We start from the raw sequence: 108,337 nt of genomic DNA, 5'->3' as shown, positions 1-108,337 counted from the left end.
GAATCATGTCTTGCACACCAAGGCGGCGCTCAACGTGCGGTGTTAAATCAGGAGGATTTGTGTCTGGAGCTTGTCATGACTTCATAGTCCTGGATATAAACGGCAATTTCCTGCATTCTTCACCTTTTCTCGCATGCTTTTATATAAATGCCTACACTTTATAAATTGGGAGCATTATACTCTCCGTCATATATATGCTGCTATTCGTTTTCAGCATTTTTCTCATTGCTGCAATGTACTTTGATATTTTCCAATTGCAGACAATATCGCTTGGTCTTATCGACACATAGGCTACTGGAATGGATTATTTGATGGCGACGTTTTGGGTAGCAAAAACAGAATGCCCTTGCCAGCCTGCATTGTGACTGCTATAAAGCAAAAGTACCCGAGTGATGATGGACTGTATGTCGGTTTCAAATGGCCGATAGAAAACGAACTGTGATTGATAACACTGCGGCTCTCAAGTCGAAATCTGTTCAGTTACTGTTACAGTGTTACTGTATTAGACAGTGAACTGGAGCTGTTTGCATTCTATATTCCACCAATGGCTGCTGTGCCTGATACATCACTACTTTGCTTACTCGGTATTTCAGCACAATTTTTAATAAATAATAAAAGAAACATCTGAGGACTATATAGGCACTTAGGCAGGGTATTACAACGATTACCAGTGAACCCAGCCCTCGGTGAACCCAGCCTCACAAACCCAGCCCTCGGTGAACCCAGCCCTCGGTGAACTCGGCCCTCGGGAACTTTTGTAATTAAGTGTATTAACAAGTATTATTATGAATTATTAAACTGATAATGTTATTATCAACTGATTTGTCGATCTTGTAAGGAGGTCAGGGCATGCGTAGATCACGCAGTCATGGCGTGATCAGATCACGGATTGCGCAAGCACCAAGCGCGGCCTTACAAACTCGGCCCTCGGTGAACCCGGCCGTCTGTGAATTCCGCCCTCGGGAAATTTTGTATTCACCGGCAACCCTAATATCCCCCCTCCCCCTCCCCTAATATCCCACCCCCGGCAACCCTAATATCCCCCTCCCCCAACCCTAATATCCCACCTCCCGCAACCCTAATATCCCACCTCCACCAAGCCTAATATCCCACCTCCGGCAACCCTAATATCCCCCCTCCCCCAACCCTAATATCCCCCCTCCGGCAACCCTAATATCTCACCTCCGGCAACCCTAATATCCCACCTCCGGCATCCCTAATATCCCACCTCCGGCAACCCTAATATCCCACCTCCACCAACCCTAATATACCCCCTCCCCCAACCCTAATATCCCACCTCCGGCAACCCTAATATCCCACCTCCACCAACCCTAATATACCCCCTCCCCCAACCCTAATATCCCACCTCCACCAACCCTAATATCCCACCTCCAGCAACCCTAATATCCTACCTCCGCCAACCCTAATATCCCAGCTCCCAGCTTTAATTCAAAATTGTTCGGGGGCGGAATTCACCGAGGTCCATAGTATTCGAGAACAAGTAGAGTATGTGAGCGTCGCGTTATCTCCCCCGCACGCTTGTGAATACAAAAGTTCCCGAGGGCCGAGTTCACCGAGGGCTGGGTTCACCGAAGGCTGGGTTTGTGAGGCTGGGTTCACCGAGGGCTGGGTTCACCGGCAACCATTACAACGGGGCAGTCAGGCAGTGGAAGAATGAAATTGAGCTAGTAAGCTACGCAGCACTGCACATGCCATACAACTCGAAGATGTACGATAGAAATGTATTCTATCTCAGTCACGTTCAAGAACGACGTTTTGAAAGTAATTCCTCGCAAGGGGAGGCTGGTTCAATGCTGACTGGATGCACACTTCTTCTGGGGAAGTTGATGCCAGTGCGATTCTCAGCAGTTCGCCTCAAAAGCTCTCTTGCATAGTGGTTCGTCCTCTTTTCATACACGCTTTTCAAGATCCACTCTTTTGCTGACCGAGAGTAACTTTTTTTGTATCGTAGAACACCTGCTTAGAGTAAGTAACTAAGTACCTTGACTTGCAAACATTTCATCTGCACAGCAAACCTGCTTGTGTCACCGCCTGAAATCTACCAACATTCTCATTGTGGTCCAGGACATCCAGTTTGGTTCGTGCAAGCATCGTGTCACAAGTAAAATGAAGACGTTTAGGTGCAAATTTCAATATGACGTTGTGATAAACTTCCAATGATCCTAAAAAAGGAAGGTGTGAAATTTAGTGATCTGACCATGCTCCGATAACTGGTGTGCAGATGTGATGAGTCTGTGACCAGTATGTTTGAACAGAGTCATCTGCTCCAAATCCCGGATCAAACTTTTGTTTTCTATCAAAGATTTCAATGCTTTGAAACTAGGAGATCCACATTGCAACCATCTAGTTCTTAGGCTCTTATCCCCAGTCAAAGTGCCATAGCTGCAGGAATATGTCTCCCCGTCAACTGTCCACTCATGTTCGCCGGTGATGTGATGCAGAAGAGATATCCATCTTCTTTTTAGCACCTGCAATTGCATATTGTTATATAAAAAGTTCCTAATATGTGATGTCAGACATAGTTGATATGTAGACTTACACTGCTGACAGCACCACCACAAGTGATTAGTGATGCTTCTTGTCCATAGTAGCAAGTCTTCCATACCTTTCTTCTTACCCAGAGACACCAACTTTTTTTTCAGTCCTGAGAAATGGTTAGTAAGGCAAAAAAAGATTCAAATAATAACATCCAAGGCACGCTCCATACCAACTTTTTCCATTGCAACACTGCTGGAGCACTCTGTTTTTTGGACCAATTGGACGTGGACAATCTTTTCAGTCTTCTCCATAAATGAATAAACCATATATTTTGCAGAAAACCAGGTGAGTCCGATGAAACGGCACAACTTCTCGATGTCATTGCAGCTTGCAATAATGGCAATGTATATTCTATATACTATTACGAAGACTCTAAGTAGAGCAAGACAATAGCGTAGACTAGTGCTTTTCAACCTTTTTGAGCTCCATTTGCACTTTTTTTGAAAAACAATTTAATTCGCACCAGCCAGCTGGAATTTATTACACAAAATGAAAACGAAAAGCTTATCACTTTTGTATTTCTAGAGCTTCCTGTAGTTACAGAGCATCATTATTTAACATTCAGCGTATCATATTGTTGATTAATCAAATACTAAAATCACTGCAGTAGAAAAATCACAGATATCGCACTTCTGCTGTTCTCAAGGTCTTCGTTGCTTTTTCTGGGGGTATCGTGCAGTGATTTCTTTCGAAGCTTAAAGGGCGAACCCATGAACAATATTCACTCGCAACAATATCACTTTTCCACTAAATCGACTTGTTATGTCAACGCTATATGAATGTGTGTGCCGAAATTCCAATACTTTGCATTCAAATCAACACTGGCATCGCCCACTATCACTTACAAGGTAGGGTTATCATATTTTTGATTCGGGAAAGGGGGACACTTATTCAAAGTTTTCAGAAATAGAATAGTGGATAAGTAGAATCCTGAAAAAAATGGTAAATTTTTCAGACTCCGTGGTCGGTCGACTAAAAAAAGGCCAACTTTCCAGTTCAACTCCGGAAATACAGTTTTTCTTTCACACTTAACATTGGTTGACTATTTGGTTGAAATTCTGGCGCTTCTTCGTTTTACGATCATGACAAGCCAGTGTTCCCCCATGACACCAACAAATGTTTCCCATGAACACGAACAAAAATTTATAAACGTCTAAATAATTTTTTTTTTGCCTTTGGATATATTGATATTAGGGTTAGGGGAGGTGGGATATTAGGGTAAGGGGAGGTGGGATATTAGGGTTAGGGGACGCGGGATATAGGGTTGGAGAGAGGGGGTTGTTAGGGTTGGGGAGAGGGGTGATATTAGGGTTGGAGAAGAGGGTTAGGGACATGATATCCAACCCTAACATCTCCCTCAACCCCAATATCCAACCTCCCCTAACCCTAATATCACCCCTTTCCCCAACCCTAATATCCCGCCTCCCCTAACATCACCCTCTCCCTCAACCCTAATATCCCACCTCCCCTAACCCTAATAACCCACGGGTAACCCTAAAAGGAGGGACCGCGGAAACTGCGGAAAACGCGGAACTCGCGGAAACGGCCCCTAAAACGCGGAAACTGCGGAAAATGCGGGAAACCTCGATTCCTAAAGCGCTGAAACAAGAGGAAAACGCGGAACGCGGAACAGTCGGTCATTGACCTCTATAGATCACAAAGTAGCCACTAAAACGAGGAAACAGAGGAAAAGGCGGAACGCGGGACAGTCGGTCATTGACATTTGTGGATCTCATAGAGGAACTCTAAAGTCAAAAACGACGAAACTGCGGGACACCAATGTTAGAGTGAGGCGAAGTAGAACTCATAAATGGCAGAGAACTGTTGATGGCGCTTCTTCGTTTTACAATACAAAAATTTATAAACGTCAAAATAAATTGTTTTTTCTTTGGGAGAGACGGATTAGGGTTGGCGGAGGGGGTATATTAGGGTTACGTGAGAGGGATATTAGGGTTGAGGAGAGGGGAGATATTAGGGTTGGGGGAGAGGGGGATGTTAGGGTTAGGAGGGTTAGGGTTGGGTTAGGATTAGGGTTAGGTTAGGGCTATGATTAGGGTTAGGGGAGGTGGGATATTAGGGTTAGGGGAGGTGGAATATTAGGGTTAGGGGTTAGGATTAGGGGAGGTGGGATATTAGGGTTAGGGGAGGTGAGATATTAGGGTTAGGTTAGGGTTACGGGAGGTGGGATATCATGTCCCTAACCCTCTTCTCCAACCCTAATATCACCTCTCTCCCCAACCCTAAAATCCCCCTCTCTCCAACCCTAATATTCACGTCCCCTAACCCTAATATCCCACCTCCCCTAACCCTAATATCCCACCTCCCCCAACCCTAATATCCCACCTCCCCTAACCCTAATATCCCACCTCCCCTAACCCTAATATCCCACCCCCCTAACCCTAACCTAACCCTAATCATAACCCTAATCATAACCCTAACCTAACCCCTAACCCTAATATCCCACCTCCCCTAACCCTAATATCCCATCTTCCCCCAACCCTAATATCCCACCTCCCCTAACCCTAATATCCCACCTCCCCTAACCCTAATATCCCACCTCCCCTAACCCTAATCATAACCCTAATCATAACCCTAACCTAACCCCTAACCCTAATATCCCACCTCCCCTAACCCTAACCTAACCCTAATCATAACCCTAACCTAACCCTAACCCCTAACCCTAATATCCCACCTCCCCTAACCCTAATATCCCACCTCCCCTAACCCTAATATCCCACCTCCCCAAACCCTAATATCCCACCTCCCCTAACCCTAATATCCCACCTCCCCCAGCCCTAATATCCCACCTCCCCAACCCTAATATCCCACCTCGATGACCGACTGTCCCGCGTTCCGCCGTTTCCTCGTTTTAGTGCCTACTGTGTGATATATAAAGGTCAATGACCGACTGTTCCGCGTTCCGCGTTTTCCTCTTATTTCAGCGCTTTAGGAATTGAGGTTTCCCGCTTTTTCCGCAGTTTCCGCGTTTTAGGGGCCGTTTCCGCGAGTTCCGCAGTTTCCGCGTTCCCTCCTTTTAGGGTTACCCATAACCCACCTCCCCTAATCCTAACCCAACCCTAACATCCCCTCTTCCCCAACCCTAATATCCCACCTCCCCTAATCCTAACCTAACCCTAATCATAACCCTAACCTAATCCTAACCCTAAGCTAACCCTAACATCCCCTCTCCCTTAACCCTAATATATCCCCTCTCCTCAACCCTAATATCCCGCCTCCCCTAACATCACCCTCTCCCTCAACCCTAATATCCCACCTCCCCTAACCCTAATAACCCACCTCCCCTAATCCTAACCCAACCCTAACATCCCCTCTTCCCCAACCCTAATATCCCACCTCCCCTAATCCTAACCTAACCCTAACATCCCCTCTCCCTTAACCCTAATATACCCCCTCCGACAACCCTAATCCGTCTCGCCCAAGGAAAAAAAAAAACAATTTATTTTGACGTTTATAAATTTTTGTTCGTGTTCATGGGAAGCATTTGTTGGTGTCATGGGGGAGCACTGGCTTGTCATGATCGTAAAACGAAGAAGCGCCGAAATTCTTTTCATTCGCACAAGTACGAACCCTCACACAGGTTGAAAAGCACTTTATGCTGTAGTCGTTTTTCGGGATAACAGTAATTTCTTATCCACAACACGAATACCACCAGTCAGGGTTCCCCATGAACATGACAAAATTCATGACATTCAAAACTGGTGTAGGGTTCGGGTACTGTAGGAAAATTCATCATGCCTAACCGAAATCCAACGGTACGCAAACCTAACCTTAACCCACAATTCCGCGGCTGACCCTAAAAAACATGTATTCATTATATTGTAATCATACTAATCCCCAAGCCATAATTTTACGATACCCTCATCTTATGATTCTCCAACCTGAATGCGAAACCAATTATGACCGATCTGAATTTTGAAATGTTCAGAGGGCACACTGATTGGTGATGGTAATGTTTTATACATACGACAACATAAGAATAGGACATGATCTATTCCTGCTCTCAAGAAATAGAATACACTAGGCCCAATTAAGAGAAAAATCTCCTGACTGAACATCGTCAGTGGAACGCCGTATCTACACCATCTTGGCGTGTAAGACATATTTCCTTCATAACATCGGCTGACAAGTGACAACTATCTAAAGTTCGTCCTCTGCGTGACTGCCTAGTGCCTAATCGCGTCGAGCAAGTGCGACGATGAAGTCATCGTGCCATGTAACGGGTTAAGAAATTACCCGGAGCCGCGACAGCTGCAGCCGGGTGCGTTTCTGGAAATTTCAATAAATTGCAGCTCCATTACGGTGGCGTTCTGAAGAAAACGGCTGCGGCCAAAATTTTTTTTTCGTTTTGCCCTTCAATTTAAGACCACATCATTTTTTGGGCGCAGTGCCCCTTTAAACGCGTTTTTCTCAAAACTTACTTTTTCTGCCAACAAATTCTATCTTCTCTGCACCTGCTTATCCGATTCATCTGAAATTTTGCACGAATGATGGTTTGGGCATATAGAATAATCCGATGGAGCGCTTTCTCAAATTTTTTTCCGTGGAGATTTTTATAGAGGAATAAATGTTGCAAAAAAGCCTAAATTTAGGGTTCGCTGCCAAAAATTTCATAAATTTTGTTACGAAACGTTTTTTTGAAAATCCCTCCATGGGATTGTAGATATATGTCTGTACTATCCCTCCACCAATTTTGAATAGAATATATCTAGAGCATTTCGACTTTTTAGGATTTTGGTGAACGGGGGGGGGGGGGGGGGGGGGGTGAAAATTTACATATCTTTTTGAGTTCTTGTCCCCTTGGGGGGTATGCCTATGGTTGAATGTAAAGGCCATATTCGGAAAGGAAATTTCCTGCCCTTTCAAACAATATATGGATCATGGAGCTTGCATCTACCTTGTAGGAGATATGACCATATACGTGAACACCTGTAAAATTCATTTCTAACTAGGAGTGCCCCCTTAAATCGATATTGCAGAAACTGGATTATGACTCTCACCAATGTTTAATCTGTGTAGACTTGAAAATGGTAAATGTGTTGCTTGGCCAGCGCAGTGAATGTACAAAATAGCCATGCTATATCTGCTTGTGGGATAGCCGACCATGCACTAATCTCTGGGTGAAGAAAGAGTGGCCACCTAGAGATTCCATGAGAGTAGGTGAAGCTAACATCATAAATGAACCTTTAGTTGCCGGAGACAAGATCATCATTCCATCGCTGCACATAAAACTTGGTTTGATGAAACAATTTGTGAAAGTGAACTTTGCGCGTTTACTAAAAATGGCGTTTGTGCTTTGACGTCACCGGTTTTTACATTGCAAAAATCTATTGTCTACTGCTAATATCGGCTAATTTTTAAAATTTTTACTTGATTTTCATATGAAACAAGATACGCTTACATAAGAGGTATACACTTGAAAAGACGGATGTAGACTGATCGAAGTTGTAGTAGCCTGTTATATGTCATTTATATCGGCCATAGCATGTCTACCTGGTTTAGTAGAGATTATATTGAGACGAAATCTCACAAAACCAAAAACTACGAGAAAACCGTTCACAATACCTATCCCGGCGGACAGTATAAGCAGAAAATAACTGACGGACAATTCTGGCTGGAACATAGGACTGCTGGATTCGACTGGTAGCGATGGAGCTGGCTATACTGTGCGTTTAGTTCAAGTTGTTTCCTCTGACAGCAAATATACGAAGGTAAGTGTATCAATACTGAGATCTTTGCATCGACAAACTATCCTGTTGTATTTGCGAACACAAAAACTAACCCAATCAATCGGGAAACCCTTGTTTCGGATAGCATAGAGCGACGATGATGATTATTCAAGCAGTGGCAATCCCCTGTATTCCTCTCCACACTGTATACAACAAAATTCGCGTATTTCGCTGATGTTCACGGTATAGCATTGGGCGAAAGTCATATTATCGTCGGCACTTTCTGGAGCAATGTGTTTCTTTCACACCAATCTTATTACGTGAAAACGAACCAGAAGCAGCAATATTTATGGCAATATATCCCAGGAGTGAACCCTTTTCTGTTTACGTATATATAGCCTACCACCTGTTGTAGCACGCTGTATTCTGTCTGTTCACATATTCCCATAACAATTCCAGTATGCAACAGAAGAATACATCTGTCCAGCAGCATATTTTCACGATGTTTAGTATAAAATATGATAAATTCTGAATCGATTTGGCAGATTTTTCTTCTCAACACGAAACGAAAACAGAAATTATTCAATTTCGAGTTCACAAGTTTCCGTATGTTAATTATCGCGATGCGCGAACGGACTACATATGTTCTTGAAGTCATTGAATATTTGACATCATCCCCGCGATCCTTCCAGCATATACCAACGGTACATATAATTCTATATACGAACAATATACTGAATGAGAAGTCATGCGGCAGTATAAAATTTCCGATGGTAAAACTACATATGGAGCGTGGAGTTATACATGTATCATTCGATGCTTAACCACGCTGGTAATTCCACGTGTAGCGCAGGAGCGTCTATCGTCCAAAGTATGAATTAGACTTCGGACGCTTGGATAAGATATATTCTATATAACATTTAACAGGTGAGAGTATACTCCGTGGTACTCCAATCAAAGTCACAACATCTTTGATATTCAGCCGTTGATGCATTTCCGTTGCTGAAAGATTAATAACGTCATTAGTTATCTGAGTGTAATTGGTGCAACTCGTCAATTTAGCTGGGTACTGTGAATATTGGCGCGACCATATACGTGTAGGATATGAGCTGACCGGCCGATCGAATAATGAAGCTACAGAGAATCACCAAACTCCCTCGTGGTAGCTGGTTAAGGACTAGTGGCTATTTAAGAGTTCGGTAGCACATATTATACGAGATCGAAGGGAAACCAAGCTTGTATCTGTGAATGGCACCGATTTCTAAAATACCACTTGATGCTGCAGCAGAATTTACCTGGTTGTGTTTTCACAGCAGATATAAAGACTGCTATCTTCAACCGTTCCCTCCCATTCTGGAAATGTGTAAATTTTTTCGCAATCCGGAGCCGGCAGATAGAAAAAGCCTGCGATTTAGGATGCGGTTTATAATAACTGGTATTGTAGAGTAGGCCTATAGGCTTATAAATGATCCATCGTCATTGGTATTAAAGCCGGTATCGAAAACTGGAATCATGCCATATGATTCAGATTTGGGTGTTTTGAACGGATTTCAAACTTGACACATATGAGTTTCTATCAAAAGCAAGTCTGCAGGGTAGTTTACGGTCGAAATGAATCCTTACCATATGGAAGACGGCGAAAGTCGCGCAACACGACTTTTATGTCACTTTATTATAACCTTACATACTTATTGTCCTATAAATACATGCATTTTGTGATCATGTTTCATACCGTGTGTGAGTGAGATGAGTGAGATTACAAGAGCTACTTATACATCATATAGTATGTACTAACCTGAAATACTTGCATTGAGTATGCTCACAAAAATCCCAGCAAATAACGCTCTGATAACAATCTTCGCCATTTCCTTTTGCCTTTCCGGACACATTGCGCCTGTGCACATTAGAAAAGGATTGCTACCAAGTCACATCAACTCATCAGATTCAAAAGACACAGACATATTGTTTCCGGGATGAAATCTCCAAACCTAGAAACTAACCACTACGCGCACCCCCGGTGATAACCGCCATCCGCCTGGTAAAATGACCATAGTAGTCGACAAACACCATGAATACGACAAAACAAGCAAAGAAACCACTACGCGCAAGCATTAATGATGAGATAGATGAACCAATCCCCATCTGTGTGGAGTGATATATCTATGATTCGGTAAAACACATCTGAAGTGTTGCTCACCCAATCCGCCGAGCATAATCCCAAGCGATCCGACATTCGCAAAACCACAGAGAGCATAAGTGATGATGGCTTCCGACTTTTCGTTGAGCCAATTAACATTACCGTCGCCATCCTCCTTTTGATAGGTTCCGTTGTTCTTATTTACTATCAAACGGGCCAGCTCCTCATATGCAATGAATTCGTTTAGAAAGATCTTGGTCCCCAGAAGCTCAGCGCACTTAGAAACAAAACAACCACACATGATATAGCAACTAGTAAATATAACATCTAATTTATATATATATATATATATGCTCTGGTACTGGTGATGGACTATTGTAGAGAAACACATTAGGGTCGCATTTAAAACAAAGGCCTTTTTAAAATAACAAAATTGTGTTTATTTTGAGTTGTATAATCATGCCATAATTGTGTAAATACTTTCCAAAACATGTTGTATGAGCCTACGGACAATTACCAACCGATATAACCGACGAATACGATATAGGATGATTGGAACCCTCGAAATAGTCGGTTCAACAGCTATAGTACGTATGTATAGATCTTTGGTACGGCATGAAATGTTCTGATGATGATGACCGCCGACCGTAAAAATGCTGCAAGAGGATGTAGTCCCACTCCTGTTTAAATATTATTTTTTGTCCGTATATGACAGGGGTTGGAAGCCGATTTCGTCAAAGGAGCTATATTTACCCTATATTTTCAATTGTGAATATCGATCCACTTTGACGTCACAATTGAATATCCGTGACGTCATGGCTTAAAAATTAAAAAAAAACAGAGTAAGACATGTTTCAAGCAAGGGCCTTGTTTTAAACACAACCCTACACCTGACACTTTTTCCAGGTTTTGTAATCATGTATGTAATTCAAGTTTTTCTCTGGGCATGTTATATGATGTATATGCTCACTTTCTGTCAGACTACAATCACCTAATCCGGTTCGTATAAGATAAAAGTATCACATTTAAAAGCGGCCGGTATGCGGAAAACGGTACGCAATAAGCAGGAATTTATTTCTGCAGATCGTGTGATAGGCCTAATCAAAATCACTTACCTTGAAGCAATCAACCCATTCTATTCCCATCAGAAAAGTTATAGGCATGAACACGTACGAGCAGATTAACTGAAAATTGGAACATGGATGAGGAATAGAATTTAAAAACGATAATTTCATTCGCTAAACCGCTAGCATTCCACGTATTGCACACTCGCACATCATCTGCTGTATACTGCAGATATTGCATAGCTGCCATTGATAGAAGCGCATCATAAATTAAAACCCAATCGTATCACCGATACTGATTGGTTCTTGAAGTATTGTACAAATTTACGTTAGGTTCGGAATTAGCATTGTCAAGCTTCGAGACATGTTCGTAGAGAACCTTTCATAAGCGTTCGTTCGATGTTCACGAGAACTGGAACCTTTTTGGGGTGTAGCATACCACCCCTAGCAGTTTGTCCTGGCGGCAATTTTAATTCGCGACCCTATACACCTGGGGTGGCCAACCTGCAGCCGTAAAGGGAAATTTGTGCGGCCGTGGACACGTAATTCAATTAGTATGTGTTGGCGGCCGTTGACATGCAATTTGAATTTAATGAATTGACTCCCGATTTTTTGAAATATTTTAATTAATCTTGATATTTCTTCAATGACTTCAATTTTCGTAGTGGCTCCCGTTGCAATCATAGCCCCACAATGCAGATGCGAACAGCAGAGGAAAATGATGCGCCTCATATGGCAATTCCAACTCGGAATCGTGTGCTCCTCATTATACCGAAAATCCTGATTGGAGGTCAAGAAATAGCAACATGTAACAAAGTAACTAATAACAAGAAGATGCATCATATTTTATAACTTGCCCTAAATTTCGAAAACACCCGCTGCATCAACTCTATACCGGCGAATCTGATCGCTGTGAAAGGGTAAATAGCAATATGTAAAACCACTAATATTAATGACGAAATTCATAAGGGAATCTAAAAATTTATAAACAGTCCCTTAACATTACCAGTGACCACTAGAGATTTCGGTGCGTATAGTAACCCTGTATATCATTAAATAGGTTAGTCCGGAGTTCACCGGAAATGGACATGAGACCTTAACATGGGTATTTGGCGTCCATCTCGTTCATTACGACTATGCCCTGGAATGCGGCCGTAGGCTACATGAGTAGTCGAAATGCGGCCGTGAATTGCAAAAAGGTTGGCCACCCCTGCTGTACACAAAATTGTACTTGCGGATAAGAAAATGGTCTACTCTTTTAATATGTGAAACTTGTGATAAATAAAATATCGAGAGCTTGTAAAACGTACCTCGAAGCTTAACTCTCCATAGTCAACCAATCCTCCGTACCAGCCCAGGAATCCATTCAAAGCAGCCAGTAGAGATATGAAAGCGATCAGATTGGCAGCGATATTTAGAACCAAAGGAATCGCTGCGGACGCCCCAACGAATGCTGCTTCGACGATGTTTCTCTGATCCCTTCAAGTTGTTTTAAGCAATTAGAGAATCACCTCATCAGATCAGAGTTGTCGGTTACATATTTCCATCACATTTTTTTAGATTACTATTACTATCGCGATCAAAAGTGATTCGCCGACAGCCATGATCTGCGAGATTCAGATCCGCGATCGACATCATGGAATGTCATATTGACAATAAATGGCAACTTTATTACTTGCGGGCAACTTTTAATGTACCTAGACGATAACTTACGGCGGGTCAAGGGCCAGTCCGTCCAATGTTCTGAATTTGGAAACCTTTGTCTCTGGATACATTAATTTCGCCAATGCTAGGGCGCAAGGTGCTGCCATGACGCAAGCAGTAATGACGTAAACAGCTCTGATCTGAAACAGGTTGTGATTAAGTTTAGTTACATATCTTAGCTTATGCAAAGAAATACAGTCCACGATAGTATTGGCGATACACAATTTCGAAAGTTAGTAAAGGTTTATTACACAATAATAACTAGTTACAAAGCTAGACGATTATATTGTCATATTTGTTATTTGCATATTTGTCCGCAATCATGATACCTGTGAAACAACATTCATGAAAAAATTATTCTCATAATATTTACAATCCAGGCATGGAAAGTCAGTGGAATATTTGATATCACGGCTCTTCCTGTATAGGCCTACCCCAAATGACTCAATCGAGCGGTAGTTACCGTGAAGGTGAAGTGAACTAACTGTAACCAAGTTGTCTACAACAGTCCTATATCATGCTAAAACAGTCTCGAACACCCGAATATATATGAGGGTAGACTTGCCAAATTTAGTTGGGAAGAAAGCGTATAACGTTGGTCAACCGTCGTAATGTTTCTTCGGATGATCAGATTTTACGTAAATTTCAGTATGATGGAATATAATGATCGAATGAAAAATAATTCAACAAGTGGCATGTTAGTCTACTAAAAGGAAACGTTTTATCAAACTTACACCAAAACCAAGGTAAGCACCCAAGACACTGCCGGCGATTGTTCCGAATCCAGCAGTCATAATAGCAAACAGTTCCGATGTAGTGACGTCTTTAATGTATGGACGAATCAGCAATGGCGATTCGGTCTGTCCGACGAATATGTTGCCTTGGAAACGGCATAGTGAGGATTAATAATTGAAAGGCAGTATTTGTCGTGTGTGATCACTTGTTGATCGTTGCTTTGTCGAGCATCTTCAACACGAATAACACAGCAGTAATGCGGTTTGAATATTAGTCCATTTTATATGAAAGCTTTAAACCTTCTTTTTCATTATCGTAATCGTAACATATATCGGACGTATGATACTCCAGTTATAGATATATTACCTATGTTACAGCGATCAAGATGAGCCCCGCATGTTTACAACCGATTCACAAAAATCGGAAGATCGCTTCAGTAAATTGAAATGGTCAGCATGTTTTGAGATAGGGCTACCGGATCCATATTTGATAGAAAGGGTGAAACGCTGCAGATTAGATCAGTGGTTCTCAACCTTTTTCGCCTCGCGGACCGGTAAAATTTCAAAAAATGTCTGGCGGACCGGTGAACTGTCAAAATTGAAATGAAGCCAAAATGTAAAGTATACAACCGTTTTTGGCAATTATATGATGCTAGAGAGTGGCATTTGAAGGGTTCTGATCGTATATATAATAATATCCATGATGGCATCCATGTGATTTTGTGGTAGTGAGTCTGCCAAATCGAGGTAAAATTGCCTTATCCAGATACACGTGCCACCGCTGAGAGTCGTTTACAGTCTTTCACGCCAAAAGCCGTGGGTTTAAATGGCCACGCCAACTCAATACCGACCGACAGTATCAAGAGAAGAAGCGTACCGGAGTCGAACCAAACACCTTGTCGTGCTACCTTGCTCATTGCCCACTGCCACCAGACGCAGGCTACCCCGGCAACAGCGAATACAGTGCGTGCCGCAAGAAAACACATTACAGCAGCTATACCGGCCATCCGCAAATCCGGGCCGAAAAAGCACTTCGTCCGCCCACCCCCAAAAGGTTGATCTTGGGGCCCCCACAGGGCGATAAGCCAAACTTCCGGGGGCTTCTCCCCAAGACCCTACACTTGGGTGGATGTTTTCACCTGTGCTTGTGATCATATCCATTCTACTCACCGTAAGCAGATAGTTTACGTATAGCTTATCGCGACAATGGCGACAATTTTCGATCATTCACGACTGAAGCGCTTTTCTCGCGGTCGAATTTTAGGCCCAAATTTCGGAGTGCCATATGTTAACCTAAACTTCATTATGTGTGGATACGTCCTGGTGCGGCAATGGATGACGCCGAAATGCCTATAAATCATGCGTATTTCTCGGAGAAGGGCACCTAATAAGCAAGACATTTAGGGACACTAAATCGTGAAAAGCCCGAAAACAAATTGAAAAATGTTGGAAAAAGTTTCAAATAAAACGCTATGATTTATACTCGTTTGCGAAATAATTTTATGCCCTTTTCAAGCTCGGCCCCTCTCCAATTGGGCGGTTTGGTGTGCCCCAGTTACGGTCCTGCACAAAATAAATGAATCGAAAACCAATGATCAAACTGCGCTGCTTAGCGATGAGTGAGCTCGTGTCTGTTCTGTATTTATCGCTCGCATGTCGTCAAATGAAACGTCTTGTACTTTAAGTCAAATAGGACATGTTTCTAGCCCTAATGTTACCTCACGAAGTTTTAAATCAGTTTAAAATTAGATGTTTTATTTATTTCATCAAAGGACAAGCCTTCAACATTGCATCTTGAAATTAAAGTATAAAATTGTAATACTCCTCGCAGACCGGCAGGAATGTCGTCGCGGACCGGCACCGGTCCGCGGACCGGCGGTTGAGAACCACTGGATTAGATATTGAAATGCGAATGAAAATACGAATGAAATGATGCCGTAATTGATATTGGAAATGACTTTGGGTTAAGAATATCGTTTCACCCACTAGTATCGCCCTTGTATCGGTGTCGATTAGGGGTCTTCAAAAATGACTTTTTTTTCTCTCAAATCGTACTGGCTACTTGATAAAATTGTTAGGTTACCGAATTCAAGCCTATACACCAAATTTGGTTCAATTCCAACCAGTAGCCGCATTGCTACTGGAGAAGAAAGTTTTTATTTATTATATAAAAATAAATAACAAAAAATTTGAAAATTTTCTGTTCGCCCCATGAAAGTGTTAGGTTGTCTATAGAAACGATGTTCACCAAATTTGGTTCAATTCCAACCAGTGGAAGCGGAGTTATTGCCGTCGAAAAATTTTGATTATGAATAAAATAGTATTTACGGTGACCAATTCTTTAATTATTTATTATTGTGGTGTCCACCGTAAATACTATTTTATTCAAATCCAAATTTTTCGACGGCAATGACTCCGATTCCACTGGATGGAATTCAACCAGATTTGGTGAACATCGTTTCTGTAGACAACCTAACACGTTTATGGGGTGAACAGAAATTTTTCAAATTTTTTATTAATTTATTTTTATACAATAAATAGAAACTTTCTTCTCCTGTAGAAATGCGGCTACTGATTGGAATTGAACCAAATTTGATGTGTAGGCTTAAATTAGGTAACCTAACAATTTTATCAAGTAGCCAGTACTATTTGAGAAAAAAAGTCATTTTTGAAGACCCCTAGGTCGATGCGATAGAATGATATCGGTGAATGAAAGTCATACCGGCAGCACACATCGATTCGGTTCCTGATGTTCCGAGTGAGAATTGCATGAGCCAAGCGATTTTAAATATTAGCCACTGCATCGCTCCAAGATAGTACATAACCGAGATAAATGCGCTGAAGTAGATGATGATAGGAAGAACCTACAGAGACATGTGAAATTGATGACACATAACATCAATTGTGGCAATTTCAGTGGATTGATGCGATACTCCATATATTTATCCAAGCGGAAATGGAGGCACAAGTACATTTCAAACATCTTCTTACCTTGAATGCAAAAAAATGCTGGTAGTACAGGTCCCCGAACAGAAAAATGCTGCCGTCAGTAACATAATCGAGAAACGTCTGGGCGAACTCTCCTAGCCAGTTGAAGAAATTAAAAACTGCTTCCACGCGAAGAATGAGCGCTGCTAGAACGATTTGAATACCAAACCCCCAAAATACCGGCCGCCATCGCACCTATACAAGGAACCGAGTCACAAGTCAGTTGTCATTCGTGATAGGTAAGGATTGTACGATATGGAAGCTTCCGAGTACGTGTGAACGGGAGATTTGGTTGAAAGGTTGAGTTTGACCAATCTACCTGGGTAGGTATACTTACCTTTATAGCAACCTTCAAATGATAACAAGGCTCTCCCTGCTGAATAAAAACTCACGAGTATGTATAGGTCAGCATCGTTCCGTCACTGCGACTGAATTCTTACTGGCGATAATTTTTCTATTTGTGTGTCGCCCTGGATATCGAATGATATACCCTATCTTGTTGATCATCGATTGTTAAAGTTAGGTTTCTCTTATGAATGGCGTGAATAGCCTGCATAGCCAATATTTTTTACACCGCGCCTCCCTTTGAAAATTAAAAAAAATCAATGGCTCCCGGTTGTTTCATCCATTTGAAAAACTAAGACAAACTAGTCGGTACAGTTGTATACGGGAGTAGATTTGAAAACGGTTCACGTCCTCCTAGGGGTCATGGTCTAGGTTGGGAACCCCTGATATAGCCTATGTAGCGGGTCGGTCCGTGGACATATGAGCAATGAGCATAAGCCATGATGACATGCGGATTAAGGTTGGGATTAGGTTTGGGGTTTTAAAGTCACATGTCCACGTGTCGTATGCCCAAGTGTCGTTTTTCATTGTGTCCGCAACAATCCGTGTAATTGGAGTAGGAAAAAATAAAAGCATATCATATATAGTAGATGTATTCCGAAAAGTGTTTCAATCATACATCGATACATAGCTTCCACAATTACCAAGACGACAGATTGCCGAGAATTTCGGACAATTGTTCAATAAATTACGAGCAGCCTAGTTTTCTATTTGATTTTATATTTCAGCACCGCATATTTTCATCTTTTTCCTAAGATTATGTTACCTTTTCAGGATACTTTGATCCTACGATCCAGAGGAAAAATACGAATACGATATATCCGAGGAGAGATATCAACTGCTGTGGCCGTTTGGAGACATCCAAGGCGATGAACACAGCCAATAACGCGAGGAGGATCACAATGGCTATCCTAAAAAATATGTTTGATTTCGAATTGCGGGTGACTCTTAGTAAATGCAATGGTATAATTGAAAAATCTTGTCAAAAATCCTCCGACGCGTATGCCACACTATTTCGATTTATCCTGACAAGCCATCTATTTGGTAAATGGTAAGTATGTATGCAAACGAAAAACGGCAATAGTGTGAAGTGAGGTTGTTCTCGGCATGGATGATAGGATATAATATAAAATCAATTAATTCAAATTTCTTGAGTCACAGATATATTTAAGTGTAATCAAATTTAGATCTATTTATCCCTCGTGGTTAGGAAATTATATCCATATATATTACTTTGAACGCAAGTTGGGCTGAAGAAATTTTATCAATGCAAAACGAGATCTGCTATATACCATGAGCATTAGGGTTGTCCATAATTTGGAAAATCTTACGAATCTTCCGTTGTAATGTCTTATTCTATAGATTATTGATGAAAAACGACACTAAGCCTGAAAGAAGCTCACAGGAAGGCCGTTAAGATTTCGTGCAAAGCGTTTGAAAGTAGCTGCCGAAGAATGGGCGTGCCACCGACCATAGAACGGCGAGAACACTAGCAATCACGAAACCACGGCTCTTGATTGGCTAATCCGCTATGCTTTAATGACCACGACAGCAGCAGCTTGCTGTGTAGGTGATCAAGGAGTCTGCTACCGGCGGCGATTCTGAAAGCGCATTTTATGTAGGTTGACAGATAATGATTTAGGATTGATTCAAGGTATGTTGAGGTACGAAATACATGATGAACAAACAACAGCTGCTTCACAAAAACGTCTAAAGCATGATCGCTTTTTTGTGAAGGAAACCGCCGTAGCCTATATGCCTTGTTTTCAACGAGGGAAAGCATAGGCGCTTATGCAAATACCGACGGATTGCTAGTTTCAGAAAGGCTATATCATTATTGAATGCAAAGATAAAGCTTAACAATGACACTATAATTTGTGTGATCTTATTGGGCTCAGAACATAATTGAAGTTTTGAATGCTCTAGGGATCGGCTGAATCAAACGGTTAGGCTTGGCACTCATTAGATGTTTACAGCAAATTGAATTCACTTGTAAGTGTTTTCAAAGTCCCTAATGATGCCGCAGAAACGAGGTTTAAATGCAAGCACAGACTATGCTTGATATGATGTACAAACTATGCTGCATGCTATACACTATGCAGCATTGCCTGTGCCTACCTTTACACCCCTTTTCTGCGCGATTATTAAGGACTTTGACATATCCTGTTCAGCATAGTATGTGCTTACTTTTACACCTCTTTTCTGCATCACCATCAAGGACTTTGACAACACTCGCAAGTGAATACATTTTGATGCAAGCATCTGACAAATGTCAAGCATAACCCGCTGATTTAGCCGATCCTTAGAGCTTTCAAAACTTCAACTATGTACTACAACCTTAGCCCAATAAGATAACACAAATTATAGTGGCATTGTTAAGCTTCATATTTGTATTCAATAATGATATATTCTTTCTGAAACTAGGAATCCGTCGCTACTTGCATAAGCAGTGAGCATCTATGAAATTAGAGCTGGACAAATTCATGTACCCGACTAATTCGATGCCGCAGCCGAGCGGAGTCTTCGAGTACCGCAAATTATGACCACATAGCCGTCCGAATGAATTCGAAAATTCAAATATGCACCTATTTTGGCCACAAGGAAGATAATGCCAGTTACACACCCTTAAAAATAATTGTGTTCTTCCTGATTATGATGATTTCATCGCGATTTATGAGCACACTGCGAGCTGATCGCAGAAATGTCGCTTCCATTTATATTCGTAGCATTGTGCTATATATTCTGGTCGCTATGATACGACCTATCGAGGGTTTCAAGGGTTCCATGTTGGGAAGAAAGTATCAAAACTAGATCGCCCAAGACTGTATGAATACCTTATTTGAAAGAAAATATACTCTTACTATACTTGACTCTAATCATTGCAATTGATATTCGACTCGGATTAAAGTATAATCTAATCGTTGTGCCCAGCCCTAGTAGCATTCTGTCATCAATATCGCCGATATACAGCAAAGAGCACTCCTAAAATAGCACGGCACTGCAAGTCAGTTACCATTTCAGCCAATACATGTTTCTTGCGATTGCTTCATACGCAGGCTCGCACACCTCCCAGACATCGTCTCCCCAGTGATCGCGCACGAACGCATATAGTTGAAAAACTAGCACCAAGCAAAATATGACAAGAAGAGCCACCGCTCTTTCAAAATCGATGATCAAGGCAGCGATCATGAATCCGATGTAGACTGAAATGAAATTGAAAAGATAATGCTGTAATCGATGGAATAATCGTACACATACAGTATTAAGATATAATAATGAGCATTAATTTCATACAGAGAGATATAGACCAAGGCGTAGGCCTTGACAAGCACAGTAAACTCACAAAGTATCAGTAATACAAGCACTATCTTCTCAATGATCCCGGAGTTCTGTTTGCAGAATATCCCGGTCTTGTCAACAGGCTTTACAATCGCCCTGTAACAGTAAATATCAGTCGTCAGTAGTATGGTCCACAGCTGCAACAACAATGGGTTACGGGTTCGTGTCCGACTGAGGTCGACTCCAGAAGTGTTGGATGTTTACCTGGCTCTGATCAGCCCAAGCGGCGTTTTAAAGAAGCCTATAGAAGTGGGCTGTGTTAAAAGTTTGAATATACGGAATCAAATAAAGAATACAGGCCAGGTGTAAATGACTATTTTAGTCGAGAAGCATAATGAATACCACAAGTAACAGGTGATCAGTGACGACGTACTACTGGTTTAGATATGAGTGCTCAAGTAGGTTTTGCTCCACTATCTCAAGTCGTTCGGTTTTTAGATTTCTGCCACTTCTACTTGATCAGTTTGTACGAAACATTACTATCGTTTTTTGAAAGTATAAGTACTTTTGTGATGCGTTTTCATCATCTTATGAGTGAACCTGAACACGTCATAAAAACTATGTGAAATAGCCCTCGTATCACGATGAATAAATATCCACAAATAATGCACCTATTTATAGTGTCATTAGTCGTCTTGCGTTAGTCACGAACTTGCCGACTATTTGCAAATCCCTCGTCGTGGCAGAGCATACTTTGATATTGATGTTGTGGCAAAAGACCTATAGCATGGTTTCATTTTACAAAGGCAATAATCTCGAGATACTTGCTTTGACTTTCATAGAACTGTGTATGTCCGTGGTAAGTAGGGTTGCATTTAAAACAAATGTTTTAAACAGTGTTTTAAACAAATGCCTTTCAAAAAAACAAAATTGTGTTTTTTTTAGTTGCATAATTATGTGCATGGATATGGATATGCATAATTGTGTAAATACTTTCGAAATAACATGTATTATGAGCCTGAGAACGATTTGTACCCGATATAGTCGACGTATACGATACGGAATGGTTGTAACCAGCGAAATTGTCGTCGGAATGGATGTTCTGAGGATGATGATGACGGCCGACAGCAAAATGCTGCATGACGATGTAGTTCTGATCAAATATAGTTTTTGGTCCGTTTAAGACAAGTCATGTTGACCTTGCATTTTCAATTGTCAATGAAATTTCGCTGTGACGTCACAACTAAATATTCATGACGTAATGGATAAAATATTAAAATAAAAAAACATTACAAACATGTTTTAGACAAGGGCCAAGTTTTAAACAAGTTTGTTTTAAATTGTTTTTTGTTTTAAATGCAACCCCAGTAGTAAGAATTTAGAACGCAAATGTGGTTTAGCGTTTCGCGATTCCTGATGGGCTGCAGATGGCCGAATATTCGAATTACAAGACACGAGTCGGTCACAAAAAGGTTCTGCCGGAATTGGAATTATAGCTTATACGATACGGATGTAACTTTACTCAAAGCATTTATTAGGCGATTGATATAGGGTCACGATCGACGAGAGGGCTAAAACACGTGTTGGAATATTGAGCAAATGTCCCGTTCTTAATAAAAATGACCATGGAATAATCCTAGTATCGGGTTATCTGCTACCGGTGCTGCCTGAAGAGGCAAAGAGACATCTCATTTTCACGCCTATTCGTTATTAAACTCGATGATTCACTAACACTAGAAATGATTTCTGCGTGGAACACCGTTAATACCACATTCTTGCAGTTAGAACCGCAAAAGACTCACACGTGGGATGGTCATTAATGATTGGCGTAGAACAAAGGTTAAACCCTACCTTACTACTTTGTTTTCATGAATCTCAAGATCATCGCCAATTTGCAGAGCTCTCGGTTCGCCGGGAGCATCCGTTTTCTCAGATTGGCGCATTTCGCTTTCCTTATCTGTCCATGCTTGTTTCTGGTCGTCTCTGCCGTCGCCATTTTCCATCTAGAATTGTAGCAAACTATAGTAACAGTAGCATTCAGAAAATACTATGCAATAATCTCATTGCACTGGCACTATAATTCACATCGGACTCGCTATTTTTTTCTGAAGATCGAGGTTCATTAAAACTGAATGCCATAACCTAGTCGCGTTTGAGTTCAAACATACAGGTTAAATTGAGAGCCATTGCAGAGAGACTAAAGGTGTACGGAGCGGATTTTACGACATACCGGAAGATATCGTTGTCAATAGAACGCCATTGGAATACGATATTGCTCCTATAAATGCTACATCGAAGGCTTAGTGCCAATACAACTATCTTTCAACTCGGATAAGTATTAGTTAGTTTTAAATTGAAGCAAGCAGAAAGAGCGTGGTCTCAAACAAAAGCACGGCACACCAGTTTAACCCAGATTTTCCGTATTCGCGTAGAAGCACCCACATTTGGTAGTAGATTCTTTCTTCATAGCCCCTATTTTCGAGTTAATCTGCGGTTGTTGCAGTGTGTATGTATTGGTAGCGAACGTTCTGCAGAGCAGCTTCGGATTTCGAATGCAACCGTCACATGGTTTTCGAGTAATCTTAATCCGGAACTAGAAGGTGGACGCGAATTTGCGTGGTCTATATAGTTCTTCCATTATAAAACAGTGACTCGTTGAGCTTGACAATAAACCGGATACTGAGAAAGTTATACAGATAGTCGACATAGTTCACATCACCCATGTGTTCAACTACACGCCAATCGTTTCATTGTATGAGTTTATGCGATTGGGTAGGTCTATAGAGTTTCGACGTTAGTAAGTGTGCGATATCTGTTTCTCATTTTGCTATTCGCTAAAACGATAGATATATATGTATTCTATTTCCAAATCATTGTTACTAAGCTACGTAGATTCGACACATTTCGTAAAAGATATGAGGCTACAACAAACCAGCTTCATTTCCGACATTCTGTCCATTCTTCCCGGCTCGCCGATGTGACATTTACCTTATAAGTTATACGTATATACTCGTATGGCTATGACCTTCGAAAGTAGAAAGAAGTTCGCCTGTCTGTGAGAATCACGGTTTATGCGAAACCGCCAAAGCCTACGCTAAACCGAAAGCGGGAAGCAAACAAACCCATTGCCATATTGCGATCTATTAACTTTGATTCTAGATCTACCTCACATTTCCACTCTTATTGCTTCCTTTTATTCCGATGTTTACTTTTATTGCCAGCGGCAGCATTGCGTAGCATGCTCACCAACAATGAAATGATGGTCTATACTGGCGCTGTTAAAGTTTAGTATTATTAGTGTTATTTTTATTATACTTCTTTCATCCTGTAACATTAAGTTGAATTCTGCAAACCCAACATTGCGGATTGAAAGCACACCTCAACATAATTGGATTGTCAGATTCTCAAAATAGCGAAGCGTGTTAAAATATGCTTCATACTGGAGGAGAGTACGCTGGCAATGTAAAGCGCTATTTTACTAATACCGGAATTCGAACCCACGAAAACGAACCCACGCCTCTTCACGGATGTCATCGAGACAACTTTGTCAACGAATGCAGCCAGGCCAGGCTTAAATAATTATAGTGAATATGCCATGGCGAACAAAACCATTGAGTTGAAATAGCCAAACAAATCATTTCCAACACCAAAAATCAAATGATACTGCCAGTGCCAAGTAGTTGACAGCTTCCTTCCACTACATTGAACACAGAGTGTTTCCTATTCAGGGAAATCCCAGAATAGATACTGATCTCGCACGCTTGCGGCGGACGCATCTGTGCGGCGCCGACTGTCGAAATGTGGCATAACCCGTGAATATCTGCTGGCTAAACTATTGAAGCGCATAGCGTATACAAGGGTCTTTCAAACGAGACAATGCATACCGGTATCCGCATTGTGTATGTATAATAGTCCGTGTAATGACAGCTCGTAACGTTACTCATACAAGATCATATACCAAAAGATACCCTTCATCGCAATTTTTCATGTTCAATATATATTGTACATGTCCGTATGTAATAGCATTCGTAAGAATATTGCCACGAGTGGAACTCTAAAATCACCACACCAAGCAAGAAACTCCTATTCCATCGGTAAGTTCACCCTCAAATATACAATGCGGAAATACTAGCCGGGCCCCTTGTGATTCACAAGCTGTGAAGTCATTCATTCATCGAAAAAAACTGTTTTTCATTGACGTATTTTTTACCTTTGCACGTTGCATTTAGATCATTGGTTCCCAGACCTTTTCGACTAATCGACCTCTTATCAAGCTCGACATATCTTTATCGCCTCCTACAACCCAGAGGCAATCAGTAACGAAGTACTTCTACTTTGTGTAGTCCTATCCTACGTCCTATCCTATCCTTGCTGTAACACTGAAGTAGTATTCATCTAATTGTTTCATTTACTCAAGTAGCTTTCTCGAAGCTGGTTCGAAACGAAGCACTTCCACTTTTTTTCGGACAACCAAGTAAGTCTTACCTATTTGCACTACTTTTAAGCGATTTCAGCTTACTTTCATTTCCACTTGAACAGGTTTCAGGCGAAACTACTTGGTTTTACAATTCGGATTTTGAAAAGTAGAAAGTTGTTTTGTGATAAGTTTGCGTAACTTTTATGAATGAAATCGTTATAAGAAGAGCGTGAAATACCCATCACGGTAACTGTTGAATGTATTTTCGAGGACTGCACCTATTTCTTGTTGTTTTCTCAAGTCATTTTGCGCTACTGGTGAGGATTCATCTTGGTCTTTCGAAGGAAGCCACCTCTGAACCCGGGATCAAATCCACGTTTTGTAACTACTAACTGGTTAGTTTCCAGGCTATCCATTTCTACATATACTTTTAACATGTCTTGTAAATTGCTACTCCTTCTTGAAATTGAATAGAAATTCAAGATTATATCTTTCCATTTTCTACTTGAGTAGCAACGCTGACTACTTTGACCACTTTTGATACTACTTCTCTACGTCATATTTTCGAGTGAGATATAGTTTTGTGGTGCACTTCAAAAACGAGTTGACATGTTGTGAAAATTCATCAAACAAGTTCAATTGGTTTAATGTGAAGTAAATTTTCTAGACTTGATCTCTTTTTCATTTCACGGGCGGGGATGAATCGGGACACTTTATCAACTTCCATCGACTATAAATTCATCTTTGCAAGAAACCAAACTGTTAATTAAACAAAATTGAGTGAACGTTATAAATTGTCGCCCCATATCGTCCCCTTACTACATTTTTGTGTCCCTAACACCCCATTCCTCTTAAAATCTCATTCCAGATGGCGATATCGCCCACCTTGGGAAATACTGGTTTAAATCTTTCACTCCTCAATGGCGTTATCTAAATAATTCAGCTATTATCCCAATATGCCGGTAATGTATTGTATCTTTTATTCGCCTTAGGCCAGGGATGGGCAAAATACGGCCCGCGAAAGCCTCAAAAACGTAAAAATATTGATAAAATGCGTACTAAAATCATGTTACTGTGGATACTTGATTAAACGTTTCCTTAATATATTTAAACATAATAATGATATATTATATTCTAAACATAACATTTTATATTTTATTGGTGGCGCGATATCCCGATCTCGCGGCTCATGCATTTTGAAAGGTTGCAATTGTTAAACATCACAGAAAGTGAAACGTAAATGACTTAATTCGGACCAAGAGTGTGATTTTAGATTGGCAGCACGAGCAAGTTTATTACTTTTTGTACTGTACTTGGAAATCGATTTTGCGAGTGTGTTAGATAGATTCGTTCTTTGCATGTGAAGACGTATTTCTTTTAATAACATTTTATATATTGTAGAAGTGTAGTTAAAGGTAACATGGTTATTATGCTGTCAGCATTGTGTGTCCTGAAGTTGAACCAAAATTACAATCAGCAATTCTGTGAATAAATCGCTCCTCACAGACTCAAATTCACATCCAGTTCTAAGAATCGGGACAACCGACTTATAAATTCTCGCCAATGTTTCTGACACGTGTTCGTTACCACCAAATCAATGTTTGGTTTGTTTTAAATATACAAATACATATATATTATTTTCTTGTTTCCGGTCACTATTCTATAGTCAAATAACAATATTGAATTTTAGCTTGATATCCCAATTTTATATAGTGTGGTCGGCGATTGAATTCAAATGTTGAATGCGACCCGCGTGCTACAAAGTTAGCCCACCCCTGCCTTAGGCAGTGCTTTTCAACACTTTTGAGCACCATCCTCACTTTTTTGCAAAAATAAATTCATCCGCACAAACCAACCGAAAATTGTTATACAAAAAGAAAATGGAGATACGTAACAATATTTTGTTCAGATGTGCAACAAGTAGTTCAAGTGTCTCATTAAAAAGACAACTCTTTTCCCTCGTTTTGATTTCAACTATAGTGCACTAAAACCCTTTCCGGCCAAACAAGTGTTGGGTTCTGTACAAGAACTGCCAGTGCTCGGATGGCAAGATCTTTACAAGAACCATCTAGCGCCTATCCAAAATACAGTGTATTTTCACCAAGTGAAAAATGCTTGCTAAACAGCAATCGTTTTCAAGAGTACGACACAAAAGTGTTGGAGGCTCCAGTTCGTCGGAGGGGTGCAAAACCCACTAGTTTGTTGTAATGCTTCTGACTGATCGCTCGATTGACGACCATTTCGACGACCGAGCATATCAATCGAAAGTTTTTGCCAGCTAGCGACGGTCATTTTTGGTTTTGTCGCCGCCGATTTTTGTGGGACCGCACTTGTCTAGCGGTATGTAGGCCAAAACTTCACGTTTTCATGTGTCTCGAGTCTCGACGCAGAGGTGGGCCTCATAATGGATGTGTCTCATTGCCCGCACCCGCTCGTTGCTCACCCCTAAACTAAAGCATCTAAACTGTCTTTGACGGTGTTTTCCAGAGAGGCCCCTCGGACAAATCTTATCATGAATTCAAACCAATTTGTGTAATACAATACGGTCGGCAAATTTTCATAATCAAGCTATATTTTCTGTGTGTCTGGCATATTGGCTACTATGTACCCACGACAGTGACCTTGGATATGCAAAAACTATTCACAGGATATCGCGCAAAGCGCGAAGAAATATTTTTGCAAGAAATTCAACAAATATTGCATAAATATCGCTCTAATGCTGTGGCGACCCAAAATTAAACCCTTTGCGACACATGCTCTAAGAACCCTTAAGGGGAAAATTTGAGTTAGAGCAAATGCGGGCCTGTAATGATAGTGTTCACTATATACTATCTTTGTGCCCCTTGCTCATTGAGCCGTTAGTACGGAAATATGATGATTATTTTCCGAGAAAGAAAACAGGAAGTCAATTGTACGTCATTTTTTTCCCGCGCGTCGCTGGCTCAGACGGAGTGATGAGCTCTATGCCTGCCACTACACCCGCTTTTGAATCAGAATTTTCATTACGTAATAAGTAAGGTGCGCAAATATTAATTCATTACGGCTGGTGCGATACAAAGTTATTGAAAAACCTACGATAAGTGGCGCGTCGTAAGTCACACAAGTTATTACCATTGCATCGCAGCGACAAAAGTTAGGGAGACACTGCATTTGAATTTTCCGTTAGGTTCATTTGAATTATTCCTCGTCAAAAAAGTAACAATTATTTACGATTTTCATCCGCACTCATCCGGATTTTTATCCACACTCATTCGCACTTGTCATCCGCACTAGAATTTTTTTCATCCGCACTAGAATTTGTTTCATCCGCACAAGTACGCACCATCCCATTCGTTGAAAAGCACTGGCCTTAACTTAGAGTATAGGTTCGCATGGTAGGTCAACCTCCATTATAGCTACTCGACGTTCATTCAATGGAATGCTTTATTTATGAAGCCTAATATACAACATATAATATTACAGATCACAGAGGTTCTATTCTAGCTGCAACTTTATGCTCAAACAATGAAATTGGCATGTGTGTTTGACGCCCCTGATAGAGCTTGTCGGAAGAGCGGACCGCTGGCCTGAAAAGAAGTACCTCAAGTTATTTGAAAGTTTTTGACAGTATCCTACCTAGTCCGTAGAAACAATATGTCAAATATTGTGATATTGAAAAAGCGTTAATGGTGAAGATTGCGAAACACACGGTACCATGATGTACTTATACTCGCTCGCAGGCTTTCTCCGGGTCGCTTGCTCAGACCGTTACGTGACTAGCATACTAAAACTGCAATTATGCAACTTCTTATGCAATTATGCAACAACTTCACAATAAAACAAAGCGATTGATAGATGATGCACAATCGTCTAAAATGTTTTTCTGTATGATAGTTTGCGAATGTAGAATTTTCTTAAACCATCTGCCTCAGAGTTCAACTATCACCTATATTTTTCACACGAAAAAGTCGTACTTAGCATAGCGATTTGATTCTGTCCGCAGCTAAACTATTACTATTGATTGGTCTTCTTGGGAGCTGGTACTGTACCTAAAAGAATTCATATTTCTGCAGGTGTGCGTAATATCTATACGGAAATGAACGTCGTTGTATCGAACATGTCCTGTTGTCGGGCAACATCCGTCGTTATGCCACGAAAATCTAGGATGCTATCAACGGCAAATAGTTCTCCTGCGTGAAGGCATAAAGCCGACTGACTTTGATAGGCCAATTTCTCCAAATTGCTGATCTATACGCACACAAGTACATTTGTGGCACGAGATGTATGCAACTGTACCACGCTTTTAACCGATTCTATTTATACTGGTCGCTAACTCACAATTCATGGTCATGATCACCTTGGTTATTCAGACAGGGATTTGGAGAGACGCACAGTTACCTGGCAACGGAAACGCTAGAGTGCAAAAGTTGACGCGGACACAGCGAATGAATTGATTGAATATACGCAAAAAACGAATTAACGACATTGCCATCTTGCTTCAGTAATTCTGAGGTCTGACTTTTGCCACGCCGTTATCAAATTCAAAATTCGCAGTCGCGCTTTCAATAACGCCGGTCTCGTATTATCAACGGCTTTCATTGTATTTTGAGTCCTTGGTTTTGTGGACGGGCAGAAGTGTTGCAACTTTTCTAGTAATTGATAATTCTGAGTACTGACCAGCAGTATAGCGTCAGTGTTTCTACGAGCTATAGAATAAAATAGTTTGACAGTAATGTGTATACTGCACTGATCATTGAAATCAATCATACAATGCAATCTAAATCTTATGTCAGTTTCAATTGGAAGAAAGATGCCACAGATTTCACTAGCAAAAAGATATGATAGACCCAAAACCGATCGTCGCTACCCCCATAAAATCTGTGTGCGACTTTCTTGTAGAGACCTACTAATGCATAGGAATGTTTATCATAATTTCGAAACGATGTGTTGTGGTCAACAGTAGGGATGGTGTGAACCTCTCTCATTGTATCGCATTTTGTGGTGTATTGAACTGATAAAATTGCTAATAAAACCAATGATCAATGATCATATATGAAAAAGGTTCACAGAGCAGAACCTACCAAGGTTCGTTTGTGAACGTGATCCTCTAAATTTCCAAGGTTCACATACAGAACGCGAACGTGAACCTCACGTTCACACCATCCCTAGTCAACAGCAAAGACACTCTGGTTACCGGCACGTGAAGTAAACTATCATTATGCAGCGATAATTATCGATCGATTATAATCTGCCACCGTCTATCTTATGAACCAATAGCGTATCTCTAACCTCTAATGCTGGGTTTTCGCAACCATTGATCTCCTCGACATTTTGCGCCCGTACTGGATCCTCGACGGAGAAGGACGTTGTAGCAGCCATCTTGAGTAAGTGGACTTTAAGCACGCCGCATCCACTTGGTAGTAATTCTAAGCAGCAGCAGGTTAAGCATTAACTAGACGACAGAAACAGAATGAAGGAACGATATATGTCAGATAGAACGCACTCTGATGACAAATAATTTCTTACGCTGACGTGCTGTTTTCGGGCGCATTAACACTTATACGGAAGGTGTTTTTTGGCGAACGCTGCGGTAGGACGATATTAGAAAATGTGATTCACGATTATTTCCGAGTGGACGGGTTCACGCGCACGAAACACATCACCCATACACTCGTGTCGATAACATTTTCTGGAATCATCGAACCGATACTGTCAGTTGCAGACAAGATGCTCTTTCGCGCGCGCGAAATGCGATATCCGCTCGAAAATAAAGCCAGATTGCTACTCATGAGATCGCAGTAAATCTTTGGCCACAATGATGAAGACCCCCTCCATATAGTCTATCGTTTAGCAATTAACGTATAGCATACCGCATTTCGTCAAGCATTGATCGGATCGTTTATGGGATTTAGACAGTTGCAGCACGATTGTATGTTGGTTTACACGTGTCAAATATCTACACCATCTAAGTTGATTTCTCAAGTCTATACGCCCGTGTATTCTCGTTACTAGAAAATGTTGTTTATCGATTTTGTCATCTTCCACTAGGAAACACATGGCTGATAATTAGGGCAAGTTTTTGTTGCACTGAAATCGGGAGAAAGTTGCATTTAATTTTGACAAAAGTTGCAGTAAAAAGTTGCATTCATAAATTTTGTTGAATTAGTAGGATGTGAGATACTCGAAAGGTTCTGTGGTATAACCTAGTTCCTGCAGAGATGTCAAATTTGTTGTCTTTGCCATTTCACGGACATTCTGGCGAGACCGCCAAAAATGATATTTTTTCCTGGTACACAGCAAGAAAATTACGCAATGCAGGAATAATTTCACCCCAAAAAGCCAAACAACATAGCGATAACCCCCTCCCCTAAAACAAGTCAAGTAGCTCACCCCAAACCCCCTAGGTCTGCAAACTTGACCCAAGATGTTGCGGAAAAATCATTCTTGGTGACTTTAACCAAATCAATAGCCTGAATTAGGTGACTCCGTGAAAATGTAATTTTCGGCGGTCTCGCCTGGGCGTCCGTGAAATGGGAAACTATCTCAAATTTAAACGACAGAATTACTAAAGCGATCTATTTACATATTGATCGGACACTGTCGTGCTTTGGCAGGGGTAGTTGGACTTCTTACTAGCAAGCCATTGTGTCATAGATAACACCGTGAGATGCAGCTAGCCCATCATATAGCTCTTTCTTATGCAAATCAAAGAGAATAGAACCATACTAGAACTAGTTCATAGCATTTTTTAAATCACTCCTTTACATTTTGACGCAATATTCGATAAAAGTTGCAGTAAAAATTGGTTTGAAAAATAGAGAAAAGTTGCAAAAAGTTGCACTTTTAAATCCCTCCAAACAGCTTAAAACATAATTCTACATAGATTCTGAGTATCTAGAAAGCTGTGGGAAGCTGTAAAAAAAAGTTGCAAAAGTTGCAAAAACTTGCCCTACTGATAATACAATGCAATCGACGGTCACCATTTTCATCCGACAAGACGCTCAGTGTTCAATGCGATACACAGCACACACTGACGTTTAGTGAACAGATATATATCTTCCTATAGCAAGATGTCAAAACGACCATGTGTACTGTATACCTATCAAAACGTCCACCAGGCCTAACATGGTTACTGTCTTCTTAAGAACAGCGACGCAGGGGCGGAAGATCTCTGATAAACTTCCGACACTTCAAACATGCTGCAGCCGACACTAGAACCGCGTACTCTCGTGCTGTTGAAGATGGATTGACCAACTGTGCTCGAAAACGATATCACCAATGCGGGCAAACCTATAGTATGCACTTACAGTCTTTTATATATGCTGACCTATGTGGACATTTATTGTGGTAAATATATATCTGGCGAGTTTGCGGTCAAGCAACAACTTCGCATACCGACAATCAGATGTTATTTGATGTGTGTGAAGGCAAAACAACGCTTAGCGAACAAAGAGGAGGATCCCGTCACTTGCACATTGCACAGTGCACACTCAAGTGAAAACCAAATACGTGACTGAGTGAGGCTAGGCCTACGGGATACAGAAACGTGAATCATCAATTTGCAAGACGATGTCGCGCAATGAAGATTTTCATTTTTCACTGTTGTCACAGTCCATAATCATTCGAAAACCAGACATGGGCACTGCACACCAGTTTTTAGAAGTTTATCTTCAAATATATGCGGGCTTGAAGAGTTGAAACTATAAAATGATCTGAGTCATCCTACGTCAAAATCGTGAAAGCACTCGCAATGACGCACAGCCTATACCTGAAAATAGAACTGCTAAAATTTCAAAATCATGCGTCACAACGCCACTAACAGGTTGTAGTGTACTTTTTATAACGTCAACGCGATAAAGGTGCAGTGTATAGCTTATTCATACTAATCACTCTTCAGTCAATTTCACTGTTCTTTGCTGATGTCTGCTTACGACGCATATTGATAATATTTCACGTTTTGGTAGGACTACAATGCATCTATATGCTTGTCCAAATCACACTTTCACTTCATGCCATCGATATACCACTCTAAAAACACAACTTCTAAATAATATTGCGAAAGTTTGATATGAGCGAATGACCCTACTGACTGCAACATCTCCCTGGATACCGCGATGTTAATTCGGAAAAAGCCTGGTCCCGTTTTCCAATCATTTTCTGCGATCGGTAATCCCTATCGCTATTTCCAACCATCAAACCACCGCGGTAGCAGCATGAAATTACTGTTGCTAATTCAGTCTCACCTACTCCTTTGTACAGTTACAACGCAGGCTGAGGGTTTATTGGATCACCAATTCATACTCAATGTTTGCATGGCATGTGTATACTCACCAGCTTTAGACAGCACACAATGTATTTACTTAACTCTTTGACAGGATCTTACCCAAACTGTCGTGTACAGCAAGCATCTACAGTTCCGACTCCGCAGTAAATAACCCTCACGCTAAGCAATTTGAACTCACATCGATTGTATAGTTGTTTCTCATCTTTACTCCGGGTGAATTGGAGTGTCCTTGGAATTTTTAGGTGTTCTACGAATCCAAGAATATTGTGACTTTTTACATTGCATACACGCTAAACCTGTGCATATCACCTAAATCTTACATATAATGAGAACGAGAAGGAGTGTGACGGTTAAAATTATGGATCCCAATGGGTTATGTTGAAAACTATCGTTGGAGTTCTAAGAGCACATATACTGAGAGGGAGAGAAACAAAAATTAAAATATCGATTCAGAAAATACTTATATAATAATATACAGTTCTATTCACATTGTTCACGGACTTCATGGTCATTTAATGGTGTTCATCGTACTTTGCTTTACCATGAAGATCACTCATGCAAAAAGTATTACACGTGCAACTAGAAGAATCGATACCGCACAGGATAATTTTACCAAGATTGCCACGATGACCGAAATATAAAGGTAAATCATCATCATACAAATGACTTCCCGGCCACACACGTTCACATTTCGGGAGAAAGACGTAAATTAACTCCCCAGATACATTGTGATGTAACTCATGCAATTCTCCTAATAATCTTCAATTTTAGTACCAACAGGACAGCCCCTATTCCACGCTATCCATCATGAAAAAGTGCAATGCCCATGCTATATTAGGTATTCGGAGCGGTTGTTGTGGTAGTATTTAGGTCTACATTGGAACCAAAACGTGTATTAAAACACACTCATTTTAAACTACGGTTACTTACGTTTTACTACGTTTAAAAATCTCTTACATAACTACCGTTTTTAAAAGTCAACATCACTATAAATACATGATGGATAATAGGCGAATTAACAAGATTTCCGCTGCAGAGTTAGGGTGCAAATTAGGCCATCGGCACTTTCTGGTACAAAATATCGCGTCCATGCTCATTAATAGCGCAAGTTTTTGCAACTTTTGCAACTTTGTTTTACAGCTTCCGGCAGCTTCGTAGATACTCAGAATCTATGCACTATGATGTTTTAAGCTGTTTGAAGGGATTCTATAGTGCAACTTTTTGTAACTTTTCTCAATTTTTCATACCCAATTTTTACTGCAACTTTTATCAAATATTGGGTAAAAAGGTATAAAGGAATGATTTAAAAACAGGCTATAAAGTTAACTATTTATAGTATGGTTCTATTCTCTTTGATTTTCATAACAAAGAGCTATATGATGGGTTAGCTGCATCTCCCTATCTATGACACAATGGTTTGCAAGCAAGAAGTTCAACTACCCATGCCAAGCACGACCGTGCCCGAACAATATGTCAATAGATCGCGTTATTAATTCTGTCGTTTAAATTTGAGATAGTTTCCCATTTCACGAACGCCCAGGAGAGACCACCGAAAATGACATTTTCACTGGGTCACCCTTCTAAGACTATTGATTTTGTTAAAGTTGCCAAGTGTGAGTTTTTCTGGAACGCCTTCGGTCAAGTTTGCAGACCTAGCGGGTTTGGGTGCGTTACTTGACTTGCTTTAGTAGGAGGGGGCTATCGCTATGCTGTTTGGCTTTTGGGAGGAATTTATTCCCGCATTGTGTAATTTTTTTGCTGTGTACCGGGAAAAAATGTAATTTTTAGGCGGTCCCGCCAGAATGTCCGTGAAATGGAAAAGTTACAAATTTAACATCTCCGCAGACACTAGTTTAAACAACGGAACCTTTCGGGTATCCCATATAGGCCTACCTACTAATTGAATAAAAATCATGAATGCAACTCTTTACTGCAACTTTTTTCAAAATTAAATGCAACTTTCTCGCATTTTTAGTGCAACAAAAACTTGCCCTACTCATTACAGTAAGGTGAAAACGACCAAACTACACAAAGCCAACGGCACCCCTGACCACCACGCCAGTGGGAATATTGAAAACGAGCAGTTGCAACTGAGTAGGCTACACTAAATACCGCTCTGTAATATTGAATAGATTACGGGAAAGGCTGTTGCTGTATGCAGCTCAGTCTGCTGTGGCCGCCATGTGAAATTTCTTGCGTACAAGCACAAAAGTAATTCTTTCTTTAACACAGGGTATATATACCGTTAATGTGCATTTCAAGTATATGTAATGAAGGTTTATGTTATATCGGGTGTTAAAGCCACATTGCATAGCCTACACTGTACGTGTACAGGTACACAGGACAAATCCTGCCAGCAGATACAAGCTGCGAACTTCAATTGGCAAGTGGCATGTTTCCTGGCAACCGCACGTGAGACCGTAAGTGCAGATCCAATTGCGCTGATGACGTAAACAGAGGTTTACGTAAAATAAACTGTTCGTTAGCTAACTAAAGAACGTTTATTTAATCAGTGCACTAGATTTCAAGTAGCAAAGATCACGACAAAAACTCGTCATGAAACTGGCGGCCTCAGGCTGCTGGTCTGTTGTTTTAATATTTATAGTGTTTTTACATCAATAAGATATGCATTATAATGATTCGATCCTAATTCGATCCTAATCTGCTGACTTTCAGCACAACCCGTATTCGTTCTAGGCTTTTCTAAGACACAATTAGGATGGTAATGTCGCTATTCGACTTAATCTATTGCTTGCAATGGTTTACAATTGGCACTTGAAAGCCATGGTATGATTGTCAGTGAGATGCTAGTGAATTAGTGGACTCGAGTCATGATACGATGGCATCTAGCATCCAACCTATTGTAGTACAGCTGTGGGACGTGCCACAACTCTATATTGCCACGAGCCGATGCTGGTCTCTAATGCTGGCGCATTAGTATCTTTGCATGTGGTTATATGCACAGGGATAGTTGTAGATATCCTTGTTGTATGCAATCCACTTGAGGGCTCCACAATCTACCGATTGGTAAATGACTTAGCACGTAGTAGTGGTATGATTTATAGTTCATTATCGCTAGCTGTCGATACATATCATCCTAGTTTTGAACAGTCATTTGCTAGGGGTAATATGCAGTAGGGTCGGTGCACGTACACAACGAAATTTGGAAGATAGCCAAACATTTAATTCCACAACAACGATGAAACTAGCGTAGTGAAGTAGAAATGTAAATTTATGAAGGGGAAAGGCTGCATTCGCTCCCCTCGCTGACTATATGTTAACTGGTGACATTCAAATCACAAGTAAACACACACCAGTGGGTTGTGGGATCGAGTCTGACCGAGGTCGACTCCAGAATTCCTATCTAAGTGTTGGATGTTTATCTATGGCTCCTCCTCCCTACGTCATCCACGTAAGCTATGTCTTACAAAAGCCTAGAATTCGGCCGTGCTACGAGTCGGTAAATACGGAATCAAATATATAGAATATCGCCCTGGTGGAAAATGACCAATATAGTCGAAACACCATGAATATCAAACAAACAAGAAAACGCGGTGTCCCGACCACGCCCTACACATATATACAATGCATTTCTCAGAAAGAATTTCTTTAACGCTTACACCTCTCTGAACACCAGCAGTGACCCGCATAACATACCAAGAAGTATATGTAATTGACCTAACGTGGAGGTGGGGGTACACTAGTAGCAGGATTGATCTATATTGCAAATAATGGATCTATGAATGACCTATATTGCAACAAATGGACTTCTGATTAGTACCACAATATTCACAGCCTGTACAATGTAGGCCTGCATTGTACAAGCACGGCGACAAGCGAGTATAGCAAGCGCAGGGGGAGAAAAGGCGCGGAATAAGCGATGTGAATTCGAATCTAGTTATCTAGTACGGTCTATGCATTATGAAATGCCATAGGAACAGGAGTAGTAACAGCAGTAGCAATAGCAGGATACTGAAGCTGCGATTCATCATGTTATACGAATGTGTGTACGTCATATAGTCTATTAATTCAGAGAATCAGATATGTGATGACCAGAGCAAGTTTTTGCAACGTTTGCAACTTTTTTACAGCTTCCGGAAGCTTCCTTGATACTCAGAATTTTTGTACTATGATGTTTTAAGCTGTTTGTAGGAATTTCATAGTGCAACTTTCTGCAACTTTTTGTATTTATCATGCAAATTATTCATGCAAATGTTATCAATAATGCGCAACATGTAAAAGAGCGATTTTAAAAATTGCAGGAAACACTTGTGTATGGCTCCATTCTCTTTGATTTGCATAACAAAGAGCTATATGATGGATCAGCTGTATCTCAATGTTATCTATGACGTAATGGCTTGTACTGGGTTAGCTTTTTCAGGCAGTTGATTTTGTTAAAATCGCCAACATCGAGTTATTCTGCAATGGTTTGGGTTAAGTATGCAGACCTGGGAGTGTGGGGTGTGGTATTTGACTTTTTTAGGTGGATGAGGAGGGTGAATTAGCCTATATCGCTATGCTGTTTGACTCTTCGGGAAAAATTATTTCCGCATCGCGTTATTTTCTTGCTGTATGCCGGAAATAAATGTAATTTCCGACAGTCCCACCAGACCGTCCGTGAAATGTGAAAGTAACAAACTCGACATGTCTGCTGTCAGGTAGGATTCAAACCTAAAGAACATTAAAGGGTAAAAGGCAAGGTTGGGCACAATGGCCCAAAAATACATTTTTAGCCATAAATCTATTTCGAATCCAGAAATACCAATTATCTACAGCAAAACGATGGACGAACATGAAACGTGTATTTCCAAATAAAAATGATTTGAAAATGCGAAAGAATACCGAAAGGAAAGTCATTTTGAAAACGTACCCGCTCCCATTGGCGGGTCACAATGGGACAAGCGGTAGGAGAGATGGGACATATACTAAAAAAAATAAGCACCGTATCAGTTAGTTAGCAGGAAAATGAAAACCGCTGAAGAAAAGGATATACGAAAATACATATATATGTCTCAGATTTCCTCTCCGCGGATCCACAAGATGACATTAAAGAGTAAAAATCGATCCATATGCGCGTAGGTAGGCGTTGTTTCCTGGTTCACAGCAACCCGCGAACCGGCACCCTACCTACCGTGCGCAATTGCGCAGTGCTGACACGGTCTCTGCGCACAAAAAATCTAAGCTGCGCACAAAAGAGAAGACATCGCCCTGCATCCCTTATAATACCTGACACAACGCCGTATGGTTTCTCTTGGCATAGTCTATCCAGCCCCTGCACACATACAAAACCTATTTATGCCTTGCGTTCCACACCTTGGGTGTCAAATAACCGAAGAGAGAAGAAGTTTTTGTATTTATTTTAGCTGACGTATACGATCTTTATCGGAAAAGATTAAATATATAGTCAATGCACTATATGCTGCCTCACAATATTGCAAATCGGGGAGCTGGAAAACTTATAATTATGTTTTAAACTTGAACTTTTATTACTTTAATCAATGAACAAGCTTTCAACACCTTACCCTTTGCAATTTAGATATATAATTGTAATATATCTGGCGGAGCGATGGGAAAGTTGATGCGGATCGACATGGGCGGTTATGAACCACCGCTATAGCTATAAACTCTATTATATCACCGCAAGACGTAGCCCATTATTGTACCCTTCGTTTCAATATTGTATACGTTCGGCAGCTAACCAGTATCTTCGGAAGGGGTACCGGTACGCTTACTATCTGACAAACATACTCTTAAAAATTGTTGCTCTCTGATGCCCATCACATGCAAAATACCTCGCACCTATAGGATAATTCCGATTTGCACGTAAGTTCACCAGACCTCAGCCTTCAGAGACAGCCAATTCGCATATCGACGCCTGGCTTGCACTTGCGGACTGACAAGGAAATTATAAAGCCTATTTTCCGACGGTATGGCTTGAGATTGGTTGATAGCGATTGGTTGATAGCGATTGCTTATATTAGCATTTACATCACCGCCTGGGAAACAATTGGTAACAAGGTGAAGTCCCGTTATATGTAGGGTTGCATTTAAAACAAAGGGTGTTTTAAAACACTTTGTTCAAAACATGTTTTAAACAGTGTTTTATATAAAGGCCTTTTTAAAAAAAAATGTGTTTTTTAAGTTGTAAAATCATGCCATAATTGGGGTAAACACTTTCCAAAAAACATTTTGTATGAGCCTACGGACAGTTACCACCCAATATAGTCGACCTATGTCGATATGGAATGGTTGGAGCCCTCAAAATAGTCGGTTCAACATTAATAGTACAGATATTTCATCAAAGGAGCTATATTTACCCTATCTTTTCAATAGTCATTGTCAATCCACTATGACGTAATAATTGAATATTGATGACGTCATGGATTGAAAAAAACACAATAAAAAACATGTTTTAAATTAGGGCCTTGTTTCAAACATGTTTGTTTTAAATTGATTTTTGTTTTAAATGCAACCCTGGTTATCTGAAAGGCTGTAATACGGGTACTCAATACGCATATCAACTGCCTCATGGAGCCCGATCAACATGACCAAATTCGGTGTCAGAATGAACACTGAATATTTTTAAGGCTGAACTGATGCTAGTTCTGTTTACTATGAACGAATATGTGATTATGCGCAATTCGTATTCGAGGATCTGTTATTGCTGAGAAAGGTCCTTTCATGTATAATATCCATACTTGTACAAACTACTGGGTTGTCGAAAGGCACAGCTAGATCTAGAACTAGAACTCAAGGCTGTGGAGTCGGTAAATTTTAGCACCGACTCCAACTCCGACTCCATACATTTTCAATGGGTCGACTCCGACTCCGACTCCTGAGTCTTTAAACGGACCGACTCCGACTCCGACTCCGACTCCTGAGTATTTAAAAATACCGACTCCGACTCCAACCCCGACTCCAACAGTATTACCAATTTACTTCGAAAATTATATGCCATACAGTGACGGTTAAATGACTATATCATATAACCATTACACATATGCAAACATATGATTCACATTGGCCTGCAAAATTATTTCATTGTGGCACAGCTCGAATTATTCACTATGCATGAAAGATTGCCTTTCTAAATTTCCATCATTTTTTCATATTTTATCCGTTTTCATAACATGGACTCTCTAATAACCTAATATGTATAAATCATTCGAACACGACATATATCCCATCCGGTATATTTTAAATTTAGATAAAACAATCGAAGTGTTGCTCTTGTGTATGAGTCAGCAACTAATACAGAGATGCATCTTACTAATTTTCTCATTATACACTGTACTGATTACAAGCACACACACTCTCACACACTACTAATAGACATTGGTCATAAACTAAATTTAGGAAGTAGTCCAATAGCATATGTCTAGTCTACATGCACTTAGTCAAGTATTCAAGGACTAGGACTTGCAGTCTTTCTTATCATTTGTTCGACCCAAGCAGCTAAGCTACACACAAATAATTTTAATTTTGTCAACTGGGAAGGAGCGTTTGGTTATATTTACATCAATTTTACAACCAGACGATATATTTGCTCTGTCACAATATCATGGTATAATTCCAAAAAATTGCATCAATTTGTCACTGCATCGCGAAGATGCATATTGCTTCTTTCTTCCTCTATGCAACTGAATTGTATTTTGCAAATAATGTTCAATTCTATCTATGTCAGGGGTGGCCAACCTTTTCGGCCAAAGGATCGCATGAGATTTACGAACCATTGCGCGGACAACTTGAATGTTGATAACCTTTTTTAGTCGCCCGATAGAAACGAACCGAATTCGGTAACATTGAAAACAAGACTTATATTATGACGTTTGAGAATTGATAACAATTATGTCATGAAAACTCAGTGTGCAACTGTACAGTGTGCACTGTGCAGTCATGCCCTGGTCGCGCGAAGCACGATTTTTTTCAAAGGTAATGAATGAATTCGATCAATAAATATATTACTTGCACATATTGGGGGTCGCCTCTGTATAGCAATGGGCTCATTTGGCTAGGACAGGATTATTTGGCGTTTTGCGCAAATGTTTCATCGCCAACGATCTCGCTTCGAGTGCACAAGCGAAGTCCCGTGTTGGACGACACGTTATCTCCTAATGAGTATAGTTGGACTCAATTCTGTAAGTTACGCGTATTTATAATTTCTAGGAGGGTTTTCAATACTAAATGCAAGAAATGTGACAATAAATCATGCGAAGTTAAATAAATCTGCCACGGAATTTTCTACTTTATGGTCATATACGAAGATCTGCGCTGAATGTGGCTGGCCCGGGTTACACCAATGCGTCGATGTTTTAGTCATCATCAAATTTCGCGGTCAGGCTAATCAAACTTTTGTTGGCCGTGCAATTTTACCTGATGTTATATCTAATTTCGATAATTACCTCTTAAGTCACACAAAACCTTCTCGCGGGCCACATTTGGCCTGCGGGGCACGGTCTGGCCGCCCCTGATCTGTATCGTTACTAATAACAGTGATTGATAGCAAATAAAAATCCTATATAGTTATTATTAGTAATTCAAAAGATATCTTTGTAAAGAAATTGTTTACATGATAAGGAAGTCGGAGTCTGAGTCGAAGTCGGGGTCATTTTCACTAGCTCCGACTCCGACTACAGTCAGTATTTTTTCCACGACTCCGACTCCGACTCTCGTCACCACAGTTTTCACGACTCGTACTCCATCAAGCGAAAAGCACCGGTAAGCACCGGTAATGTATTAAATGTAAGCACCGGTAATGTATTAAATGTATAGTTCGATGTCTAATGTGGTAGATTTTTGTTTTTGTGACTCATTGAATATTCGAATTCTCCGGAAGGTTGCAGATTAGCGTACCTGGGCATTTTGCGGCCCGTAGGTCAAATCCGAACCGCGAAAAGTTGCTTGGAATTTTGAACTATATATTTAAATGTGTACTAATCAAACTATGGGCTGTTTAGTGTTTAGTGTTTATTCATGCACCGTGGTCACGTAGCCTACGTTCGTCGTATGCGTACTCTAGATTCGAAATAAAGTCGATATAACATGGGTTGATTTAAGTCGGGATTATGGAATAAGCACGCAGTCACCCGGCTAAGGCTGCGAGAAGGTGAATTTCGAAAAACCTGCCAGCGAATCTACCAAAACAACAAGGTCATCTCACCAAGCAACACACCGCTTGGGATGCAGTGACCAAGCTGTAATATCCCATACAGTTTTGTTTCTCAATAGAAGGACGTGTCTGGGGTTTGGCGTATGGTCAAAGAGTTAACAATGTTTCTTGTTTACAATTGTTCTGAATAATTACGTGGGATAGTATTATTTTTGTACATTAACTCTAACTTCCTAACTGTCTAACACATCCAATCAGAAGCTTGTGTTAACAACGTAATTCAGTGCTATAAATTTAGAAATGATGAGACATTAATACGCCGCAGAATATAGTGCAACCTTTTGACCAGGACCGAAACAGTACTTCGTCAGCGCCCCTAAAACGTTAGTCTTGGGCCCCCTTAGGGTATTAAACCAAACGTGTCGGGGGCTTCCCCCATTGGCCTATACCTTTTACCGCTACTTATCAGCAAGATTTCTTGTACTGTTTAGTAATTTGCCTAAATCGCGAAGCGCCAGAATTTTCTGTAACTCATGATTGAATCGGTCGATACTCAATATGATCGAGAATTCCATCAAAATTGCTATCAATTTTTTATCCTCTCGTAGCTCACGTAATCGGATTTGCTGATAGAGCTGTGTGAGGTTTTTCGGAAAATGTAGGGCCCGTAAATAATAATTAAACACATTCGGGCTATGTCAAATTGATTGAAATTGCCCAAACGTAGTAAACTAAAAGGCGCACACGATTTAAAATTGGTATTTCGGTACTGGGAAATAATTTTTGTCTGCGGGATGGCATTTGTCTTGTAGATTTCAGATTGCCAGGACAGGAATATTCAGTGCCAGCCATTTAGGCGTCTTGGACAATTGAACGATCGAACATACATCGTAGTTTTTGGTCAGCATAAGGGCAGTCCTTTTCTCGCTGCCAATCGTTCTGACACACTTCTCGGGGTCGCATGTTACATGGCCTAAAACTGCATATGTTTTGGTGCGTCGTGGCGCGGTAATGGCCAATGCCGACATCCCTATTTCTGTACATCATGCGTATTTTTCTTTGGGGATGGGAATCAAGATATCAAGATATATCAAGATATTTGAAACTAGTAAATCGCGCCTAGCGCGAATTAGTTGTGATGTTAGTAGTGATGGCTCTGAGCTAGCAATGGCTGCACACAGTGCACAGTAGGGTTGTCCAAAATTTGGAAAATCTCGGAAATGCTCCGTTGTAAGTCTCATTCTATAGATTATTGATTAAAAACAACAATAATTCTAAAAGAAACTCACAGGAAAGTCGTTAAGATTTTGGGCAAAGCGTTTGAAAGTAGCTACCAAAGAGTGGGCGTGCAACCGACCATAGAACGGCGAGAAGACTAGTAATCACGAAACCACGGCTCTTGACTGATTAAGTGATTATTCGGTTATGCCTCAATGATCACGACAGCAGCAGCTTGCTGATCAGAAATGAGCATTAGGGAGGGGTGTTCAAAAATGACTTTTATTCTCAAATTGTGCAGGCCACTTGATAAAATTGCTATAGGTTACCTAATGTAAGCCTGCTCACCAAATTAGGTTCAATTTCAACCAGTAGTCGCATTGCTATAGGAGAAGAAAGTTATAAAAAATAAATGATTAAATTTCAAAATTTTCTGTTCACCCCATGAAATAGTTAGGTTGTCTATAGAAACGATGTTCACAAAATTTGGCTCAATTCCAACCATTGAAAGTGGAGTTATCGCCGTCGAAAAATTTGGATTTGAATATAATAGTATTTACGGTGGGCACACTTATAATAAATAATCTTTAATAATCTTAAATTTCTTTAACCAGGACTACATCGTTATGCAGCATTTTTACGGTCGGCGGTCATCATCATCAGAACACCCAGTCCGTTCCAATTATTTATATCTACTTGCTATAACTGTCGAACCAACGACGAGTTCGTGGTTTCCAGCCAATCCACATCGTTTACGTCGACTGTATTGGGTGCAAATTGCCCGTAGACTCATATTACTTGTTTTTCGAAAGTATTTACACAATTATACAATGTCAAAAAAAATCAAATTTTGTTTTCTTCAAGAAGGCATTTGTTTGAAACACTGTTTGAAACAAAGTATTTTAAAACACTGTTTGTTTTAAATGCAACCCTAGATGTTTCGATAGCGAAAAACTGCCAAGGATATTCCAAAGAAATCCATTTCTTAGTTTCACTCGTAAAGTGGCACAAATCCGCAAATAATGAACATGTTCTGATTCTGATTTCATGGACACAAGATAGAAGTATTCGTGAACACTCTTGATTACTTCAGTCGTGTGATCGTAGTCATCTCAGACTGCCGTGAGTATCGAAGCAATCGTGATCGTACACGATTACAGGAAATAATCACCCCCAAGTCCGGAATTAGTAATATTAGCTACGGGCTTGCACACGGAAGAATATACGCTGTGGTAGTCCAGTCAAAGTCGCAACACCTGCGGTACTCGGCGTGCGTGGAATTGAGAATGCTGTAAAACAGATTTCCTCGTGAATTATAGTGCATCGAAAGGATGATAGCCATGGATCCGGACCCGGATGCTATACGCAGCATAAGAGGAAAAAGCTTGCTCGATCAAATATTGCAGGTAAAAATTCATAGAACACTATCACAGCAGCTGTAATATATATTACAATGAGTTAGCACTTGATGGGCAGCGTACGGCCACTAGGGTTGCAATTAAAACAAATAGTGGTTTAAAACATTTTGTTTAATACATGTTTTAAAAAGTGTTTTAAACAAAGGCCTCTATAAAAAATGGTGTTTTTAGTTGTATAATTATGCCATAATCGTGTAAATACTTTCCAAAAACATGTTGTATGAGCCTACAGGCGATTGCCACCCGATATAGCCGACGTGTACGATATGGGATGGTATGAACCCTCAAAGTAATCGGTTTAACAGCTATGGTACGTCTCGTCAAAAGAGCTATATTCACCCTATATCTTCAAGGGTCTATGTCAATCTTCTATGACGTCACAATTGAATATTCGTGACGTCATGGCTTGAAAAAAAAAAACGTTTTAAACAATGGCCTCGTTTTAAACATGTTTGTTTTAAATTGATTTTTGTTTTATATGCAACCCTAACGGCCACTAAAATAGATCACGAGAAAGCGGACCACGTAAAGAAAATATTGTTGCCTGGGTGCTGGTGGTCATGGTAAAAAGGAGGATGGGAGTTGTAAAAATAAATAACCACGCACTACTCCAAGTCTCACCTGGTTGTATATTGACAGCAGCTGTAAAGACTGATACTTTCAACAGTACTGTTCCAGGAAGCGAATCCGTAAATCTGTTCGCAGTTTGGCTCCGGAAGATAGAAGAAGCCTGAAAACATTCTATTCGGCATGTTTATGCTGTTTGAAGTGTGACGAACGAATCGACTATCAAATCACGTCACATGTCGAAAAACACGGCCATAGTAGTCTTAACTTCAACGGGGCTGGCTGATAATGTTAACTACTACTATAATGATAACTATTTATAAGCATAGATATTTTGCATAGTAGAAGGCTCAAGTTCTTTAGGGTCACAATGAGAACATGGCAGTAGTGTTTATTTGAACGCTCAATGAATGTATATCTTGATATTTAATGGGGCAGTGAGCAAATATGCAGTTTAAGTCAAAATAATTAGATAGCAGGGTGACCAACCTTATTGGCCAAAAGCCTTATGAGATTTACGAACAATTGCTCGAGCCACTTGAATGTCGATGACCTTCTTTTTGTGGTCCGATAGAAGGAGCCGGATTAAGTAATAGTGAAAACAAGACTTATCTTATCACGCATCAAAATCGATAACATTTATGTCATGAATACTCACCGCGCAATTATGTCCTAGCCGCACGAATCGCGGAAATTTTTCAAAGTAAATAAATGAATTCGGCCAATAATAATATACTATTCGCAGATATTGTGGGACGTGGGTCCCCTCTGTATACCACTGGGCCCAGTTGGTAAGGAAAGGAATATTAGGCGCTTAGACATATCAATATCCACGATTTCGAACAGTATGCGTTTTTTTGCCAAGGTTTCATCGCCGACGGTCTTTCTGGAAGCACACACGCGAAGTCGCATTTCGGACTGTACCTTCTTATAATTGTGAATATAGTTAGACTCAATTCTCTAAATTGGGCGGATTTTTAATTTTCAATTTTCAGGAAGGGCTACCAATATTATAAGCAAGAATTCGATTCGCAATGACCCTAAACGGACGGGTATTGCGTCATACAGGCACGGCTCAAATGACACTTTCCACTTCTGAAAGAGTACCAAGGACTGGTTTTATCGTACTGCAACGGATAGTAATAAATATGCTGATTACAACAATTCGTCCGAGTCGATTATGCAGGAAAGATTGTATTCTTAAAAGTTAATGGAAATAATAATCGGCAGGGCGTGTGAAAGAGCAGGTCAAGAAAAGAATCGCTCGTCGCAATAAATCGTCTAGCGCCCTACACTTTGGGAACCTCTTTTTTAACATCTCCTAAAGTGATAAATTCCCGTAGGCCCGAGTGTAGTGGGTCTTTCAGCTCTTCTGTCCCCGACTCCTGACTTTCTAACGTCTTCAAATACGGAGTTCTTTAAATATGTTAACTAACCTGCAATACTTGCGTTCAATATGCTTACGAATATTCCAGCAAACAACGCTCTGACTACTATTTTTGCCATCTCTTTTTGCCTTTCCGGACACATTGCACCTGTGTGTTTCAAAACAAAGATAGTTGATTCAAAATCCATCATTCTCAGATACAGTTTTTTTCAGAGCAACATATCTAAAATACCGAGGACACAATAACACGTATCGGTGAAACGCATGTGTTGCCGGAGCCACGATAACGCAGAAGCGTCTATACTACAGAAACAGTTCAAACGTTTGAACGTTTCTGGTTTGTGTGAAAGCGAACTTTTATAGAAAGTTCGAGGAGAACTCGAATCTTTGAAGTCACAGCGCCAATTCCAAACACTAGATTCCAGGCGTAAGGTATCAATGTATAAGATTTGAGAGGCAACCAAACGCTAACCCAACGTCAGCACCATCCCTAATCTACAAGTTCATTCGATTCGGACGGAGTGAAAGTCCTATTGTGATATGATCACATCTGAAATTTTGCTTACCTAATCCGCCAAGCATAATACCAAGAGCTCCGACATTTGCAAAGCTACATAGAGCATATGTAATGATGGCTTCTGACTTGTCGTTCAGCCAGTTCACAGTACCGCTGTCGTCTTGCTTCGCATAGGTTCCGTTTCGCTTATTCGCTATCAAACGCGAGAGCTCTTCGTAAGCGATGAATTCGTTCAAAAAGATCTTGGTCCCCAACAGCTCGGCGCACTGAAAACGACCGGTATCAGGGTTATTTTTATCTCCAAATAGTAATTGTAGGTTTTTGTGACACGGCAGAACAGCGAAGGTATACAATTGTATTAATACACGGGCATACCTATAGTTAAAGGTTCATCTGTTACAAGTTCTTAGTGTGTAGAATGGGTTTCATGGGCGCAGTGCCACTAACGGATGATATGCAAAGAACCTGAATGGTTATCTATATACAGTTCGCTTTGAAGATGCTTTTCAATATCATTTTTACATTATATTATCAATTCAATTGCATAGTTCCAGATAAGAGACTTATTTTCGGATTCCATAGGTGTTCAGGTAATCCCTAGATTGAGCTCGAATTTCCGAATTTTCATACCTTGAAGCAATCAATCCATTCTATTCCCATCAAGTATGTTACTGGCGTGAACGCGTACGAACAAATATGCTGAAAAATAAAGTATCTTAATAAGGCCGGCGCGGAGATCGATATTTGATATACACGTCCATCTCTCCAGTCTCCATGCACCAATTACTATTGCGAATGAAGGTAGAAACTGCATTTCACCAAGAGAGATGGGAATCATATAACTGACAGTGACATTTATTTGTATATATGGAATGCGACTTCATGTATTTTATATTTGCCAATGCGATGACTGTTAAATTCTAATTTATTAGGTATAATTTGAGTGCAGAGAAACGATAGCTAGACACAGACGAATTGCCTTGCTCACTATTCGCTAACAATTAATCGCAGCACAGTGAAACCCGCTATCGCTTTCGGAGACCGCAAGAGTTGTATTTGTATGAATCGTGGAGCTGCGAGTCTGCGATGGCCAATCGCAATGCGGAGCAAATACATTCTCTTACTGATGTAGCTGTATTGTATTTTCCATTCATACCTACCTTAAATTGTAGTATGTAATGGCTACTTACATAGCCTGCGTTGCTTGTTGTTTGTGGCATTTATGTTGTAGGCTATTTCGACTGCAATGGTCATACACCCGGCCGATATCCTCACCACTCATGAACCTCACCTTACGCCACTGGTCGTCAGTAAGCGGGCAGGTAGATCCCTATACCTACTATATGCATTCTCACACCCCAAAACACTCCAGTGCGTCCAGTGCCGACCTTGGGTTTGAGGGGACTCGGTGTAATTGGATGTAGGCCAGTTTCGAAATAGGAACGGACCTCAATATCATGTATCAACACTCCGTTTTGTAACATTTCGCCAAATACATTGCGAAAAATCCACACCTCGAGTAGCTATAGCTACCCGCAATATCCAGGGTATGGATTACTCTGCGTACATACAGAGACGCAAAGAGTAGGCTATACCATTCAACATTAAATTTAGCCAGCACCGTAACTGCCGCACCCCAAACCCCCCAATTGGGGGGGGGGCGAGCTCGAAGGGGGCCCAAAATTATTTCGTGAATTAACATAAATTATAAAGTATTTTTTGAAAATTTATGCAACTTTTCAAAATTTTTTCGCGCTATGCGCGATTTCAAGGTGCCAAATATCATAATTCTTTGGTACTCTTCCCTCAAGAAAAGAACACGCAAGAGGTTTAGAAATGGACATATCGGCGTTGGCCAATACCGCGCCACTACGCACCAAGACATATAACGATTTAGTACATATTACATGCGACTCCAAGAAGTGTGCCAGAAAGATCGGCAGCGTAAAAACCTTGGCCGAAAAGGACTGCCCTTACGCTGACCGAAGACTTCGTTATATATACAAAATACATATAGATTTAATTGCCCATAGCCTAGGCGCCTAAATGACTGGCGCCGAATGTTCCTGTCTTGGCAATCTGAACCTCAGAAGACGAATTCCATCCCGCAGGGAAAAATTATACGCCAGTGAAGAAAAACCAATCTGAAGTCGTGTACGTTTGCCCGATTCTATTTTTGATGTAGCAGACAGGAGGTCACCTTCTGAGACACCTCACTCAGCTCTACCGGTAAATTTGATAAAGTGAGCAGAGAGGACAAGAAAATGATAGCAATATATATGCAATTCCCGCTCTTATTGACCGATTTTATCATTAATTATGGAAAATTTGCGCGCTTCGCGCTGGCTCACTAAACAGCACGGCTAATTTCGTGGAAAAAGCGATCAACACGATGGGAGGGGGGTCGGTTTATCCCCCTATGGGAGCCCAAGACCCAAGTTTTTTGGGGACCTGACGAAGTGCTGTTTCGTTCCTGCCAATGGGTATACGCCCGAAGATGTTTAATTATTATTGAGGGGTCCTACCTTTTCAAACACATCTCACTCAGATATCCCGGTAAATCTGATTACGTCAGCAGATGGGGGATAAAAATTGATAGCAATATATATGCAATCCCCGATGATACTAACCGATTCAATCATGAATTCTTGAAATTTTTCGCGCTTCGCGCGTCTAGGCGAGAGTGGGAGGCCTACTAAGCGGATACCCAATATTGATGACAAGTAGCGGCAAAGACCGGGGGACAAGGGGGGTCTGGGGGGCGAAGCCCCCCATGAGTCCGGTTTATCACCCTATGGGGGGCCCAATACCAACGTTTTTTTTTTTGGGGGGGGGGGGGGCTGACGAAGTGCTGTTAAGGCCCTGAATTTAGCCATTGTGACAGCGTTCTTGTAGATTACTTCGTCATGTATACTATATTTGATTGACCAAACCAAACATTTTCTGGATAAGGCAACGTATAGCAAACTCACCTCGAAGCTGAGCTCATCATAATCAACCAAGCTTCCGTACCAGCCTAGGAATCCATTCGCCGCAGCCAATAGAGAGATGAAAGCAATCAAGTTGAAGGCAATATTTAGAACCAAAGGTATTGCCGTGGATGCTCCAAAGAATGCTGCCTCGATGACATTCCTCTGATCTCTTGAAGTATAGTTCGGTTAATTAGTCGTTTAGATCAATGATTACATATACATACATCAAACTATAGAGCACAACTAGTCTCGGTTGTAATGATTCGAGTTATGACTCGACTCGACTCGAGTCGCGATTGTTCGTTGATTCGACTTGGCGGTAGTTTTTGAACGGCTTGCCGAACTCGAAAGTTGATAAAATTGGTATCAAACGAACGCTACACACAATAAAGCACACTGAAATTTATATTATCGTAATCGGTACCCCGATAGCTTTCGATTTATACCAATTTTATCAATTTTTGCGCTCGGCAAGCCGGTCAAAAATTACCATCAAATTGCCTTCAGCCAAATGGAAAGTTTGACGTAAACCAATCGCAGTGAGCCGTGAGATTTGCTTGTGTCTACACCATTTTAGGACACTATGGTAATACCCTCCGACACAGTCCAGAGGAGTAGACGAGGAACTGCAAGGAACGTTACGTGCTACATCTACAATACTGCACACCGGGAGCAATATAAAGCAATGATGCTACAAAATACATAGTATACCTTGATTCAATGCTAAAAATTCACATTGAACTCTTAACTACATGCTTATTGCTGAGGAGCTGTGAGAATAACTTACGGTTCGTCAAGGGCCAGTCCTTCAAGTGTTTTGAACTTCGACAATTTCGTCTCCGGGTACATTAATTTTGATACTGCTAGCGCGCACGGTGCCGCCATCACGCACGCACTGATGGCGTAAACACCTCTGATCTGAATCAGACTGAGTCTCAACCCGGTGGCATGGCAATTTGAGCTATTGACAGAGACGTCATATATACCGCTTTATGGGTTGAGGATGTGATTCCCGTGGGACGTTTTATTTCAAACAATAGTCCAACCTCTCTGTAGATAGGGTGACATAATAATGTTATATAATCCATTGAATGAGATCAACGAGCGGGATGAGAATCTGTTAGCGTCACTGTCATAATTTAGGCCTATGTATTTTCCGTGGTTTTGCATGTAGGCCTTCCGCAATCCAGCATTATTATACTACCAACTCGATTTTAGTCTCAAGATACAGATGTCTTCTTGACAGTCTGAGATATTTACACGAGCTTGGAATCAAGTGGAGAATCGCATAAATAGTCCCGCAACCAGAGACCCGATTGCCCAAAGAATTAATTTGTGAATGCAATGCAGCATATCCTCAGTTCTTTCTATAGTCGTCAATTGAGACAATAGGTCCGTTTATACACAAATGCGATAAAAAAGACTCACACCAAAACCGAGATAGGCACCCAAGACGCTCCCGGCGATAGTACCGAATCCAGTTACCATAATAGCGAACAGTTCTGATGTGGTAACGTCTTGAAGATATGGCCGAATCAGCAACGGCGATTCGGTCAGTCCTATAAATATGTTACCTGGAAAATGACGTAATGGTAAATACTCGAATGGCGTGAACGAGGATCTTCAAAGCAGTGTCATGACTTGACTCGAGTCAAGTCAACTTTTTCAGATGACTTGACTTGAATTGAGTCACTTTGCAAAAATGACTTGACTTGACTCGGCGTCTCAAAAATGTCGATTGACTCGTGACTCGAAGCAAAATTTTCGAGTCAATTTCAAGTCATCAAGTAATTGGTGTCGAATAAATCGCTGTACCTGTACGTAGCCTATACCGTACATGTTCTCGACGCGCTGATACGATCGGTGTGAGCAACCAGTCATTTAACGAATGCATAATGCGTAGCCTGGTTTTACTGAGCTTCTGTCGGTAATTTACAAATATATTAACCGCAAACGAAGTGATCAGAGCTTACGTTGTCGTATACTGGTAATATTGTTTCTATAGCAGTATCTTTCTGCTCAGTACTAATCTTAACGAACCTCTTGCATAAGTTAAATTGGACTGATATATTAGCTTATTCATTTATAATACTCGTCAACAATTGGCAGAGACTCAAATTGTATCGTGTGGATGTATTGGTGGATTGTGTATTGCATCATATCAATTTGTTTCAACTTTCTGAGGTTTCATATTCTATTATTTATTTGGGGGGCAGTATCCGACGTGGCGTAGTAGTTCTACGTATATGTGAGCCATACAACGCCTCGTTGGATGTATGTAGTTCACTCGATATTCGTTACTCAGTTCGCAATTGATAGTAAATCAATCAGTACTTCAGTCATCTTGCAAGATGCAATGGCTTGAATGATGCATCGAAATTTGAAAATTCGACATGGCTTTGTGACTTGACTTGACTCGAGTCAAAATGTGCAATGACTCGAATAGACTTATGACTCGAAGGTATAGCGACTTCATCCCAACGCTGCTTCAAAGTAGGGTTCGCGGTGACTGGTTGTGTGGTTGGTATCGATGTAATTTATACCCGACCGATGATAATATTGAATTGATTCCTCTACAACACAGGCCACTAGAGCGCTCGAAATATGAGATGGAATTAGCAACCGACATCTCCGATTGCAGACTTGTCCCTGTTTTCTTAATTACAGTACAAAAGTTGCTGTATAGTTAATAGCGATCAAAATCAAATCGAAGTGGTTCAACCAAGGGAGCCTGCAGCTCAGTGACTTAGGCGGCAGAATCCACAGGGAGCCTGACTTTTCCGATTTCAAGGGATAATACATTACAGAGAAGTTTCACGCCAGGCGGAGCAGTAAGCGTTTGGTCACAGACTCATACCCATTCTTGTAGTATTATATAACATTTTCTCTACCTGCAGCGCACATCGATTCCGTACCCGATGTTCCGAGAGTGAGTTGCATGAGCCAAGACACTTTAAATATTAGCCACTGCATCGCACCCAGATAGTACATAACCGAGATAAAGGAACTGAAGTATATGATGATTGGAAGAACCTACAGAAACACGCAAATGGTGATTAGCTGTACTCACGACATGGACTTTGCGGCTATTATGCGATCGCTGCAGAAAAGTTGATATTTATAAAATGCTGCTGATATAGTTTGTTTGTTTGATATTCATGGTAGGGATGGTGTGAACGTGAGGTTCACGTTCGCGTTCCGTGTGTGAACGTCGGAAATTTAGAGGTTCACGTTCACAAAAGAACCTTTGTAGGTTCTGCACTGTGAACCTTTTTTCATATATTACAATTTTCACTTCATTATAACATCTTTTGTTGAAACTTATTGCATTTCAACTGCGGGCCACTCTATGCATGGCGCTGGCAGCATAAAAAAATCAACACTAAACGAGCATGCACCTTGGCAATCTCAAACATTTTACTTGCTTTGTTACAAAAGATTGCTCGAAATATCCAGCTTTACGTTGGTTTATATTTAGTGAATCTCTGCTGTGAGCCTCACCCACAATCACACAACATCAAGAGCTAAATACACCACATGTAGGTAGTAAGCGAATGATGCTTATTCAACCAATCAATTACATTGATATCGTTGCATGATGCAAAAAAAATCTGTCACGCGTACGGGGTCAATCTTAATTTCATATGTCTATTGTATCATGAAAACCAAATCCGTGCGATTGGGGTGTTGGCTACTGTTGTGTAACTTGTTAAAGGGATAATATCGGTAGCAAGTACAGAAAGGTCTACACCCGTTTTACACTTTGCTCAATATTAGCGTAGCAATTATACTCGGACGCCGAATACATTGTCAGGCCTAACTGTTAAGGCGTAGGCTTATTTTCCCTTGCAAGTCCTCGTCGAAATTGTTGGCGAAGGACGGAGGATATTGATGTATGGGATTATTATATCATTTGATTGCCCCAGTTGATACATTCGGCGACGTTTAAAACGTCAATTTGTACTGCAGCATTGTGGCCCGAGTCGTCGCTAGGAGGGCTAGGTATCGTGGACAACTGTACATTTATATATCCTATCACTTCACTGAAATGTGGGGTTGGAATTAGCAATATGACGTCACGTGATGTCATGAGGTTCACGTTCGCGTTCACACAGAACCTTTCAAAAAGGTTCGCGTTCACACGAACCTGAACCTTTCAGAGGTTCACACCATCCCTAATTCATGGCGCTCCGACTACATTGGTCATTCTATATACTATTCTTAATATTTGATTCCGTAATTACCGGCTTGTAACACGGCCCACTTCTAGGCTATTTTATAAGACACCGCTTACCTTACGCGGATCACGTGGCGATGGAAAGCCTAGATCAGGGGTTCTCAGCCTTCTTTATGGCCATTGGCCCATTTTCGGGTTTAAAAATTTTCTGTGGCCCACCTCTTATCCTAGAGTCAGATTCATGTTCAATGTCTGGTAGGCCTAATCGCCGCCGCCGATATCAATATTTCTCTAAAATATCCACATTGCACATGCATATTTTTCTTTTAGCCTATACTAATCATATTTAAACGCAGTCCTGTAGCGGCATGAAATCGCGCCAAGCGCGACGAAAATTCTCTCCTCCAACAGACAACGAACGAAATAATTTTGGACACCTTCGAGCTGCTCCCGATTTGAGGTTTAGGGGTATGTGGCAGTCACGGCCCTCGAAGGTCGCACTCACGTCGCGAAAACCAATGAACCAATCCCCGCATCCAATGTGTGATTGGGGTTTTAGTTCCACTATGGTGGGGAATAATATAATCATTGTTCAAACAATTCTTTGGTGAATGGGATACTACAGAGAAGTGGAGAAATAATTTTGTAGTATATGCTAGCTGTACAATGCACATAGTATGTCTTGTATAGGCCTACCTATTGCAGTTGTGATGTCAGAACATTAAATCCAATGATACAATCAATTCATGTTACTCTTACATTATGTGTTATGACTTCATGGCTGAACATTTCAGCCCGACTCCAAAATTTATGTGCTACGCTAAATCCTCAATCCATTACGATTCGTAGCGGTGGTGACGTATACTTTCACAGGAAGTCGATAATTGATAATAAATTGCAATTGTGGGTATTTTTCTGTTACAATAATACGACCTGCCGACGTAGGCCTACCATATATCTTCATCAAATGCACTTCAGTCAGAGTTTATTGCACACCATTTTCAAGGGCATAAGACGTATGACACTGCCGGAATACATGGTTTTGGGTTATACTTCAGCATTAAACATCCAGATATTATATAATCGAAATTATTTTCGTTGCTGTTGGCCGAAGGTTGTTATAGCCGGGGGACGAAAGCCGCCGTTTCCACTCCCATTTTCGACTTGTGTATTGTGAATCCGTATATGCGTGTCTCTACATCTCATCAGAGTCGCATGAAAAGTTTTATGTATAGATTACATATAATTCGATAATATGAATTATTTTCGAATAGATGAAGGAAACTATAACAAAACTTTCACTAATTGTACAATTCTGAAAATAGCTCTGTGGCCCACCTCACATTATTCGTGTGGCCCACCATTTGAGAACCCCCGGCCTAGATAAACCTTTAACACTTAGGTATAGGAATTCTGGAGTCGACCTCGGTCGGAGTCGAACTCACAATCCATTGGAGTTGTAGCTGTGGATTATACAGAGGTGGTCAGTAACGAAGTACTTCTACTTTTTCGAAGTACTCAAGTAGTTTTCCTCTACTTTTGGTACTTACTCAAGTATGTCTGATTTTCGCTACTTCTACTTCATAATGTTTTGTGATCTACCTACTTACTTTTCGCTATTTTCAGTTTGTCAAGTAGAAGTAGTTCAATCCTCCAATCAGGAAAATAGCCTGAGGAATTTCGGGGCTGTTTTCATGGAGTATCAACAGTTAGTTTTCATAAAAGTTGAGAAAAGTCCAGAATTTTCGTCGGGCTTCGCGCGCAGTGGATACTGAGTTACCAGTATAATTTCACGGTAGTATCGGTGAATATAATATAGGTAGCGGATTGGCGTGGTTCCGTTCACACCACATTGTCGCCCTTACGAAATATTTCATCACAGTATATATGGCTCACCATAACATTTGAAACTGATGTTTCGCAATAGAGCATTTACTTATCATATCGTAATCTAGCATGTCCATTGTCCATGTCCATGTCCATGTCCATGGCGTGTCCTAATCTGTAAAAGTGGACTCTGACTTTTTTTAGTTTTAGAGGTGTTTTAGCATACCTACTTTGAACTTTCTGGACTAAAGACATGAAATACATGTTCCGCTTTTAGAAGTAGTATATATATTTCACTTTCAATTCCCAGTATCATATACTTAGAGTTCTAAGTAATATCAGTTCTTTTGTCTGGATAACATACATGTTGAAGTATAAAAGCAAGTGTAGTAATGCCTTTAATTTCCGGAAATAAAGCTACACAATACGGCATTTTTATGGTCCACCATCTTTTTTATTAACGTTCACTAATCACACAAAGTGTTTACACCGTATCCTATACAACTTCTCTGTATTGCTCTTCGACTAAACTATGGGACTTATAATATGAGGGAGGGCGCCATACCACGATATTTTCTAAAACGTGCTGTTCCAGAAAACAGAGGATTAGTATCGCGTTTCCATATCAATACAATCATTTTCATACCATGATGCTGACAACTGCTTATGCTGTCGAAAATTGGATACCTCCTGGTATGCATCAATATGAATCAAGCTCGGCACCTTTCCCATAGCTCAATTTTGCAGCTTTTGACAATCCATGTGAACGAAATAGGATCGTTTTCACAACTACTTACTTACTTGAGTAGATTTAAAGTCAGTGAATTCTACTTCTACTTGGAGTAGTTTTAGGTTGCTTATGGAAGAAGTACTTCTGCTCGTACTTGAGTAGATTTTTTTCGTCGCTACTTCTACTTCTACTTGAGGAGCTTTCTTGACTACTTTGGCCACCTCTGGGATTATACCACTTCGCTATCTCGCCACATTGCCGATAGTTAATTGTCCGGTTGAAAATCTCGCATACACTATATTTCACTATACTTGATGAATATATTCGCTGTATTGGATGATTATATTGCGGATCTGGGTTGGCAACTAGGGATGGTGTGAACGTGAGGTTCTCGTTCGCGTTCTCTGTGTGAACCTAAGAAATTTAGAGGTTCGCGTTCCCAAGCGAACCTTGGTAGGTTCTGCACTGTGAACCTTTTTCATATATTCCAATTTTCACTTCATTATAACATTTTTGGTTGAAATTGCTGCATTTCAACTACGAGCCACTATATGCATGACGCTGGCAGCAGAAAAACCAAAACCAAACGAGCATGCACCTTGACAATCTCAAAAATTTTACTTGCTTTGTTACAAAAATTTGCTTGAATATTCAGTGACTCTCTGCTGTGAGCTTGACCCGCAATCACACAACATCAAGAACATATGGCAGCAAACAATGCGTTCACGTTGCCTAATTTATTCCACTCGAAGCTTTTCAACTGGCTCTCTTCAGGAGCGAACTCTAGTAAATGAGGTTACGTTACTCTGATCAATCGCAGGAAGCACATCCTTACGCCTATGTGCTTCCTGCGATTGATCAGAGTAACATAATTTACCAATATACGTGCTGATGCGACAGTCGGTATGTGGGTCGCACATCTCAGCGCTTGCAACAAAGAATTCGTCAACGTCAAATTAGGAATTCGAAGGGGGATGACGGATGACATGTTTTCTTCATCATCACAGTCTCTTATAGTTACTATGCCTGGTTATGACCAAGTAACAGCATGTAATTCTGCCTCGGACAGCACCTCTTGAAACACCCAGATTGTGCAAAATATTACAATAACAATCAGTTTTTCATAGTTGCTCGTGGCAGTTCTCTTCTTCATTTAAAGGTCCTTGAATCAACCATCGTATAGCTGCAAAAGCCGATCCTCTGTCGCCAGAAGGACCATCTCTACACGCGGGGAATCTTCCTTTAGTGTTGCTTTGTCATTTGGCTGTTTTACAGCTGATTTTGTGTGTGTTGTACCGTAACCGTGCGTTGTTGCCGGTCGCGACTCTGTGTACTTGTCCTTATTACGTCACAACGGCAAAATTATTTCTATATTTCGAACTTGGTTAGCCTTATTTACTGGCGTACGCTCCTGAAGAGAGCCAGTCGAAAAGCTTCGAGTGGAATAAATTTGGCAACATGAACGTATTGTTAGCTGCAATATTGAAGTTCTGTACTTCGAAAAGCCTAACAACAAGAACGAAATACACTACATGTAGGGGAGATGTGGCACCAATGGATCAAAAATTGCACAATGCCCTCTGCCCTCAAATCTTCAGTCGAGAATAGCGGATCTTTTGCTGTCTCTACGCTTTGATACAAGCTCTAACTATCGCGGACATTTACATCGATATCCTCCTTTTCAAAAAATATTTATAAACTTTTAAAATTTGTTGCTCGAACGTATCTTCGGTCCCACCCGGTTTGTCCAATGGCACACAATCATGGGACCTATGAGACATACGCTAAAAACTCAAATTTTTCAACTTGTTTTGTTGTGTACCACAATCTAAGCTACAGCATGCCAGTGAAGAATGTTTCGTCGCCACCTACAAGAATAAAACAGATTATATCAACTCAAATGTTGGGATAAAATCACGTTTTGATTTCCGCCGAAACTCACAAAATTAATGCCACATACATATTACCAGAAAATCGACATTTTGACTTTCAAATACCTCGTAATAGCGATAAAACACCACGGGTAACTATGATTCACAGCCTCTATATATGTAGGCGTGTTTCTGTTGTTAAGTGATTAGTTTCTCCAACTATTTTGCTTGATTTGGCGATGGTACCGTATAGGTCCTCCACCCTATCAATATTGTAATTGAATTGAAAATAGTCAACTCGAGGATAGTATTGATTCAAAAAATATGTGCCGTTATATACCCTGATACAATCCCTATAATTCACATCAAAAATTATCGCGAGTATGTTAGTCTGGAAGGTGGTATAGAAAAATGAATATATCGGTATCACATGGGTACCACATCTCCCCTATAGATAGTCAACGAATGATGCTTATTAAATTAATCAATGAATTTGATATCGTTGCCTGATGTAAAAAATCTAGCAGGCGAACGGGGTCAATCTTGATTTGATATGTTTATTGTATCGTAAGAACCAATTCCGTGCCATTGGGGTGTTGGCTATTGCTGTATAACTGGTTAATCGGGTAATATCGGTAGCGAGTATAGAAACCCGTTTTACACTCTGTTCAATATAAACGTAGCAATAATCAGACGCTGAATGAATTGTCCGGTTTGGCCTAGACCAGTGGTTCTCAAACCTTTTTGGTCATGCGCCTCCCTTGGCGATGGTCGAAAAAATTGCGCCCCCCTAACACCCTTGCACTTATCGCCATGTCCAAAAGAGCACATCGTCTAATACAGAGGTATAGGCAACCTTTTTGCTAATCACGGTCGCAAATTTTTCAGATTCACGAATGAATTCCGTAATTAATAGTAGCTAGCAGTATCACATATTACTATGAAATATTCATCCTTTCTCAGCCCATGTGATCAGATTCACCGGTAAAGTCTATTGAGCGAGTGCTTTCGAAAATTTAGGCAAGTTAAAAATGATAATGCATCTTCGGGTGGGCCAATTATTATGAAGTAATGAATGACTTAAACGTGGGAATTGCTCTAAATCTTCAAAGAATATCAAAAATTTGCTGAAATCAAGTTGAAATCAGCCTATACTCCGTTGAGCGCGACTACTGGAGTTTGAATTTGGCGAGCTTTCTTGAATCTTCAACAATCGTATTCTCAGAATGGTTGTGAAACACATGTTTAGTCAGAATTCACACAGACTTTGTCAATTTCTCGTGCCCCCCACTGGCCTAGACCGTTAAGGTGAAAGCTTATATTCCCTTGCTAGTCCTCGTCGAAATTGTTGGCAAAGTGACAGAAGATATTGATTTTATGGGATTAATTATTATACCATTTGATTGCCCCAGTTGATAGATTTGGCGATTTTTACAACGTCAATATGTGCTTCAGCATTGTGGCATTATGTGACCCGAGTCTTCGGTAGGTATATCGTGTATATTAATATAGGCTATCACTTCAGTGAAATGTAGGGTTGGAACTAATTTGTTTGTTTTCTGGTATTCATGGTGTTTGACGACTACTATAGTCATTTACACCAGGCCGATATTCTTCATTATTTTCCGTAACTGCCGACTTATAGCACGGCCCACCTCTAGGCTTTTTATAAGACACCGCTTACGCGGATAAGGTGGCGAGGAGGAGCCTAGGTAAACCTCCAACACTTAGGTATCGGAATTCTGAAGTCGACCTCGGTCGGACTCGAACCCGCACCCATTGGTGTTGCAGCCGCGGATTATACCACTGCGCTATCTCGCGGAACTAGTAATATGACGTCACGTGACGTCATGAGGTTCACGTTCGCGTTCACACAGAACCTTTCAAAAAGGTTCGCGTTCACACGAACCTGAACCTTTCAAAGGTTCACACCATCCCCACGCAACCCATCGCATTCAAATTTGGCATTTGATCCCTTGTCCCACAGACCTAGAATAGCTTCTTGGAGGTACAGAACTTCAATATACAATTGAATTCATATTGAATATTGAAATAATATCATATTCATATTGAAATGAACCCGAACATTTTCGGCTGACACTCGTCAGGGGTAATCGTCAGCAGCTAGTAGAGAATTGGAAAGAACATTACCGACGAGATAGCGTAATGGTGAAGCGTCCGGCTTCTTGATCGGTAGGTCGTGGGTTCGACGGTCGGGTCAGACTAAAGACCTGATTAGTAACACTGGTATCCATGACTCCCCTGCTTGGCGCTCATGCATTACTGGGATAGTATGGAGGGGTGGTGCATGACTTAGAAAGCCGTAAAGGGTATATCTGCACTTCCTTGTCCAGCGGCATATGTACAGCATGCACTCATGGTATGCATATGCAGTGCACAGATCGTGTGTATGTGTATCATGAGTCGGTGTATATGCCGCAAAAAACATCAAGGACAAAAATAAACTACGTCCTTGTCCTTTCCTTATTGTATATCAATAATCGTATCACAAAATACGACGTCACCAGCATGAAATTTCGAATGAGAGAGCGTTCAATGTACTATTTTTAGGTGATACACGAACTTCTTCTGTTGACCGAGTTTCGGTTGGCGTATTTTGATAAAAGTCTACTCAAGGCACACAAATGGAAGTGTTAACAACCCCTCATGATGACGCGAAATCTACCTTCCCGATAATTATTGGCACTGATTGGATTATCCGACAGATGTTTGCCGATTGCAGAATTAATGGCCTTTGATCGCTCAGCGTCAAGCTTGAGTAGATGAGTTAAGGGTTAGCTTTTCACTGAGCGTGATGCACGTGTTCTGATAAATCTGGGGACATGCTGGTTTATGCGTTCCTGCAAACGCTTTGACGTTCTTTCCACGTAGCCACAATCACTACACTACACTACACTACACACATTACTTTATTGAAGTGCAGGAAGCACGTCTTTGCGTGTTGAAGGGAGCAGTTAGTCGTAAAAATCACATTGGTTTTGACTGTGTCGTAACACTTACTGACCGCAGAAATCAATTGTTTTTCAAAGCGGGTGGAAATGGGAACAATCCAAGGTAGACGGATATAAACAACTTTGGTTGTCCGTTCGGTGGGCTCTGTTAATTTTTCTGCGTTGAAATGCGTTAATTTCCTCGCTATGCCGCGGTTGATGAGTGATGACGTGTTCAGGGTAACCGTTATCACGTAAGATTTTGCGGATGTTGTCAAGTTCTAAACTCAGTTTGTTACCCGAACATATCATCAACGCTCTGTGCACGAGGGTGCCTATGAGGTTAATTTTTATGCGTCTAGGACTAAATAAATTCCAACGAAGGTATTGGCATGTGAATGTCGGTTTCATGAAGACAGACGTTTCCAATTTGTTGGTTTTGTGCTTTTCGACTAAAACGTCCAGAAATGATAATGAGTTATTGCGTTCTTTTTCAATTGTGAGTTGCAAGGCCGGGTGAAGCGAGTTTAAGCGAATGAGAAATTAATCACACTCCGACTCATTCCTGAATATGACAAAAGTATCATCTGCATATCGGCAGTACAACAGTGGTTTGGCGGACTCACGCTGGGAGAGAAGCTCGCCCTCATAATATCCTACGAAAATGTTAGCCAAAATAGGTCCCAGGGGACTACCCTACCCATCGCTACGCCGTCTATTTGTCTAAACATAACATCGTTAAAGCTAAACTCAACGGAACAGGTAGCGGCCTGTAAAAGTTCGACGACGACGTTACGCGGGATTGATGGTGTTGATACCTTACCACCGTACAGCGCGTTGGCACAAATATCAATAGCAATCTATGTTCAAACATGATTTAAACAAATGCCATTTCTGAAAAATATTGTTGACGCATCTTCGTCCGGCGAGCTATACAAACTCGACCATATCACGCTTTCGCATCAGCCAGCATCGTATAATACCCACTTTTTTACGAATACTATAAATAAGTTTGGCGAAAATCATGAAAAGTATAGAAGAAGAAGAATATAAATTCAAGGCGGATGTTTAAGAGACTCGTTGTCGGGTTGCCGACCACGTGTCAAAAATATTTCGAGCATTTGTTGCAGGTGTGTAAATATGCCACACATACTAAACGAAATGTGTTATAAGACACTCACGTTACCTTGAATGCGACAAAATGCTGGTAGTACAGATCCCCGAATACGAAAACGCTACCTTTCGTAGCATAGCCGAGAAATGTTTGAGCCAAATTTCCAAGCCAGTTAAATATTTCGAAAACGACCTCCACGCGAAGAATAAGAGCTGCTAGACCGAATTGAATACCGAATCCCCAAAACACCGGTCGCCAGCGGACCTATACAAATGAATAATACAGTGATAAAATCTTGTGCACCTGCTGCCTGTAACGTAATATTGTAAATCGCAGACGATGTTATTCTTCTCTTCATCGGCGAGAGTCAATCACATTCCACAACCTTATCGTTAAACCTTGCAGCACCACAGTCAGCTAGCTATTCATATAATTTAGTACATCCTTTCGTGCGTCCATTCTGTATTAAATAACTCAGCTTCTGACAAGCGTCTCATGGCATAATCGGTACGGTCGATGATTCCGTTATCCATCCAAGACGCACAATTTACAATGTGAATACACAATGCGCTATAATGAACAATTAGGAAGATGCCGAAGTGACCAAGTATCTGGCATCCACCTCATCTTAATACCCAATGTGACAGATGTTCTATATTTATATTGTTTTTAAAGATTCCTCGCTCTTTTCAGTCTCTTCCTTGAATTTGTCCTTTATCGGCCCTTCCCTTGGACTTTTCTAAAGAAGCTAAGAGAACAGTGACGTAGGGGAGGAGGAGCCCAGATAAACCTTGGACGCTTCAGAACGTCCTACAGACGAGAATCGAACATGGGCCTCCACGATCAATGGCGGTAGAACGCCAACTCCAACATAGAATATATGGTTTGGCAAGGTTTTGACTAGAAAAAGGTCATTTTTTCGCCATCAGCTTCCTAAATTTTGCACTCATGCAGGGTATTCGAACTAATTTCTCCTTTTGGAGAGTGCCGCCAGGTTTAAAAGTTTGGCAACCACTGGATACGCTGTCAGGAAGTTTGTCAGTTGACCGTCGCGCAAATTGCAAAACATAATAAAGTTGTATTATCAATGCAGTCGATTATCGCGATCGCCAGGATTTATCAACCCAGGATTAAGGAAACCGCTTGATTGCAGCGCATAAAGTTAGTTTAATCTCATGATTTAACAAACCGGAACAAACTATAGATAACTATAGTTATCTAAAAAAACTGCGTACACTGCGTACCATTCGTACGCGCAAATATTTCTGATAATACACCATGTAACAAAATTTTGCAAAAGTTTTAGTTTACTAAAAATTTTTTATGTCTTGTGTTTTAGCATTCCAATCTAATTACAAAAATACCAAAAATTTTCCTGAAGTGTCCCAAATTTCGAAGAAATGTCAATTTCTCTAATTTTTGATTTTACTCATAATTGCTCCGTATTAATCACAATAATTATTTATTGGAGGTAAGAAAACGCTCATGAAAGGTTAATATGAACAAATATAGCATCAAGTAACAAATCAGTACTTTAAAACTCGTCAGAAGTGGTTTTGTTTGCGTGACTTGCGTCTGTGAAATGAGAAATCTTCTCTTATTATGGACCAAAAATAACACCATGTTCCAAAATCTTGCAAAATTTTACTTGAGTAAAAATTTTTATGTATTGTGTTTTGCTATTCCAAACCAATCACTAAAATACAAAAATTTCTTTTGAAGTGTCCCTAGTCTTTGAGAAATGTCCCTTTTTGTGATTTCTCGTTTTAATGAAAATTGCCCTGTAATAATACGCATAATTCCTTATTGGACGTACAAATCCACTGACAAGACGAAGGAATATGCGCAAATAGTAGCCACCATAGATTATAAAAGGATGGAAACACATCAAAAATTTTCCGAAGTGGTTTTGTTTGCGTGATTTGGGTCTACAAACTGAGAAATCTGCTGGTATTACGGAATACCGTGAAAATCGTTCATGCCCTTTTCTCGACGAAAGACATCGTTCCCTAGTTTTAACCTTGGAGTGAGAATTTTCGCATTTAATTGAGTGATTCCCAACTAAATCATCAAGTTCGTGTTGGTTACGAATGTGTGGTTTTAGATTTATATCTATATATCTCCGTCATCGGAGTCATTTTATGTATCTTTAAGCCCTGTCGAGTCTTCTGGAGCTTTTTTTGCCTGGTAGTTTTGGCAGTGAAAACTTACTGCAATACGGAACAGGTGCTTAAGAGTAGATGGCATAGAAGGATATGCAATATCAAGTCATTTTTTAGTTATTCTGAACCTTGGAATGACACCCATACGGAAATAACAGTCTTCTATAAGGTTTCGAATTTCGCTTCAGCTTCTTTAATAACAAATGACATTAAATCTCCCTTTAGAAATCCGTCCATATTTCATCCGCATGTTTCGCAGATTACATGAAGTGCCCAGTTTTTATCATGTCCCCAATCTTCATGCCAAAGTAAAGTTAATAGGCATATAAACCTTACTTCTATCTATATTTTATGTTTAACTTGTCACAAACTGTTATACAGATCACAGATATATCAAAATCGGCAGACAGATCACAGACAGCAGACAGATTGCATTTGTGATGTTGACATTAATGATGAGATTATACTTACTATAGATCCACAATCAGATCCGCAATCAGAACAAAACGAAAAAGAATTTGAGCTTGCTTGCTGTAGCCAATATTGACTAACTGAGACTGAGAAGATGATTGCTGGTAACAACCAACTATTATGAATTGAATCGTGGATCAATGTGACGTCACTGTTAATAGGAATTTCAATAGAGGAGTTTGAAAAACATGCTGTGGGCAGCTTAAAATGACATTTTAAACGACATTTGCGGCAAATAAATGCCAGAAACATGTTTTGCTAAGGAATATGGTATAGGAAATATAAAAATATCGGCTCAACTAAATCATCAATCAACGAATTATGTACCCTGTAGAGCGATATCAATATTCTATAATCCGTTTCTTAGCTGTACTGTACTTTCATTTCGCGATGATGATAATAATTCTCAGTGGCGGCTCGTCCTATAGGGCAACTGGGGCATTGCCCCACCTAAAATTCTGTTCAATAACAATTCTTTACCATTTATAGACGCACACCTATCTATATAAACCGAAATCACAGCGAAAATCGTATACTTATTGTCCTTTCGCTTGTAAATGACCATATATAGCGAAGTCTATGCGAAAATCAAATTCTCTTCTGTGTTTTCGCTTTGCGAATGCCTAGCCGGGGCTTGCCCCGGTAGCGCTCATAACAAGCTTTCACTGTCTATTCTCTCAAAACCGCGCATAATAAAGAAACGGTGATTTACTCTCTCCTATTCATAAAATTACCGAGCAACCGGGGCACGATAGCTCTGTGCCCTTAAGGTGTGATGTAACAATCGTATCTATAGCTGAACTCTGTTACCGTCATATGCGTTTAGTCGACCTTTGTTGGTATAGGTCGATTTTAATGGGGTTTCACACCATGAAAACTCTTGAAACTTGTTTTGTCATGTCGTGATGGTGGTATTTAACACTGCCCCAAGTTTCAGGGTTTCTACTTAAAGTTTAGGGTAGTAATTCCGTTTCCGAAGTTGAGTGTGTGCTGATCCGTCATGTATCGCAAACAGATTTTACTCAAAAGCCGGTATTGGTATCCATTGGTTTTGACGGTGTTCAATACTGAGATCTGTTATGACATTTGGCACGGTAAGTTAGTATCGAACGCTGTACCAAGTTTTAAGTTTGTCACTGAACTGTGTTAGTGGTAATTTCGTTTCCTAATTCGAGTGAGAGCTGACTCGTCATTTATCGCTAACAGATTATACGCAAAGCCGGTATTGGTCTCTATTGATTTTAACGATGCTCCTTACCTAGATCCGTCATAAGCTTTTGCACGGTATGTCTTGATTTTAGTATCGAACGCTGTGCCAAGTCTCAAGGTTGACACTCAATGATTAGGGCAGTAATTTCGTTATCAAGGTCGAGTATGGTAAAGATGTGCTCCGATCTGACACTTTAGCCTACAACACATTGCGGATTTCACGCAAAAGCCGGTGTATCTGCGGTAACGTTAAGTGAGATGATGATATCATTCTCAGTTTGCATTCAAATATTTACTTTGATCGTATATTCTCCAATGTCAATTTCACCGTGAAATTGTGGCCTTCAAGCCATTTGCGTACAACCCCTCGTCACTTGATCAGCCTATTCCTCAGTAAATTTTACGCAAAATTCGGTGTTGGTCTGTTCGCATTAATTTTGACAGTGTACCATACCGAAAAGGGCCATGAGGCCACTTCTCGATAATGTCATGTAACAGTGTACCAAGTTTAAGGCTTTCATCCACGTATTTATTCGGTAATATATTTTTCAAAGGCGATTTCGCAGCAGACCTATAAGACAGTAATAAAAACGTATGTGTCGTGTTACAGTCTCCAGTTTCAAGGCCAAAATCTCTTATGCTGTACAGAGACCAAATTTCCGAGGCTGCTATTCTTAGTCCTTTACAATGATGTTTTGGATTCAATAGGACAGGCCCAATCTATGAGATAACAATTGCGTATCTGTCCGAATTCATTGACCTTTCCAATTAGGCTTACGCTATCTCTCGAGTTATAGTCATTTCCATTTCTGCAGATAATTAGTCAGGTCTAATGCGAACATGAACCGTGTTGAATGTTCCGTACGCCGTTTACGCAGTTACCACACTTCAAGTCACAGCTCACCAGCGGACCTCTCGTGGCACATACGTTAAAATCACTGTTGCCGGGAAATTCATGTTACCGTACCATCATTAAGTTACTTGTTTACGTTGGAAAACGCCATTGTGACGTCATCTTGATAAAAAGTCGCTTGCAGCCCTTGCCCCACCACCCGATATTGTCACGAGCCGCCACTGATAATTCTACCTATTACAGTGGCAGTATCGTTATCAGCAGACTGCTGTTCCATTTAACAAATTGAGAACTGACAACCTATAACCCGTTTTCGCATTATGATGCAACAGATGACGCCAATTGATTGAAACTTGGGACACCTTGACTAATCATCGCGCGTAACCTTTTCCAACTTTATGCGTCGCGATTAGCAGTATTTAATCACACTATTAGCTTTCTTCCGGATCAGCTAACTTTATTATCTCCGCCCTCAGTCTGCCACTGAGCAATTCGAAAGACCGAAGATAGCTAGCTAGTCCGCAGTCACTAGAACTATGACATGACAATGAGACAATAAAACATGGATGTAGTCAGCAAATAGAAGCAAATTTTTACATGAAACATGATGATTTTCTGAGAATGTATGTCGCATACAGACACATGTCATGATTTACCTTTGTAGGGTACTTTGATCCGCATGTCCACAGGAAGAAGATAAACACTACATATCCAAGGAGAGAAACTAATTGTTGTGGTCGCTTGGAAACATCTAACGCGATGAATATAGCCAGTAAAACCAAGAGCATTCCGATTGCGATCCTGGTAAAACGTTTAAAATTGTTCGTGCATCAGCCTCAGAGTCCTGATAATTCACAAGTTTTCGTTGTAGCGGGCAGGTACGTCCGCACGCTTCAAACTTGATTTATTAATGAATACCTCGAACGTTGTCAGTCGAACGTCGGTATTAGGCAAGTGCTGTTTATGCGTATCACTAAATCTCTTTGTTATGCGAGTCTTGCGTATAGGCTATACAACGTAAAATCCTTATGTAACATCTGAAATTGACCGCCGTTTCCGCCTGCTGCAATGTACCCCTAAGGTTTTCTGGGGTTAGTTAGGGGCAGACACATTACTCATATGTTAGTATATAGTAGGTTTTGGTATTGTATACACCGTATACACACATGTTAAATTCGTGGTTCTCCTAGCTCCACAATTACGGCGTTATTCTTCGAGATCTTAATTGACCCCGAGGCAGATAAGCGTTTGGTTGTTGTTGTTGTTTGTGGTATTTATAGTGTTTGTCGACTGCTATGGCCATTTACACCCCGCCAATTTTCCTTCATTTTATCCCGTAGCTGCCGACTTGTTGCGCGGCGCACTTCTATGCTTTTATAAGACACCGCTTACACGGATGAGATGGCGAGGAGGAGCCTAGATAAACCTCCAACCCTTAGGTAGGTTATGTGGAGTCGACCCCGGTCGGACTCGAACCCGCATCCCATTAGTGTTGCAGCTGTGGATTCTACCACTACGCTATCTCGGGTTTGGTCTTGATGTATCAATGAAAACTGAACAGCTGGACATGATTCAGTGCGCAGATTGGGGATACTACACGTTCGACGAAGTCGGAATAAGGTAGTACTTTTATAGAGAGCGATTTGAGAAATTACGGTTTCTTTTGGAAATTGGTCTCCGCCTAGTCGGGTTGGATATTCTAACCGATAAATATTATAGAACTGCGTGAAGTTCTAGGTATAAATACTTCACTGCCAAAACCTTTCTAAACAGAGGATCGCGCGTTCTCGTAAACTTTGTTAACATTGCGGATCATTGCAACATCTTCGAAAATTCATCTTCTATTTTTCGATTATTATAGAAAGATTACACTTACACCCATACTCACCATTTCAAGCAATTAGTATTTGTCACTGTTGCGTTGCGCAGGGGCATCCATCTTTTCTCAATATCGTCTGCCCAGCGGCCTCGCACAAACGCATAAATTTGAAAGCACAGCACCAAGCAGAATATAACTAGAAGAGAAGCCGCTCTTTTGAAGTTGATAATCAGTGCAGCGATCATGAATCCTATGTAGACTGCAATAAGGCGAAGAGAGTATGATGTTCGCTAGAATCACGAATTTCTATATGTAATACTCACAAACTACTGACACAGCCATTACAATTCTCGCAATGATATCGTAATTTCGCTTGCAATAGATCCCGATTTTCGTGAATGGTTTCACAATGATGCTGTGAGGAAAATCAATATCATTTGATTGAATTGAAATCATACATTTATATGGATTGGGTATAAGCATACTTAAGAGCAGGTCAGTTTTATATGTAAGTTATACCGGTATCAGTTATGATTAGGGCAAGTTTTTTTTGCAGTTAATTCCGTGGAAAGTTGCATTTATTTTTGAAAAAAGTTGCAGAAGTTGCAGTTTGATCACATTTTGCGCGAAAAAAAAGGTCAACTTCCCAGATTGACTAAAAAAAAGGTCAATTTTCCGGCTCAGCTCCCGAAATACCCGTAAAAGCCTTACTTCGGTGCTGATTTACGGTGTTTCAGTCAGTCGAATTTGGCCGTATATTTCACCAGAATCGAAAATACTTTCATGAAAAATCGAGAAAGTTGCAAAATGTTGAAAAAAGTTGCATGGAAAAAATGGACAAAAGTTGCAAAAAGTTGCGCTATAAGATTCCTTCAAACAGCTTGAAACAGCATTCTACATATCTTACGAGTATTTAGTAAGCTGCCGGAAGCTGTAAAAAAAAGTTGCAAAAGTTGCAAAAACTTGCCCTAGTTATGATCATTCATTTATCTGGGACTTCTGGGTTCTTGGCTCTAAATTGCAGACGCTACAATGTGAATAAATAGGTGTAAGTCGTTCTGAAATCGCAGTTGAGTCATAGATACGAAGTGGCTGAGAATATTATTTAACCTGGAGTCAGTTTAATATACCTTGCTAGTTCGTTCTCAGGTATCTTCAGGTCATCACCGACTTCCAATTTGCTGGACTTATTAAATTCATGAACCTCGGCCTTATCATCACTTGAAGAAGGGGACTTGGAGTCCAAATCGCGTTCTTCGGACTCTAGATTTTCTCCTTTAGTGCGATTATTCATCTGCCAACGTGGAAATCCAAACACAGGTTAATATAGGTAGCTGAAAACGAGACTAGTTATTCTCCCACTTATGTATATTGTATCGGCCTACGTATTGAAATTTTTTAGTGTCTGATATTGTCTTAAAGCTAAATGACCGAAGCGTCCAGCATCAGCAGCCATAATTTACGAACGTATATTAAACAAACAGCTGGTTGAGGGTCAGGATAGATTATAGAGCTCATTGGTGCCCACAAATAATTTTCGGTTGCCCGACATATGAGCATGCGACACAATGAAAAACGACAGTTTAGCATGCGACGCTATAGCATGAGGACACATTAGCATGGTAACATATGCGCATAGGGACACATGAGCATGGGGACACATGCGCATGGGGACATATCAGCATGGTGAAACATGAGCAAGGGGACACATGGGCATGGAAACATATTAGCATGCGACACTTGAGCACGGTTACACATTAGCATGGGGACTAATCAACATGGTTACACATGGGCATGGTACCAAGTGAGCATGGGGGCACATAACCATTGGGACACTTCAGCATGTTGACACTTGTGCATGGTGATATATTAGCATGGTGACATGCTAGCATGGTGACAAATGAGCATGGTGACACTTGCGCATGCGACACTTGCGCATGCGACACTTGCACATGCGACACTTGAGCATGCGACACTTGAGCATGCGACACTTGAGCATGCGACACTTGAGCATGCGACACTTGAGCATGCGACACTTGAGCATGCGACACTTGAGCATGCGACACTTGAGCATGAGACACTTGAGCATGCGACACTTGGGCATGCGACACTTGAGCATGCGACACTTGAGCATGCGACACTTGAGAATTTGTCATTTCTTAGTGTGTAGTTAACTAGCGTCAAAATCATGGATTTATACCAGTCCGAAAATGATATATCTCCACTCCTCCAACCTTAATACCCCCCTCTCAACTTTGATACCCATCACCCCAACCCTAATCTTGGGATACCGTAACCTTAACGCAAAGCCTAATCCTAACCCTAACTCTAACCCTAATCTTGGGATACCTTAACACCTTAACCCTAACCCTAACCAACCCTAATACCCCCCAACCCTAATACTCATTACTCATCACCCCCAACCCTAATCTTGGGATACCTTGACTCTAACCCTAACCAACCCTAATATCCATCCCCCCAACCCTAATCTTGGGAAACCTTAACCCCAACATGGACCCTAATCATAACCCTAACCTAACCTAACCCTAATCCTAACTCTAAGCTAACCCTAATCCTAACCCTAACCTAACCCTAATCATAACCCTAACCCACCTCCAACCCTAATGTCCCCCCTACCCACCAACGGCACGTAAAACTAAAATAATATAACAAGTCCCGTGTCGAAATGCGAATTTGCAATCGCTTTCGTCTCACAAAAAGATATATTCTTTTAGTTCGTCTGATACGTGTAAACGATTCCAATATATGTGGAGCAATGACAACCTTTATCGCTTTACCGTGATATTTGGAGCTTTTCAGACAAATCTATACGGTCACATGCTCATATGCTCAAGTGTCGCATGCTCAAAAGTAGCTTAAGACACGCAAGTGTCGCATGCTCAAGTGTCGCATGCTCAAGTGTCGCATGCCCAAGTGTCGCATGCCCAAGTGTCGCATGCTCAAGTGTAGCATGCCCACATGCTCAAATGTCGCATGCTCAAGTGTCGCATGCTCAAGTGTCTCATGCTCAAGTGTCGCATGCTCAAGTGTCACATGCTCAAGTGTCGCATGCTCAAGTGTCGCATGCCCAAATGTCGCATGCCCAAGTGCCGCATGCTCAAGTGTCTGCATATCCACGTGTCGCATGCTCAAGTGTCTGCATGTAGACGTGTCGCATGCTCAAGTGTCGCATGCGTACATGACCCCATGCTCATGTGCACCTTTGCTCGTATGTCCCCATGCCCATGTGTCCATATGCGCATGTGTGCCCATGCTCTTGTGTACCCATGCTCATGTGTCGTCAAGGCTCATGTATCGCATGCTCATGTGTCACCATGCTCAAGTGGCACTTATTAAATTGTCACCATGTTGATGTGTCCCTATGCTCACGTGTATCCATGCTCGTGTGTCCCTATACTTATGTGTCCCCATGCTAATATGTCTTCATGTTAATATGTCCCTGTGCTGATATGTCTACATGCCCACGAGTCGCCATGACCAAAAGTCGCTATGCTCAAGTGTCGCATGCTCAAATGTCGCTTGCTATTGTGTCGCATGCTAATATGTCCACGTACCATAATTTTCACCGTGACCGAAAAATACCTGTTCGAATCACCGATTCAAATTTCCCATCGTTCATAGAGACTCATCATTATTTCTATTAGGGAGTCAAATATTTTCAACAATTCGATTATGTACGAGGTTCGTAATAGTCTTCTATACTGGTACGTTTGGAAGCAAACAAATGAATCCGGGTATTATATCCCGAGTCCCGACCGTAAAGACATGAATATTTCATTGAAATTCTGCTAAGTCCGATGCTCCCTGCAACACTCTATACCCCACAATCGCTTGTTTTTTTTCCAAAATAAAACATTCCTGTCGTCCAGCAAATAACACAAGCGTCGGGTATACCAGGAAGCAGTGGCGTAGGAGCATATGCTGCCACTCCTGGCTTTCGTTGAAATGCCGCCCTAATTAGACTGCAGCAAATTTTGAAACAGTTTCATGTTCGAACAAAGATAATACAAATGCTGTGCCGCGTCTCAGAAGTTCTATATTCCTTAAGAAAGAATTACGCTGCACTGTCTCAGCGTTATAAGTCAAAATCAAAAGCTCAAAAATGGAGAAAATGTATTAGGCATATAAAAGAGCAATAGTCGCCTCAAAATTGAACTTTTCGAGCTTCCGCCAAAGCAAAATCAATATCAAAAATATCAATATCAATAATATTTTCCAAAGCAGGTTTTGAACATAGTCTCTTTCTATCAAGAATCGATAGAGCTGATAGACGATTATCATTCATAGCAGAACTTAAATACGGCTTTATCATTTTGAGCTTTGAGAAGCTCTTCTCACAGCTCGCAATGGAGCCAGAAATGACAAGATGAAGTTTAAGACACAAGCATAAATATGGTGTCGAGTGAAGTAGGCGTGCTCCGGCTAACCACTGTAAAACATCAAACGCTCTTGCATATCGATCAAACGGGGCTTCACTGGTCCTAAATCTGTCAATTTCCTCAGATAACGCCAGAACGTCCACCTAGCCGTCATAAGTGCAGCCTCATTTTGCCGCCTCTTTGCAACCTGCCGCCTCTGGTGCAGAACCAGAACCGCCAAGTGGCTGCTACACCACTGCCAGGAAGTTACATCATAATAAAAGGAACAATTGGGCTAGCTATTCCGAGCTCACTGAGAATGTTATAATGTGATTTTTGCACATCAACAGTCTGGCAGGAAATCGTCAAGCACAACAGTAATTTAATTGATCAGACGGTGTGTTACAAACGATCTTCGGATTACTTTATTATGTTGGTTCAGATTGCGTCTGTAGCTGGGTCTTCAAATCAAATGTATGCGTGGTATGATTTCCTAGGTGCTATTTTCGAAAATATATCAAGTTACCATAATACTGTTGCTAGATAGTCAGGTGTCAATGACAATTTCGCTCATAATGTTATGAAAATATATCCCAAAACGACTTTCCACTTTACAAAATACAAATCGAAAATAGTAAGTAGGCAAAACTCACGTGGATGTACTTCATTACTGACCACCTCAGGTATACGTTGCATTTTCATACGTTAAGCATATACCAAAGTCACAGAGTGATGTCAGATGTCTCCAAAACATTGATCCCTCTGGAAGATTAGCATGTAGAATCCGCTAGACGGCGCCAACATTTATCAAATTGGGTGGAGATAGAGACAAGAGATGTACGGATAATGGTTTTTCGGGATCCGGATCCAATCCTATCATATATAATGAAATCCTGATCCAATTCTGATCCTGTTTACGTCTCAAATATTAAAAGCCCTATCCAAAAATATCCTGCACAAGATTGAGCATCGATTACACTGGTCTACAAATTTCGAAAAAATTTTTGCGCCGATAATTTTAATGAGTGATTTAGGCTAATTCAAGGTTGCTGAATCCGATTCCGTGCTCAGAATTTCTCTATCACGTCAGATTTTTTCTGTATGAATTTTTCTCATTTTCATAAATTAATCAAATTTCGGTTTTCGTTAGTGACATCACGGTAAGCGTACAACAGCAACAGATCAAATATTGGTATTGAAATCATCTATCATGAAACCTGGGTTGTTTACAGAATGAGTTAGTTTTCGGTGAACTTGAATCCAGTAATTATCTATCTTCGTTCAATCAGTAGCTCTTTTCGACTAATAAAATTACACTGATCTAGAAATTTCAAAAAAAAATTGTTCCAAAAATTTTAATGATAATGTAGGCTAATTTAAGGATGCTGAATCCGATTCTGTCGTCAGAATTTCTCTGTCACGTCAATTTTTTTTCGCTATGTATTTTTCTCATATTCATAAATTAATCGAATTTCGGCTTTCGTTACTGACATTACGGTGAGCGTACAACAGCAATAGATCATAAATTGTTATTGAGATCATCTATAATAATGACACCTGGGTTGTAGAACAGAATAACTGAGTTTTCGGTGAAATTGAATCCAGTTGTTCTCTATCTTTTTCGATCAGGACCTCTTTTCGACCCATAAATATATCTGTGGAAGCAACTATTTTTAGTCGGTAGCAGTTATCATCTTTATATACCACACTTCGTTTAAAGATTGTGAATAGTAGCTCCGTACCTAATTTAGTTCCATACGTTATCTATCTTTATGCATACGTGCTGCAGACTTAATCGGGCAATGCATTTTGTGACAACACTCTGCTCTCTCGTAAAACGTAAAAGTTTGCAAACAATAAACATTGTATTGTTGGTATATTATGTAGAAGAGAATTGTTCACTCTGGTAGATGATATACGGATATGTGGCCCTTTAAGCTTGTTTTGAAACATTAAAAGAAACAGGATGTCTGCTTTTCCAAAGAAAAAAGTGCTTACTGCTTATCATGATTACTTGAAAGAATTGATCATCATTAATCTCCACCTGCACTTATCACGCTAATTCTTCTTCTCCAGTTTCCATATATTGTCACATTTTATCGGAATCGAGGAAAGCTGTTTCTGAACTGTTTTTCTTTTGCTTTATTGCCATGATATAAAGGGCTTCTTTGGCAATGTCTAGTACAGACAACCAGATGAATTGAGACTGCTTACTAACAGCTCGACACGAAACCTGAAGTGCATGTTACTTCACAATAGAAATAAATATGCATCGGTTCTAGGACTGTCGATCTCTCTCGACATAGGACATTCTGTGGCCTACAACAAATACCACGTGTTCCATGCTGGAACAGAGCCAGAGATTAGCATTGCTTGATTTCGAGGCTCTTTGTTAGTGTGTTGCATGATTAAACGCCAGTTCCAAATACAAAAAGCATTACATTTTTGGTGGTTTCTGATTTGCCGTAATATTTTACTATGAAGTAGAGTCGGTCGAAGTGATCAGCGTTGCTACTCAAGTAACACAAGTAACGCCTTACATTTCTTTTCAATTAAAGTAGAAGTACACATTTCTAAGACATGTCAAAACTACTTCAAGATGAAGACGAAATGAAAGGTCTGAGAATTACTAAAAGTCCGTAAAGATCCAAGTATATTTGATTGGGGGAGGGTGGTCGCATACTTCCAACAGTTAGTCGGAGGTGGCTACATTCGAAATTGCAAGATGTATGACCGCATGTAACGCAAAATGACTATAATGACACCACCCATGGGTAGAATCTTCGAAAAAATATACTCAGGGACCGTGATTCAGAGGCAATTTTACGCTTTTCTTATCACAATTTAACTCATGATAGTGGTGCAATATTATCCATGGACCGCGCTCTCTACTTTACAAAATTCAAATTGCAAAAGTAATTTGTTCATCCAGAATACAGTTCAGGTAGATGTTGAAGTAGTTGTAAAACATTACCACTTCAGTAAGTACCGCAAGTAGCCAAAATCTACTTGAGTACCCCGAAAAAGTAGAAATATTCAACATATATATTATCTCAAAAACGAGACGTGATGGAGCAAGAATAACGTCAGATTCGTATTCAGCGCCCCCAAATTAGGTATAATTGACTCAAAGACGTCCTGGCGCAAAAATCGTGTTGACCAGTGTTATTTGCCCATGTCGTCGAAGTTTTTCTAATTACACCTCGGCAATGCATTGAAGTTTGCTATTAGGAATTTTTCGAAATATTGGTGCAATACTGAAGCCGGCTGTGTCCAAGTTCACACAAAGTATCGAAGTAAGCAACAGAAAGTCACTTTCATGCACTATAGAAATTTTGAATCCTGTCTTGTTACTGGTCCAGCTGTCGGGCAAAAGTGTTATTCCGGATCGGATCCTGTTTGAGAAAAGTTTTCCGGATTCTTGTCCGGTTAGAATCCAGAATCATGATCCTGAACATGTCTAGTAGAGACTGGAATGATTACCGACGATCGACCCGGATATGCCCGACACCCCCGTGGAGTTTTAATTGCCGAGTGGTATGAGGTGCTTTAAAAGTCGCGTAGGTCAGAAAATTGCCACATCAGCGAGTACGTGGATAGAATATTAAGTAACTTCACTAATGTGTAGCATATAGGCCTATATTCGCCAAAGTTCCTGGACTCAGGAGAAATTTATCAATACAAACTGATAGTAGGGATGGTGTGAACCTCTGAAAGGTTCAGGTTCGTGTGAACGCGAACCTTTTTGAAAGGTTCTGTGTGAACGCGAACGTGAACCTCATGACGTCACGTGACGTCATATTGCTCATTCCAGCCCTATCTTTCAATGAAGTGATAGCCTATATTAATGTACAGATTGTACACGATACCCAGCGACGACTCGGGCCACATAATGCCACAATACTGAAGTACATATTGACGTTTTAAACGTCGCTAAATGTATCAACTGAGGCAATGAAATTATATAATATCCCCATAAAATCAATATCTTCCGACGCTTTGCCGACAATTTCGACGGGGACTTGCCAGAGAATATAAGCTTGCGTCTTAGAAGTTTAGGCCATACCGGACAATGCATTCGGTGTCTGATTATTGCTACATTGATATTGAGCAGAGTGCGTAAAACAGGTTTCTGTACTTGCTACTGATATTTTCCCACAAGTTATACAGCTGGAGTCAACACCTCAATCGCACGGATTTGGTTTTAATGATACAGTATACCTGCTATATTTGTTACATCTGAAAACGATATCAATCTTATTTATTGGTTGGATAAGCAACATTTGCTGACTACTAGTGTATTTCGCTCGTGATGTTGTGTAATTGCGGGTCAATATCACAGCAGAGAGTCACTATAAATATTCACAACCGGAAAGCTGGATATTTCGAGCAAACTTTTGTAACAAAGCAAGAAAATTTTTTGAGATTGTCTATAGGGGCATGCTCGTTTTGTGTAGATTTTTTATGCTGCCAGCATCATGCCTAGAGTGGTCCGCAGTTGAAATAGATTCGAACCAAATATGTAATAATGAAGGGAAAAATTGTAATAGGCCTATATGAAAAAGGTTCACAGTGCAGAACCTATACCAAGGTACTGTTGTGAACGCGAACCTCTAAATTTCCGAGGTTCACACACAGAACGCGAACGTGAACCTCACGTTCACACCATCCCTAACTGATAGTATATTTTCGTCGGGCGATTATTACCTAAGCGTGCTTTCGTTTTGGCTGGTCCCCGTGCTTGTGATAAATTTTGTCTGCAGCTCGGCACGAGCACAGTACAAGCCCGTTGAGGATTGACGTATGTAGAAGAGAGAAGTTGATTCAAATCGATGTCCCGTTTCGTGTTGTTACAACATGAACTGAAGTCATTTTCGTGACGTGCTTTTGGAAGCGAGCAAAATAACCATCGATTCAGACAAAAATCTACTAACGAGTTGTACGCGTGTCAGTCTACATCATAGACGATTCATATGGTACCTAAATAAACACAACCAGCTCAATTCCACTACAATGGAATATAGTCTATTGTGCGAATTCGATTGGATTTCAACGCGTACTTGCCTTCCAATGTGTTGGTTCAGATATATCCATCTCTGATGCGTCGTTTTGGTATCCAAATATTTGTAAGATATATCTTGAAAGGCGGAGGTCCTCCTTAGGAACGGGGAGTATATGTTGGCATTGGTATATGTTCCGTGGTATAATAAAGGAATGGTAGTTCTTGGCTCCAAGCTCTGTCCTTCTGCACCTTCAGGAATTTATTTCCTCAGGTTGGGTAGTGCATAATGTAAAACAAACCAGTCTATAGCCGCGCGGTGTGTAGCATGTAGGTAATATTTATTGTGTATCGTATATCCTGATACGTTTCGACAAGACATCTACAGATTCAGGTATATAAGCGGTATGATTGCGCATCCTCACGCCATCTGTTGTCTACCATACGGTTGTTTGGAAACGCATACGTATCGTTATTTGCTTCGCATATATTTTAGCTTGGAAACGTAAAAATAACATAAAAATGCTGGCATCTGCATAGAAACAAGTCTCTTCAACAAGCTGTATAGCATCGAATTTTATGTAGTCAAGATAAATATTGTACAGTGTATACATTCCGTGCATAAATATCCCAAATCTAAGACTACAATTTGACTAAACACGTCGATGCGATGGTCCATCATACACCGGAATAGCTATATATCCGGATGCTCAACTGAATGAAAGGGATCAAACTATCAGGGCTGTAAGGTTTGATAAAACATACCCTAACATGCTATGATAGGTGCTAATGTTTATAATATAAGTCGTAAGTTAGAAGACATTCGCTTCGTTTAGCGATAACAATGGTGGTAGTAGCACAGGAATGCGGTTATTGTCGCTTTATTTACCCTGGGTCGAACTAGTATCATGAATTGAAGCTGGTCATCAGCGGAACATTTCAGTAGTTTGATTTAAGGATATCATAGATGCCCACAAATTGATTTACAACCCCGATACCAAAAGGCAAAATCGCTAAGCGAAATATCGGTGTCAATATTTACTCCGACTAATGCTCGGCTTGATCAGTTCCTGATACGTATCAATACGAGAAGTGAATAGAAAGGTTGAATTCGAATGTTTATCTTCAGGTTTTCTTAGAAATTAAGCTTTCTTTGTGTGTGAGAAGATGGACGGAATCGCCCGGGTGTCTGTGGAGTCTCACGTAATGGAGTACATCATGCATTGTATGTACAACACGTTCTTAAAAATACAAAAGGTAAGCAGTTTATTATGGCGTTTATACATCCATACCATAAGCGAAGATGGGGCTTACGTTCCGTACATTCAATCAGGGACTCCACATAGCCATCTCATGGCAGCGCGATGATGATACAGTCATGATCACCTCAACGCAGCGCTCGGCGACGAGAGACCTTCATCACGCGCTGAATCGTTTTTTCATTCTTTACAACACAGTGAGGCGCAACTTGACTTTTGCGTATTGCACGATTTTTGGATCGACACACAATCAACTATACGTGACCAACCAGCTGGCGGAGAAATATAGAAGGATTTACGTGGAGAGTGAGTAGTTGGTTACACTTGCATCTCAACTTAGTTAGCAAGTGCATTTTACATTACGCAAGCCCTCTCTCTTGGTTCTAAATAAAATTCTCAGGGTTCTCAAGCTGTATGTGCAGCTCATTTCTAGACAACGAAAAAAACAACAACTTAGATTGGCAATGAAAGGTCTTTTGATATGTCCGATCCCGATTATGTGATAATAGTGTATATTGTATGTTCATTACTACTTTCTTACAATATTTTTATTCTTTCAATAGATGTGTTCCATTAAAAAAAAACCTTGCAATGGCTATAGCCAGATAATGTCTTTCGTAAATAGGCCCTATATGTTGCTTCATTCAGTAGGTGAAACACGAATGCACACATCACTTCTCTGCTGTGAACGAGGCCCAACTGTTTTTCAGAAGCTCGCAACAAATACGAAGTGAAATTATGGGGTTTCAAAGCAGAAATCGACCGTGCTATCGATTTCGTGCAGATGATATCGGGGGCAGATTCAGGTCGTTTGGAATCACCCGCACCACGTTATATACCCGGAGTTTCAACTAGGTGGGCAAATGAAATTCGTGAGCTTGATAATGTTTACAGGTATAATCACTCTGCAATGTACATCGTAGACCAGTGGTTCCCAACCTTTTTCGGTGGCAGGGCCAAATTTATAATTTCAGAGTACGGCCGGGGCCGCACGAATACCAGGGCAGTGAAAAGAACCCAAAATAGTCACCAAAATATGAAAATTGGCATTGTTCCGATCATTCGCTTGACGCCATTGGCCATTGTGTTGCCGCGCTCCCGTTGTTCAGAACAATCAAACTTTGCTGGCTATTTCGGAGTAGTTTTATTGCCCTGGCGAGATTTCAATTCGTATTTTTGGAGTCAGTGCGACACTCGCTTTCGATAAACACCGACATATCAAATTATTCGGACGCTTGGGTCGCGAGCTATAGGACTACCAACTATGCTGCTTTTTGCCGGCTAAGGAGTACGCATCTCGGCGCATTCAATCGTTAGTCACTTGTTGCACATCTATCCGTAAATTAGTTATCAATATCCAGGGCCGTAACAGCACTTCGTCAGCCCCCCAAAAAAACGTTTCTCTCGGGCCCCCCATAGGGTGATAAACCGAACTTCGAAGCCCCCAGACCACCTCAGGCTAGATGGCTGTTTACCGCTATTTATCATCTAAATCGGGCGTCCGTTTTAGGCAGCTTCTCTCAACAAATCGCGCGAAGCGCGAAAAATTTCTATAATTCATGATTGATTCAATATAATCGGGAATTGCATATATATATTGGTATCAATTTCTATCTTCTCTCTGCTCACCTGTTTGAAAATGTAGGACCACTCAATAATAATTAAACATCTTCGGGCGTATACCCGTTGGCAGGAACGAAACAGCACTTCGTCAGGCCCCCCAAAACACTTAGGTCTTGAGCTCCCGTAGGGTGATAAACCGACCCCCCGTGCCGTTGTTCGCCTCTGCCACGAAATCAGGATCCCCGTTTAGTGAGCCAGCGTGGAGCGCGAAAATTTTCGATAATTCAAAATAAAATAGGTCAATAAGATCGGAAATTGCATATATATTACTATCAATTACTTGTCCTCTCTGCTCACGTAATCAGATTTACCGGCTGAGTGAGGTGTCTTGGAAACTGTAGGGCCCGTAAATAATAATTAAACATATTCATACGGCAGACCCGTTGGTACGACTTCATTAGATGATGTTATTTGTTATTTGGTGACCTCCAGTCTGCTAAATCAAAAAAATATAGAATCGCCCTAACGTACTAAACTGAAAGATGCACAGTTGCACACTCTTTTCAAATTGGTAGTTCTTCACTGGCATATAATTCTTCCCTGCGGGATGGTAGCCTATTTGTCTCGTGACGTTCAGATTGCCAAGACAGGAACATTCGGCGCCAGTCATTTAGGCGTCGATGGTCAATTATACCTATATGTATTTTGAATATACATAACGAAGTTTTCGGTCAGCGTAAGGACAGTCCTTTTCGGCCAAGGTTTTCTCGCTGCCGATCGTTCTGGCACACTTCTTGGAGTTGCATGTTACATGGTCTACTTTATATGTCTTCGTGCGTCGTGGCCCGGTAATGGCCAACGCCGATATGCTCACTCCTATAAATCTTGCGTATTTTATCTTGATCGAAGAGTACCCAATAATTAAGGTACTTGGAAACTTGAAATCGCGCGCAGCGCAAAAAATCTTTGAAAAAGTTGCATAAAATTTCATAAAATACTCTATAATTTATGCTAATTCACTAAATAATTTTGGGCCCCCTTCGAGCTTGCTCCCCCCAATTGGGGGACTTGGGGTGCGGCAGTTACGGTCCTGTCAATCCCTTTATCTATATAGGTACTGCCCGTTCAACTGGAAAGTTAGGGCACATTGCATTGAAACAGCAGTGACGTAATCTTAGCAGTCTACTCACAAATTTCCTGCAATCCTAATTGAAAACTCCAGACTCCAAGCCAAGCAAGAGTATTTTATAAATGTAATTTTTTTTCATAAATCGATTTCTCAATATTTTTGTGGGGGCCGCAAGAAGGCTAGCTGGGGGCCGCGGTTGGGAATCACTGTCGTAGACTATACAGCAGGCAGTGCCACTTAAGAACGCCCTTTAGCAGGTATCATCACAAGTTCGAGAATTTTGGATCACTCTTGCCCCAACTCAATTCGCCGAAAGAATCTCATAATCGGATAAGGTAATACAGTGGTAGTGGTAGTGATGTGTTTCATCAATATACTTCCTTCGATAAGACCGATTGACTGATGCACTCTATATTATAAAATTGATTGTGAAGATTCAGATTTTCAACATTGAATTTTATTCCGAACTGATGATTTGGATGCACAATCTGCATGGCCTCTATTACAAATATACCCAAATCGAGGGAAATGTGTGTTGAAAGTACACGGAACTACGAAACCATACGAAATTACATGTCTATGACTGCGGTATCGTAAATTCTAGAATACGAAACCACGCACATCCTGACGAAATCGTCAAATCTGGTTTTTCGAGCCCGTAAATGCACAGAAAATATCAATAATATATCATTAACCGCAACGGTGTTCGTTAACAGGTCATGGGTACATGAGCCAACTATATTTGAAAGTGAGTATATACTTTTGGACATCCGTAATGCACAGATTAAAATAATCCATGAACCATGAAAACTTCTAGGCCAACTGAAGGAATCACTTCTGGATGTTCTGCCGCCTGATGATTCTTCGCACGTTGTGTACAGCAAGTCTTTCGAAAAAAAGCTTTCCCAAATGAGATATACTCAAGGCACCCATAGAAATAACAAAGCCCCGTCCCGTTACAGCACGTCAGAGGTATGGGCCTTTATACCTGCAGAAGTCAGCGGGCAAACAGCGTTACGTTCTGAGCAGCCCCACTCATTGGGATTGATTCATTTTAGATAAAGAGACAGTACGAAGTGAAGAGACAACCGAAGAAAGTTTCCACCTTTCCAAAGCTGATCCCAGCTAGTAAACCGAAAACGTATCAGCTCGAAGTTGAACACGACCAGGTAAACGAGTTCATTATTTATGAAATAGAACACGCTCCGAACCGTCTGTCTCTGTGGTATTATAGCCGACTAATTTCAAAGTAAAGTATATATTTTATATTTTATTATTCTGTGGGGAAGTGACATAACTAGTCATTTTGTTATTGTCAAAGACCACTATATGATTCAGGTTCTTTTTTGGTTTGTGTTGCATTCCTTCCTTTGTTGTCACCGTGATGCAGCGAAGGATAGTAAGTTATTATTCAAGGATTTGGGATGGGTATGTTAAGAATACTGGACAATTTAGTTAATTATTTCAAAAATTCGTTCACCACAGGGTAGAACGTAAACCTTTTGATTAGTGCGGTTGGCATACAAAGTACGAACGTGAACCGAGCGTTGTGCCATCCTTATTCACGCATTCATGGACTACAAACTATACACAGCTTCATGCTTCATCATTATTCTTCAATGTATTTTCATGTTGAATAAAGATTCGTACGCCCACCGGTCTATCAATTTCGTGTACGTTACGGGATGAAGCCCCTCCAGACTCGAGACAAGTCCTAATCACAGAGATCTCTTCCACTGGGAAGTTGGCTGACGACTATTCCTGGATGATCGCGAAAGACAGGGCGCATGAGATTACAAGAATTGTCAAGCTCCACATATCATTATATGGAGAACTTCTCCCGTCAAAAGTAAGTCGAAACATATACTTGAAAGGCAACTGTCTGGCGAAATGATTTAGAGTATAAATACAATCATGACGTTGCTTCTACTTTTACCTGAGTACCAACTATGACTACTTTGACCACTTTTGAATTTATGAATATGAAATGTCATGGAACGCGCCTCTTCTGCCGACCATCACGCATAGTCTATCGGCGATATGCCACTTACAGATTATACAATTTTTCAAATCAGGCAATCGTAACTCCGGGGTTTCAGCTGAATTTCAATCAAATAGTGCACGTGACCCCGCCGTCATGGGAAGAAGAGAACGTGAAAAAGAGCCTGAAGCAACTCCTCGCTGCCTACAGGAATATATTCCGGATAGCGGATGGCGACATTCGAACTGACCGAATCTCAATACCGGTTCTTGGACGATGCCCATCGGCAGGTTGACAATAGTTACTTTAAATCTCCCTAAGTCAGACATGATTGGTTCGTATTGTTATTGCACGAGATTCAATCGCTAATCGAGGCCAATGGACAAAGTGGAATATTGCGCCTCAAGAATTCTTGATTGCAGAATAATGTTTTCTATGGTACATTGGTTATCAACCTTTTTAACTCGTATATCGGGGAATTTATGGTGAACCTCGCAAAATCAGAATTAATCCATAATAATGTAATTATGACCAATGTATGTATCTGAAATAATATTGGAAACTTCAATTTATCGGTGCATGTCTTCTTTCGGTGTAGTAGGTATTACACGTGTTGAACGTGGTTCTATTTAGGTTTCTACAAGGAGGAGCTATGTTAAAATCCACCCGCTTGAATTTGATTGTTCGGTTACTTTCATTCTGTCAAAATGTAACGAATTTTGATTAGCAATCGGCTTAGCTTGAACATGTAGTTAGTCTGAAACGAGTTGTATAGGCTACTTTCAAACCGTAGAAAGGTCACAACCCTTGCGGCATTGTGACTTATTACGTCAAATCCAAAGTAGACTATAAACGGTATATTACGTCACAACGCAGCATGTTCTAAATTTATAAATCAAGCGTCCAACTGGTGGTTAACTATGTTAATTTCAGTTAAAACATAGACGAGAGGTTCACATAGCTATACGAGTATGCAAATGGCGGTATAATTTTAATCGTTTTTGTGCCGATTATAACATATGATTTGAAAGCATGCAGTCCTAACTCACTCCATATTTTTCGTGTAAAACAGCGTCTTTTTACATAGGGTCTTTTCGTAAATCAGTACCCTTTTATTTATAATTATACATGTTTTCCAAAATTCCAAAAATGTTCGCGACACACCTGGGAATCTGTGACAGCTCACAGTTTAGGATACTCAAGTTTGATATCGTGAACATAGCGAGTGCAATCCGGTATTTATATGGATCGCTGGTTGCTAAAGCCTTGCGTTCTGATAGTAGATATTCTCGATGTCACACTTTGCTGTGTAGCTGTTAATCCGCTAACAACCATGATAATTTAAAGACTGATTACAACTTATTTCCGCATGTCTACAGCGAAAGTATTTCCGGAACTTGTCGCCCTGTCCTTGGTCAACCAGGCTATCCTCAGCAGCACGAAGGCCGGTTTTCGGTCGCTACGTCACATCCGGATTTTATGCTCTCGCCAGTCGGAATTGGATTACGTCAAGGATAAACTGTTCAGTCATGTCATGTCTCTTCGATACGATCCGCGGTAAGAGCCATCGCGTTTGTTTTCGTGGGAAGGCTATTGTTTTGTAAATAAAATGGTGGCGTCAACGGGGTGCGTTCTGGTGCCGGGCACGCGATAGCTACGTCTTCCACTTACTCATTACAAGCCTGCCGCGGATTACCGACGGAAATAGCGCATCCTGTAACGGTTTTGAAGTGGAGTTATGTAAGCTATACACCGGCTGGACCACACAGTGTTAGTTTCTTTTGTGGTATTCATGGTTTTTTTTCTCGGCTACAAAGGTCATTTACAACCGGCCGGTATTCTTCATTATCTTCCGTATCTGTCGACTTGTAGCGAAGCCAATCTCTAGGCTTTTCAAGACATCACTTACGCAGATGACATGGCGAGGAGAAGCCTATAGATAAACCTCCTGCACTTGGGAAAGAAACCACACAGTGTGAATTCCTGAAAGGTGCTTGACTCCTCATCCCTCCTGCGTTTGATCGAGTCTTTTGAGTAGAGTATTTTTCATATGTTAATAAGGTCTGACAAATATATCGCCTAGTCGACATATCGGGCTCATATCTGTCTCCATGAAAATCTTTTAAGTATCGGTCAACTCCTGTCGATATGATATGATTTGGACCATATAGGAGCACACTTCTTGGGTATGATGTTATTTCTTGAAGTATAAATACACTTGTTGGACAGGAAATACTATTTTCTTTACAAGATGCAGCTATCGTAAATAAATGAATTTAATATTACTAATTTGCGTGAGAGATCCTCAAAGGACAAGTATTCCGCAAGCAGAATTGAATTGCGAAATACTCTTGCATAGGATATTTTTATTATTTTCTAACTCAAATGCGATATATACTCTGTGAAAGGCCATCGAATGATTTTCAAATTCGTACTACAGCAGCGTGTCACAATATTTTATTCATCTTTGCGTCGGCTGAATGACCGCATTGCGTTGCAGATATTTACAACAACAGCGAACGAATTTCCATGTAAAAGATAGTAATCACGCGGATAGAAGCTTTTCGGAAGACGAACATCAAACCTGAGCCGGACACACCTACTTCAGCGTGGGATTTACAACTGCGTAGCCCGGAGAGATTACGTGACCGAAGGACAACAGCACGCCGAACCAATTCATCATAAGTGCTAGTCATGAGTCACGCATTCTTGTCTATCGATTTTTCGTTACTTTAAAAAGAAAATATCGTTGGAGAGGTGGATATGCTTCCGTTGCCCTGTTTACTGATTCTTTCCGTTCTCTGAAAGTTGCAGCTTCTCAGAACTCTGTGAAAATGTGAATGCGTGGACTGTTTTGTGAATACGGAATACACGCATCATTTTCTTCATTGATGGTAATCACCGACCACCTGAACATGATACTATTTTATTCCTTGTCGTAAATGGAGCTTTGCGGAAAATAACTACTTGTATACTTTTGCAAACGCGTATTATTTTATGTGTTGAAAATTGGGGGATTCAGCATCAATGATTTGTAATCGCTGAGAAGCAAAAACTGACTCTTTAGAGTGCCTCAGTAATGGATTCCGAATTGAGTATCATTCATTATGGCGTCGCAAAAGTGTGGGTGATGTGGAAAATTCAAATATGTACCCTTTATGCGAGAAAATAATGCCAGTGCCAGTTCTCTATACTGGTCTCGAATCATTACTAACCCTCGATTAGGATTCGACTATCAGAATTATGATGACCAGCCCTAATTCCGACCATCATATACTCTACCCTTATGATGTTTTACTTAAATTTGCTCTGTGAGGTTGGTACTATAAGATTGGTATACACAACACACTCATAGTAATTTAGTAATTGGCCTGTTCCGGTAGTTATGCTGTCTGCTTTGACCGCACGACTCTCGTAAACCCAATACTGTAAATCTTGACACCGTAGAGGCGCTAATTACTTCTCGTGTCGGTTGTTCACCGTTTATTCTGCAGTCATATTACGTTGCCTTCGTTGTAGTTGTAGATATATTTAGTGTGGAAAATGCCAGCTGACTAACAATGTGGAGGCCTAGAAAAATGTTATTGTTGAAATGGCGGAAATATAGCGAAGGAGCACATCGCCATTTTACGAAGAAGGGATGTTTCAGGAATTTAATTTTTGAACACCTCAAACCTCGAAGAGTTAGCCTTCAGTAACATGAATGCGAGAGATTGTAGGTTGATTTTAACGGAAGGTCGGGATTCATCTTCGCTATCGTATCGTGAAGGCTGCAGCTCAACCAAACGCGCTTTGCACCGACTGTAGGGATGAGGATTCCAGCTCTATTTGTATTGCTTGGATTCATTAGGTCCTGGGAATGCGTGGAAACTCGAGGAAAAAGATACGACGGGTGCGTTTCGAAGGAGCAATGAAATACATTTTCATTTAATGGGTGTGGATTTTCTCATTTTAGGTACCAAGTGATTAGAGTGGAGTCTCCATCTATAAATAACACGGAAATAGGGAACATTTTACATCTGTACGAGGTATACGGATTGGGTATAATATAACACATAACAGCCATGTACTCTCAGACGATCAATACGTATAAAGCCATCGCATTACCTATTTCAGTGAAACTATGTAGGCTTACCGTATCTGCATAGCCCAGGGGTTCTCAGCCCTTTCTTGGCCGTGGCCCATTTTCCGGTTTGAAAATGTGCTGTGGCCCACCTCTAATCTTCAAGTCATACCCTGTTCAATTCGTGGTAATCGACGGCGCCGATATTACTGTTTCTCTAAAATATGCGCATTTTTCTCTTTATTTACTGATGAAATTAAAATATAAACATGTCAGGGCATGAAATCGCGCGAAGCGCGACGAAAATTTTCATGTTGAATGCATAGCTTCCAACAAACGACAAACGAAATAATCTTGGGCCCCTTCTAGCTCCCCCAATTGAGGATTTGGGTGCAACAGACTCCAAATATTAATGCGCTCCGCTGAATCCTCAATCCATTACTATTCGTTGCGGCGGTGCAGTATACCTTCACCAGAAGTTGCTAATAATATGCAATTATGGCCATTTTTAACTTACAATAATACGACATCTATACATCAATTACACTTCATTCCGAGTTTATCGCACACCCCATTCAACGGCGCGACATTATGACCCTGCCGGAATACTTCGTTACTTCAGTATTACCTTCCATGTATTATATACGCAAAAAAGGTTGCTGTTAGCCGTAGGTTGTCATAGCCAGTGGAAAAGCCGCCGTTTCTGCCTCCCATTTTCGACTTGAAATGCTGACTCCATACGTACCACTACATCTCATCAGAGTCGGATGAAAAGCTTTATGTAGCCTACGTATAATCAACTAATATGAATTTATTTTTTAGCGATCAACAAAACAAATATTACTAAACTTACATTATTTCTAAAATTTTCCAAATAGCTCTGTGGCCCACCTCAAATGCTCTTGTGGCCCACCCTTTGAGAACCCCTGGCATAGCCTATAGCTTTGAGCTGGTAAATAGTACATTCTACGCCTACAGCTTATTCCATATCCAAATACATCTCATTTATATTTTATATTCAGGTTGACATATGGCGAAATCCATCGATTTCGTGTGCTAGCTTTGACGTAATGATACGACCGCAAGACTTGTCTTCAATGACGAGCAATCTCGACAGGGCTGGTGCCAAGTTCCACAGCATCGTGACCGACGTTCAGAAACTTATTGACGAAGAAAGAAAACCTGCTTCGCGAGGAAGACGCAGGCGAGATTCCGGCAGTAAATTTCTGCACGTATATCATCCTTATGAAGAGGTACGTAAGCAATAATGTCGAGGTAAGAGGTCATGCTCAATTCACGGCGGAAAAGGGAAATTGATTAAATGACCGCTTATGCTCAGATATCGAGGTTACCAGCGAGTCGTACGAGATACATGCTTAGTTGCATACTCAAAGGCAGACCATGCATAGACATGTTGGAAATTTTTCAAACAATACCGTATTGTCACAAATCTATTGTGACGTAATCCTCTCGGATGGCGTCACATTGCCGAGCCTAGATCGATAATTTGGAGGAAACAAGGCTACCTTGGTTACGCCACGGGCTACAAGCATGTAGCCTACTGTACGTGTACTGTACATTGTACGTTGTACAGTACAATGTATTGTACATTGTAATTGTATGGTGCGCTCTGCACTATATGGAGAATCTCGCAAGATTAAACTTTCTCTTGTCATTTGTCGTCCGAAATAAATGGGGTGTTACTATCTGAACAACAACTTCATTCAGATACGCAGATGGATACGACATTTCGCCAGAATCAACGCAGACATTGTTCGCCTTGTGCAAGTTGGAATTACGTATCAAGGACGCAAAATAATAGCAGCGAAAGTATGGAAATCCATTTTACCTGTTTAAAGTATCGTATTATATTCCAACACCATCGCAACCAGGATAGGGTCTATATATCTATATTTTAGGGTCTCTATATATTCTATCACAATGTATAGTGTACAGAAATGGGAGTTGGCTACACTCAAACTTAACACAAACGTAGGGATTTATCCTTATATGTTTCGACGCATGGAAATATTTGAGTAATAAATCTATGTTGTACTGATATATGAACCATAACCATGGTTGCAGTACGCTGATTTAGTAGCCCAAGTTAAGAGAACTTTCTGGCCTTGAGTCCCACATTTTGTCATTCAGATTGGAGTGCCACGCGGCGCCGACAAACGGGTAGTCTGGCAAGATGGTGGAATTCACGCCAGAGAGTGGATATCTGGAGCGAGTCTGATGTGGGTCATGAAAAGACTGGTTCGAGGCTATCGCCAGGCGGAACCTGACATCGTTCGCTATTTGCAGGAAATGGATTGGTACATAGTGCCAATCTGGAATGTGGACGGCTACAGATATACGTGGACATCGGTAAGAGACCAGGATCATGAGCCGGTTCAACGGAATGAGAAAGCCTGGAAATCGTACGGAATATAGGCTAATCCGATTGGATGAATATATTTTTCAGAACAGATTGTGGCGCAAATCAATCGGCCCGAAAGGATCGTACGGCTGTTTTGGAGTTGACCTGAACAGAAATTTCGACACGAAATTTACCGGGGGTGAGTATACGTCGAGCATATTGATATCAGTTCATAGCGTGACCAACAGACCATACGCAACAGCAGATGTATTTCGTGATTTGTAATATCATATTGTTATATGATGACGGATCATTGGTGCATTAAAGTCCGGGTATTTTTTACCTTTAACTACCGGGCAAAAAGCTTAGAAACCTATATATGACATTACAGTGACGTGTCTCGATTCAATGTGAGAACCTTAGAATCCGTCATGTTGGTTAAGCCTCGTCGCATGTAGCTGTTACCAGTGTTACCAACTGTTATCAATTTGGATTTGTAAAGAACTTGAGTAGTTAAATTACGCATTAGTAATTGAATCTGATTAGATGTGTTTTATTTAGATCATTGCGGCATTTTAGAGGTCGTTCGTTTTAATTCTAGTTCTAGCTGCGCACTTTGAAGGTCCTACAGTTTGTGCAAGTCTGTTTTTGAATCATACTGCTGCTCTTGGTTTTAACCGAGTCGCAAGGTCCTGAGTGACAAGTCATATCTACTTTTGTAGTTTTGACTCGAGGCAAGTCGAGTCATTTTCACTTCGCCATCGAGTAAAGTCCGAGTATAAATGTTCGACACTGTGAATCGAGTCTGAGTCGAAGACATTGTGTTCACGGTTCAGTGTTCATTTCTGAGTTTAATCCTGTCCAACTCATCTTTTTACAACTGTGTTTGGGTGATATTGAATGACTTGCATTCATAATATACAAAATTTCCACACTTGACACAATCTCCGGCCATATTTTACAGACACCACTTCTGCTAGATCAGTGGTTCCCAAGGTTGCGACTCAAAGGGGCAACTCAGGGATGATAAGGGGGGAAATGTTAGAACCTCCAGTGAGATGTATTTAATTGACACGACCAAAAATGTCCGTGCAGACGGCTTATTCCGTATAGAATGCGAAATTTGACTGCAAAAAGGTCAACGCATCGGAAACTATACTCGGAAAACGACCCTTTTTTCAATCAAGTCACCAGCGTTCAGAATTTGGTGAATAAATTTTCCGTTTTTATATCCTCTTTCCTGGATCCGTAAATATGGAGAACAAAAATTTGTGTCGAGCTTGATAAGGTGGGGATGAGTCGAAAAAACTTGGGAACCACTGTGCTAGACGAAATAATAATAATGTGTTAGCTTACTATTATTAGAAGTTAAAACGAAACGCCTGTCTTGCCGTCCTAGTCTCGAGTCATATGACTTGGATGAGTCATGCGCAATGACTCAAGTACAAGTCGAGTCAATGCACAAATTGCCCCAAGTCGAGTCGAGCCATTTTCCATATTTCAAAAAATGGCTCTAGTTATTACAACCCTGATACTGCCATTTGAGAGCTACCATGTTTGCATATGATATATTCGAGTAAATGTCAAGTCTAGCACAATTGGCACCATTCATATATCGTAAGCTGCATCTGCGTACCTACCGTATTCCTTACAGAGGGGAGTACGAGCAGCAGGGCGTGCTCCGACGTTTATCGGGGGACTCATCCGTTTTCCGGTGTCGAATCGTTGTCGGTTTCACGATTTTTGCAGCGGAAAAAGGGGAAGATCGCCGCCGCGATAACGTTGCACTCTTACTCGCAATTTTGGTTGTACCCGTACGGATATACACACTTACAAAGCGAGGACGAAAACGACCTGGTAAGCTCTGTGGTAGATAAATCTATAACTATTGCGATGTCTATATCTTATAGTGTCGGTGTTCTAATAATAATAATAACATATTCTCCGATGTGAATGGCTAATCTCTATACTTTCGAAACAAACCTACATATTTCCCAACTGCAAAATAACTAGTGCTATTCTCTTGCGCTGATATACCCTCCTTACTAGCGACCGGGAGCTGTTTTCCCAACAAATCTGTTTTATAGAAGCTGAATAATTGTAGGGAAATCCGTTCGTCGAAGTCAGTTACGCGGAACAGGTGCTCCACAACGGGTAATAACAGCACAGAAAAGGTGCCAGAACAATTCGAAATACCTATGACCTGGTATGGTTCTGAACGTTTTGGAAATATCGTTACCTATCAGGTTTAAAAGGACTTCAATCACCCATTTTGTAAAAAAATGTCATATGGTTTGCTTCCAAATATCTACGAACTATGCCGAAACTGTCCCGTCATTATGTACCGATGTGAAAAAACGAAATTGAGTATAGATCAGTAAGATCAGGGGTGTCAAACTCAACTTGTGTCGGGGGCCGGATTCAAACCTTCAAATCACTCGCGGGCCGGACTGGTCAAATTATTCTAAAATGTTACCTCAAAATCCATGCCCTTGTTTTTTCACTTGAATACCGTATTAACAAGCCTATACACGTGATATTATATTATTATCAAGAGTCTCTATATTATAGCAACAGATTTATTCGCAAACAATGGAATTGACAAAAGTAGGATGATTTGCTGGTTGAATACAGTTTAAACCCCTAAAACAGTGGCTCTAGCGACGATATAAGTTGCATATTTCCATGCCCCTTTTGTTTTAGTCGTAATTTGTCGTTAGTCCTGGATATGCGATGTGAGGAATGCAAGAGATTCAACTGTAACGGCGGACGTTGGAATTTGGTTCATCAGCATTAAGTCGGGTTTCTGTGGAGGCCGGGCACCTTTTGAGTCAAACCGGATACAGCTGTGTGACATCAAATATTTGAATTATATTTTTTGACTATTTTATTTACTATGTAACCTTCATATTACGGTTTCGCATTACTTTTCAGTCCATTTTTTTCAAAACCTCTGACCTAGGTGAGCACAATTTGCCTTTCTGGAATTGGGTGTCAATATCAGCGACTTGATTCCTAATGGGGACTGGAGTGAAACCATAACACCGCTGTCGGGTGGTTATAATGTGGCCTATGAAGTATATGAAAATACTCGAGGGATTAATTGATGGAAATATTTCCTCCTCAAAATCCAAGGATTTGTAAGATATGTGCTGGATAAATTCAAGTATTTTTTACGTTTTCTCGAAATTCCTTCGCGGGTCGGATACGGCCCGTAGGCGGTATGTTTGATACCCCTGGACTAGATGAAAGACAACATATCACGCAGTCGTCCATTGCAAGGTTACTTGGTTTTCATATAAGAGGTCAGTTTTAATACCTATCCAAAAGAAGAATTAGGGACAGCTTAACATTGTTTTAGTGCTCAGTGGCTACGGAAGATACCACTCCAAACATTCAGCTATGTTAAAATAACTACTATCATGGCCAGATAGCTGCATTCGATACTAGCGTTTGCGTTTCTACAATATATAATGGGCCATTTATGAAAGGTTGCTTTACGACGAAGCAAGCTTTTTACGATATATCCACCGAAATATCAAGCAAAGAGTCTACCAATAGCCAACAACCCACAATAAATTCTAGTGACATAGCTACATGTATAGCAACCTCAAGAGCAGAAAATTTCAGACGCATTTTCTACGTAACTATTTCATCAGTCTTCATCTTATTGATTCATATCTCGATCCAAATTTCAGCGCTCACTTTCATCTCGAGTCGTCAGAGCTATTTTTGCATCGAACCAAACTTTCTACATGTACGGGTCGGTCGAAAACCTGGCATGTAAGTATTCCTATCTTAACATCTATATTGTTCGCTGAATGCTAGAACCCCCTTCGATAGCAAGACACAGTGCAGTATATACCACTAGATTAAACAAAAAACAGTTTGTGAGTGCAAATCGAGACTGTACAATTGATAAATTGTCAACTTCAGTCAAACACCGATTAAAGGAACATACAATTCATACATGTAATCGCTGCTGCCCGTTGGTATACCTCTGAAATCAAGGGACACTTTTCTTTGTCGTTGCAATCGTGACTGTGTAGTAGGGCTGTTCAAAAATAACTTTTTTTTCCCGATTCAAGCCGGTCACCTCTTAAATCGTCAGGTTACCCTAAAAAACAACGCACACCAAATTTGGTTCAATTCTAACAAGTATAGGGCTCCGCAGATCCAATTGAATTTTTTAATTTAAACAGAAAAATTAAAAAAAAAAATTCCAAATTTTTCTGCCAACCCCATGAAATTGTTGAGGTGTCTTCAGAGACCATGCAAAACAAATTTGACTCATTTGTAACTAGTAGAAGCGGAGTTATTGGAGTTTTTCGTTTATATTTCTCGGATTATCCTTGATTGGTGGATAATCCGCGATTTATCAACGAAAAACTCGCGTAACTCCGCTTCTTCTAGTCGGAATTGACTCAAATTTGTTTTGCATGGTCTCTGAAGACACCTCAACAATTTCATGGGGTTGGCAGAAAAATTTGGAATTTTTTTTTTCAATTTTCCTGTTTAAATTAAGAAATTCAATTGGATCTGCGGAGCCCTATACTTGTTAGAATGGAACCAAATTTGGTATGCGGCGTTTTTTAGGGTAACCTGACGATTTAAGAGGTGACCGGCTTGAATCGGGGAAAAAAAGTTATTTTTGAACAGCCCTACTGTGTAGTTCACGATATGTTGACTTGGAAACGCTATCCTCTATTCGCCGAGTCCATCCCAGTTGCCATTCACTAGAATTTGAAACCGAAAACCCCTTAACACACATCATAATATATAATATTATAATGTTTTGTATGCTTTATTGATTGCTTCCATAAACAGACCAGGTTCCCGGCAGCAGCGTCGACTGGGCCCACGATGCCCTGTGCGTAAAATACAGTTTTGCTGTTGAGCTTCGAGACACGGGAACTCACGGCTTTATTCTTCCCGCGAGATACATCAATCCAACAGCCAAAGAATACTTCGAGGGTCTGAGAGTAGTCGCCGATCATGTGGTCGACTTGCCAGTTGAAGAATTGAAGAGCAGCTCTTGCAAGCAGAGGGGGACTTGACGCATTCCCGGAAAATGTCGAAGGCAAATGATGTTCCATTATAGTTCACGCACAATCGAGCCGTGTTTATGTTTCTATTGAGTAACCTCACGGCCTTATTAATATAGGAATATCTTGTCAGCTATGTGTATATTTTACCCATCCGTAATTTGTATCATCTTAGATAGCCGTTAGATATCGTTTTTCCTACTTCCGTATAAATCAAAATGATATATACCCCTGCAAACGCTGGATGTTATGGTCGGATATCAAAATCAATGAACCAGTGCTTTCGTTTATGTAATGAAATTTGAGGATTTTCGAAACTCAATCTCAAACGAAAATCGAAGCGTCAGCCGGCATATCGCTCACCCAGAATTGGACGCATTGACTGAAAAACATCCCACGGCCTGTTTCGGCTAAGAACGTCAAAGTATACAACTTAAAACGACATTAACATAAATATTTTCAGCTCGATATTATGATATTAAGGTTTTTTTCGACAATCTATTTGGTGTTTAATTCTAGATATATACCGACACGTTCAGCTTACGGGAATAAGCCAACAAGCGAAACGTATAATGTACCAAAATATTGCCCATTGATATCTTATATACTGGCACACAAGACGCAGACGTAGGCCCGACGTATACATCGATGGATAAATGATTGCGCGTAAAACGAGGTTTAGCTGGATATTTTGCGGATTATCGTCAATCGCAAAACAGATGTGCTTTGGTTCTCTTTCATACCAGTGAATTGTTTATTTAAGTCCAGCGCCATGAGCTGCCGACAATCGCTGCATCGCTCCCGCAAGTCGCATAAGTAGGCGTCGTCTACGCAGATGAGACAATATGTAAAATACATATCGTCGTAAGCTCTTCTGATTACGTTTAAATCCTTTGATTGCGATTGTTTGCTACTTGAGAGAAAATATTATTGTGGGGTTTATGAATGTTCACATTTCAGAATGAAAGATATCAGCTCCTCCGATTCAGCTCTTTGGTATAACAACTCGTTTCCTACAAATATATTCTGATGTGTCTCTCGTTTTGTCTATCCCTGTTATGTAGTAAGGTATGCCATATGCAGGCTATTGTATAACCGACGATCAGGGATATATAGAAGGAGTTCTATATATCCCTGCCGACGATGAACCGATTCGCCATCGACAGTGTGCTAATGTGGCGACCTAATATGGGCGAAGCGAATCGCCTTCGATGCTTACGCTGGAATAGGATATAATCGCCTATTTAATCACTATTTTATCAACTCGAAATAATAGGATCGATCAGTCGAACCAAAAAATACAGGTTAACGTCGCTATGACATGCAAGGGGCCATGGATAAATACGAAATCAAATCAACGTACACTATATCATCGACCGAACCATTGTATTTGTTTAAAATTGCGTACAGTCGATGGCCGTTCATACTTTCACTTGAGTGCCATGGAGTCAACTTTCATCAATATACGCTAACCCAAGTCGGCGACAAAAGAAGTAGTTTGTGTACCGTCTAAAATAATTCCTTGAGCTTAAGCGCTCTCTCTCGCCCCGATTATTCGAATATTCATGCCGGTGACGTCATATTTTGTGATACTATTGTTGATATACATTGTTTTTTCGAATTCTCTACTAATTTCTGATCATTACCTCTGACGAGTGTCAGCCGACAATATTCGGGTTCATTTCAACATGTACAATTATACATACTATTCAATTGTATATTGCAGTTCTGTACTTCTAAGAAGCTCTTCAAATAAATCAACGTGATATGACCTTGGTTGAATTTGGGAATCAACAGGCCAACCACGTATAGTTCACCGTCTGTCACAGTATTCCAATCAACGAAAAGAATTTCTCGGAGATAGTTCTTGTGGGACACCAAAATATTTTTTTGCTTTATCTAGTCAGTTTTCATTGTGGTTCAGAGTGGTGCAGCAGCCTCTTTGTACCTCTCGTATTATAATCATACAAAACATCATGCGATTCAATTCGGGTCGAATCATCTGTTCGAAATGCCTGATCAGAACGGAAAAGATTTCAAAATGTATATTCCCAGTATAGTGACATTTTGCTTTGGTTCTGCATATCTCTCTTGTTTTGTCTTGTCAGCCATTCTTACGTCGCAAACACAACTTCGCTTTTAATTTTCGAATTGCTATCGTTATATATACTCACGTACCAACACAATCAGAATCAGTTGATACGCTTGGTTACATGCAGCTATATGAGTGATACGTTCTTTAAGAACCTCAACTCTTGTACCACCGGGTTTATTTATTACCTCATGTTACAAAAAATAAACGTTCATGAGCCTTGACAGCCGCGGTAGCTCAGTGTTTACGCCACTATCTCGCAGACCATAGAAGTCACATCCGGCGTTAAACTTCAACCAAATGTTGATTCGTCTCACTGAGCACTGATCTCCTGTTGACATCCCATACACTGAAGATGCCGGGCTGTCTTTCATTCCTGACGACAAGCGAAAGAATACCTCTCGACAAAACTTCTTGTAAAGTAGGTTGCAGATATCGAGATGCCGTTGACATCACAGCGTTCCAAAATGCCAAATTGTAGCGTGTCGCCATCGATTAACTTACAATACCGGTAGATCCATATCACTGCTAAAAGTCAAACATGCAAAAATCAAACGAGACGAATAGATGCGTTAAGAAAACATGCTTCCGCCTGATTGTTTTCTCAGTCAAGGATTTTCCACTTCGCCTCGCCAGTGATATATCCTCGATCGCGATGCTTTGGGGGGGGGGGGGGGGGGGGGGGGAGGGGGTCAAAATTGTCATTGTCGATAATCAAGTAGAAGTAGAAGTAACGATTCCAAAGACATGTCAAATCTACTTCACAGAGAAGTAGAATACGAATATTTAAAAGTACTCAAAATGTAGATTTGTGTAGTGAGGACCTATCCTTTCAGCAGTTAATAGGAGGTGGCTACAGGGTGCATTTTCGCGATCAACGAAGAATGACCGATGGCACTATATACAAATGAGTACATTTTCCAAAAATACTTTCAGTTACCGTGATATAGGAGCTCTTTCGCCCAGTTGACATGACAATTTCACTCATGAAAGTGACGCCAGCATATCCCGAAACTGGTTTCCACTAAACAGAATGCAATGTGTAAAAAGAAAGTTGTTTTACGCAAGCAACCGCTATGTAGAAATAAGGGTAATCTAAAACATAACCACTTGACCAAGTAGTGCAAGCACGCAAACTTACTTAAATGCTCTGAAAAATAGAATTTCATAGCCACTGACCACCTCTGGGCGGTTTGCTGAATCCTACATCGCGGTGGTCGTGGTAATTCCCCAAACGTTAAGACCGCTTGACCTTCCGAAGGCATGTGTCTCCTCCGCATCTTGCTAATATTTCTACGAGACCTTTTTGGAGACGCACGCTTCAACCGGGACTTGAGCTGAGCGAACAAAACAGCACTTTCTCGCATTGATCGCCCAAATCGAGTCGCGGGCAAATCGCAGAAGCAAAGTTGCAGTACTTTATATCTTCCATGTCTTATATACCCTATTGTCGCGTACCATGTTCCAAAATAATCATGGTGTTACGTCCCCACTCACGATTAACCTAAAAAAAAGTTGATTTTCGGTATTATCGAGTGAAGGAAGGGAAGAGACGTACTGTCGAGGGTGCTATTTGATGAGGATGTCGAAAGGGCTTTTAACATACTCGTGGTATATAGCAAGGTTATCGAATAGTGGTACTTGGCTTGCATTGCATGATAAATTGTCTTGTCGTACAAACTACGTCAAATATACCCCCTACATATAATGCGACTGAGTATATATTTGAAGTTTCTAGCTTTCTACCTATTTGTAATATCATTAGTCAAGATGCATTTTGTCATTTCGAAAGTAACCACCTCCGATTAACTGCGATAAAAGTATGAGATCCCTCAAACAAACCCAATTTTGGAAGGTACTGATACTTATGACTTTTTAAAGCTTTCAGTTTCTAGTTCCTCCTCAAGTCATGTTGTCATGCCACAGAACTCGCCACTTCTACTTGTAATTGAGCAAGGATTTACGGTGTTTCTTTTCTACATGAGTAGCAGCTATACGACCACTCTGACCACCTCCGCAGTATAGTCCAGTTCAGACACACCTTCCATTATATAACCCATATGAATTCCAGCATCCGGCATGAATTCCGCACACATTAATGACTTAGCAATATTGTTTCCTGAGCAACAAGGCCGGACTCCATGGCTTTACATAATCGGAATTGACATCATCGTGAACACTAAACCCCACCTTTTAACTCAAGTTTATATCGCTGAAGCACTTTCAGAATTCAGAGTACAACAAAGAGATCTTGTTGAACACTTATGTTGCCCTCAGTATTTCATTTCCTTACTGTCCACGTTCCACTACTGTTATATTAATCAACAAACTCGTCGTAGATCCACACATTATCATTATGTGTTCCCTGTATCTTTCGACATCGCGCCCTCCAAATTACCCGATTACTTCCCTCATCCAGTGCAACCCGAAATCAGTTACAAATAAAATAACCTTGCATCACGGTGTCATCCCTTATATCGGGCACTGTGTCACAGGTTCAAACGGTTTAACCCTTAACACAATAGGCGTTTCACCTTTTTCGTGTGATTTCCTACCTTCTAATGAACAGATGTTCGTTGCGTTTCCATAAGGCGTCGGTCACTTGTTATCGTTTATTTGATCGTTCGATAAAATCGTTAGCACCGCCGTATCCACGGGGTGCCCTTCCGTCAGGATAATAACTGCAAGAATAATAGCTATCGACAGATGACGGTTATGCTGTGTATTCACTGAGAGAGAAAAAATTGCCGCATCTTGACCAGCACATTTCTACACGGAAATAAGCTCAACTAATGAATGTGATCGTCATTTGTAACAGCAATTGACAATTTTCGGCAATGCGCAAATGACTGTTTGGAAATTTCGACGCGCACAGACGTTAGCTTCCTATATTGGGCTGTGAAAACATATTGTTGTGGCTGTATCTGACTCGGCAAAAACATTATGGGTCATTGATGAAATGTATCTGATATCGAGCACGTGTCAAATCAATGCAAAGGTGTAGTTTATACTCCGATAACGGTGCTCAGTTTTACATATAAATCAGCGAATGTTGGACTGAGAAATTTGATCCTGCTAATTACTTCAACCGTAAGTGACGTAGGCATCGCTGGCGTATATTCTAACAGCGCCATTTGTTCTTGTTTGTTCTGAAAAGGAAATTATCAATAACTGAAATCGCTATGAAGCTATTCAAATACCGACGTTGAAACAGACAGGTGACAGGCGTAATCTAGCGATCCATACGTGAAACTACCTCCAATGTATAGGTAAATAAGAAGATGCAACTACCGTGAAATAGGCGTAATACCAGATTCTAGGGCAGCATAGACTGTTTGCTCAACAACGGATAAACGCAACTAGAATATATGCTTGGGTCAACGGTTTTCGTTATATGACTGGCGAAAATCGAGGATAACCGAAAATATGTCCAACCGCCCGCTCATTTATGATATCAATCAGCGTAACAAAAGCAACAGCGTTGGGTAAAGTCATTCTAGTCTTTGGGAGCTATGCAAATTAGACATAGGTACGAAAAAAAGCTGTAGAATAATCACACGAGAATCGAAACTGATAAGTGTTCTGGGTACACTGAAAAAATAACCACGACAGTTTCGTACTGTACCTAACGCTATGTCTATTGTTTATACTTCGATCATCGTTATGTAGCTGGCGGTCGAGCAGAGATGAGCGGATTTGAAATTTCTATGTCCTAATCCAATCCAAATCCGAACCTTCAAATCCAAATCCTAATCCATAACTTTTTCATATTCAAGTCCATGTCCAATCCTAATCCGATTCCAACTGGAAATTCAGAAAAAATACCAATGTATGCAATGGAGGGATTCCAAAATTTTCTTTCACAACCAACGATTCATTTGATTCAAGATAACTTAGTAACCATAAGTACATTAATAACTGATCTGAATAAAGTTTGTCGCCATTCGCCACACGACATTTCAATCTCCCAGAAAATAGGTAAATCCAATCCAAATCCTAATCCGTTCCAAAAAAAATGTCTCATCCAAATCCAATCCAAATTCAACAAAATTTCACAAATCCTGTTTTTTCAAAACCTAATCCTAATCCATGCTCATCTCTGCGGTCGAGGCAGTTCACTACTCCCACCTAACGACTTGTCATTGCATTTAGAGCATTCTCGAGATGACAGGCTTGAGTTACTAGTCAACCTTTGCTTGAAGTTGTTTGGTTGATAGATATCTTAATACGGAGATCTAATCAGTAATAAATCCTTTACAAAAAATCTTCACTAGGGTTTCAGATCTAGGTATTTCTACTTTTATTCACATATGAAAAGTGGCTTGACGCACTCAGAGATAAATTTTTATACCAGCCAGGGGCAGGGGTAGCCGACGTCGAAGTAATTTTATTTATTCGCTGCATGCAGGTAACTTGTTTTTACATGTGCTACTTGTGTAATTTCAAACAAGCATACTTCCACTACAACATTTTTCAAGACGATAGTGTACCAAAATGGTGGAACATTATTCACTAATATGTACTCAATATGATATGCCGACTTCCGGTCGTAGAATTTGTTTCATACAGCTTTTGTATTATTTGTAACTCGCTTTGGCCTAGTGCACAGGACCCGAGTTGGCAAACACCCTAAAAAACTGATACACGGAACGTGGTCAGTTCATTGTGTCTGTTAAATTTTAACAAGATACAGTTTTGTTTTAACTTCGGTCTGATTTTACGAGTGCAGTCTTTACAACCACCAGGGAATGTATCACTTGTGGTATATACCACTAATAGCTTTTAACTTGTACCATTTTGTAACACAATGTATCCGCTTATTGTAAAGGTTACCTTCATCATGTAATTGGCAAAAGCATGCATGGAATGAAGATACATTAACTGTATACGAGCTGGCAGATGAGTGTTCTTTCTTATGGCGACGAGGATTACAATCCTGCACAACACGATTCTACATAGTTATGCTAACCATCAAACCCATTTATCTGGTTATGTAGATCAAATATACACTCCTCAATTGACCTACGTCGCATGAAGTCGCATTTATTATATTTTCATTTTCATTGTTATTGCCAGATACTTCCAGGTCTGTTTCGCACAGTGGTACCTATTGCGTCTTGATGTATGTCCTATCCCTGATAAATATGCCGGTGTCGCCAAAAACTGTTTCATTATGACGATTAACCCGATATTTTACTGGTCTGAACCAGAGTCTGAACCAATGTTCCCTCTAAGCTGCGCAAATGCGCAGTACTCGTACGCAAATGCGCAGTGCTGACACGCCCTCTACGCACAGAAAATCTACGTTGCGCACAAAAAAAATCGAAGTGATGACCTTTTTTTAGTCGTACGCACTTTTGTCCGAGGGTCTGCGCAGTGGATTGGAGAGTGTGCGCAGACTCGTCAAAAATTAGAGGGAACATTGCTCTGAACTTATAGCCAGTCTGAAACTATCCACGGGCAACAGATTAGGAATGGAGAAAATCCATGTGTAAGGATACTCCGTTGTTCACCGGGACGAAACTGATAAAATCACGCAAAAATGTCAAAATCTAACATTAGGAGTGCGCGCATGTATGACTGGCCGTACTACTTTGTGCCCAAAATTCCTATATAAGGTAAATCTTAATTATTGTCGTTCATCAGAGGATTTCGGGGATTTTCTGCGAGTCAATTGTAAAGTTTGGAACATGATATGGAAAGCTTGGAATGAAAGTAATATGATTTTTGAATAATATATTCACATTGAAATCAAGTCAATCAATGTCCAATTCAATCTCCAATTGTGTAAAGCGTCTATCCAGACATGTTTTCAAGCAAGCAGAGTGTTTTATATCCAACTCTAAAGTCTGACAATGTATCTAATCCAGTGGTTCTCAACCTTTTTTGCTTCGCAGACCCCTTTTTGACTGTGACAGACCCTCGCGGACCCTCTCAAGTTTTACTTCAAATTTGACTCAATTATAGTGCAACCGTCATCTGTCTTGCGCAAATATGAACTGTAGGCTTGTGATAAACAGTAACAACGCGGCTTTTCTTGAAAATAACATTATGCTATTTATGTAGAAATTGGGTAGACTTTTATTATTTCAAAGATAATTTTGCAGCAGTATTTCCGCGTTTGCGTTTTCGATTTGTTATGAACGAGCGACGAATATCCATTTCCACAAAGATAGACGGAAGCTAATGTAAAATTAACGCCTATAGCGCTTCCGACCACACTTTTGGTGTGTTTGCAACAATTATGGCACCATAATGAAGAAACATATTGTTAATGAACATATCACGTCCAGCCTATAGTCATTCTTATCCAGCATCTCATCTTAAAGTTATTCTGGAATAGTGGTTATGTACATCACAGGATAAAATGGATTTCGTGTCGAGGTTTCATGGAAAAAAAAAATTAGGGAAAATACTTCAGGAGTTATTATTTCAAACGACTGTTCACTAATTTGATGACACTGACAACTTTAAATCGAAAAGGTTTTTCAAACATTACGAAGTCAACCTGATTGATCTTACTATCTCCATATTTTTTTTCCACAAACCCCAACAAAACGTCTCTAAACAACAATATGTTTGTATCAGTATGTTATTAGCAACTTGGAGATTAAAATGATGATGTGAATAATGAGGTTTTAGCAGTTGTGGAGGTAACCTGCATTATGCGTTCCCTAATTTAAAAAAAATTAAAAATTACGTTATCAATCAATTTGCAAATTTAGATGTCTCGCGGACCCCCTGATATTGCTTCGCGGACCCCCAGTTGAGAACCACTAACCTAATTCATTGTTTCCCAAACGTATTTTCAAACAACGCTTAATCGGGCAATGAAACGGTTACCAAACGATTCCCTATAATCCCCCGACCCACAATAAAAGTCGTTTTACTGTGTCAACTTATAGGGCTGTTTTTATGGTAATTCATAGGCAGCACGATACACGTTATTTCAAGGTCACGGCGAGGAATTCCAGGAGAGAGACAATCGTAGAATAAAACCCTGTAAGGCAATGTCCCTTCCTAAGCCATTGTACTTGATAGTGCTGCATTAAGCATTTGAAACTTCATCATCCTCATTGTACATGTACATGCGTTTTAATGTGCCTACTGGTTTTGCGCCCAATGCATTTTGCAGGCTAATCATTCTATTCGTTGATTGTTGGTTGGTCGGAAAACACCTTGTTGCTTAAAAGAACATCTACGCCGCTATGTCGCTACTATCTGTTCTTCGTGAGCCAATATGTGGAGCTATCTATTTTCGGATTTTTAAAACTATAGCGTATACCGCCTTTTTATTCTCCGCGACTTACAACACCCAGTTTGTAGCTAGCGCCCCCTTCCTGGTTGAAAACGCCCCCGTGAGTAGCATTTTACCAATACGAGATTTCCTTATGCGCATCCCATTGCGATCGGTGTACGTAATCAAGTCTGATTCACGGGTGTGACAGCACGACTATTTATCCATGTTCCTTTGTAGCATATTATCCTTGTTGATTAGGGTTACCATAAGTCCTCCTTTAGGAGGATTTGTCCTCCTTTTTCGGGTTCTTGAAAATGTCCTCTCCTTTTTGAGATTCTGTCCTCTTTTTCAGAATTTTGGGTTAAACACAGGGCAAAATTCGACCGAGATACCATAAAATAGCACCGAACCAACGCTCAGGCGGGACTGGCCGGTATTTCGGGAGCTGAGGGAGAAAGTTGACCTTTTTTTTCAGTCAACCGACTACGAAGTGGGGAAAATTGACTATTTTTTCAGGATTTTCCACCGGTATTCTAAGTTTGAAACTTTTGACAAAGTGTCGTCCTCTCCCGATTCCAAAACATGGTAACCCTATTGTTGATATACATATTTATTTTGGATGGTGTGAATAATTTGCTCGCGTTCACACAGAACCTTTCAAAATGCTTCGTATTCACACGAACCTGAACCTATTGATAATCCCAACCCTACATTTCAGTGAAATGATATATTACTATACACGATACCTAGCGACGATTCTGGCCACAATATGCCACAGTGCTAAAGTACATACTGATACAGACTGGTGCAATCAAACGATATAATAATAGAAAAAAATCAATATCTCCAACAATTTCGACGAGGACTTGCAAAGAAATACAAGTTTACGCCTTAACGGTCTAGGCCCGACCGGACAATATATTCGGCGTGTGAGTATTGCTACGTTGATAATTTTCTATACTTGCTACCGATGTTACCCTATTAACAAGTTATGCAGCAGTACCAAACATAAACATGTAAAATCAAGATTGACCAGGTGCGCTTGCCATATTTTTTACATTAGCCAACAGTATCAATTTCATTGATTGGTTTAATAAGCATCATTCCCTGACTATCTTCACGTAGCGGGAAGCGAGTGGCGCAGTTGGCTAAACACCGCAGTCACGATACCAATGGACGCTGGTTAGAATCCCGGTTCTAACCAACGTCTACGTGTCGGAGGTTTATCTGGGCTCATCGCCGTCTTCACTACTACGGTAGTGCATTGAAGGCCCTTACTGAAATTGAGCCGTGCTATAAATCGCCAGCAGAGACGATGAAAAATGACTGCGAGAGAGATTTAAAAAGACGTTAATAACAATACAAAAAGCAAAGACCAATGAAATTTATGAAATTCATGTCGTGGAGCACAAGGCCTAGAAAGACGATAAGCTCCACTGTGTTGTGCCGATTAATACATACAATACATACATGTAGCGTATTTCGCTCTTCATGTGTGATTGCGGGTCAAGCTCGCAGCAGATAGTCACTTAATATTCACAAACGGAAAGCTGGATATTTCGAGCATACTTTTGTAACTAAGCAAGTTAAATTTTCGAGAGTGTCAAGGTACATGCTCGTTTAGTGTTGATTTTTTAATGCTGCCAGCGCCATGCATAGAGCTGCCCGCAGTGGAAATGCTATAAATCCCAACCAAAGATGTTATGACGTGAAAAATGGTAATATATATGATAAAGGTTCACAGTGCAGAACCTACCGAATATCCTTTATGAACGTGAACCTTCCTGAGGTTCACACACAGAACACGAACGTGAATCTCACGTTCACACCATCCCCAGTATTTATTTCAACATACATAACGAACAAATCTACTGCTGTTGAATTGCGAATTCATAAGTTAGGACAGGACGCATATATCATTTTCGAGTTCCAATATCGCTGTGATTTCATTGCAATCTTTGTCCATGATTCATAATAAGATAGGAGACTCTCGCTTCGTCACTGCTGATTTTTTTTTCGCGATCCGACCTTAGGCTTGTCTCCACACCAACATCGAAGAAGGATACAGTCAGATAAATATCAATGTGTCTTCACCAGACGTTGGTTTGTTGATTTGCTGAATTTTGTGGGTGAATGTTACGACGGGCGATTATTAAAACAATTGCAGGGTGACTAGCGCACAAATTTTATCATTTATGGGCTACTCTATGACGGCTTTTGTGGTGATAGAATCCTAAAATATGTCTGGGTGAAACGCTCTAAAGTTTCTAAATGCCTCTCATTACCATATGAATGTATCTATTCGGATGCACATGTTGATTATCACAGCGTGTATGGCAGGCATCGTTTGACCGTTTTCAAATAGTAAGGAGAAAACTCCCATCCTAGTCACATGACTCTATAAATGAATTGTCAATGAATATTGAACACTGGGCCGTTTAGTTCTTTATGTTCGGCTCGCATAAGATCCCAAATGTATCCCATTGTTTGACAGTAAATAATCTCATTCAGTCAGTTACATTCATGTGAGCGTGTAAAGACATTCATTTTCCTTATACTATGTATAAAGTGGATACCCGATTGCTATTATTAGGGATTTGTTTTATAACTTACAATTCCATTTTGTTGTACATCTTTGTTACCATCAGGGCATAATCTGGTATGGAACGAAATTTC

At 40.6% G+C, this 108,337-nt stretch overlaps 5 protein-coding genes and 3 long non-coding RNA genes across 11 annotated transcripts; 4 read left to right on the top strand and 4 right to left on the bottom strand.

The window, feature by feature from the left end:
- Positions 1 to 1,726: 1,726 nt before the first annotated feature.
- On the bottom strand, positions 1,727 to 2,659 carry LOC145458428 (uncharacterized). Its single transcript, XM_080336795.1, has 4 exons — positions 2,561 to 2,659; positions 2,261 to 2,489; positions 2,037 to 2,183; positions 1,727 to 1,977 (listed from the first exon to the last, which is right to left on the bottom strand). The coding sequence occupies exons 2-4, from the start codon at positions 2,280 to 2,282 to the stop codon at positions 1,763 to 1,765; spliced, it is 384 nt and encodes a 127-aa protein (XP_080192921.1). The 5' UTR covers positions 2,283 to 2,489; positions 2,561 to 2,659; the 3' UTR covers positions 1,727 to 1,762.
- A 64-nt stretch (positions 2,660 to 2,723) lies between these two features.
- Positions 2,724 to 5,781, bottom strand: LOC145458431 (uncharacterized). The gene is made up of 2 exons (XR_013921142.1): positions 5,182 to 5,781; positions 2,724 to 4,856 (listed from the first exon to the last, which is right to left on the bottom strand). It is a non-coding gene; the product is annotated as an uncharacterized LOC145458431 (long non-coding RNA).
- A 2,939-nt stretch (positions 5,782 to 8,720) lies between these two features.
- LOC145458420 (sodium/nucleoside cotransporter 1-like) lies at positions 8,721 to 30,319 on the bottom strand. Of its 2 annotated transcripts, none has more exons than XM_080336783.1 (15): positions 30,183 to 30,319; positions 22,349 to 22,500; positions 20,562 to 20,653; positions 20,232 to 20,421; positions 17,985 to 18,129; positions 16,877 to 17,068; positions 16,608 to 16,749; positions 13,886 to 14,031; positions 13,161 to 13,291; positions 12,758 to 12,926; positions 11,499 to 11,567; positions 10,444 to 10,660; positions 10,042 to 10,140; positions 9,542 to 9,650; positions 8,721 to 9,248 (listed from the first exon to the last, which is right to left on the bottom strand). In XM_080336783.1, the coding sequence occupies exons 1-15, from the start codon at positions 30,270 to 30,272 to the stop codon at positions 9,167 to 9,169; spliced, it is 2,025 nt and encodes a 674-aa protein (XP_080192909.1). In that variant the 5' UTR covers positions 30,273 to 30,319; the 3' UTR covers positions 8,721 to 9,166. The 2 variants fall into 2 exon arrangements, with proteins under 2 accessions (XP_080192909.1, XP_080192910.1); XM_080336784.1 differs by lacking the exon at positions 30,183 to 30,319 and adding an exon at positions 23,430 to 23,564.
- Positions 15,778 to 17,064, top strand: LOC145458430 (uncharacterized). Its single transcript, XR_013921141.1, has 2 exons — positions 15,778 to 15,884; positions 16,581 to 17,064. It is a non-coding gene; the product is annotated as an uncharacterized LOC145458430 (long non-coding RNA).
- LOC145458429 (uncharacterized) lies at positions 30,150 to 32,299 on the top strand. Its single transcript, XR_013921140.1, has 2 exons — positions 30,150 to 30,277; positions 32,039 to 32,299. It is a non-coding gene; the product is annotated as an uncharacterized LOC145458429 (long non-coding RNA).
- Positions 32,300 to 44,516: 12,217 nt separating this feature from the next.
- On the bottom strand, positions 44,517 to 71,793 carry LOC145458422 (sodium/nucleoside cotransporter 2-like). 2 transcript variants are annotated; one of them, XM_080336785.1, is made up of 14 exons: positions 70,680 to 71,793; positions 69,873 to 69,964; positions 69,619 to 69,808; positions 68,387 to 68,531; positions 63,108 to 63,299; positions 53,257 to 53,398; positions 51,794 to 51,939; positions 51,153 to 51,283; positions 50,366 to 50,534; positions 48,024 to 48,092; positions 47,443 to 47,659; positions 46,926 to 47,024; positions 45,544 to 45,652; positions 44,517 to 44,793 (listed from the first exon to the last, which is right to left on the bottom strand). In XM_080336785.1, the coding sequence occupies exons 1-14, from the start codon at positions 70,841 to 70,843 to the stop codon at positions 44,703 to 44,705; spliced, it is 1,956 nt and encodes a 651-aa protein (XP_080192911.1). In that variant the 5' UTR covers positions 70,844 to 71,793; the 3' UTR covers positions 44,517 to 44,702. The 2 variants fall into 2 exon arrangements, with proteins under 2 accessions (XP_080192911.1, XP_080192912.1); XM_080336786.1 differs by lacking the exons at positions 50,366 to 50,534; positions 51,153 to 51,283.
- A 7,997-nt stretch (positions 71,794 to 79,790) lies between these two features.
- LOC145458703 (uncharacterized) lies at positions 79,791 to 87,843 on the top strand. 2 transcript variants are annotated; one of them, XM_080337158.1, is made up of 11 exons: positions 79,791 to 80,184; positions 80,261 to 80,492; positions 80,897 to 81,041; positions 83,133 to 83,213; positions 83,595 to 83,626; positions 83,696 to 83,850; positions 83,937 to 84,047; positions 84,521 to 84,727; positions 84,954 to 85,149; positions 86,239 to 86,416; positions 87,360 to 87,843. In XM_080337158.1, the coding sequence occupies exons 1-11, from the start codon at positions 80,095 to 80,097 to the stop codon at positions 87,445 to 87,447; spliced, it is 1,515 nt and encodes a 504-aa protein (XP_080193284.1). In that variant the 5' UTR covers positions 79,791 to 80,094; the 3' UTR covers positions 87,448 to 87,843. The 2 variants fall into 2 exon arrangements, with proteins under 2 accessions (XP_080193284.1, XP_080193285.1); XM_080337159.1 differs by having other exon boundaries at positions 79,792 to 80,184; positions 83,136 to 83,213.
- Positions 87,844 to 87,975: 132 nt separating this feature from the next.
- Positions 87,976 to 97,369, top strand: LOC145458704 (carboxypeptidase B-like). Its single transcript, XM_080337160.1, has 9 exons — positions 87,976 to 88,751; positions 88,815 to 88,887; positions 89,945 to 90,175; positions 90,651 to 90,752; positions 91,074 to 91,292; positions 91,390 to 91,483; positions 92,939 to 93,141; positions 94,983 to 95,067; positions 96,112 to 97,369. Exons 1-9 carry the CDS (start codon positions 88,669 to 88,671, stop codon positions 96,339 to 96,341), a joined length of 1,320 nt encoding a protein of 439 aa, XP_080193286.1. The 5' UTR covers positions 87,976 to 88,668; the 3' UTR covers positions 96,342 to 97,369.
- The last annotated feature ends 10,968 nt before the right edge of the window (positions 97,370 to 108,337 follow it).

This window comes from Botryllus schlosseri, chromosome 16, assembly GCF_051294905.1.
Source record: "Botryllus schlosseri isolate E-star chromosome 16, Bs_hap1, whole genome shotgun sequence".
NCBI lineage: Eukaryota > Metazoa > Chordata > Ascidiacea > Stolidobranchia > Styelidae > Botryllus > Botryllus schlosseri.
Note: the sequence above shows the minus strand (reverse complement) of the source record. Positions and strands in the feature narration are given on the sequence as shown.

Coding starts and splice junctions, on each gene's coding strand:
- LOC145458703 (XM_080337158.1), top strand. CDS start 80,095: ATGGACGGAATCGCCCGGGTGTCTGTGGAGTCTCACGTAATGGAGTAC. Junction 80,493..80,896: donor TAGAAGGATTTACGTGGAGA/GTGAGTAGTTGG, acceptor ACTGTTTTTCAG/AAGCTCGCAACAAATACGAA. Junction 85,150..86,238: donor TGGACGATGCCCATCGGCAG/GTTGACAATAGT, acceptor GCATGTCTACAG/CGAAAGTATTTCCGGAACTT.
- LOC145458422 (XM_080336785.1), bottom strand. CDS start 70,843: ATGAATAATCGCACTAAAGGAGAAAATCTAGAGTCCGAAGAACGCGAT. Junction 69,809..69,872: donor AATGGCTGTGTCAGTAGTTT/GTGAGTATTACA, acceptor GCCTTATTGCAG/TCTACATAGGATTCATGATC. Junction 47,660..48,023: donor AATGGATTGATTGCTTCAAG/GTATGAAAATTC, acceptor GGTCGTTTTCAG/TGCGCCGAGCTGTTGGGGAC.
- LOC145458420 (XM_080336783.1), bottom strand. CDS start 30,272: ATGGCTGCTACAACGTCCTTCTCCGTCGAGGATCCAGTACGGGCGCAA. Junction 17,069..17,984: donor GATCAAAGTATCCTGAAAAG/GTAACATAATCT, acceptor TTCCTTGTATAG/GTGCGATGGCGGCCGGTATT. Junction 12,927..13,160: donor GGACTGGCCCTTGACCCGCC/GTAAGTTATCGT, acceptor AACAACTTGAAG/GGATCAGAGAAACATCGTCG.
- LOC145458704 (XM_080337160.1), top strand. CDS start 88,669: ATGAGGATTCCAGCTCTATTTGTATTGCTTGGATTCATTAGGTCCTGG. Junction 91,293..91,389: donor ACAGATATACGTGGACATCG/GTAAGAGACCAG, acceptor TATATTTTTCAG/AACAGATTGTGGCGCAAATC. Junction 91,484..92,938: donor CGACACGAAATTTACCGGGG/GTGAGTATACGT, acceptor TATTCCTTACAG/AGGGGAGTACGAGCAGCAGG.
- LOC145458428 (XM_080336795.1), bottom strand. CDS start 2,282: ATGACTCTGTTCAAACATACTG. Junction 2,184..2,260: donor GACTCTGTTCAAACATACTG/GTCACAGACTCA, acceptor TTCCTTTTTTAG/GATCATTGGAAGTTTATCAC. Junction 1,978..2,036: donor TCAGGCGGTGACACAAGCAG/GTTTGCTGTGCA, acceptor TACTCTAAGCAG/GTGTTCTACGATACAAAAAA.